The sequence below is a fragment of the Nomascus leucogenys genome, chromosome 17 (assembly GCF_006542625.1).
Source record: "Nomascus leucogenys isolate Asia chromosome 17, Asia_NLE_v1, whole genome shotgun sequence".
Taxonomy (NCBI): Eukaryota; Metazoa; Chordata; class Mammalia; order Primates; family Hylobatidae; genus Nomascus; species Nomascus leucogenys.
This window is the reverse complement of record NC_044397.1, coordinates 91,073,643-91,213,143: the sequence shown is the minus strand read 5'-3', so window position 1 is coordinate 91,213,143 and position 139,501 is coordinate 91,073,643. Positions and strand designations below refer to the sequence as shown.

The 139,501-nt window shown below is 54.0% G+C and overlaps 4 protein-coding genes and 2 non-coding genes across 10 annotated transcripts; 3 read left to right on the top strand and 3 right to left on the bottom strand.

The window, feature by feature from the left end:
* Window positions 1-32,201: 32,201 nt before the first annotated feature.
* Window positions 32,202-48,565, top strand: TNFAIP8L1 (TNF alpha induced protein 8 like 1). 2 transcript variants are annotated; one of them, XM_012503472.2, is made up of 2 exons: window positions 32,202-32,320; window positions 44,884-48,565. In XM_012503472.2, the coding sequence occupies exon 2, from the start codon at window positions 44,887-44,889 to the stop codon at window positions 45,445-45,447; it is 561 nt and encodes a 186-aa protein (XP_012358926.2). In that variant the 5' UTR covers window positions 32,202-32,320; window positions 44,884-44,886; the 3' UTR covers window positions 45,448-48,565. The 2 variants fall into 2 exon arrangements, with proteins under 2 accessions (XP_012358926.2, XP_030651837.1); XM_030795977.1 differs by lacking the exon at window positions 32,202-32,320 and adding an exon at window positions 32,705-32,847.
* On the bottom strand, window positions 47,517-63,827 carry MYDGF (myeloid derived growth factor). 2 transcript variants are annotated; one of them, XM_003280567.3, is made up of 6 exons: window positions 63,549-63,827; window positions 61,986-62,036; window positions 58,411-58,472; window positions 53,976-54,057; window positions 53,227-53,299; window positions 50,527-51,064 (listed from the first exon to the last, which is right to left on the bottom strand). In XM_003280567.3, exons 1-6 carry the CDS (start codon window positions 63,720-63,722, stop codon window positions 50,985-50,987), a joined length of 522 nt encoding a protein of 173 aa, XP_003280615.1. In that variant the 5' UTR covers window positions 63,723-63,827; the 3' UTR covers window positions 50,527-50,984. The 2 variants fall into 2 exon arrangements, with proteins under 2 accessions (XP_030651838.1, XP_003280615.1); XM_030795978.1 differs by lacking the exons at window positions 50,527-51,064; window positions 53,227-53,299 and adding an exon at window positions 47,517-48,418.
* Window positions 63,828-68,017: 4,190 nt separating this feature from the next.
* On the bottom strand, window positions 68,018-117,518 carry DPP9 (dipeptidyl peptidase 9). 3 transcript variants are annotated; one of them, XR_004026396.1, is made up of 23 exons: window positions 117,335-117,518; window positions 116,161-116,213; window positions 113,586-113,676; window positions 107,779-108,035; window positions 99,309-99,421; window positions 97,563-97,736; window positions 97,318-97,486; window positions 96,041-96,154; window positions 95,467-95,595; window positions 93,679-93,740; window positions 90,766-90,866; window positions 87,073-87,250; window positions 86,347-86,509; window positions 84,370-84,449; window positions 83,040-83,192; window positions 82,227-82,362; window positions 78,785-78,930; window positions 77,822-77,968; window positions 76,640-76,792; window positions 76,353-76,487; window positions 75,859-76,001; window positions 72,649-72,760; window positions 68,732-69,442 (listed from the first exon to the last, which is right to left on the bottom strand). XR_004026396.1 is itself a non-coding variant. In XM_030796163.1 (22 exons), the coding sequence occupies exons 3-22, from the start codon at window positions 113,639-113,641 to the stop codon at window positions 69,350-69,352; spliced, it is 2,679 nt and encodes an 892-aa protein (XP_030652023.1). In that variant the 5' UTR covers window positions 113,642-113,676; window positions 116,161-116,213; window positions 117,335-117,518; the 3' UTR covers window positions 68,022-69,349. The 3 variants fall into 3 exon arrangements, 2 of the variants coding, with proteins under 2 accessions (XP_030652022.1, XP_030652023.1); XM_030796163.1 differs by lacking the exon at window positions 76,353-76,487 and having other exon boundaries at window positions 68,022-69,442; XM_030796162.1 differs by lacking the exons at window positions 76,353-76,487; window positions 113,586-113,676; window positions 116,161-116,213; window positions 117,335-117,518 and adding an exon at window positions 109,355-109,518 and having other exon boundaries at window positions 68,018-69,442.
* Window positions 77,979-78,774, top strand: LOC115830882. Its single transcript, XM_030796164.1, has one exon. The coding sequence runs from the start codon at window positions 78,004-78,006 to the stop codon at window positions 78,718-78,720; it is 717 nt and encodes a 238-aa protein (XP_030652024.1). The 5' UTR covers window positions 77,979-78,003; the 3' UTR covers window positions 78,721-78,774.
* Window positions 117,519-117,736: 218 nt separating the features above from the next.
* TRNAG-UCC lies at window positions 117,737-117,808 on the top strand. Its single transcript has one exon. It is a non-coding gene; the product is annotated as a tRNA-Gly (tRNA).
* Window positions 117,809-118,375: 567 nt separating this feature from the next.
* On the bottom strand, window positions 118,376-118,448 carry TRNAV-CAC. The gene has a single exon. It is a non-coding gene; the product is annotated as a tRNA-Val (tRNA).
* Window positions 118,449-139,501: the final 21,053 nt, after the last annotated feature.

Here is a 139,501-nt window from a genome sequence, read left to right as displayed (position 1 = left end):
CCACGCCCGGCTAATTTTTGTATTTTCAGTGGAGGCGGGGTTTCACCATTTTGGCAAGGCTGGTCTCGATCTCCTGACCTCGTGATCCACCCACCTCGGCCTCCCAAAGTGCTGGGATTACAGGCGTGAGCCACTGCGCCCGGCCCGCAACACTCTGTCTTAAAAAATAAAATAAAATAAAATAATAATAAAAAAAGGAGATGGGGTCTTGCTATTGCCCAGGCTTGTCATGAACTCCTGGCCACAAACAATCCTCCCCGCTCGGCCTCCCAAAGTGCTAGAATTACAGGCGTGAGCCACTGTGCCCAGCCCCAACGTTCACTTTTTTTAAAATTAGGTTTACTCTCTCTCACCATTTGAATGTCAGCTCTACAAAGACAGCAATCTGCGTGTTCTATTCACTGCTGAAACTGCTCAGCCTGGCATACAGTAGGTGCTCAATACTTGTAGAATGCATAAGTAATAACCTCCACAGAACACCAAGTACAGGCTAGAGCTGGGCTTCAGCATTTCCTAGGCATGCATTTATTTAATTACCCCAAGAAGCCCCGTGAGAAAGGTAGTATCAGAGGTTGGGCACGGTGGCTCACGCCTATAATCCCAGCTATTTGGGAAGCTGAAGCGGGTGGATATCCTGAAGTCAGGAGTTCAAGACCAGCCTGGCCAACATGGCGAGGCCAACATTTCTACTAAAAATACAGAAATTAGCCAGGTGTGGTGGTGCGCGCCTGTAATCCCAGCTACTTGGGAGGCTGAGGCAGAAGAATCACTTGAACCCGGGAGGTGGAGTTTGCAGTGAGCTGAGATTGCGCCACTGCACTCCAGCCTGGGAGACAGCGAGACTCTGTCTCAAAAACAACAACAAAAAGGTAGTAGTATTAGGATCCCGTTTTATAGACGGGAAAATTGAGGCATAGAGCTGTTAGATTTGAGCCCCCCCCACTCCCCTCTCCGCTCCGCACTCCCGCCCCCCCACCACCCCGAGTCCAGCCCCTATGTACTACCACCTCTGGCTCTGGACCTGTGGATTTGTCAACACGTGCTCTTGGCATGACCAGGTGCAGGAACATCACACATACCAGGAGCTTGCACGGGGCTGGGCTGGGGGCCACGTCGGTCTCCGGAACCTGAGCCTGCAGGGCAGCGCCTGCCCCAGTCCCGGGGGCCACAGGAGGGAGCGCGTAGGTAGAGGCGGCGGGTCCAATCTCCACGCCTTGTTCCCTCTCCGGGAGCCGGCTTCCCTCCCGCCTGCCTCGGCCTGGACCCGGCCCAGCTGCTGACCTCGGGAACTCGAGTGCCCCCAGGGACGCAGACAATCAATTAGAATTGGCAGCGCCTGCCTAAGTAAAAGGCCTGCTTTAATGAGGAGGCTGTGGCGCTGCCGTGGGCGCAGGCGCTGGGCTGAGCCCGGCGCAGGCTGGAGCTGCGGGGTCACGTGGCCACCAGGGCCCACCTGCCTGTCACAATTATGAGTCCCCGTGTGTGAGCTCATTATGTTTATCATTAGGCCAGGGCTATTTACAGATCGGGTAGAGCAGCCCCTGTCATGCAAGCCGCAGACATTTATTGAGCACCAACTGTGTGCTAGGTCTTCTGCTGGGTTCGAGGAAACAGTAGGGGCAAGACGCCCTCCAGTGGGGGCCAGGGGAGGCATCAGGGTGGGCTTTCTGGAGGAGGCAACACATACACTGAGATTGGAATGATGACTCGAAATTTGGTCCTGAAGAAGGGAAGGGAAGAGGATTGTCGAGGCCTGGTTAACAACGAGGCCCAGGCCGGGCGCGGTGGCTCACGCTTGTAATCCCAGCACTTTGGGAAGCCGAGGCGGATGGATCACCTGAGGTCAGGAGTTCCAGACCAGCCTGGCCAACATGGTGAAACCCCAAATCTACTAAAAATACAAAAATTAGCTGGGCGTGGTGGCGTGTGCCTGTGATCCCAGCTACTCGGGAGGCTGAGGCAGGAGAATCGCTTGAACTCGGAAGGCGGAGGTTGTGGTGAGCCGAGATTGCGCAATTGCACTCCAGTGTGGGTGACAGAGCAAAACTCCATCTCAAAAAAAAAAAAAAAAAAAAAAAGAATGAGTCCAGCCTGGTTGTGGGGGGGCTCCTACCTGTATTCCCAGTGCTTTGGGAGGCTGAAGTGGGAGGATCACTTGAGGCCAGGAGTTAAAGACCAACCTGGGCAACATAGTCAGACCCCCATCACAAAAAAATAAAAAAATTAGCCAGGTGTGGTGGCTCACATCTATAGTCCAGCTACTTGGGAGGCTGAGATGGGAGGATTGCTTCAGCCCAGGAGGTCGAGGCTGTAGTGAGCTATGATTGTGCCTCTGCACTCCAGCCTGGGTGGCAGAGTGAGACCCATCTCAAAACAAAAAATTGAATTAGTTCCTGTGTACAAGTTGTCCAAAGCAAGATAACACAGCGAAGGACCATGAAGCCTGCAGATGGAATTTCATCTTGAGGTCCTGAATCAATTACATCTGCAAAGACCCTATTTCCAAAAAAGCTCATATTCTGAGGTTCTGGGTGTGTATAATTTTTTTTTTTTCAGACAGGGTCTCACTCTATTGCCCAGGCTGGAGTGCAGTGGTGTGATCTCGGCTCACTGCAGCCTTCACCTCCCAGGTTGATGTGATTCTCCTGCCTCAGCCTCCCGAGTAGCTAGGATTACGGGCAGCTGCCACCATGCCCGGCTAATTTTTGTATTTGTATTTTTATTATTTATTATTTTTTTCCTGAGACCAAGTCTCACTCTGTTGCCCAGGCTGGAGTGCAGTGGTGTGATCTTGGCTTACTGCAACCTCTGCCTCCTGGGTTCAAGCGGTTCTCCTGTCTCAGCCTCCCGAGTAGCTGGGACTACAGGCGTGTGCTATCACCCTCGGCTAATTTTTGTATTTTTAGTAGAGACGGGGTTTCATCATGTTGGCCAGGCTGGTCTCGAACTCCTTACCTCAAGTGATCTGCCCGCCTCGGCCTCCCAAAGTGCTGAGATTATTACAGGTGTGAGCCACCGTGTCCAACCTACTTATTTATTTATTTCTGAGACGCAGTCTTGCTCGTCACCAGGCTGGGGTGCAGTGGCGCCATCTTGGCTCACTGCAACCTCTGCCTCCTGGGTTCAAGTGATTCCTCTGCCTCAGCCTTCTGAGTAGCTTGGACTACAGGCGTGTGTCACCATGCCTGGCTAATATTTTTATCTTTTTTGTATTTTAGTAGAGATAGGATTTCACTATGTTGGCCAGTATGGTCTTGATCTCCTGACCTCATGATCTGCCCACCTTGGCCTCCCAAAATGCTGGGGTTACAGGCATGAGCCACCACGCCCAGCCTTTTATTTTTATTTTTATTTATTTATTTATTTTGAGATGGAGTTTCACTCTTGTTGCCTAGGCTGGAGTGCAGTGGCACAATCTCAGCTCACTGCAACCTCTGCCTCCCAGGTTCAAGTAATTCCCCTGCCTCAGTCTCCCGAGTAGCTGAGATTACAGGCACTCACCACCATGCCTGGCTAATTTTTGTATTTTTAGTAGAGACGGGGTTTCACCACGTTGGCCAGGCTGGTTTCTATCTCCTGATCTCAGGTGATCCACCTGCCTCGGCCTCCCAACATGCTGGGATTACAGGCATGAGCCACCGCACCCGGCCTATTTTTTCTTTTTTAATTAATTTTTTTTTCGAGGTGGAGTCTGGCTCTGGCCAATTTTTGTATTTTTAGTAGATACAGGGTTTCACCATGTTGGCCAGGCTGGTCTCAAACTCCTGATCTCAAGTGATTTGCCCACCTCATCCTCCCAAAATGCTGAGATTACAGGCCTGAACCACCGTGCCCAACTGAGGTGTATGTATTTCTTTTCTTTTTTTTTTTTTTGAGACACAGTCTTGCTCTGTCACCCAGGCTGGAGTGCAGTGGGATGATCTTGGCTCACTGCAACCTCTGCCTTCTGGATTCAAGCGATTCTCCTGCCTCAGCCTCCCAAGTAGCTGGGACTACAAACGCGTGCCACCACACCCGGCTAATTTTTTGTATTTTTAGTAGAGACGGGGTTTCACCGTGTTAGCCAGGATGGTCTCGATCTCCTGACCTCGTGATCCACCTGCCTCAGCCTCCCAAAGTGCTGGGAGTACAGGCCTGAGCCACTGGTCCCACCCGAGGTGTATGTAATTTTTGAATTTATTTTTGCAGGCAGGCACTACTCAACATGGTACAATGTGTGCTTGTTCCCATCTGCCTCCTGCTCTGGAGGGTCAACTCCAGGAGGGCAGACTTCTGTCCGTCTTGAACGCCACAGTGTCCCCTGTACCTCAAATACTGTTTGGCACACAGTAGGCACTCAATACGTGTTTGTTTATTCCGCAAACAACTATGAAGCACCCACTGTGTTGTTCTCACACGGAGACGGAGTTTTTCATGCTCTGAGGACTTGGGGCAAAGAGAGAGAAGGACAAGTAGGAGCCACGGTGACCGTGACTTCCGTTTTTTTTCTGCAGCCTCGGGTGCCAGCAGCAATAACACAGGACCTCTAGGCAGAGGAAGGGAAGAGGCGCTGAGGGAGGCAGGGCTTCTGCGGGGGGGACAGAGCCCCTGGGGATCAGGCCGGGGAGGCAGGAGTCCTGCTGGAGGTCCTGGAGTCCCCAGCAGAGAGGCTGGCTGGCTGCCTTGCCCTGGCCTGGCTGCTGCTTCTGGGTTGGACAGGAAGGGCTGACACGGCCAGAGGAGGGCAGGGTGGAGGCGGGGAGGGGGCCTGCATCTGGACCCAGGAGGAGGTCGGGGAAAGAAGTGGAGCCTGGGAAGGGGAGACAGAGGAGGTGAGGAGAGAAAGAACCAAAGAGAGATAAAAGAGACCCATAAAGAGAAGCTGAGCTGGGGTCAGACAGATAAAAGACACAGAGAGACTCACACAGAAGGTGACAAAGATAGAAACACAGAGAGATGGACAGTGACAGTCAGAGATAAAGGGAGACTCAGAGAGACAGAGGAGACCCACAGAGATACAGAGAGAGATACAGACTCAGAGAGATAGAGAGAGACAGAGACCTAGAGAGAGAGAGAACAAGAGAAAAGAGACAGAGATAGAAAGAGATAGAGTTAAAAGGAGACTCAGAGAGACGGAGAACCAGAGAGAGAATTAGCCGGGAGTGGTGGTGGGTGCCTGTGATCCCAGCTACTCAGGAGGCTGAGGCAGGAGGATCACTTGAACCCGGGAGGTGGAGGTTGCAGTGAACCGAGATTGTACCACTGCCTTCCAGCCTGGGAGACAGAGGGAGACTGTCTCAAAAAAAAAAAAAAAAAAAAAAAAAAAAAGAGAGAGAGAGAGACAAAGAGACTTAAAGAGACAGAGAGGGAAAGAAAGACAGGGATAAAGGTAGATTCAAGGAGACAGAGAAAACAAGAGAAAGGAGACCAGCAGAGATCAAAAGAGGTAGTCAGAGATCAAAACAGACTCAGAGAGACCTAGAGACAGAGAAACACAGAGATAGAGATCTAGAAAGAGAATGGGGAAGAGACAGAGAGGTAGAGCCCGGCGACAGGCCACTAGCCCATCCCCCTCCCCAATTTTCCTCTCTGGGGCACCCCTAGGGTCTGGGGCTCTAACCCTGTCCTGGTCCCCACCCCTCCCCTTGGCTGGTACTTCAGACCCCCTCCACAAACTGGCTGAGTGACCCCAGTCCCTAACTCAGGGTCTTCCCAGCTCAGAGCTCCGGGGCTCAGCCCTGAGACCTTCTGGGATCAGCATCGGAATGCCCAGTGGAGCCAGAGTCTGACCCCAGAGGCGGGGACACCATTAATCCTGGAAAGAGGGCACCCCCTCCACCCGGGCCTGCGCTGAGAGCGGGGAGGCTGTCTATATGAAGCCCACACTTCACGCTTCCCGTGGGAGAGATTCACCCCATTTCACAGGGGAGGAAACTGAGGCTTGGAGAAAGACGGGATTGTGGAGAGGTACACGTTTGTTCATCCAGAAAACATGCACTGAGATGGGCGCAGTGGCTCATGTCTGTAATCCCAACACTTTGGGAGCCCAAGGCGGGCAGATCACCTGAGGTCAGGAGTTCAAGGCCAGCCTGAACAACATGATGAAACCCCATCTCTACCTAAAAATACAAAAATTAGCCGGGCGTGGTGGCGGGCGCCTGTAATCCCAGCTACTCAGGAGGCTGAGGCAGGAGAATCGCTTGAACCTGGGAGGCAGAGGTTGCAGTGAGCTGGGATCACGCCACTGCACTCCAGCCTGGGCGACAGAGTGAGACTCCGTGTCAAAAAAAAAGAAAGGAAAAGAAAAGAGGAGTGAAAGAAAGAAAGAGGAGGGAAAGAAAGAAAAAGAGAGAGAAAGGAGGGAAAGAAAGAGGAAGGAAGGAAGGAAAGAAGAAAGAAAAAAGAAAAGGAAGAAAGAAAGAAAGAGAAAGAAAGAAAGAAAAAGAAAGAAAGAAAGAGAGAGAGAAGCTGGGTGCGGTGGCTCGCACCTGTAATCCCAGCACTTTGAAAGGCCGATAAGGGTGGATCACCTGAAGTCAGGAGTTTGAAAACCAGCCTGACCAATATAGTGAAACCCCATTTCTACTAAAATTACAAAAATTAGCTGGGCATGGTGGCGGGCGCCTGTAGTTCCAGCTACTTGGGAGGCTGAAGCAGGAAAATGGCGTGAACCCGGGAGGTGAGGTTGCAGTGAGCCGAGATCATGCCACTGCACTCCAGCCTGGGTGACAGAGTGAGACTCCATCTAAAAAAAAAAAAAGAAAAAAATGAGAGCAGGAAAGAAAGAATTCTGGGTATCATATAATTGACTCATAAATATTTCAAATTTTCAATTTGTATCTTTTTTTTTTTGAGATGGAGTTTCTCTCTAGTTGCACAGGCTGGCATGCAATGGCGCAATCTTGGCTCACTGCAACCTCCACCTCCCGGGTTCAAGCAATTCTCCTGCCTCAGCCTCCCAAGTAGCTGGGATTACAGGAGTGCACTACCATGCCTGGCTAATTTTGTATTTTTAGTAAAGACAGGGTTTTACCATGTTGATCAGTCTGGTCTTGAACTCCTGACCTCAAGTGATTCACCTGCCTAGGCCTCCCAAAGAGCTGGTATTATAGGCACGACGAATTGGTATCTTTAAAAGATAAGGACTATGCTGAAAATTTTAACAATGGCCAACTGCAGTGGCTCATGCCTGTAATCCCAGCACTTTGGGAGGCTGAGGCAGTTGGATCACTGGAGGCCATGAGTTCGAGACTAACCTGGCCAACATGGTGAAACCCCATTTCTAATAAAAATACAAAAATTAGCCGGGCGTGGTGGCAGGGGCCTGTAATCCCAGCTACATGGGAGGCTGAGGCAGGACAATCACTTGAACCAGGGAGGCAGAGGTTCCAGTGAGCTGAGATCATGCCACTGCACTCCAGCCTGGTCAACAGAATGAGACCCTGTCTCAAAAAAAAATTAACAATAATTTTTTTTTTTTTTAAATGGAGTCTTGCTCTGTCGCCCAGGCCGGAGTGCAGTGGCACGATCTTGGCTCACTGCAAGCTCCACCTCCTGGGTTCACACCATTCTCCTACCTCAGCTTCCTGAGTAGCTGGGACGACAGGCATGTGTCACCACGCCCAGGTAATTTCTGTATTTTTGGTAGAGACGGGGTTTCACCGTGTTAGCCAGGATGGTCTCGATCTCCTGACGTCATGATCCACCCACGTTGGCCTCCCAAAGTGCTGGGATTACAGGCGTGAGCCACTGCGCCTGGCCAACAATAATTTTATACTATCAGCAAATATCTCATCAGCCTCAAATTTCTAATTATATCAAAAGTGTCATAATTTTTTTTACAGTTTGGAGCATGATCCAAATATAGTTCACACATGTATTTGGTTGCTATGTCTTTTTTTTTTTTTTTTTGACCAAGTCTTGCTCTGTCGCCCAGGCTGGAGTGCAGTGGCGTGATCTCAGCTCACTGCAAGCTCCACTTCCCAGGTTCACGCCATTCTCCTGCCTCAGCCTCCTGAGTAGCTGGGACTACAAGCGCCCACCACCACGCCTGGCGAATTTTTTGTATTTTCAGTAGAGACAGGGTTTCACCGTGTTAGCCAGGATGGTCTTGATCTCCCGACCTCGTGATCCACCTGCCTCGGCCTCCCAAAGTGCTGGGATTACAGGTGTGAGCCACTGTGCCTAGCTGGTTGATATGTCTTAAAGTCTCTTTTAGCCTATAGGTTCCTATCCATCTCTTTCTCTTCTTTTTTTTTTCTTGTAATTTATTTGCTGATGATGCATTATTTTATTTTAGGTGTATTCAAAAGAACATACACATGGATTTTGTTTATTCTTTGTTGTTTCTATGTATCCAATATGACAGTCTATGTCTTTTAGGCAATCAGTTTAATTCATTTATATTTATTGTGTTTGCCAACATATTTGGCTTTATTTTCATCACTTTCTTTGACTGTGTTTTATAGTTAACATGAATTTTTTCTGCTGCTTCCTTTTCACCTTCTCTTCAACCTCCTGCTGAATTTGTCAGATTTTCTTTGTTCCTTCTCTCTCTCTCTTTTTTTTTTTGAGACAGAGTTTTGCTCTTTTTGCCCAGGCTAGAGTGCAATGGCGTGATCTTGGCTCACTGAACCTCCACCTCGCAGGTTCAAGAGATTCTCCTGCCTCAGCCTCCCAAGTAGCTGGGATTACAGGCGCCTGCCACCAAGCCTAGTTAATTTTATATTTTTAGTAGAGATGGGGTTTTACTATGTTGGCCAGGCTTCAAACTATAAAAAAAATTAGGTCTCAAACTCCTGACTTCATGTGATTCGCCCGCATTGGCCTCCCAAAGTGCTGGGATTACAGGCATGAGCCACCATGCCCGGCCCAAGCCCAGCCAATTTTATATTTAAAGTAGAGATAGGGTTTTACCATGTTGGCCAGGCTGGTCTTGGACTCCTGACCCCAGGTGATCTGTCCGCCTCGGCCTCCCAAAGTGTTGAGATTGCAAGCATGAGCCACTGAGCCTGGCCTTCTTTGTTCCTTTCTTATTCCCCCTCATGATTTGGAAATTAGGCATTCCATTTCTGCCTTTGAGTAGTCACCCTTACACTCTTACCACGTATACTTAGCTTACCATAACTGGAAGTTAATCAACATCTCTTTGTTCCTCCGAATGAGACAAGGACTTCAGATGTGTGCATACTGGAGCCTTCCGCCACTCTGCATGTCACTTTTATCCCATATTTGAGTTCTGCCTTGGCACACCTAAGGATGGAGATGAGGACAGGGGGTGGTGTGTGCCCATGTGGGTCACCGTTCTCCCAGATCAATGGCAGATGTGGAGATGGGTTCCAGAGACCCTAACTCTCTGTGTGAGTTCAGGCAGGTTCTGCATTGGGCCTCAGTTTCCCCATTTGTAGGACAGCACTGAGTCCCTCTAGGGCTAATATCTGAAGACCGTGAGCTCCCACCCTCTCCCTTGTTCCCACCACTCAGGATGACCGGAGTGCAGGGGCCTCCGGTTACACTGCAGATAATGAGGGGCCTCTGTCGCTAGGCCCACCACAAAATGAGCTTGCAGGAGAATGCGACAGCTAATGTCATTATTTACTTCACTGAGCTAAATAATCTAGGGAATTGCTCATCAGGGCCTGATAATTTGATTGGATTTCATGCACAATTAGGCCTTCAGAGCTGAGGCGTTAGTCGGCGAGTTCAGGGAAGACACCAGCCTCCCTGCCGGAGAGGCTCAAGGTGAGGGGAAAACGATGGGGGTCCCCAGCCCCAGGAAAGGGTCAGGCGTGCAGGCCAGAGGGAGGCCTGAATTGACCAAAGTCAGTGGATCCAGCCTAGGCTGGAGCTGGAGACCCACCAGTCATAGTCAAGTTGACATTGCTTACTTACAAGTTGGTTGATATTAGGATAATTATTATTATTATTATTTTTTTTTGAGATGGAGTCTTGCTCTTTTGCCCAAGCTGGAGTGCAGTGGTGCAGTCTCGGCTCACTGCAACCTCCGCCTTCCAGATTCAAGTGATTCTCCTGCCTCGGCATCCCGAGTCGCTGGGATTACAGGCACCTGCCACTGCGCCCGGCCGGGAGAATGGTATCACGGGAGGAACACCCATAGTGAACACAGTTACGTTTGGTCACTTTTGCTTGAGATGTTTATTTTTCTTCTTATACGAAAGAATTCAAGATGACCCCTTTAAAATCTATGTCAGGGCTGGGTGCAGTGGCTCACATCTGTAATCCCGACCCTTTGGGAGGCCGAGGAGGGTGGATCACCTGAGGTCAGGAGTTGGAGACCAGCCTGGCCAACATGGTGAAACCCCATCTCTACTAAAAAATACAAAAGTTAGCCAGGCGAGGTGACAGGCGCTTGTAACCCCAGCTACTCTGGAGGCTGAGGCAGGAGAATCGCTTGAACCTGGGAGGCGGCGGTGGCAGCGAGCCAAGATCATGCCACTGCATTCCAGCCTGGGCGACAGAGTGAGACTCCATTTCAAGAAAAAGAAAACTTTCCTGCCCCCTTCCTGCCCTCCCCTCCTCCCTCTCTTTGCCTCGTTCACTCTGCTCCAGCCAGACGGGCCTCCTCACTGTCCCTCCAACACCAGTACACCAGGTGTGGTCCTGCTCCAGGGCCTTTGCATGGGATGCACCCTCTTCCCAGAACAGCTGTGCCCCCAGATCCCCTCAGAGTTGTCTCATTTTCCTGTTCTAGGTCTCAGCTTAAACGTCACCTCTTCAAAGAAGCCATCCCTGGCTAAAATAACCTCATCCCCACCACTTGCTATGACGTCATCTTGTTAAATTATTATCTAGGTTCAGCACCCCAGTCCAAAAATCCAAAATCCAGAATCCAAAATCCAGAATGCTCCAACTGGAAATGCTTTGAGCGCCAACATGGCACTCAAAGATAATAAGGCTCATTGGAGCATTTTGGATTTTGGATTTTCAGATTAGGGATGCTCAGCTAGCAAGTATAATGAAAATATTCCGAAATCCAAAAAAATCCCCAATCCAAAACACTTCTTCACCAGGGAAAAATGCTTCTGTTCCAAAGCTTTTTTTTTTCTTTTTCTTTTTTTTTTGAGACAGAGTCTTACTCTGTCCCCCAAGCTGGAGTGCAATGACGTGATCTTGACTCACTGCAACCTCCGCCTCCTGGTTTCAAGTGATTCTCGTGCCTCAGACTCCCAAGTAGCTGGGATTACAGGTGTGCGCCACCACCCCCAGCTAATTTTTTTTTTTTTTTTTTTTTTTGAGACAGAGCCTCGCTCTGTCGTCCAGGCTGGAGTGCAATGGTGTGATTTCGGCTCTCTGCAACCTCTGCCTCCTGGGTTCAAGCGATTCTCTTGCCTCAGCCTCCCAGGTAGCTGGGATTACAGGTGCCCACCACCATGCCCAGCTAATTTTTTGTATTTTTAGTAGAGACGGGGTTTTGCCATGTTGGCCAGGCTGGTCTTGAATTCCTGACCTCAGATGATCCACCCACCTCGGCCTCCCAAAGTGCTGGGATTACAGGTGGGCGCCACCATACTTTTGTATTTTTAGTGGAGATGGGATTTCACCATGTTGGCCAGGCTAGTCTCGAACTCCCAGCTTCAGGTGATCCGCCTACCTCAGCCTCCCAAAGTGCTAGGATTACAGGCATGAGCCACTGCGTCCAGCCATCCCAAGCATTTTGGATAAGGGATTCTTAGCCTGTTTTATCCCAGGGATCAGTGTCTGCTGCCCCCACTCTTCCCTTCTGAGCTCCCTAGGATTGTCCCTCTGCCCCAGCCCTGACCCCTCGGTCAGCATCCAGCTGTGTCCAGTTTTACTTCTCCACAGCCTGGTGGCTCCTCATGAGCCAAACCAAGACGGAGGAATCTCTGGGCCCCGATGCCTGTATTTTGGGGTACATGACCCTCGGGGCCTTTCCTGCCTCATCTTCATCCTATCCCCTCTGCAGCACCCATTCCAACATGAGCCACAGGACAATCTTGCCATGTCCAAGTGACTGACTTTATTTCACCCCCACCCGGCCTTTGCCCATGCTGGTCCCTCTACCAGAAATGCTTTTCCCCAAAGCCTTTTCTTCCTGGCAATCAATTACCTTCAATAGCTTTGCTTCCAGCTCCTCTTCCTCAGCCCCTCTGGCCACTGCCCACCCAGTTCTGGGTTCCTTCCACCCCAGCCTGACCATGAGGGGCTGTGGGGTGGACTCTGGGAGACCCCGAGGCTCCAGCACTGGCCAAGACTGGCTCGAATACCCAATGCTGCCTGCTAAAAGAACCCCCAAAAGCTACTAGGGCAATTATGATCCGAACAGCACTCTGAGTGTCTAGGGCTGGCCACATCTCTCTCCTTCTCTCCCAGTTCTCCACAATGATCTCTCCATCTCTCCTTATCTCTGTGTGTATCTCTGGGTCTCTACACGTCTCTCTGCATCTACATCTCCCTCTCTCCCTCTCTCTCTCCCTCTCCCCCCCTTTCTTCCTCCATTTCTCTCTCTTTTTTTCCCTTTCTCTTTCTCTCTCCCTCCTCTTTACTTCCCCCTCTTTCTCTCTCCCCCGTCTTTCTCATTCTCTCTCCTCACCCTCCCCCATCTCTTTCTCATTCTCTCTCCCCCACTCCCTTTCTCATTCTCTCTCTCTCCCCTTTCTTTCTCATTCTCTCTTTCCCCCTCTCTCCCTGCCCTTTCTCATTCTCTCTCTCTCCCCAGCCCTCTCTTTTTCTGTCTTCCCCTGACCCCCCACCTGGGTCTCTCTGCTTCTGTATCTTTTTGTCTCTGCTCCTCCCATGGGGCACCTGCTTCACCCACCACCTTCCTCCCCACCCGTCCCTCTCCTCCGCTTTCTCCCTTCTCCACGCCACTGTGGATCCGGCACTGGCTGGGCACAGGGGGATGGTCTGGCCTTCCTCCCCCGCCCCTCCTGTCTCTGCCTTTCCTCTGTCTCTGCCTCTCCCCTGTCTCTGACTCTCCTCTGACTCTCCCTCTCCTCTGACTCTGCCTCTCTTCTATCTCTGCCTCTCCTCTGATGTTCTATTTCCGTCTCTCAGGCTCTGGCTGCACATCTCCCCCGGGGCTGCCAGCCTCTGGGCTCCACACTCCCCTCTCTCCTGCGGCACCCCCATCTCCGCTATCTCCAGATCCCCCACCTGCTCCTGCCTCCCAGGTACTGAAGCAGAGATGGGAGATGGAGTTTATGAGTTTTTTTGAGATGGGTGCTCGCTCTGTCATCCAGGCTGGAGTGCCTCGTAGTGGTGTGATCATAGCTCACCGAAGCCTTGAACTCCTGGGCTCAAGCAATCCTCCTGCCTCGGCCTCCTGAGTAAATGAGACTACAGGTGCCTGCTACTGTGCCCAGCTAATTTTTAAATTTTCTTTAGAGATGGGATCTCGTTATATAGCCCAGGCTGGTCTTGAACTCCTGGCCTCAAGGGGTCTTCCCGCCTCAGCCTCCCAAAGCGTTGGGATTCAGGCGTGTGCCAGGACACCTGGCCCAAGGAGATGGAATTCAAATGGATTTTAAGGCTTCACCTTCTCCCTGGCTGGCTGGGGAGGAACAGAGAGGGAAAGTCGCCTCCCCCAGGTCACACAGCACCTGGCCTGGGACCCCCTGCAGCTTTGAGTGGAAGTCCCCACAGGGCTCCGGATTTGAGCTCAGTGGCCCAACCCTTGCTGTGTGATTGGGGGCAGTCAACCCTGCATCTCGGAGCCTCAGTGTCCTCCTCTGTGTAGCAACAATGACTGTGCCACCTCCATGGGTGACAGTGAAGCCAGCCAACATAGGGAAGGTGCTTCTGACTTTAGAACACGGGAAATCGGAATCATGGGAACTACTATAGACATCTATTCCCATTCCCAGGAGGTGGCCGGGTGCTGTGGCTCACTCCCAGCACTTTGGGAAGCTGAGGCGGGTGGTGAAACCCCATCTCTACTAAAAATACAAAATTAGCTGGGTATGGTGGCGCATGCCTGTAATCCCAGCTACTCGGGGAGCTGAGGCAGGAGACTCACTTGAACCTGGGAGGCGAAGGTTGCAATGAGCTGAGATCATGCCACTGCACTGCAGCCTGGACAACAGAATAAGACTCTGGGTCAAAAAAAAAAATTATATACATATATTCCCAGGAGGCGGAATGGGAGGATGGGAGGTGGGGAGGGGCCAGCTTTGTGTGAGACCCTCATCCAGAGGGCAGTTTTGTTCTGAGAGAGTGCCCAGGGGTGCACGGACTTGGGGTGAGGCGGCTGGGAAGAGCTTGTCTGTTTTCACCAAGAAATAAGTGTGAATGCGGGGAGGTGGGGGTGGAGGAGAGCGCTGGGGTTGCCTAGCAACAGAGATGAAGCTGACAGACAGGATCCAGACCTGACGTCCAGGGTCCAGGGGGTTTCAAGAAAGGGGGGTGCTGATATTTGGGATCTTGTGTTTTTCTGGCCGAGAAGGTATCCCCACCCTGCTCCTCCAAACTTCAGCAGAGTTGACCCCAGACTCAGGGGTCTTAGGGACCCCGGAGCCTAGAACAGAGATTCAATGGTAGCCGGAGATTCATGTACTGGGGAAAGAAGCAGTGGAGACAAAAGCAGACTCGGCCCCCTTTCCAGCCCCGGCCCTGACAGTTGCAGAGATGTTGATGGCTGAGGAGAACCGGATTGCCATTTATGAACTTCTCCTTTTTTTTTTTTTTTTTTTTCTGTGACTGAGTTTTGCTCTTGTCGCCCAGGCTGGAGTGCAATAGCACGGTCTCAGCTCACTGCAACCTCTGCCTCCTGGGTTCAAGTGATTCTCCAGCCTCAGCCTCCTGAGTAGCTGGGATTACACGCGCCCGCCACCATGCCTGGCTAATTTTTGTATTTTTAGTAGAGACGGGGTTTCACCATGTTGGCCAGGCTGGTCTCGAACTCCTGACCTCAAGTGATCCGCCCGCCTCAGCCTCCCAAAGTGCTGGGATTACAGGTGTGAGCCCCCATGCCCGGTCTACGAACTCCTTTTTAAGGAGGGAGTCATGGTGGCCAAGAAGGATGCCCGCCTGCCTACACACCCAGAGCTGGCAGACAGGAATGTGCCCAACCTACACGTCATAAAGGCCAAACAGTCTCTCAAATCGCGAGGCCATGTGGAGGAACAGTTTGCCTGGAGACCTTTTTTTTTTTTTTTTTTGAGATGGAGTCTCGCTGTGTCGCCCAGGCTGGAGTACAGTGGCGCAATCTGGGCTCACTGCAACCTCCACCTTCCGGGTCCAAGTGATTCTTCTGCCTCAGCCTCCTGAGTAGCTGGGACTACAGGCACCCACCACCCTGCCTGGCTGATTTTTGTATTTTTAGTAGAGGCGGGGTTTCACCATGTTGGTCAGGCTGGTCTCGAACTCCTGACTTTGTGATCCGCCCGCCTCAGCCTCCCAGAGTGCTAGAATTACAGGCGGGAGCCACCGTGCCTGGCCGACTGGAGACATTTCTACTGGTACCTTATCAACGATGGTATCTAGTGTTTCCATGATGACCTCCAGCTGCCCTCAGAGAGTGCGCCTGCCACTCTATGCCGCAGCCGTCCAGAGACTGGCAGCCCTCGGCCTAAACGTCTGGAGGGTGAGTGCCCTCCAAGACTCCCAAGAGGGGAAGCTGACAGAGACCCACAGGTGGGGCGCTGTGCCCCCTGGTGCTGGCCAGGAAGCCAAGGCTGGGGCTGGGCCAGCAACCGAATTCCAGTTTAGAGGTGGATTTGGTGGTCATGGTCCGCCACCTCGGTAAAATTGGAGAGGATTAGTTTGCATTGAATAAACTTACAGCCAGAAAAACAAACAAACAAACAAAAAACAGACTTGGCCCTGTCTTCCCGGCCAAGGGACTGTTTTGAGACAGAGTCTCACTCTGTCACCGAGGCTGGAGTGCAGTGGTGCAATCTCTGCTCACTGCAACCTTCACCTCCTGGGTTCAAGCGATTCTCCTGCCTCAGCCTCCTGAGTAGCTGGGATTACAGGCATGTGCCACCACACCCAGCTAATTTTTGTATTTTTAGTAGAGATGGGGTTTCACCATGTTGCCCAGGCTGGTCTCAAACTCCTGACCTCAGGCGATCCACCCACCTTGGCTTCCCAAAGTGCTGGGTTTACAGGTGTGAGCCACCGCGCCCGGTTGGGTTCTAGATTTTAGATTGGCCAGTCTGGTCCCAGCTGTTGGGGGCGGGACTGGAGAAGGTGGCAGAGGCTGGGGAAGGGCCCTTGGGCAGAGGGGAGGGAGGGATGGAGAAGAGGCAGGAGGTGGGACCTATGTAGAGGGCAGGGCAGGAGGTGAGTTTGATGCCTGCCTGGGGCTGGGGCCTTGGACCTTCCCCTCTAGGCAGCCCTGTCTCTGGAGCTGTTTCTGAGTTTTCTGCCTTCCCCATCCTCTGAATTCCCCTGTCTCTCCCCGCCTCGCTCCCTCTGCTGCCCGTGATGAAGAATGGAATTATATTTTTATAACTTCTTGTTTTTCCTGAACCAAGTTCCATGTGCACTGGGCTAAATTTAAAAAGCGGATGGATGGAGAGATGATCATGTTCACTTTCACTCCCTTGGAAAAAAATAAACGCCTTGATTCAGGTGCCATTTCCCTCGGGGATGCTGGGGGCGGGGTGGTGGCCTTTCTGCTCACAAGTGACAGGGCTGGACAAAGATAAGTCAGACCTGGATTCCAGCTGCCTCCTTCCAGAGAAGCCTTGCCTGACCTGTGCCTGAACCAGGCCCACCCCTCAGATCTTCTGATACCCTGGGCATCCCCCAACACAGCCCTGCTCACCCTGTGCTGGAACCGCCTGTTTGCTTGTTCTCTCTGCCTGATCCTCCTTTCCCATCTTTTTTTATTTTTATTTATTTTTATTTATTTATTTATTTTTTTCGAGACAGAGTCTTGCTCTGTTGTCCAGGCTGCAGTGCAGTGGCGCGATCTTGGCTCACTGCAACCTCCGCCTCCCAGATTCAAGCAATTCTCCTGCCTCAGCCTACCTAGCAGCTGGGATTACAGGCATGCACCACCACACCCATCCTTTGCCATCTTTAGGGCTAGCTTCTCAACTTTTAGGGCTCAGCTCCAATGTTACCTCCTCCAGGAAGCCCTCCCTGACTGCCCTGACTAAAGAAGCTACCAAATTGTTTTCTATCACATCATCATCATCATCTTTTTTTTTTTTTTTTAAATGAGACAGGGTCCCCTGTCGCCCAGGCTGGAGTGCAGTGGCATGATCACAGCTCACTACAGCCTCGAACTCCTGGACTCAAGCAATCCTCCTGCCTCAGCTTCCCCCCTAGCTGGAACGTAGCTAGCACACCACCATACCTGGTGCTTGTATTTTCTTTCTTTTTTTTTTTTGAGACGGTGTTTCGCTCTTGTTGCCCAGGCTGGAGTGCAATGGCACGATCTCCGGCTCACCACAAGCTCCGCCTCTCAGGTTCAAGCCATTCTCCTGCCTCAGCCTCCCGAGTAGCTGGGATTACAGGCATGTGCCACCACACCCGGCTAATTTTGTATTTTTAGCAGAGATGGGGTTTCTCCGTGTTGGTCAGGGTGGTCTCGAACTCCCAACCTCAGGTGATCCACCCATCTCAGCCTCCCAAAGTGCTGGGATTACAGGCGTGAGCCACCACGCCTGGCGCTTGTATTTTCTTTAGAACACTTTTTTATCACCCGGAATTCTCTTAGGTTAATATTTGTAATTTGTTAAGCACAATTAAGGGAACTGGATCTGGACTGCCTAACCCCTCCCAAGTCCCAACTACAGGCTGGCCCCTGCCAGCCTGTCCCTGTAGCCTTCATTTTCACTCTCCCTTCATTATTCAGTTACCACTCAGCAAACATGTTTTAAGTGGCTACTGCACTAGACCGTGTATCTCATGGCTGCTAGTCCTGCCCTGCTGATTACAATCACCCAGGGAGTTTCAAATTCCAACCAACACCTTCCATCCCTCCCCTCCACTGGAGATTCTGAATCAACAGGTCTAGAGCTGGGGGGCTGGGAAAAGGATTCAAGTGTGCCCTCAGGACATAGAATGATTGCTGTAGGTTTCGTTTTTTCCTTTTTTTTTTTTTTTTTTTGAGACAGAGTCTCACTCTGTCGTCCAGGCTGCAGTGCAGTGGTGTGATCTTGGCCCACTGCAACCTCCGCCTCCCAGGCTCAAGTGATTCTCCTGCCGCAGCCTCCTGAGTAGCTGGGATTACAGGTGCATGCCACCATGCCTGGCTAAGTTTTGTATTTTAAGTACAGACGGGGTTTCACCATGTTGGCCAGGCTGGTCTCGAACTCCTGACCTCAAGTGTTCCTCCCACCTCGGCCTCCCAAAGTGCTAGGATGACAGGCATGAGCCAACGTGCCCGGCCTCTGCAACAGGTTTTCTTATCTCCCAAAGGCCATGCTCACTGCTGCCTCCAAGACTTTGCTGAAGCTGGTACCTCTGCTGGAACACACTCCTACTTCCTCTCCACCTATTTAAATCCTCCATAACTTTCTTTGTTATAAACATTTTTTTTTCTAATTTTGAGGAAAGTAAAAATGAAAGGCAAGTGCAAAGACAAATATAGCAAGCACCTGTGTTTCCTCCACGCAGGACCAGCAGTGCTTAACCCTTCTCATATTTGCTTCAGGCCTGTTTTGTTTTGTAAGAATGGAAATACTAGAAGTCAAGGTACAGTGGCCTTTGACCTGCTCCAGTCACGCATTTTTCTACATTCTTATGTGTATAAACTCTCACCCATCTATCCACGAATGTGACTAGTGTAATTTTGTACACTAAAAATAAATCTTAATATTCTCATAAGGTACATATCATCCTGCAATTTGCTCTTTTCACTCAATATTTTATTTTATTTTTTTAATTTTTATTTTATTTATTTATGGATTTATTTTGAGACGGAGTTTCATTCGTGTTGCCCAGGCTAGAGTGCAATGGCGTGATCTTGGCTCACCGCAACCTCCGACTCCCGGGTTCAAGCAATTCTCCCGCCTCAGCCTCCTGAGTAGCTGGGATTACAGGCACACGCCACCACTCCTGGCTAATTTTTGTATTTTTAGTAGACGTGGGGTTCCTCCATGTTGGCCAGGCTGGTCTCCAACTCCTGACCTCAAGTGATCCACCTGCCTCGGCCTCCCAAAGTGCTGGGATTACAGGTGTGAGGCACTGTGCCCCACTCTTATCAATGAACTTTTAGGTTAATTCCTGGTTTTGGTTTTGGTTTTAGAGATGCAGTCTTCCTATGCTGCCCAGGCTGGAGTGCAGTGGCTATTCACAGGCACAATCATAGCACACCACAGCCTCGAACTCCTGGCCTCAAGTGATCCTCCTGCCTCGGCCTCCCAAGTAGCTGGGACTACCACTGCACCCTGCGCTATTCCTGGTTTTTAATATTACAAATACTGCTACTATGAAAAGTCTTTTCCTTTCTCTTTAGGCACTTGGCAAAGTATTTCTCTAAGAACTATGACTAGAAATGGAATCGCTGGAACGCTGGATGTGTGCATGGTTTACCTGACTATTTAATGCCCAAGTGCTTTCTAGGATTAAGCTACAACCGGTAACTGTGGAAGCTCTCCTTCTTTCAATTTTTTTTTTTTTTTTGAGACAGAGTCTCGCTCTGTCGCCCAGGCTGGAGTGCAGTGGCGCGATCTCGGCTCACTGCAAGCTCCGCCTCCTGTGTTCACGCCATTCTCCTGCCTCAGCCTCTCCGAGTAGCTGGGACTATAAGGCGCCCGCCACCACACCCGGCTAATTTTTTTTGTATTTTTAGTAGAGACGGGGTTTCACCCTGTTAGCCAGGATGGTCTTGATCTCCTGACCTCGTGATCCGCCCGCCTCGGCCTCCCAAAGTGCTGGGATTACAGGCGTGAGCCACCAGCCTTTTTTTTTTTTTTTTGAGATGGAGTCTTGCTCTGTCACCCAGGCTGGAGTGCAATGGTGCAATCTTGGCTCCCTGCAACCTCCACCTCTCAGGTTCAGGCAATTCTCCTACTTCAGCCTCCCGAAAAGCTGGGATTACAGGCGCCTGCCACCATGCCTGGATAATTTTTGTATTTTTAGTAGAGACAGGGTTTCACCGTGTTGACCGGGCTGCTCTAGAACTCCTGACCTCAGGAGATCCACCTGCCTCGGCCTCCCAAAGTGCAGGGATTACAGATGTCAGCCATTTCACCTGGCCATCTCCCACAGTTTTACTGATACTTGAAACCTTGAGTTTTTCAGGCTTTCTCTTCAAATCTCCCCCAGTCTATTGTGGCCTTTTTGGACCCTCCAGGCTCCTGGGTTTTGCCGCAGGGCCACCTCATGGTGCTAGGCACCCTTGCCCGCAGTGCACCATCACCACCCAGTTTGAGCATGAAAGAACCAACTGTCTCTGGCTTCAGACTCAACAATTGGAAGTGGAACCTGCAGGCACTGCGGCCCATGCCTGTAATGCCAGTGCTTTGGGAGGCTGAGGCAGGAGGATCTCTTGAGGCCAGGAGTTTGAGACCATCTTGGGCAACATAGCAAGACTCCCGTCTCTACAACAAATATATAATAAAATAATAAATTGGGAGTGACTCTCAGGTCCTAGCGCTTTCCCCCCATAGCTATTCCAGAAATTCCAAGATCTTACACATTATCCAGAAAAGGTGCTCATCAACATTCTTTTGCCAGTCATTAAAACAACCACTCCCACAATAACAACAAAAAAGAAAAAGTGGCCGGGCGCGGTGGCTCACGCCTGTAATCCCAGCACCTTGGGAGGCCGAGGTGGGCGGATCACTTGAGGCCAGGAGTTCAAGACCAGCCTGGCCAATATGGTGAAATCCCGTCTCTACTAAAGATACAAAAATTAGCTGGACATGGTGGCACATGGTTGTAATCCCAGCTACTCAGGAGGCTGAGGTAGGAGAATCGCTTGAACCCGAGAGGCAGAGGTTGCAGTGAGCAGAGATTGTGCCACTGCACTCCAGCCTCGGTGACATAGAATGAGACTTTGTCTCAAAAAAAAAAAAAAAAAAAAAGGCCAGGCGCGGTAGCTCATGCCTGTAATCCCAGCACTTTGGGAGGCCAAGGTGGGTGGATCCTGAGGTCAGGAGATCGAGACCATCCTGGCTAACACAGTGAAACCCCGTCTCTACTAAGACTACAAAAAATTAGCCGGGCGTGGTGGCGGGCACCTGTAGTCCCAGCTACTCGAGAGGCTGAGCCAGGAGAATGGCGGGAACCCAGGAGGTGGAGCTTGCAGTGAGCGGAGATTGTGCCACTGCACTCTAGCCTGGGCGACAGAGCGACAGAGCAAGACTCTGTTTCAAAAAAAAAGGAAAATTACTACCCAGGCTCATTGACAAGTGCAATATTACAGCTTCAGGTATGGTTGGATCCAGGAACTCGACTCATGACATTAGCAATTTTTCTCTTGTCATCTCTCAACTCCGCTTTCTTCTGGGCTGGCTTCTCCCAGCCTCACCCTCGAGGTGGGCTCCCCTTTCTTAGTGGCAAGGATGCCCCTCAGTGGCTCCAAACTCCATCCTCCCAGCTCTATATCCTGCAGGTAGGGACACAGAGCCTCCTCTTCTCATTCTCACTGGCTCAGTCCTGAACCAATCATAGCAACCCCCAGAAGAGGTAGTGCTCTGATTGGCCAGGACAGCTGGGGGAGGGTGGAGTCAGCTAACTACTGAGACCAGAAGTGGGGAAAGGGCTGCTCCCCAAGGAAAATTGGGGTTGCTGGTTGCTAAGGAAGAGAGTCGGCAAAACCAACTGTGATTGCCACTAGGAAACTCAAGGCAAAGGATTGTCAAATTCTTTTTTTTTTTTTGAGATGGAGTCTCACTGTGTCACCCAGGCTGGAGTGCAGTGGCGTGGTCTCTGCTCACTGTCACCTCCGCCTCCTGGGTTCAAGTGATTCTTCTACCTCAGTCTCCCGAGTAGCTAGGATTACAGGCGTGCACCACCACGCCTGGCTGATTTTTTTTTTTTTTATTTTTAGTAGAGGAAGGGGTTTCACCATGTTGGCCAGGCTGGTCTTGAACTCCTAACCTCAGATGATCCGCCCACCTCGGCCTCCCAAATTGCTGGAATAACAGGCATGAGCCACTGCCCCCGGCCTCCTTGGGGTTCTGAGTTCTCCTACGCTAAAATCAAGGCAACTGCAGGATTGCATTCCGTCTGGAGGCTCTAGAGGAGAACTACTTTCCTTGCTTTTCCAGCTTCTAGAGGCTTTAATTTTATGTTGTAGAGACTGGGGTCTGTCTATGTTGGCCAGGCTGGTCTCGAACTCCTGATCTCAAAGGATCCCCCTGCCTTGGCCTCCCAAAGTGCAGGGATTACAGGCGTGAGCTACCATGCCCAGTCTTCAGAGGCTTCTTGGATTCCTTGGCTCGTGGCCCCTTCCTCCATCTCCAAGCCAGCAAGGGTTGAGGGAGTCTTTCTCAAGCTACCTCACCCTGGTTGTTCCTGTTATCAATCAGGTCTACTTCTCTGAACCTGGCATTCCTGCTTCCTTCTTTTTTTTTTTTCTTGACAGAGTCTCCAGAGTCTTACTCTCTTGCCCAGGCTGGAGCGCAGTGGCGTGACCTCAGCTCACTGCAACCTCTGCCTTCTGGGTTCAAGCGATTCTTCTGCCTCAGTCTCCCGAGTAGCTGGGACTACAGATGCGAGCCACCACACCCGGCTAATTTTTTTTTGGATTTTTAGTAGAGACGGGGTTTCACCATATTGGCCAGGCTGGTCTGGAACTCCTGACCTTGTGATCCATCTGCCTTGGCCTCCCAAAGTGCTGGGATTACAGGCATGAGCCACTGCGCCGGGCCCCATCTTTTTTTTTTTTTTTTTTTTTTGGTTTGGTTTGGTTTGTTTTTTTGAGACGGAGTCTCACTCTGTCACCCAGGCTGGAGTGCCGTGGGGCAATCTTGGCTCACTGCAAGCTCCACCTCCCGAGCACAAGTGATTCTCCCACCTCAGCCTCCAGGTGCCCGCCACCACACCTGGCTAATTTTTGTATTTTTACTAGAGACAGGGTTTCGCCACGTTGGGCAAGCTTGGCTCAAACTCCTGACCTCAGGTGATCCGCCCGCCTCAGCCTCCCAAAGTGCTGGGATTATAGGCATGAGCCACTGCGCCCAGCCTCCTGCTTCCTTCTTATAAGCACCCTGTGATTGCACTGGGCTTATCCGGATAATCCAGGATCATCTCCTCATCTCAAGATCCTTAACGTAATCCCATTTGCAAAGTCCTTTTTGCCAATTGAGGTACCATATACATAGGATTTGGGAATTAGGATGTGGACATCTTTGGACGGGGCGGTGTCAATATTCTGCCAATCACAATGGGCCATAAGGAGGAGCAGACATGGGTGCATTTGTTTATTTCACATTTATTGAGCGCCTACTGTGTGCTCATCTGTTCTAGGTCCTGAGAACACAGCAGAAAATAAGACAGGCCGGATACAGTGGCTCACGCCTATAATCCCAACACTTTGGGTGGCAGAGGTGGGCAGATCACTAGAGGTCAGGAGTTTGAGACCAGCCTGGCCAACATGGTGAAGCCCCGCCTCTACTAAAAATACAAAAATTAGCCGGGTGTGGTGGCAGGCACCTGTAATGCCAGCTACTTGGGAGGCTGAGGCAGGAGGATCCCTTGAACCCGGGTGGCAGAAGTTGCGGTGAGATCATGCCACTGCACTCCAGCCTGGGCAACAGAGCAAGGCTCTGTGTCAAAAAAAAAAAAAAAAATAGGCCATGCGTGGTGACTCACACCTGGAATCCTAGCACTTTGGGAGGCCAAGGGAGGAGGATCACCTGAGGTCAGGAGTTTGAGAACAACCTGGACAACATGGCAAAACCCCATCTCCACTAAAAATACAAAAATTGGCCAGGCGTGGTGGCACACGCCTGTAATCCCAGCACTTTGGGAGCCAAGGCGGGCAGATCATCTGAGGTCAGGAGTTTGAGACCAGTCTGGCCGACATGGTGAAACCCTGTTTCTACTAAAAATACAAAAATTAGCCTGGTGTGATGGTGGGCGCCTGTAATCCCAAGCTGCTTGGGAGGCTGAGGCAGGAGAATTGCTTGAAACCGGGAGGCGGAGGTTGCAGTGAGCAGAGATCGTGCCATTGCACTCCAGCCTGGACAATAAGAGTGAGGCTCCATCTCAAAAAAATAAATAAATAATAAATAAAAATACAAAAATTAGCCGGGTGCAGTGGCGCACACCTGTAATCCCAGCTGTTCAGAAGGCTGACGCAGGATAATCACTTGAACCTGGGAGGCAGAGGTTGCAGTGATCAGAGATCATTCTACTGCACTTCAGCCTGGGCAACAAGAGCGAAACTCCGTCTCAAAACCAACAACAAACAAAAAACAAAACAAAATATGACTTCGCAGAGTGTTTGGCGTGGTATGGAATAACCTGGAAGCCCAGTTGCACAGTGACCCCTTTGAATATCTGTTCTGTCTTTCTCAAGTCTCAGTTGGGTCCCTCCAGGACAAGGGGTCCAGGGAGTGGTTCTAAGTCTCTCCCACTTGTCATTCCTTCCGTCTCTGCGGGATCCATTTAAGTCAATCAGACTAAATTATATTTTCAGTTACCTTCAATCTATGGTGAGAGAAGCTGATTTTCCTTTCACCTTTGTGATTTAAAAAAAAAAAAGGATTTATTTTTTATTTATTTTTTTTTTTAGAGACAGGGTCTCATTCTGTCACCCAGGTTGGAATACAGCGGCGCCATCACGGCTCACTGCAGTCTGAATGTATTGGTCTGTTCTCACACTGTTATAAAGAACGTTCCCGAGATTGGGTAATTTATTTATTTATTTTTTGTTTGTTTATTTATTTATTTATTTTGAGACGCAGTCACACTCTGTCGCCCAGGCTGGAGTGCAGTGGCGAGATCTCGGCTCACTGCAACCTCCGCCTCCCGGGTTCAAGTGATTCTCCTGCTTCAGCTTCCCAAATAGCTGGGACTACAGGCGCGTGCCATCACGCCTGGCTAATTTTTTGGTAATTTTTAGTAGTGACAGGGTTTCACCATGTTGGCCAGGATGGCCTGGATCTCTTGACCTTGTGATCTGCCCACCTCGGCCTCCCAAAGTGCTGGGATTACAGGTGTGAGCCACTGTGACTGGGTAATTTATAAAGGAAAGAGGTTTAATTGATTAGGTTCCTCGTGGCTGGGGAAGCCTCAGGAAATTTACAATCATGGTGGGAGAGGAAGCAGCCACCTTCTTCGCAAGACGGGGGGACGAAGGAGAAACTTCAAACACTTATAAAACCGTCAGATCTCGGGACAACTCACTCACTATCACGGGAACAGCACGGGGGAAACTGCCCCCATGATCCAATCACTTCCCGCCCTCAACACGTGGGGATTACAGCTCGAGATGAGATTTGGGTGATGACACAGAAGCAAACCAGATCACTCGGCCTTCCAGGCTCAAGTGATCCTCCCACCTCAGCCTCCTGAGTAGCTGGGACCACAGGTGTGCACCACCACGTCTGGCTAATCTTTGCTTTTTTTTTTTGTAGAGATGGAGTCTTGTTATGTTACCCAGCCTGGTCTGGAACTCCTGGCCTCAAGCGATCCTCCTCCATCAGCCTCCCAAAGAGCTGGGATTACAGGCGAGAGGCACTGTGCCCGGCTAAAAAAGATTTTTAAAATACATTGACTGATATTTCAGATGTGAGGTTTAAAGGAAAATAGATAACTATGGATATGGGGAAATGGAAGAAAAGATGAGAAGCCATTGGCATGGATTTGGGAAGCCTTACCTGTCTCTTACACATGGGGAAACAGAGGGCCCGCCATGGCCATGACTCACCAGGTGGGCTGAAGGTCTTTCTTCAGGAGGAGAGACGAAGGAAGCTAGAAAAGGTTTCATCGGTTGGCTGCGGTGGCTCACACCTGTAATCCCAGCACCTTGGGAGGCTGAGGCAGGCGGATCACTTGAGGTCAGGAGTTCGAGACCAGCCTGGCCAACATGGTGAAACCCGTGTCTATTAAAAATACAAAAATTAGCTTGATGTGGTGGCACGAACCTCTAATCCCAGCTACTTGGGAGGCTGAGGAAGAGGAAAGAGAATCACTTGAACCTGGGAGGCAGAGGTTGCAGTGAGCCGAGATCACGCCATTGCACTCCAGCCTGGGCAACAGAGCAAAACTCTGTCTCCAAAAAAAAAACAAACAACGTTTCGTTAGCATTCCCCTACCCCTCTGTGAGTGGTTTTCTCCCTCTCCGTTGCTCATCCCGAGCTGATTAGAGCCAAATGCTCTATGAAGATCTCCAGGGAACAGCATCCCAGGCTATGGGCACCACGCATGCAAAGGCCCTGGGGCAGGACCACACCTGGCACGTTGGAGGAATAGCAAGGAGGCCTGTGTGGCTGGAGTAGAGTGAGCTAGGGGTAGAGAGGGAGGAGGGGAGGGCAAGGAGGGGACGGGTCAGGTCACGCAGGCCGTCATGGGCTGCAGGAAGGACTTGGGTCTTGACCTTGAGGGAGGTGGGAGCCATAGAAGGCTGTGGACAGAGGAGGAACAGGACCTGAGTCAGGTGCTCACAGGCACCCTCTAGTGGCTTTGCAGAGAATGCACTGAAGAGGCAAGACAGTGGCCAAGGAGAGACCAGTCCAGCTCTCAGCACATGCTGTGTGTCTCCGGGGCAAGGGAAGTCACTCTCTGGGCTCATTTTCCTTATCAGCTAAAAGGGGAATTTAACAGCAGGCAGAGACTCAGATAATGAGCAGAAGGAGCTCGCTGCCCTAGATTCAGGCCAGGCGTGGGGCTGCTGAGTTAATACTTTCAACAGGTCAGGATTCTGCTCACCACACTCCGGGAGGTGGGAAGATGAGGTCAGCCACACCCCCAGCTCAGGCTCTGATGAAGTCACCGGGACAGATGGGTAAGTGTGAGGACAGCTGTGGGAATATATCCCACCTGTGCCCTGTGCCTCCTGAAAAGATGTAGACGAGCAAATCAACCGGCATTTCACAGTCAGACACAGCTCTCAGCACAGCACACTGTCTAGGAGCCCTTCCTGCAGGGAGCCCTTCCTGCAGGAAGCCCTCCCTGATTGCCTGGTCCCTGTGGAGTCTCCCTGGAAGCTGTGGTGGGGGTGGGGGGCATTCCAGGGAGATAAGGAGGAGAGAGGCTGGCCAGACCGAGCCATGGTGGAGAAAGACAGGGCAGACGACAGAAGTGCTCCACAGGTGAAGGGATGTGCTGGGCCATGAGCCACATAAGTCTGATTTGAATCCTGACCCAGATTCCTACTTGCTTTGTGGACAAGTCTGCTCCCTTTCCTGGGCTTTGTTTTCTCAACCACAAATTGAGAAAAGAAATCTCATTTGATTGCTTAACACTCATTTAAGTGAGCACCTACTGTGTGCCAGGCTCTGTTTTGGGCACCAGGAACATGGCAGGAGAAAAATGGGCCCAGACCTGCTCTTCCAGGACTCTCAGTCCAGTAGAGGACCTGAACATATCACCGAGCTGTTAAAATACAAGGTGTTAGGGCTGGGTGCAGAGGCTCATGTCTGTAATCCCAGCACCTTGGGAAGCTGAGGCAGGCGGATCACTTGAGGCCAGGAGTTCAAGACCAGCCTGGACAACATAGTGAGACCCCACCAAGACGGGGTGGGGGGAGAGGAGGAGGGGGAGAGAGGAGGGAGGGAGGGGGAGAGAGAGAGAGAGAGAAATGTCCTTGCCTGGTCCAGAGGGGCTTCAGGCACAGTTTGATCAAGGGGCCTCCAGTATTCAGTCTCCTTCCTGGACTTAGCTCTGTTCTCCTCCCCTGGCTTCTGCCAGAAGACGGATCTCATACCAGCCCTTAGCAGATCCCAGCTAGTATTTCTCCAGCCTGGTGCTGCCTCCTCTGTAGTTCTGGACTAAGCCCCGGGGCTGGCTCTCATCAGCCCACACTGAGTCATGTCCTGTAGCAGCTGCTCAGAACCACAGACATATCTCCCTGTTTTGGGGCGTTCTCTCTGCCCAGAGCTAAGGTTTCTGGGAGTAGTCCTTAGTCAATGCTGGTTGAACATGGGGGGATAAATACCCCAGCTTTTCTGATCTCTGGGTGTGGCAATTCTCAGCTGTTTTCTTTCTTTCTCCTTTCCTTTTCTTTTTTGTTTCAGACAGAGTCTTGCTTTGTCACCCAGACTGGAGTCCTGTGGCACAACCTCGGCTCACTGCAACCTTCGCCTCCCAGGTTCAAATGATTCTCCTGCCTTAGCCTCCTAAGTAGCTGAAACCACAGGCGCTCACCACCACGCCCGGCTAATTTTGGTATTTTCTGTGGAGACGGGGTTTCACCATGTTGGCCAGGCTGGTCTCGAACTGACCTCAAGTGATTTGCCCGCCTTGGCCTCCTAAAGTCCTGGGATTACAGGCGTGAGCCACCGCGCCCAGCTGCCGGTGTCTTATTGAGGCCGTCAGCCAATGCAAGAGTGCTGAGTCCCAGCACGCTGTCCTTGCAGTTTTACAAATCTCTGAATCCACTACGATCACTGCACCCATCTTCCAGATGCAGTCACTGAGGTTCCAAAAAGTGAAGTTTCCTTTCCTGCCCGGGATGACTAAGGACTCTCTATCCCCAGGGGCAGCAGAAGATCGGGCTGCCCTCTCCCCAAACACACCCACCCACCCACAGGGCACACACAGGCACACACGTGCCTTCTACCTTCCCAGACACCCTGCTGACACAGGCTGGCGTCTGCACGGCTGACACTTGTAAATCCACCCTCCCTCGGGGGCAGGCTGGCTCCTTCTCTGGCAGCAGGAAGATAGAGGGAGTTGGTTTAGTGGGTGGGGGGAAAGGAGTGCGCCCCTGACCCCACGCCCAGCTCCTGACCCCAGGGAGGGTGACAGCCCCTCCCTCTCTTCCAGTGACCTTGGGAAAGTTCCAGGAGGCCCCCGGGCCTAGACTTTGAGAGGTGAGCGCTCCAGCAAGATTCGCTCCCTCCTTCCGTCCCTGCTCTGGGCCCGCCGACCCACTCCCTTTCTCAAGTGGCCTTGGAAAGGGTCTTGCAGAGACAGACAGATGGGCTGGGGACAGATGGCGGACGTGTAGGAGTTACCATTGGGAGAGGGGGAAGGGGGAGGGCAGTGCGTTCTGGCCCCCAAGACGAGTCCCCTGGCTCCTGCAGAACAACAGAACGAGCGCCTCCTCCAAGCCCCTCAACTGGGATCTCATCGGCCCCCCGCAACCAGGGTCCCATCACCCCACAAACGGAGTCCCATCCCCCATCCCAACCGGGGTCTCATCATCCCCGCAAACGGAGTTCCATCGCCCCCACATTCAAGGTTCCATAGCTCCCCCAACCGGGATCCCACGGCACTGGGCCGAGGCAGAGGGCCAGAGAAGGGGGTCGCTAGCTGCGGGTTGCACAGCCTGGCAGGGTGCGAGGCCTGGCCTGGGGGTGCGGGTGACTCTAGTGGATCTAGGCTCCGGGGAGACTTAGGCCCGGAGACCCCGCCCCGCACGCAGATCCCGCCCGCCCCGGCCGCGGGTTCCGAGGAAGCGAAGGCGCCGCCAGCCCGGGCTGTGGGCAGAGCGCGCCCTCTGCCGAGCATGATCGGAAACGGCGCAGCGGCGACCCCCGGGGACCCTCGGGACTCCGGACCCGACTCCCACCCGGCTGAGCTTTACCGGGTTATAGAGCCCCCAACTCTGGATCGATCCCCGACCTCCTACGGAGCCGCGACACTGGGCTGAGCTCCCGCCTTGGGCTAAACCTCAATCCCAGTAGAGCTGGGACCTGGGCTGAGACCCCAGCTTTGGATAGAGCCTCTGATCCGTCTTTGAGCCCTGGTCCTGGGCCAAGCCTCAAACTCAATAGAGTCTCCATCCGCCTGCGCTCCCAACTCAGGGCAGAGCCCCCCTCTGGGCTGAGGTCTGACCCGGAATAGAGCCTGCGATCCCGTCCAAATCCCGACGCTGGGCTGAGCCTAGACCCTCGATAGAGCCTCCAACTCTAGGCTGAACCCTGATCCTGGGCTGCACCCTTACTGTAGACAGAGCCCAGTCCCAGCAGAGGCGCTATTCTCACTGAGCCCCATCACCCAGTGAGCCTGCATTCCTGGCCAAGATCATCCCTCCCCCACCCCTACACACCCCACTGAACCCCAGCCCTCCCGAGTCCCAACCTTCTTATCTGATATAGAAAAGAGACCAGGTAATCCCAGCGCTTTCGGAGGCAGAGGCAGGAGGATCACTTGAGGCTAGGAGTTTGAGATCAGCCTGGGCAACATAGTGAGACACCCCCTATCTCTATTAAAAAAAAAAAAAATTAGCCGAGCTTGGTGGTGCACACCTGTGATTTCAGCTACTTGGGAGGCTGAGGCAGAAGGATTGCTTGAGCCCGGGAAGTTGAGGCTGCAGTAAGCTGTGATTGCACCACTGCACTCCAGCCTGGGTGACAAATCAAGACCCCGTCTAAAAAGAAAAGAAAAGAAAAGAAAAGAAAAGAAAAGAAAAGAAAGAAAGAAAGAAAGAAAGAAAGAAAGAAAGAAAGAAAGGAAGGAAAGGAAGGAAAGAAAGGAAAGAAAGAGAAATCACGCTAGGCTCAGATGCCTCCAGTACTCCTGGCTAATTTTTTCATATTTTTGTTTTATTTTTTATTTTTTGAGATGGGCTCTTGCTTTGTAGCCCAGGCTGGAGTGCAGTGCCACGATCTTGGCTCACTGCAATCTCTGCCTCCGGGGTTCAAGCAATTCTCGCGCCTCAGCCTCCCGAGTAGCTGGGACTACAGGCGTGCACCACCATGCCCAGCTAATTTTTTTTTGGTATGTTTTATTTTTTGAGATGGAATTTTGCTCTGTGCCCAGGCTGGAGTGCAGTGGTCCGATCTTGGGTCACTGCAACCTCCGCCTCCAGAGTTCAAGCGATTCCCCTGCCTCAGCCTCCTGAGTAGCTGGGATTACAGGCATGTGCCACCACACCCGGCTAATTTTTGTATTTTTAGTAGAGACGGGGTTTCACCATGTTGTCCAGGCTGGTCTCAAACTCCTGACCTCAGGTGATCCGCCCACCTCGGCCTCCCAAAGTGCTGGGATTACAGAGGTGAGCCACTGGGCCCAGTCAATGAGATATTTAACTTACTTTTGCCTCTTGAGGCCTGTGCCTCGGTCTCCCTGAATCCCGTGTGCAGGTCAGGACACACAACAGGCCCTCAACAATTTGTTGTCTGGTTTCCTGGAGGAAGAAGCAGCGAGGTTGCTATGGGCTCCCTAGGCCCTAGCTGCAACCGGGACCCAGAGTTGGGGCCGAAGAGCGGAAATGGAGCTGCAGGGGACCTGGGAGCAGCTCCAGGGCCTGGTTCCCAGGACTCACAGCTGCATCCTCCCCGGGGGGCCCCAGCTGGCGCTGCGCAGCCGGGAGGCTCCTGTGTGTCCTGCAGGCTCATTCCTACGGAAATCGAGGCTGGACCTGGGGATCCTCTGATGGTGTCTCCAGGAGCCCTCCACCTCACCCCAAAGATTTATCTATAGCCCCACAATCCTGGGTTAGATTCATCCCTTCTGGTGGCACAGAAATCTGTATTTTTAAATTTTTAACTTATTTTGTTCTTCTTCTTTTTTTTTTTTTTTTTTTTTGTAGAAACAAGGTCTCCCTAGGTTGCCCAGGCTGGTTTCAAACTCCTGGGCTCAAGGTATCCTCCTGCCTCGGCCTCCCAAAGTGCTGGGATTCCAGGCGTGAGGCACCACGCCTAGTTGGAATCTGCATTTTTAAATGGACTTTCAGATCTTTCTGACGCGAAGGGTTCCTCGAGGCCGTACTTTGAGAAACACGCTTCTGCCGAAATTCCTATTATCCAGGTGGCTAAACTAGCCCCAGGAGGAGGAAGGGGCCCGTGCAGAACCACGTGGTTGGTCTGTTTTGCCTTTTGGCTCTCTGGTCTCTTCCTGTTGGTGTCTCTGTGCCCCCCTCCCCAGGTTCTCTGTCTGTCTCGTACTCTTATCTCTTCCCTTTTCTGCGGCCGGCACCCCCACGACAGCCTCGCCCCCGCATCCGGGCCCCTTCGCGATTCCGGAGGAATCCCCTTGAGCCGCCTGACCCCGCCCCAGGCTCCGCCCCTTCCCCCACCTCCTCCCATCGCAGTGCCCTGCTCCCATTGGCCTTTTCGTACATTGCCCGCCCTGTCATTGGCTAATCCCGAGCGCTTGGCCCGCCCCCTCATGCCTGGCAACTCTCCAGTCCCCTCCGCGCGGGCGGGGCGAGTGGAGGGCGTGGTCTGCCGAGGGGCCAGGCGAGTGGAGGGCGGGGCCGCGCTGCCCGCCCCGCCCCGGCCCCGGCCCCGGCTCCGGCTCCGGCGCTGCTCCCACCGCCGCGGCAACGGCCCCGGCCCACGGAGGCGGCCGGACGGACCCCCGACGGTTGGACGTACGGACTCTGCTCCGAGAGCAGGTGAGCGCGCAGTGCCGGGGCGCCCCCCATTTCAGCGCATCCCGGGGCCACCTGGCCGCCCTCTGTCTCTCCCGCCCCTTAATGCTTCTGCACCCCAACGCCTGTCCGTCTGCATTCCTGCCTCAGTTTCCCTCTGTCTCTCTGTCACTCTCGCTGTATAGGTTGGGGGAGACAGGTTGAGTCTCAATTGCCCCCGTTGGCGTGGGGCTTTGCTCTGGGACCAGCACCCCCATCCCCCATGTGGGCTCTAGTGGACTCTGCCCCCTTTAACTTCAGGGCGCAGGTGCTCAGGCCAGATTCCAGAACCCTGAGGGCATTCCAGGGGGTGGGCAGCTGGGCCAGCCGTGCGGAGGTGGGCATGACTGTAGCTTCTGGCTAAACCAGGCATCGGTCCAGGCATCGGTGGCGGGGAGCCAGGCCTAGGCCAGCCCGGGCCCACCCAGACTGGCCCCTAACGAGCTCCCAAGTGGCCTGTGGGGCCTTGACCTCAGTTTTGCCAGCTGTGAACTGGGACCGTCGCTGCTAAGGTAATTAGCAGGTGATCTGAAGGACATCTGTCGCCTCCTGGCCTTTTCTGTGAAGTCGAACTAGGCCCATTTCCTGGGATGGTAAACTAAAGCCTAGAAAGAGGCCAATGCTTCCAATGTTTGGCCAGGGAACTGGGGGCAGAGGCAGGACAGAATCTGTTTTCTCTGCATCCTCACATTTCCCAGCACCTTCTCTAAGGTGGGGGGAAGGGCTGGTGGAGGGGCAGCCCCAGGTGTAAACAGGCCGCCAGAGTTTATTTCCTGAGCCAGTCCCAGCTCAGCTGGGGGTGATGAACGCCTTGGGAGGCCCCAGCAGGGCCAGCCCAGTGGTGGCGGAGCTTGGACCAATCTAGGTTTGAGCTCTGCCACCCGCATGATATCTTGAACCAGTTTTTCAATTCTGCGGAGCCTCAGTTTCCTCATCTGTAAAAGAGGAGTGGGTCGTAACTCCCCGAGTTGAGGGCTGCTGGGGGATCAGATGCAGGAATACAGGCCCTGCTCATAACCCGCCTGACTCTCGCTGTGGCTCTGCCCCAGTCACACTGGCCTCCTCCTGTTCCTCCAACACCCCAGGCAAGGTCCTGTCTCAGGGCCTTTGCATGGGCTGTGCCCTCTGCCACTACGGCAGGTCCGAGGGCGCCAACTTTGAAACATAACAAGCTCCCTGGATGGGCTGGGCCCCGGACCTGCACAGGCAAGGGCTGGGAGGGGCAGAGGAGGGGCCGCTCACGGACGCTGTACCTATGGAAACGGTGAACAAAGGGCTGTCTCCAGCCACACAAACACCTGGGTGAATCGGGCACTGGCCAGAGGCTGGAGCAGCCTGGGATACAGGTGGTGGGTGAGTGCCTGGACCCCTGCGGGGAATACGGGGCCGGGGTGGACTTGAACCCTGCTCTGATGGTGGGGTGGCTCTGCAGACGGGTGCAGGTCTGAGGCCCCGCGGTATGGCCCTTCCTGCTGTGTGGCCTTGGACCGACGGTCAGGTGCCCCCAGAGCCTCCGTTTCCCCATCCCCGTTCCCCCCGGGGTCAGCCCAGTTGGGTGAGGGGTCTTTTGATTGCTTGACAATTCAGTATGGTGGGTTCCGGAGGCCTCAGTGTCCCTGTCTGTCCAATGGGGCCACGAAAGGGTGCCTTGAGGACAAAACTCCAGCTGTTGACAGGGAAACACTCCTCCCAGAGAGACGTCAACGCTAAAAAATGACTCACACTTGCCCAGGTACAGCCTCTGGTGTTACAGACGGGGAGCGGGGCAAGGAGGCAGAGCGAGAGGCAGGAACTGCCCAGTTCCACAGCGTGCCTGCCCCTTCCCAGCATCTCCCAACACCACTCAGGACCCCTCCCTGGAATCACACCCGCTCGAGCTTTGATGCAGGGACCTCTGGCAGAGTTCTTGGGATCTTGTAAATCCCCAGCTTCTAGGCCTCAGTTTCCCCATCTGTCCAATGGGGCTGGTCATCTCCTTTTTCTTGTGGGGCTGAGATAACTGGGGGGAGGGAGGGTGCTTTGAGGGGTGGGGGAGATTCAGTAAGACATTGTCAAAAGCCCGAGGAGGGGATTACAGGACATAGTACTTCTAGAAGCTTCCTAAGGCTTCGATCCTTCCCCTCTGGGGTGGGCTCTGGGAGAGAGGAGACTTGAACCCCAAATGTGCCATTGACTAGGATGAGGAAAGGATTGCGCTAGGTTAAAGGCTGGGTTCAAATTCTGATTCTGCCACATCACTGCTTTAGAAACAGGCAAGCTCCTGACCCTCTCTGACTCAGTTTCCCTATAACCCAAAACTTGCAGGTCCATCTAGAGAATTTCCCAGCCTGGGCAACATGGTGAAACCCTGTCTCTACTTAAAACAAAGAAAAAAAAAATTAGCCAGGTGTGGTGGCGCGGGCCTGTAGTCCCAGCCAGAGTGGGAGGTTGAGGCTGCAATGAGCGGAGATCATGCCACTGCACTTCAGCCTGGGCGATGGGAGTGAGACCCTGTCTCAAAGAAAAAGAAGAGAATTGGCTGGGCGCCATGGCTCACGCCTGTAATCCCAGCACTTTGGGAGGCCGAGGTGGCCAGATCACCTGAGGTCAGGAATTTGAGACCAGCCTGGCCAAGAGGGCAAAACCCTGTCTCTACTAAAAATACAAAAATGAGGCGGGCATGGCGGTGAGTGCCTGAATCCAGCTACTCAGGAGGCTGAGGCATGAGAAACACTTAAACCCAGGAGGCAGAGGTTGCAGTGAGCCGAGATCGCACCACTGCACTCCAGCCTGGGTTGACAGAGTGTGAGACTCCGTCTCAAAAAAAAAAAATTTAAAATATACACATAAAATAAGTAAAACACATGGGGGATCTGGGAGGGCCTCCTGAGGAGGGGCCATGTAAAAACCCAGACCTGGATGACAAGAAAGAAACAGCCCTGTGGAGACCTGGGGGAAGAGCAGCTCAGGCAGAGGGCACAGGTTGTGTAAAGGCCCTGGGGCAGGTTGGCGCCTGGCATGGTGGAGGAGCAGCAAGGAGGCCCATGGGGCTGGAGCAGTGAGGAGGAGGAGGGAGGGAGGAGGGGAGGGGAGGGGAGGCAGGGAGGGGACAGGGCAGGGTGTGCAGGATTTTATGGGCTGCCAGGAACACTTGGCTTTGACCCCAAGGAAGGTGGGAGCCATGGAGGGTGGTGGGCAGGGGAAGGAGGGAACCTGACTCGTACTCACAGGCACCCGTTGGCTGCTACAGGGAGGATAGACAGGGGCATGGGGATAGATGGTGCCGAGGGACGAGGGGACCAGGATGGAGGCTGTGGGGGAGATAAGAAGCGGGTTGCGTTAGGCCAGGCACGGTGGCTCATGTAATCCCAGCACTTTGGGAGGCTGAGGCAGGTGGATCACCTGAGGTCAGGAGTTGGAGACCAGCCTGACCAACATGGTGAAACCCCGTCTCTACTAAAAATACAAAAATTACTCAGGCATGGTGGCGCGTGCCTGTAATCCCAGCTACTCAGGAGGCTGAGGCAGGAGAATCACCTGAACCCAGGAGGCAGAGGTTGCAGTGAGCCAAGGTCGTGCCGCTGCACTCCAGCCTGGGCAACAGAGTGAGACTCTGTCTCAAAAAAAAAAAAAAAAAGAAGTAGGTTGCGTTGGGACACATTTATGGGCTGGATGCACCTCCTGCCAGGTGATCCTAGAATCCTCTGCACTGTGAGAACCTATTGCTTGGGCTGAGGCAAGCCTGTCCCCTCCTCTGCAGAGTCATGGGCTGTGGGTAACCGATAATTCATGTTTGGCCCTCGAACCCTTTCTCCAGTGGAAATCTGGCCACAGTAGAAAGTGTCCAGGCTCCCTGCCACAACCCAGCAGGCAGCTGGCCCCTACCCATCCATGGGGTGGTCCTGAGGGTTCTGGGGAACCCAGTTTGAGAACAACTGATGTCACCCCCAACTTGGGCCAACAGATTCCCCTCTCTCTTTTGCCATAACTAAAATGGACACTGGCCAAGTGTGGCGGCTCACGCCTGTAATCCTAGCATTTTGGGAGGCTGAGGCAGGAGGATCGCTTGAGCCCAGGAGGAGACCAGCCTGGCCAACGTGGCAAAACCCCATCTCTACTAAAAATACAAAACTTAGCCAGGCATGGTGGCAGGTGCCTGTAATCCCAGCTATTTGGAAGGCTGAGGCAGGAGAATTGCTTGAACCCGAGAGGTGGAGGTTGCAGTGGGTTGAGATCGCGCAACAGAGCGGGACTCCGTCTCAAAAAATAAATAAAAAACAAAATTGGCCAGTCACAGTGGCTCATGCCTGTAATCTCAGCACTTTGGGTGGCTGAGGCGGGCGGATCACCTGAGGTCAGGAATTCGAGACCAGCCTGACCAACATGGAGAAGCCCCGTTTCTACTAAAAATACAAAATTAACCGGGCGTGGTGGCGCATGCCTGTAATCCCAGCTACTTGGGAGGCTGAGGCAGGAGAATCGCTTGAACCCAGGAGGCAGAGGTTGCAGTGAGCTGAGATCACGCCATTGCACTCCAGACTGGGCAACAAGAGTGAAACTCTGTCTCAAAAAAATAAAAATAAAATAAAATGGACACTGGCCAAGTGTGGCAGCTCATGCCTGCAATCCCAGCACTTTGGGAGGTCAAGGCGGGAGGATCACTTGAGCCCAGGAGTTCGAGACTAGCCTGGGCAACATAGCAAGACGCCATCTGTACAAAGAAAAAAAAAAAATAACCAGGCATGGTGGCACATACCCGTAGTCCCAGCTACTCAGGAGGCTGAGGTGGGAGGATCACTTGAGCCCAGGAGGTCGAGGCTATGGTGAGCTATAATGGTACCACTGCACTCCAGCCTGGGCAACAGAGTAAACCTTGTCTTAAAAAAAAAAGAATAAATAAAAATAAAATGGACACCAACTTGCAAGGCCTGAGTCATGGATTTTTTTTTTTTTTTTTTTTTGAGACAGAGTCTCACTGATGCAGCCTCCCGAGTAGCTGGGATTACAGGGTTGTGCCACACACTGTTAATTTCTGTATTTTTAGTAGAGATGGGGTTTCACCATGTTGGCCAGGCTGGTCTTGAACTCCCAACCTGAGGTGATCTGCCCACCTCGGCCTCCCAAAGTGCTGGGATTACAGGCGTAAGCCACCGTGCCCAGCCTGTGAGTCATGGGTCTTAAAGGGCTTGGTGCAGTGGGACCCTGGGAGTTGGTGGGATGAGGCCTGGGATCACTGGCCTCGGTGGGAAGAGGCCTGAGGCCCCCCTGGGCCCCTGGAGCGCAGCCGGGGCTGAGACAAGACAGATGGAGCCGCTGGCGTGGCCCTGCTGAACAGATCCATCAATTATTGACACTCTCTGTGAGGGGCATGAAGAATTCATGGGACAGGGGTGGGGATGGCAGGGACTTGTGACGTAATTGCAGCCAGCTCACCAGAGCCACCTCCTGTGTTTTCAGGAATTTTGCCATCTGGTAGTTAAACGCAGCCATTATTTAACGTGGGAGAATATAAACTTATAGTTAAGGCTGGGTGTGGTGGCTCTCACCTGTAATGCCAGCAATTTGGGAGGCCGAGGCGAGTAGATCACTTGAGGCCAGGAGTTCGAGACCAGCCTGGCCGACATGGCCAAACCCCATCTCTACTAAAAATACACAAATTTGTATTTTTGTACAAATAAAAATACACCAGCCGGGTGTGGTGGCACGCACCTGTAGTCCTAGCTACTTGGGAGGCTGAGGCTGAGGCAGGTGAATCACTTGAACCTGGGAGGCAGAGGTTGCAGTGAGCTGAGATTTGGCCACTGCACTCCAGCATGGGAGACAGAGCAATACTCCATCTCAAAATACATACAAACATATATACAGACAAACATACATACATATATACATAAACTTATAGTTAAATAAAGTACATTTAAGCCGGGGGTGGTAGCTCATGCCTGTAGTCCCAGCACTTTGTGGGGCTGAGGCAGGAGGATCTGTCTCAAAAAAAAAAAAAAAAAAAGAATATAGGGACCAGGGGAAGAGTCAAGGGAGCCAGAGCCAGGGAGTTGGTGCCTGGTCACTCATTTTACAGATGGGAAAGCTGTCCCCGTGCACGGGGCCTGCCAAGGGTCACAGCAGGGAGACCTCAGAGCTGTGGATGGACCTGGACAGAGGCTGTGGACAGGGCTGAGGCCTCCTGGCTGTTCCTGTAACAAGCGTGACACAGCCCTGCCCCAGGGCCTTTGCACAGGCTGTGCCCTTTGCCTGGAGCATCTTCCCGCAGACCCTGTCATTGCAGGCCCAGTTCAACCGGCCCAGCCCCTCCCTAGAGAGGCCCTCCTGGTTACCCTGAACTTCATCCCCCGCCCCCATGGCCCATATCTCTCTTCCTGAAATTAACTTGTTTGTTTCTATTTATTGGTTACTGGCACCTCCTCCTTCCAGCAGGGGAACAGTTTTTGCACCCAGGCTGGAGTGCAGTGGCGCAATCTCGACTCCCTGCAACCTCCGCCTCCCGGGTTCAAGCGATTCTCCTGCCTCAGTCTCCTGAGTAGCTGGAATTACAGGTGCTCGCCACCACGCCCGGCCAACTTTTTTTTTTTTTCAGTTGAGTCCAGGTTTCACTATGTTGGCCAGGCTGGTCTTGAACTCCTGGCCTCAAGTGATCCTCCTGCCTCTGCCTCCCAAACTGCTGGGATTACAGGCATGAGCCACCGCACCTGGCCAATCATTGTTTTAAAGTGTACAATTTATAACCAGAAAGGTATGTGACCATCATAAATTTCTGGAATCTCTAATTCCAGAACATTCCGTTACCACTCACCCCAAAAAAACCTGGTTCCCAATTTAGCAATCGCTTTCCATTTTCCCCTCTTCCAGTTTCCAGCACCCGTGAATCCGCTTTCTGCCCCTGTGGACAGGCCTCTCCTGAACGTTTTTTGTTTTTTGTTTTTTTTGAGATGGAGTCTCGCTCTGTCGCCCAGGCTGGAGTGCAGTGATGCGATCTTGGCTCACTGCAAGCTCCGCTTCCCGGGTTCACGCCATTCTCCTGCCTCAGCCTCCCGAGTGGCCGGGACTACAGGCGCCCGCCACCGTGCCCGGCTAATGTTTTGTATTTTTAGTAGAGACGGGGTTTCACCGTGTTAGCCAGGCTGGTCTCGATCTCCTGACGTTGTGATCTGCCCGCCTCGGCCTCCCAAAGTGCTGGGATTACAGGCGTGAGCCACCGCGCCCGGCCCTTCCTGAACATTTCATAGAAGTGGGATCACACACTGTGTGGCCTTGTGTGTCTGGCTTCTGTCACTGGGAATGATGTCCTCAAGGTGCATCCACGCTGGAGCTTGTGTGTAAGCCTCGCTCCTTTTATGGCTAGAGAACATTCCATTGTTTGGACGGATCTCATTGTGTTTATTCATTCACCCATTAATGGACATATGGACATCTGAGTTGCTTCCACTTGCAGGCTACCCTGGGTCATGCTGCTGTAAACCATGACGTGCAAAACAAGTGTTTGCATGGTGTATGCTTGCGTTTCTCTTGGGTAGATCCCCCAAAGTGGAATTGCTGGGTCCTATGGTAACTCCGTGTTTAGATGTCTGAGGAGCCGTCAGACTGTTGTTTTTTTTTTTTTTTTTGTGACGAAGTCTCACTCTATCACCCAGGCTGGAGACCTCAGCTCACTGTCACTGCAACCTCCACCTCCCGGGTTCAAATGATCCTCCTGCCTCAGCCTCCAGAGTAGCTGGGATTACAGGTGCCTGCCACCATGCCCGGCTAATTTTTTGTATTTTTAGTAGAGATAAGGTTTCACCATGTTGGCCAGGCTGATCTCAACTCTTCACCTCAGGTGATCTGCCCACCTCAGCTTCCCAAAGTGCTGGGATTACAGGCGTGAGCCAGTGCACCTGGCTTTTTTTTTTTTTTTCCTTTTGAGACAGGGTCTTGCTCTGTTGCTCAGGCTGGAGTGCAGTGGTGTGATCATAGCTCACTGCAGCCTTGACTTCCTGGGCTCAAGCGATTCTCCCCCTCTCAGCCTCCCGAGTACCTGGGACCACAGACCCCCGCCACCATGCCCAGCTAATTAAAAACAATTTTTTTTTTTAGAGATGGGATCTTGCTGTGTTGCCCAGGCTGGTCTTGAACTCCCCAGTTCAAGCACTCCTCCCGCCTTGGCCTCTTAAAGAGTTGGGATTACAGGTGTGAGCCACCTTGCCCGGCCCAGATGATTTTGTAATGAGGAGGCAGCTTGGGGTCTAGAAGGCCAGGGCCCCAGCAAGGCAGGGATGGGATCTGTTTTGATGCCTGCTGTATCCCCAGTGCCTTTGTGGTCTCTTCTGCAAAACAGGCACCCTGGCCAGCGCCAGGTGGGAATGACGAATAGGCACAGGTCGCTGGCTCAGGACACTAGGGTATGGTTACAAGCTTCTGCCCCAGGACAGCTGGTGCTCCATAAATGTTCATTGAGCCACTGAATGGGTGTTAACACCTGAATCCCAGAAGCTGTAGCGGGCTGTGTGTGCTTGTGACGATGGCGGGGTGCCCTGGCATTTGGAGGGCGATGCCCCTAGGCCCCAGGCAGTCCCTAGGAAGGCCCCTGCCCTGTAAGGGCTGATGCGGCCGCTACACCGCCTCCTGCAGGAAGGAAGACCCAGGTTTATTTTGGTCCTCGTCCTGTTCCCCTGGGAGAGCAGTCATCCTCCTGTCTGGCTGCCTGGATGGGAGCGTTTCTGGCAGAACAATGGGTCAGGGAGGAGGAAGGGGAAGGCCAGGCAGCTGGGCTGCCCCAGGTGTCAGCAGGTCCTGGGGCTGCCCTGGCCGTCTTAGGAGTGTGGGGGCCAGGAAGGGAGGCCACAGCTGCTTGCCCCCCATCCCTCTTCCTGTTGGCCTTGCAGGGGGTGGGGGTTGCTCTTGGGAGCCCAGGCCCTTCCTGAAGCTGTAAACAGGCCTGACTCCCCTCCGGAATCAACTTCTCCAGCCTCAGGACTTGCAGATGGGAAAGTCAAGGCCCACAGAGGGGCACAGCCCTGCCTGGGGTCACGCAGCTCCCGAGATGGGCAGAAAGGCGTGGGCTCCAGGGCCGATGAGGTCCAGGAACCTCATCCCCAGATGCAGAGAAAGGCCTTATCCTCTTCGAGCCCCCTCGGTTTATTCATATATGAACTGGGGAGGCTGGACCCAGGGGCTCGGGAGACCCCTCTTCGAATCTGCAAACATCCTTTTTTTTTTTTGAGATAGGGTTTCGCTCTTGTTGCCCAGGCTGGAGTCCAGTGGTATGATCTCACCTACTGCAACCTACGCCTCCTGGGTTCAAGTGATTCTCCTGTCTCAGCCCCCCAAGTAGCTGGGATTACAGGCGTCCGCCACCATGCCCAGCTAATTTTTGTATTTTTAGTAGAGACGGGGTTTCACCATGTTGCCCAGGCTGGTCTCGAACTCCTGACCTCAAGTGATCCACCCGCCTCGGCCTCTCAAAGTGCTGGGATTACAGGTGTGAGCCACCACACCCAGCCATGTGTGTCTTTTTTTATTTTGTTTTTGAGACGGAGTCTCACTCTCACCCAGACTGGAGTGCAGTGGTGCGATCTCGGCGGCTCACTGCAAGCTCCGCCTCCCAGGTTCAAAGTAATTCTCCTGCCTCAGCCTCCCACGTAGCTGGGATCACAGGCACGTGCCACCACACCTGGCTAATTTTTTGTATTTTTAGTAGAGACGGGGTTTCACAGTGTTAGCTAGGATGTTCTCAGTCTCCTGACCTCGTGATCCTCCCGCCTCGGCTTTCGAAAGTGCTGGGAATTACAGGTGTGAGCCACCGCACCCGGCCAACTTTTCTTTTTTGCACAGAGAATCTCACTGAGATAGAACTAGGTCTGCAAGTTCACAGAGCTGAGGTGGGCACGGAAGGGTAGAATTCCAGGCAGTGGTTGCAGCCTCTCGTCCAGAGGAAGCTCACAGCTTAGGGGGCATTGCGGTTTGGTCACAAGGTTCTGCCCCAGGACAAAGTTAGTTCCGATCTTCCCCATATTTCAGATGGGGAAACTGAGGCACATTGTTGTTAAGTTGCTTGCTGCAGAGGCCAGAGCTGGGAGCAGACCCTAAATATCAGGGTTGCCCTCTAAGACTCACGGCCAGTTGAGGGTGTTAGGTGGTGAAGGCAGAGGGAGTTGGGGTTCAAGGGTGTTGGGAGCCAGTGGTTACTATATTGCTGTGTGGCCTTGGGGAAGTGGCTCAGCCTCTCTGAGCCTTTGTGGTCTCTTCTGCAAAACAGGCAACCTGCCTAGTACACGGTGGTGATGACGAAGTGAGCACACATCGCTGATTCAGGGCCTGCCACGTGGCACTGAGTCAACAGCACCCCTCTTCTGGCCCAGGCCTGCGCAGAGCCAGGGTCTGGTGACCGAGGTCGGAGGGCAGGGGCGGCCCATCCAGTAATTCCCATGCCTGCCCTGACCTCAGAGGGCGGCCGAGGGTTTGGAACTTTTCCCGGAGTCTGAACTCACACAAAGACCAGCTTTGTGGGGGCTCCTGGGGTAGGTGGGTGCCCACATGGCATTCCAAGGCTGGCAGCCTGGCGCTAGGGTGGGAGTGGAGGCTGAGCAGGGCCTGGGGCAGTGAGAGAGACCGGGGGCGGGTCTCAGGCCCTCCCTCCTCCCCCAGTTCTTCCACACTCGCCTCTTCATTCAGCAGACGTTTCTGGAGTCTGCAGGGACACCGTGGATAAGGAATTGGGCCCATGACCTCACCTGCGGCCTGGGGTGAGGCAGACCAGTTGGGGTGCAGAGCTGAGGAGCAGAGGAGCAATGGGGATGCCTGGGGAACCTGTGGCTCAGAGGAGGCAGAGACTTGGGGGCCAAAGTGATGGGATGTGTAGGAGTTTACCAGGGAAGAGGCAGGGGCTTGGGGGCCAGGCTTTGGGGGATGTATAGGAGTTCACCAGGGAGGAGATGGGGCCTTAGGGTATTGGGGTCCACAGGGAAGAGTCAGGGCTCCAAGTGAGGTGTGGGGCTTGGTCCTGGGAGCTTTGAGGAGCTGTCAGCTGGTTCTCAGCAGGTAAGGGCTATGCCCTACTCTGAGATTTAGGAAGAATTCCAGAGCTGCAGGAAGGAGGTGGGTGGAGGGGGAAGCTCCAGGGCTGGGGAAATTGGGCAGGCTACAGGGCAGGGTGGACAGAGAAAAGGAGCAGACAGGGACAGGGGGATGGTTCTACAGTCAGAGGCCTGGCCCTTGTGCCTCGAGAGCTGGCCAGCCTCTCACCTTGGCCACCTCCCCTGTCCCAGCCTGGACGGGGGCTGTCCAAGTCAGTGTTTCCCTGTTGGAGGAATCATTGGAGCTGTGCCTTCTCAGAAACCCCACAAATGGCCCCCTGTGAACCCACCACTCCCTGGCTCACTCGGGGCTGAAGGCCTTGGGCATGCCTGTTATAAACCCTGTCGGGGGCCGGGCGCGGTGGCTCACACCTGTAATCCCAGCACTTTGGGAGGCCAAGGTGGGCAGATCACGAGGTCAGGAGATCGAGACCATCCTGGCTAACACGGTGAAACCCCGTCTCTATGAAAAATACAAAAAATTAGCCGGGTGTGGTGGCGGGTGCCTGTAGTCCCAGCTACTCCGGAGGCTGAGGCAGGAGAATGGCGTGAATCCGGGAGGTGGAGCTTGCAGTGAGCCGAGATTGCGCCACTGCACTCCAGCCTGGGCGACAGAGGGAGACTGTCTAAAAAAAAAAAAAAAAAAAAAAAAATTATATAAATAAATAATAAATAAACCAACCCTGCGGGGGCAGTGGGACTGGAGGCACTGCCATAGTAACGGGGCTCCTCCACCCTGAACAGCCCCGCGTCTGGGGCTCACTCGGAACCCCACCTCATGGAGCTGTGGGGTGAGGGTGGGGAGTGTTGAGCTGGACCTAGGGGAATGGAACGGAACCCCCTGTAACAATCACCTTGAGCCCCTTCTCAGCTCATAGCAAGGATATGATGGGTTTGAGGGCTGGCGTCAGGCCCTACAGATAGTGGGGTTTAGAAGGGCCTTCTCTGTTTGTTTATAATAATAATCATAATAATCAATAAAAAATAAAATTTTTGATTTTTTGTAGAGATAGGGTCTTGCTATGTTGCCCAGGCTGGTCTCAAACTCCTGGCCTCAAGCAGTTCTCCTGCCTCAACCTCCCAGAGCACTGGGACCACAGGCATGAACCACAGGCTTGAATTATAGGCTGGAGTGCGGTCGCATGGTCTTAGCTCACTGCAACCTCCGCCTCCCGGGTTCAAGGGCTTCTCCTGCCTCAGCCTCCCAAGTAGCTGGGATTACGGGCGCCCACCACCAAGCCTGGCTAATTTTTGTATTTTTAGCACAGATGGGGTTTCACCATGTTGGCCAGGCTGGTCTCAAACTCCTGACCTCGACCTCAGGTGATCCACCCGCCTAGGCCTCCCAAATTGCTGGGATTACAGGCATGAGCCACTGCGTCTAGCATGACACTTTTTAAAGAAACAACTTCCGTTAGGCCCTCTGGGGTCTGTGGTATTGTCACCTCTTCTGTGTGAGTGCCCCAATGTGCAAAACTGATGGCTGGTCTGTGTCCCCTGCAGGCCATGGACACCTTCAGCACCAAGAGCCTGGCTCTGCAGGCGCAGAAGCAGCTCCTAAGTAAGATGGCGTCCAAGGCAGTGGTGGCCGCGCTGGTGGATGACACCAGTAGCGAGGTGCTGGACGAGCTGTACCGCGCTACCAGGGAGTTCACGTGCAGCCGCAAGGAGGCCCAGAAGATGCTCAAGAACCTGGTCAAGGTGGCCCTGAAGCTGGGACTGCTGCTGCGTGGGGACCAGCTGGGCGGTGAGGAGCTGGCGCTGCTGCGGCGCTTCCGCCACCGGGCGCGCTGCCTGGCCATGACGGCCGTCAGCTTCCACCAGGTGGACTTCACCTTCGACCGGCGCGTGCTGGCCGCCGGGCTGCTCGAGTGCCGCGACCTGCTGCACGAGGCCGTGGGCCCCCACCTGACCGCCAAGTCCCACGGCCGCATCAACCACGTGTTCGGCCACCTGGCCGACTGCGACTTCCTGGCTGCACTCTATGGCCCCGCCGAGCCCTACCGCTCCCACCTGCGCAGGATCTGCGAGGGCCTGGGCCGGATGCTGGACGAGGGCAGCCTCTGAGCCCCGGGGCCGCCCGACCGCGCCCCTCACGCCTTTTGGGGCTCTCCTGCTGTGCGTGGGTGGGGTTTATGGGTTTTTTTCCACCTCTTTTCTCCCAATCGGACTCCGGCCAAACTCCCCTAGACAGGTGGGTGACCTGTCCCCTTTGAGAGGATGCTGAGGCATCTGTAGCAGCTGTTTCAAACATTGATGTCACCTCTCCTCCTGGCCCCCCACCCAGTGGGGAGGGGAATTCGGGGCCCTACTCTGGGGACCACCTTCCACCCCGTATGTACTTTCTGGGCCACACCGACCCCTGGGTCGCTTGATGTAAAAGCCAAATCTGCTGCTGCTTCCCACTTGATCATGTCGCCTGGGATTTTCATCCCCTCGCACAAGGACTAGGGGTTCACATGGTGAACTGGGGGAAGGGGAGTGTTAGGGGGCAAGTCGCAGCACCCCCCACCCCCGCCATCCATAAACTCACGTCCTAACCCCCAGGACCTCAGAAGATGATCTGATTTGGAAATAAGATCATTACAGATGGAATTAGTTCAGATGATGTCATCTTGGAGTAGGGTGGGCCCCAATTCAAGGACTGAGGTCCTTAAAAAATGGGGGCCCGGGGCAGGGCGCGGTGGCTCACGCCTGTAATCCCAGCACTTCGAGAGGCTGAGGCGGACGGATCACAAGGTCAGGAGATTGAGACCATCCTGGCTAACACGGTGAAACCCCATCTCTACTGAAAATACAAAAAATTAGCCGGGCATGGTGGCACGTGCCTGTAGTCCCAGCTACTCGGGAGGCTGAGGCAGGATAATCGCTTGAACCAGGAGGTGGAGGTTGCAGTGAGCCAAGATCGCAGCACTGCACTCCAGCCTGGGTGACAGAGCAAGACTCTGTCTCAAAAAAAGAAGGGGGGGAGTGGGGGATTGGGGCCAGGTGCAGTGGCTCACTCCTGTAATTCCAGCACTTTGGCAGGCTGAGGCAGGAGAATTGCTTGAGCTCAGGAGTTCAAGACCAGCCTGGGCAACAAGGTGAGACCCTCGTCTCTATAAAAAAAAATTATTGTGGTGGGCCAGGCGTGGTGGCTCACACCTGTAATCCCAGCACTTTGGGAGGCTGAGGTGGGCAGATCACAAGGTCAAGAGATCGAGACCATCCTGGCCAACATGGTGAAACCCCGTCTCTGCTAAAAATACAAAAATTAGCCGGGCATGGTGGTGCATGCCTGTAGTCCCAGCTACTCGGGAGGCTGAGGCAGGAGAATCGCCTGAACCTGGGAGGCGCAGGTTGCAGGGAGGCGGAGGTTGCAGTGAGCCGAGATCGACCACTGCACTCAGCCTGGTGACAGAGCGAGACTCGTCTCAAAAAAAAAAAAAAAAAAATTACTCTAGTGGTGCGCACGTATAATCCCAGCTACTTGAGAGATGACGAGGGAAGATCACTTGAGCCCAGGAGTTAGAGGCTGCAGTGACCGATGATCATGCCACTGCACTCCAGCTTGGGTGAGAGTGGGACTCTGTCTTAAAAAAAAAAGGATTTGGACACAGACATGCATGCAAGGAAGGCCAAGGATGCCGGCCACCACCAGGAGCTGGGAGAGGCACGGGGCAGATCCCCCTCAGCCTTGGAGGGACCTAGCCTCACCTTCATCTCAGACTTGCGGCCCAGAGAACTGAATGAGAATAAATGTGCGTGAAGCCCCTCAGTCCACAGGATGTGGTCCTGGAAGCCCCCCACTCAAGAAGGCTCCAGTGAATGCTGGCACGTTCAGCCAGGATGCCTCCATGAAGCTGGAGACCTCTGCCCTGGGTCGGGAGGAGAAACTGCTCCAATCCAGGGACTGCCACGTGGGAGGGGACGGAGCGTGCCCCCCTCCCAGGGGTGAGGGGGGACCCACCTGAGCTGTGTGCACATTTTGTTTATTTATTGTTTCGAGACAGTCTCGCTGTGTCACTAGGCTGGAGTGCAGTGGTGAAATCTCGGCTCATTGCAGCTGCTTCCTCCCAGGCTCAAGTGATCCTCCCACCTCAGCCCCGGGTAGCTGGGACTACAGGCGTACATCACCACAGCCAGCTAATCTTTGGATTTTTTGTAGACAGAAGGTCTCACCATGTTGCCCAGGATGGTCTCGAACTCCTGGGCTCAAGCGACCTACCTATCTCGGCCTCAAAAAGTGTGCACATTGTAATATTGTGATTTCATGTTTGGACAATCAGCAACCAACCAGCCAACGATGTTGCTTTTATAAGACAGACCCGAGAAAGCAAAGCTCGGCTGTCGTCTTGGCTGTGGTACCACCCACGAGATGCGGTGATTCTCAGCTCGGGGCGTGGAGGCGTGGTGTGGGGGAGTCTATTTGCCATTTTTGTTTGTCAGCAGGGGGCATGGGTTCTCAAAGGTTGCAAAATGGTGCTGCAGGTCAGGAAGGTTATTTTGGGTGCCTGTGGGGGGAGGTGAAACGAGGTCCCATGACTGTTTTGCAGAACCTTGTCTGTGGAGGGTAGAGGTTGCGGCAGGGGCCTGTGGGCCTTACTTGGTGAGAAGGTAGGTCTAGCCGGCTCCATCCAGTATTTGAGACATTTGGAATTTGCCTGCATTTAAAACCAAGAGATCACACACACCCGTCTGGATTTGGAGTTTCTCTTGAAAACTCGCCAATTGGGCCATCTGAGCCTGCACTGACGCCTGGTGAAGCTGTGCAGGGGCCGCCCCTCTCCCTTTCGCCACAGTCCTCTCCACTCCCTTTCGCCTCTCCCTGGCCTGCTGCACTCACTGATAGGAAATTCTGACCCCAGACTCGGAGCAGCCTTCCCGTGGTTCGGTTTTTGCTTCCGCAAAAAAGCCAAAGGCCTTGGCCAGAGAGCCAGCTGTTCCTACCTCTACCCCACGCTTCCAAGGCAACCTTCTCCGCTTATCTTAGGCCGAGAGATCTTCAAGAACGTACATGGATTCTGATTTTCTCACGAAGTCCCGATGGAACCCTGTGCTGTTGAGACATCAATGTGCAAAACTCTCCGTGTCCCTGTTGGGCTGTCCAGATAGTCTGGACTCTTGTAAATTTGAGATTTAATTAAAGGAAACAAACCAAATAGAACTACGGAACAATTTAAATAAAAGCACACACCAGCCTGGGCGCAGTGGCTCATGTCAGTAAACCTAGTGCTTTGCGAGGCCGAGGCAGGAGGATCACTTGAGCCAAGGAGTTCAAGACCACCCTGGGCCACATGGCGAGACCCTAGCTCTAAAATATATATATATATAAGGCCAAGTGCAGTGGCTCACGCCTGTGATCCCAGCACATCGAGAGGCTGAGGCAGGCAGATCACTTGAGGTCAGGAGTTCAAGACCAGCCTGGCCAAGATGGTGAGACCCCATCTCTACTAAAAAGTACAAAAATTAGCTGGGCGTGGCGGGGGGTGCCTGTAATCCCAGCTACTTGGGAGGCTGAGGCAGGAGAATCACTTGAACCTGGGAGGCGGAGGTTGCAGTGAGCTGAGATCGTGCCACTGCACTCCAGCCTGGGCAACAGAGTGAGACTTGGTCTCAGAAACAGAATAAAAAAATAAAAAATTATAGCCAGTCAGGGTGGCATGCACATGTGGTCCCACCTATCTGGAAGGATGGCTTGGACCCAGGAGGTTGAGGCTGCGGTGAGCCGAGATCGCACCACTGCACCCCAGCCTGGGTGATGGAGCAAGATCCAGTCTCAAAAAAAAAAAGCACACATATGCACATGTAGGGTCAGAGTGAAGCTCCTGTGTGTTCCGAGATGCCCTGATGTGTGCTGGTGCATCAGGCCACCCGGGCATCACCCTTGACAGCCAGGGATCTGGAAGCTGTGGGTGAATCCCAGCTGACCAGGAAAGAGTCCCCCCGCCTTGGCCGGGGTATGGGTGGCGGGCACTGTTTCCCACAGCCTTTTCTGCACAGGAGGCCCTGGCAACCCTGTCGTGCTCATCTTCTGGGCCCTGTGGAGCCTCAGAGTCGAGAGCTGGAAAGGCTCCTGGCCCTGGGGGGGTCTTCAGACCTCAGAGCACGGCCATTCTTGGTCTAGGGGCCCTTCCCACGGACGTGTGCAGCTGTCAGGCCTTTCCTCACGTGGTGGCATCAAGTGTGTACTGGGAAGTCAAGGCTGGCTGGTTCTTTTTTTTTTGAGACAAGGTGTCACTCTGTGGCCCAGGCTGGACTGCAGTGGTACGATCTTGGCTCACTGCTGCACTGGACTCCTGGGTTCAAGCAATTCTCCTGCCTCAGGCTCCTGAGTAGCTGGGATTACAGGTGTGCACCACCACACCTGGCTGATTTTAAAATTATTAATTTTTTGGTAGAGATGGGGGTCTTGCTATGTTGCCTCAGCTGGTCTTGAACTCCTAGTGTCAAGCGATTCTCCCACCTTAGCCTCTCGAAGTGCTGGGATTTATAGGCGTAAACCATCCTGTCTAGTCTGTTTTTTTTAGTCACTGTTGCAACCCATCTTCAAAAAACTAAGGGAGGCTGGCCACAGTGGCTCATGCCTATAATCCCAGCACTTTGGGAGGCCGAGGCAGGTGGATCGCTTGAGCCCAGTTTGAAACCAGCCTGAGCAACATGGCAAAACCCTGTCTCTATCAAAAGAAGATGCAAAAATGAGCCGGGCATGGTGGCGCGTGCCTGTAGTCCCAGCTACTTGGAAGGCTGAGGTGGGAGGATCGCTTGAGCCCAGGATGTGGAGGTTGCAGTGAGCCGTGGTTACACCACTGCACTTCAGCCTGGGTGACAGGAGAAGACCCTGTCTCAAAAGAAAAACAAACTAAGGGAAACCAACGACCCAGGCTGCGGAGAGCAGGTCGGCCTTGGAACATCCTCCTGCACTGGGGCCTGTGGCAGCCACAGGAACCCGAGTGTGAATTCACAGCATGTGGGGGACCCAGGGACAGCGAGTGCCAAGGGGGGAAGGGGGCAAGTTCACATACGGCCACCTTGGGATCTCGCACTTTGATGCCTGCAGAGAAGTCCCACCCGGAGACACTGCCCACCTGCCCACGGTGGGGCAGTGTCAGCAGCGTCTGAGCCCCTGACCCGCAACGGCCAGCTGGGAGGGCCCAGGCTGTGGGGTTGCTTTTTAACGTTCTTATTTATTTAAATATGAAAAAACATTTAATCTCTTCCCAGTTCATCTGAAAGGAGGTCCCCTGGGTAAACATAGGAAAGCAGTTCTGCAGGCTCATGAAGGACGCTCAGCTGGAGGTCGGGGGGAGCACGGCTGCTTTCCCCAGCGTGGCCCCCATGTTCCCCACCCTCTTTGTGCCCTGGATCTGCGATCCTGAGTCCAGAAGAGCTCAGCAGGAAGTGGGAACTGAGAAGCTGTTGGGAGCCAGGAGGGCCCTGGGCCCTCTGTTCTCTGCCTCAGGGCTTCAGCCACCCTGCAAGCCCCTCCGGACAAGGCAACATCAGCCCCGGTAGAAAACTTGAGTCCCTCCTAGAAAACCAGTGATGTGCTGGCCTTTTCAGGGCCACAGGCCCCTTCACCTTCACCGGAGATGAGAAGGCACCACCCGCAACAGGGCTGCTGGTCACAGCTCAGTGCGCGATGCCTTGGCCACAATCACCAGCTTGGACAGCTCGGCCTTGAATGCCCCGGGCCTGTGAGCCACTGCAAGAAAGAAACACATGGTTGGGCCCTCAACACTGAAAATTCTCAGAAGTCCTGAGGATTTGGGGTGGGTGAGCAGGGAATGGGAGCAGTCCCCAAAGCAGACTCCCATGTGAAAAGGCCCCAGGCACTGAAAGTCTTATGGGTGACAGGAAAACAGTGATGTGGAGGGTAAGGTTGGCGGGGCTAACATAGATGGCAGGCAGCATGAAGCCACAGAAAGACCTGAGGTGGGAAGAACCCTGGTCATTTGTGCCACGTTGTCAAGAAGAGATGCAGAAAGGGGCCAGAAGAAGCCCAGGAAGGAGATGATCCTGGCCTGAACAGGATGCAGGGTGGGTCAGGCTGCAAGACCTCCTGCTCAGTGGGTGAACCTGTCTGAGGCCCACACGACACTTCTCCAGCAGGGTCAGAACTCTGGCTTCCACTGCTTCACCCAAGTCTCCTGGCCCTACCTGCTGTGTCCACTCCCTTGCCTCCCACCCTTGCCTCAGCTTGGCGCCTCCGATTCCTCTGCTTAGCATTGGCGCCATGCAGCTGAATGTGGCTTGAGGACACTGGTGCTGCTCAGGCAACCAAAGAAGGACCCTGATGTTTCCCAGTGACCCCTGCAGCCTCCCCTTGGCATGCCACAGTCCTAACCTCAAAGCCCTGATGGTTTCTACTTTGTTTTACTTCATTTATTTATTAAATTTTATTTATTTTTTTGAGATGAGAGTCTTCCTCTGTTGCCCAGGCTGGAGTGCAGTGGTGCAGTCTCGACTTACTGCAACCTCCTGCTCCCAAGTTCAAGAGATTCTCCTGTCTCCGCCTCCTGAGTGGCTGGGATTACAAGCATGTGCCACCATACTTGGCTAATTTTTGGTATTTTTAGTAGAGACGGGGTTTCACCATGTTGGCCATGCTGGTCTGGAACTCCTGGCCTCCCAAAGTACTGGGATTACAGGTGTGAGCCACCATTCCCAGCCCTATTTATTGTTTTTGAGACGGAGTCTTACTCTGATGCCCAGGCTGGAGTGCAGTGGTGCGATCATAGCTCAATGCAGCCTCGACCTCCTGGGCTCAAATAATCCTCCCACCTCAGCCTCCTGAGTAGCTGAGACTACAGGTGCGCACCACCATACCTGCCTAATTTTTTTTTCTTTTTAAAACGGCATTGGCCAGGCGCGGTGGCTCACGCCTGTAATCCCAGCACTTTAGGAGGCCGAGGCGGGCAGATCACGAGGTCAGGAGATCGAGACCATCCTGGCTACCACGGTGAAACCCCGTCTCCACTAAAAATACAAAAAATTAGCCGGGCAAGGTGGTGGGCGCCCGTAGTCCCAGCTACGCGGGAGGCTGAGGCAGGAGAATGGCGTGAACTCCAGGGGGCGGAGCCTGCAGTGAGCCAAGATCATGCCACTGCACTCCAGCCTGGGTGAAAGAGCGAGACTCCGTCTCAAAAAATAAATAAATAAATAAAAATAAAATAAAAATAAAATAAAATAAAATAAAATGGAATCTTGCTGTCTTCCAGGCTGGAGTACAGTGGCACGACCTCAGCTCACTACAACCTCCATCTCCCAGGTTCCAGCAATTCCCGACTAGCTGGGATTACAGGTGCGCACCACCACGCCTGGCTAATTTTTTGCATTTTTAGTAGAGATGGGGTTTCACTATGTTGGCCAAGCTGGTCTCGAACTCCTGACCTCAAGTGTTCCGCCCGCCTCGGCCTCCCAAAGTGCTGGGATTACAGGCGTGAGCCACCGCGCCCAGCCTAATTTTTTAAAAAATTTTGTAGAGACAGGGTCTTGTTATGTTGCCCAGGCTGGTCTTGACCTCCTGGGCTCCAATGATCCTTCCACCTTAGCCTCCTGAGCAGCTGGGATAACAGGCATGAGCCACCGTGCCCAGCTAAGATAAAGTTCTAGTGGCACACAGCCATACCCATTCATGGACATACTGTCTGCAGCAGCTTTGTGCCACAATGGCACAGCTCAGACAGAACCCACAGTGCCACAAAGCTGAAGATACTGACGAGGTGGCCTTTATAGAATCAGTTTGTGGATGCCTGGTCTACAGTCTCCAGGACCCCTATGGTCGACACCCCCTCCAAACCACCGCAATTGCCCACCCTTCGATGGGGGTGGCGTCACCTCTACCCCATCCCCATCTTTCCGCACCTGCTGTTTTGGTCACTTCAAATTCCTCAGTTTTCAGGGGGACATCACTTTCCCTTTCAAATGCGGCTTTAGACTGAAAGAGAATGAGTGGAAACTTTACCAGGGCCATTTCAATGCTCATCATTAGGAAAACGATTCAGTTTGCTTTCCAGAGAAGCGCAGACTAAAGCTTTGTACTTTTACTAGAGAGCGAGAGGAAACTTTTTCGTTTTTGAGCCAGGACCTCACTCTACTGTCCAGGCTGGAATGCAGCGGTGCAATCATAGCTCACTGCAGCTTCAAAGTCCTGGACTCAAGTGATCCTCCTGCTTCGGCCTCCTGAGTAGCTGCGACTACGGGTGCATGCCAACACGCCTGGCTATTTTTCTTTTTTACTTTTGGTAGATACAGGGTCTTGCTATGTTGCCTAGGCTGGTATCAAATTCCTGGCCTCAAGTAATCCTCCTGCCTCAGCCTCCCAAAGTGCTGGGATTACTGGTGTGAACCGCCGCGCCTGGCCTGTAGAAGTCTTTTCTGGCATATACAAGAGAAGCCAGCAGCAACAGGTTACCAAACCCCCGTGCCCCGGTGCCTCCTGGCCTGAGGGCATCTGTGTGCCAGGTTCCTGCAAGTTACATACCCTACCTCTGCAGGATTCGCTGTCCCCTCTCCTCCCTGTTCCCGTGGAGCCCTCTTGTGGCAGGACATCTCACAGCTGCCCCAGTGCACAGAAGCCGCACCCGGAGCCTGCCCCACCCCAAGATACTCACGTAGGCCATGGCGTACTCGATCTCAGCGCCCCGCACCTCCGCCTTGAACTGTGTGAAGTACAGATAGGACTTCCCCTGGGGCCTGCAGAGGAAGAGGGGCGAGGGAGTCAGGCCAGGCCTGCTGGGTCTGGGTCTGTGTGCCCTGGAAGTAGCCCTGCCAGGGACTCAGGCTGGGGTCAGCAGATCTCGTGCCTGCTTCTCAACATGGACACCATTCCCAAGCACCTGCCGACTGGGAAGGACGGATGGGGCCCTCTCAACAGCAGACCCTCTTTCTTTTGTGCCAGAATGTTTTTTTTTTTTTTTTTTTTTTTTTTGGAGACGAGTCTCACTCTGTTGCCCAGGCTGAATGGCAATGGCACAATCTCAACTCACTGCAGCCTCTGCCTCCTGGGTTTAAGTGATTCTCCTGCCTCAGCCTCCCTTGTAGCTGGGATTACAGGCACCCGTGACCACATCCGACTAATTTTGGTATTTTTAGTAAAAACAGGGTTTCACCATGTTGGCCAGCCTGGCCTGAATCCCTGACCTCAAGTGATCTGCCCACCTCGGCCTCCCAGAGAGCTGTGATTAGAGGTGTGAGCCACTGTGCCTGGCCCCTTTGTGCCAGAATGTTCTTCCAGCTCATTCACAGACACGCCTCTCTCCCCTGTGGGCCGGGAGCTGCTCTGGGACAGGACCCCATGTCCACTCACTGCACATGGCTTCCTGGGTGCCGACAGCAATCCAGGTACTGCGACGGGGGCTGGGGCTGGGCAATGAGAGGCCGGTAAAGGCTTTCCAGAGGGCGTTGACTAGGAGGTACAGGAGTTAACTAAGAATTGGGGAGGATCATCTGCCCAGGTCTCTAGGAGGCTGCTAACGGGGGCTTCTAAGGAACTGGAGTGGCAGAAGGTGCCAGAAGGTGACAGCAGGGGATGATGGCATCTCTGGTGTGAAGCGAGTGTGATGGGGATGGAGGGGCAGCAGGGGGGCCATTTCTGTGGAAGCCCTAGCTGGGGTTCTATGTGCATGGGTGGGGCGGGGGTATCCAGGGAGCCCTAGATTCTTCTTTAAGCCCTAGCACCGCCAACAGGCCTGGTCAGGGAGGGTCCAGTCACTGTCTGAGATGAGGAGGCCTGGGGTGGCAGGTCTCCAGGGCTGAGCATGCCCCTGGGGAGCTTTTGTGGGGGTTGGACAGGAGGATTCAGGCTCAAGGTGAGCCCAGCCACCATCCCAACTGCTCCGGACCTGCACCTGCCCAGATGCCCACTGGGGAGCTGGCACTCAGGGGTCCATGCAGGGCGGTGGCCTGCAGACAGACGGTGGCGACTGTGGGCTTCCCCATGACTACAGGGCGGCCTCTGCAGGGTCTCTCTGGGCTGATGGGGCCTATCTCCTCTCAATGACCCTGCTGATGCCTCCTGGGGCCTTGGCCTGCCCGTGACGCAGCCAGTCCCATGGAGTGGGTGAGAATTTCCCCAGAAACAACTGGGTGAACACCTGCTGTTTGTAAAGCGCCCCGAAGGGCACGGCAGGACAACGCCCACATGAGGCAGCAAATCACACCTTGTCCTTCAATTAAACGTCGCCACTCCCTGATCTCCGTCTCCCATTTGTCAACATGCTTTAACCCGACCGCAGTGGTAGAACTATAGCTTGGACTTCTCCCTCCAAAGTGTCTGCACAAAATAAATGCTCAAGAAATACCCACTGTTTGGGCTGAGACATTCTGGGCCAAGGATCAGGGAAGACGGGACAAGATTCCTGAAGCCCCCTGACCCCCTCCCCACTGGGGGGGGGCCGACGACGTCCGTCCCTTCATGACCTTGCCCAGATTGAGCTGTGATCTAGGCAGTGGGGTTACGAGAATGAGTGGGGCAAGTGGAGCAGGGATAAGCCCATAAACCATGAGCCTGACAGAGGATGGCGGCAGGGGCAGAATCGGGCGGCGTCTGGGGAGACTTGCGGAGGGGCTGTGGACCCAGATGCATGTGTGTTTGGGCAGGTAGAAGAGTGCACAGCTTTTGTCTGATTCCCAGATGTCTGCACCCCAAGAAGGCTATGAGCCATCAGGCTGGTCCTTCAGAGAACATGCTGGTAAAGACCTGCCTGAGGGGAAACAGCTGGGGCCCTTCTGGCGGGACACACTCCCCGGGAGATAGCATCATCCAAACCTCCACAGCCACTACCCCACAGACTCCCACACCTGTCACCTACCTAGCTCGTCCCCAGACCAGACCTGCACCAGCTCCGCCAGTTCCACCAGGACTCTGCCCAGCACCTTCCTCCTCCTCCTACCCCAGCTAGCTGATTCTACAGCCTCCAATCTGTGCCCTCCCCTCCTCCCTGTCCTCATTTTACACAGCCTCCAATCTACCCTCCCACCCACCCCATCCCTCTCCATCTCCCTCCCCACCCACCCCATCCTCCTTCTACAGCCTCCAATCTATACTCCCCACCCACCCCATCCTCATTCTACAGCCTCCAATCTGTGCCCTCTCCACCCACCCCACCCCATCCTCATTCTACACAGCCTCCAATCTACCCTCCCCCACCCCACCCCTATCCTCATTCTACAGCCTCCAATCTACCCTCCCCACCCCATCCCGTCCTCATTCTACACAGCCTCCAATCTGTACCCTCTCCACCCCATCCTCATTCTACACAGCATCCAGTCTACCCTCCCCACCCACCCTATCCTCATTCTACACAGCCTCCATCTGTGCCCTCTCCACCCACCCCATCCTCATTCTACAGCCTCCAATCTACCCTCCCCCCCACCCCCCCCCCCCCCCCCCCCCCCCCCCCCCCCCCCCCCCCCCCCATCCTCATTCTACCAGCCTCCAATCTACCCTCCCACCCACCCCATCCTCATTCTACACAGCCTCCATCTTACCCTCCCCACCCACCCCATCCTCATTCTACACAGCCTCCAATCTCCCTCCCACCCACCCCATCCTCATTCTACACAGCCTCCAATCTGTGCCCTCCCCACCCACCCCATCCTCATTCTACACAGCCTCCAATCTGTGCCTCCCCACCCACCCCATCCTCATTCTACACAGCCTCCAATCTGTGCCCCCCCCCCCCCCCTCTCCCCCCACCCATCCCATCCTCATTCTACACAGCCTCCAATCTACCTTCCCCACCCACCGCATCCTCATTCTACAAAGCCTCCAATCTACCCTCCCCACCCACCCCATCCTCATTCTACAAAGCCTCCAATCTGTGCCCTCCCCACTCACCCCATCCTCATTCTACAAAGCCTCCAATCTGTGCCCTCTCCACCCACCCCATCCTCATTCTACAAAGCCTCCAATCTACCCTCCCCAACCACCCCATCCTCATTCTGCACAGCCTCCAATCTGTGCCCTCTCCACCCACCCCATCCTCACTTTGCACAGGTTTCAATCTGCGCCCCACCCCCAACCCCCGACTCCATCCTGGTCAGTGCCTGGAGGGGCTCCCTGCCTCAGCCTGCCTCCTTCAGCCAGAGGGATCTGAGCTCCACAAGTCCCTGCAGGGAGCCCTCTGGAATAGGACTCAGCCAGGAAAAGAAATGAGGCTGACACAGGCCTCAGCACGGATGAGCCTTGAGGACGTCACGCTCACTGAGAAGCCAGACACCAAAGGCCACACAGGGAAGGTTTGACCCCATTTCTATGCAATGTCCAGGACACGCCCATCCAGAGACAGGAGGGGGATTCGTGGCTGCCATGTGCTGGGAAGGGGAATGACTCTGATGGGAACAGAGTTTATTTTCAGAGGATGAAAATGTTCTGGAAACAGAGGTCTGGCTGCACACCTCTGACAAAGTACTCCATGCAGCTGAACTGTGAGCTTCAAATGCTGTGTTTTATGGAATTTTATCTTAATTTTTAAACATTGCCAAAAAGGGCCAGGCATGGTGGCACATGCCTGTAATCCCAGCTACTCAGGAGGCTGAGGGAGGAGAATGGCTTGAACCCAGGAGGCAGAGGTTGCAGTGAGCCAAGATCGCTCTACTGCACTCCAGCCTGGGCAACAGATGGAGACTCCATCTCAAAAAAAAAAAAAAAAAGCCAAAAAGCCCTTTGGTGAGTTCGTGTCACCCTTAGGGGAGGGTGGAGCCCCTTGGGGCCTTCCTGGGCCCTCGCCGACGCTCCGCACCCTCTGAGCTGCTTCTCCTTTTCCTGGGACCTTGCCCTGCACAGGCTCCCCCTGTCTCCCCCAGACCTTCTCAATCTCTACATCAGTGCACTTCCTTGGGGAGCACTCCCGCCCCAGCGACCCTGCCACCCCACACCTGCACATGCATGAGTCTCCCTGCTGGCCTGTCTTCCCCTCCAGGGGTGCAGCCCCCATCTGTCTGTCTGTCCTCGTCCCCTCTCATTCCCTGCCTTCCAAAGCAGCTCCCGAGGCCACAGGGCAGGCCAACAGCAGCCGGAAATGCTATCCCCACCCCGAGTCTCACCTCCAGATGGTGCAGGTGAAGTGCCGGTGGTCTTCGCTGGTCCCCAGACTCATCTGCCATTGCTGGGGACAGAAGACAGCGCGGGTCAGCCCCGGACACACAGCTGCTCTTGGAGACTTCAAGGTGTGCCTCTGATTCTATAGTCAGGCCACCTCTTCTGTACCTCCCGATTCAAGGGCTGGCCACTAAATCCCCTGCCCCGCCCTCCTGGTGGCCTGGGGTTTGCTGTCCATCTGTGATCAGGGAGCCTGCCTGTACCACACCCTTCCCATAAAAGTGGTGCCTCTAATGAGAACTACCCCAAAGTGGCTCCCAAGGATGGGGAAATAGGAACAACGTTTTTTGTTTTTTGTTTGTTTGTTTGTTTTTGTTTTTTTGAGATGGAGTCTCTCTCTGTGGCCCAGGCTAGGGTGCAGTGGCACGATCTCACCTCACTGCAACCTCCACCTCCTGGGCTCAAGCGATCCTCCCACCTCAGCCTCCCAAGTAGCTGGGACCACACCCAGTTAATTTTTGTGTTTTGCAGAATCACTGTCTTGCCATATTGCCCAGGCTGGTCTCAACCTCCTGGCCTCAAGCAATCCTCCCACCTTGGCCTCCCAAAGTGCTGAGATTACAGACATAAGCCACCACGCCAGGCCTAAGAACAACTCTTAAACACATAAAGAGATGTCCAGGTCGGGTGTGGTGGCTCACGCCTGTAATCCCAGCACTTTGGGAGGCTGAGGCAGGCGGATCACGAGGTCAGGAGATCAAGCCCATCCTGGCTAACACGGTGAAACCCCGTCTCTACTAAAAATACAAAAAAAAAATTAGCTGGATGTGATGGCAGGCGCCTGTAGTCCCAGATACTCGGGAGGCTGAGGCAGGAGAATGGCGTGAACCCCGAGGGGCGGAGCCTGCAGTGAGCCGAGATCGCGCTATTGCACTCCAGCCTGGGCGACAGCGAGACTCTGTCTCAAAAAAAAGAAAAAGAAAAAAAGAAAAATAAAGAAATGCAAGCTGAACTACAGTGAGATACCTTTTTCTCACAGGTCAGAAGGGCAAAAGCCCCCATCTGCTAACACACCATACGGGTGTGAAAACCAAGGCTATCCCAGGTCGTTGGTGGAGGTGCAACAGGTACAAGCAAAATGGAAAATGCAGGCTGGGCATGGTGGCTCATGCCTGTAATCCCAGCACTTTGGTAGGCCAAGGTGGGATGATCACTTGAACCCAGGAGTTCAAGACCAGCCTGAGCAACATAGCGAGACCCCCATCTCTAAAATGACCGGCATCTTGCAGGGTGTTACCACCAGGGAACCTGGTTAAAGGGTACTTGGATCTCTCTGGAGGATTTTTCTTACAAGTGAACATAAATCTACCATGATTATCAAAACATACAGTTTTACTTTTTTTTTTTTTTTGAGACGGAGTCTCGCTCTATCACCCAGGCTGGAGTGCAGTGGTGTGATCTCGGCTCACTGCAACCTCTGCCTCTCGGGTTCAAGCGATTCTCCTGCCTCAGCCTCCTGAGTAGCTGGGATTACAGGCCCGTGCCACCACACCCTGCTAACTTTTGTATGTTTAGTAGAGATGGGGTTTCACCATGTTAGCCAGGCTGGTCTCGAACTCCCGACCTCAGGCGATCCACCTGCCTTGGCCTCTCAAAGTGCTGGGATTACAGACGTGAGCCACTGTGCCCGGCCCAGTTTTACTTTTAAGAAAATGGACCCAGGAATCCCACTTCTGGATGGTTTTCCCACAGATGTAACTGCACTTGTACAATGAACCCTGGCCAAGGTTATTCACGGACTGGGTTGGAAGTAACCCTTAATTCATTAGTAAGGCGCTGTCAACTCCATGTGTCCATGCGATTGAAGCGCTTTACATAGGATACAGAAAAATCGCTAGGAGGCCGGGCGCCGGTAGTTCACCCCTGTAATCCCAGCACTTTGGGAGGCCAAGGCAGGCCGATGATTTGAGGTCAGCAGTTCAACATCAGCCTGGCCAACATGGCGAAACCCGTCTCAAGGTGTTCACCGGGCTAGGCTCTCATTGGTAGCTCAAGGTCCTCTTCCAAGCTCCTGTGGTTGCGGCAGATTTCAGTTCCTCTCAGTTGCAGGACTGAAGTCTTCATTTCCTTGCTGCCAGCCAGAGGCTGTTCTCAGCTCCTAGAGGCCGCCTGTATTCCCTGCCCTGCAGTTCCCTCGAGGGCAGCAGTGGCGTATGTGTCCATGTGCTTCAAATCACCCTTTCTTTTTTTTTTTGAGACAGAGTCTCGCTCTGTTGCCCAGGCTGGAGTGCAGTGGCGCGATCCTGACTCACTGCAACCCCTGCCTCCCGGATTCAAGTGATTCTCCTTCCTCAGCCTCCCAAGTAGCTGGGATGAAAGGCATGTGCCACCACGCCCAGCTAATTTTTGTAGTTTTAGTAGAGACGGGGTTTCACTATATTGGCCAGGCTGGTCTTGAGCTCCTGACTTCAGGTGATTCGCCAGTCTTGGCCTCCCAAAGTGCTGGGATCATAGGCATGAGCCACTGTGCTCGGCCCAAATCATTTTTACTGGCTCTTCTGCCACCAGCTGGAGAAAACAGCCAGCAAGGAAACAGGGACCTTGGTCCCCGAACCACAAGTAACTGAATTCTGCCAACTAAGAGCTGGAAGGAGAGGATTCTTCTCCCAGCCCAGAGAGATTTTTTTTTTTTTGAGACAGGGTCTTGCTCTGTTGCCCAGTAGCACAATCATGGCTCACTACAGCCTTGACCTCCTGGGCTCAAGTGATCCTCCCATCTCAGTCTCCCAAGTAGCTGGAACCACAGGTGCACGCCACCACGCTCAGCTAATTTTTTTATTTTCTGTAGAGACGGGGCATGAGCCACCATGCCTTGCCTGTGATACCTTTATTTATTTATTATTTATTTTTTGAGACAGAGTCTCACTCTGTTGCCCAGGCTGGAGTGCAGTGGCACAATCTTGGCTCACTGCAACCTCCGCCTCCTGGGTTCAAGTGATTCTCCTGCCTCGGCCTCCTGAGTGGCTGGGACTACAGGCATGTGCCACCATGCCCAGCTAATTTTTGTATTTTTAGTAGAGATGGGGTTGTGCCATGTTGGCCAGGCTGGTCTCGAACTCTGACCTCAGGTGATCTGCCTGCCTCAGCCTCCCAAAATGCAAGGTATCAGCCTATGATACCTTGAGTTTGGTTTTATGAAGCACACAGCTGAGCTGACCCAGACTTCTGACTTACAAAGCTATGAGATAATAAATGGGTGCTGTTTTAAGCCCCTAAGCTGTGATAACTTGTTGCACTGCATATAAAATTCAACATCCCAACAGATGCTCATGGGGATGGCAGACTCCCATCTCCCATCCCTCCTTTTGTCCAGACATTTGCTTGCTCTGTGAAATAATGACAGCAGAATCTGTCGTCACTGTTTAATGCCAATACTCTCCCTTTTTATTGGTTTAGGAAGAGTCATTCAACGAGTATAAGGTGATGTAGGTGAGACCCAACCCTGCTGTCTGCTACAGAACATCTCCATACAACAATGGATACTGGCACAGCAAGCTAGAGGGAATTCTGAACAACTCACCTCATTGGTCCCTCCTTGAGAGGCGTAAGTGAACATACACGTATATTTGTCCTAGAGAATGGAAGAAAAAAAAAGGTTTGGTAGAAGGAAATTTTTATTTTGTTTAAGAGACGGGGTCTTGCTGTCACCCAAGCTGGAGTACAGGGGCACAATCACAGCTCACTGCAGCCTCGAACTCCCAGGTTTAAGTGATTGTCTTGCCTCAGCCTCTCAAGTAACTGAGACAATAGGTGCGCAACCACCACACCTGACTAATTTTTTTTTTTTTGAGACAGAGTCTTGTTCTGTAGCCCAGGCTGAAGTGGGATGATCTCAGCTCACTGCAACTTCTGCCTCCCAGGTTCAAACGATTCTCTTGCCTCAGCCTCCTGAGTACCTGGGATTACAGGCACCTGCCACCACACCTGGCTAATTTTTCCTATTTTTGTAGAGATGGGTTTTGCCATGGGACCTGGGGACCCTGGACAAGTGAAAACTTTTCTGAGCCTCTATTTTCTGTTTCTCTTTTTTATCTGAAGCATTTTCTCATCTGTAACTTGGGCCTAACATATAAAAGACTCAGCATCACACCTAGCTATAAGGAAGTAGTCAACAAACTGGCCTGGCACGGTGGCTCACGCCTGTAATCCCATCACTTTGGGGGGCCGAGGTGGGTTATCGTCTGTGGTCAGGAGTTCAAGACCAGCCTGGCTAACATGGTGAAATCCCATCTGTACTAAAAATACAAAAATTAGTAGTCCCAGCTACTTGGGAGGCTGAGGCAGGAGAATAGCATGAACCTGGGAGGCAGAGGTTGCAGTGAGCCAAGATCGCGCCACTGCACTCCAGCCTGGGCAACAGAGTGAGGCTCCATCTCAAACAACAACAACAATTATCCGGGTGTGGTGGCACACGTCTGTAATCCCAGCTACTGGGGAGGCTGAGGCAGGAGAATTGCTTGAACCCAGAAGACTGAGGATGCAGTGAGCCGAGATCCTGCCACTGCACGCAAGTCTAAAAAGAAACAGTCAAAAAACAGTAAAGATACCGTTATTAGAGGCGGGGAAAGGGAGGCTGAGAGGGAAAGGGACTTTGCCGACAAGCTGAGTACAGGGCTGAGGGCCCAGCCTCACACCCTCGGTGAGGGGGGACCTTGTGCAATGGAAAGAAGGAGCACTTCCTCCTTCGTCGGAGCTGCAGCGACTGATTTCCTTCAGGCCCAGGAGGGCAGATACCCTTTAGCCTCCTGCTGCTCCCATCACTGACCCCTCCCCACCTCTGCGTCTGGAGGGCAGGGCTGCCTGGACACTCTTGGCAGGCGACAAGTGACAAGTGATCACGCCCCCTCAACGCCACCGGCGCCCACAAGGCCCCGCTCCCTATGAGTTCAGTCCTGCCCCAGTGATGACCCCGGCCTCACGGTCCCGCGCCCCCCACTCAGCCTCCGACCCTAACAATCCGCACCCCTTCTTCAGTACCCACCTCCGCGGTCCGCGCCCCCTCCTCAGGCCCCGCCCCCAATGCTCCGTGCCCCCTCCCCGGGCCTGCCAGCACTCAGATATGCGGGACGGCGGTGGCACATACCCCCGGGCCCACGTTATGGGAGAAGGAGTGCACTACGCCGCCGGGCCGCACGTCAAACGCCACCGTCGTGGGCTCGGACACCGCCTCCGCCGGCCTCAGCGCCACGGCCCCTAGGAGCAGCGCGGCCCACAAGCTCGCGCCGACGCCGTTCCACCCTCCGCTGGGCGCCGCCATGTTGGACTAAGATCCTCAGGGCAGGGGCGAGCGGACGGGGCGCGGCGAGGGACACGTGGAGTGTCCGCTGAAGGCCACGTCGGCGTCGGCTGTGCCACGTGACCCGGCACGCCCCGCCCACTCCACCGCCTGGGGCAACCATGTTGTGGGCGGGACTTTTGCAGAGGGGTCGGGGCCGCCTAGGGGGCGGCCTCGTACCCTAGGGACCCTGCGTAGCACGGCGATCCTTGGAGGGTCCCTCAGGTGGTAATGGAGTTCGTTTTGCAGTCTCAGGGTCCCTCACCAGCCGTGTGACTGACTGCAGCTCTTTCAGTTATCGTATGTACAGTGAGTGAGGGAAATCGAAGGTCACCATTAGGCGAACTTCTCATAATCGTTACAGCCAAGATGTGTGTGCATCGATATTCCAAATTAGCAGAGGGAAAGTAGGATGAGAAGCAAGATACTTGCTTTTGTTTCCCTCTTGTTGCCCAGGCTGGAGGGCAGTGGCGCGATCTCGGCTCACTGCAACCTGCGCCTCCCAGGTTCAAGTGATTCTCCTGCCTCAGCCTCCCGAGTAGCTGGGACTACAGGTGTGCACCACCACGCCCGGCTAATTTTTGTATTTTTAGTAGAGACAGGTTTTCACCATGTTGGCCAGGCTGGTCTTGAGCTCCTGACCTCAAGTGATCCGCCTTCCTCGGCCTCCCAAAGTGCTGGGATTACAGGTGTGAGTCATCACGCTCGACCAGTGTGTGTATTTATTAATAGGATTATGTGGGTGTTCACTTCCTGGCTTTGATAACCTGGCTTGTCCTAGGGGTTACAGACGATGTTCACATTAGGGGGAGTTGGATGAAGCGTATTAGGAAACCCTACAGTTTCTGCAGATTTTCTGGGAGGCAAAAATTATTTCAAAATAAAAAGTTAAAATAATCCCTACCTCAAGGAGTTGTTGGGAGGATTAAGGGAGGGAATTAAGTTCCCACACTGGTACGAATGAACTGAGAATTATAAATTCTAGCTATTGCTATCATTAGATCCCAGGTTTTCAACTAGAGAAGGAAGTCATTCTTTGGTTACAAATGGCTTAACATTTCAAGAAAACACCAGTGGCCAGGCCTCGGGGGTCAAGAATTAAGCCAGTGTTTCTAGTCCTTCCCAACTGGCAAAAAACAGAATCCAGAGAGAAAACGTCATAGATGACTCCTAAGATGGGTTATAATTCACCCTTTGAGGAATTAAATCACTCTACTCCATAGCTACGGAGGGTGGTGAGCCCCAGGGAGGTGAGAAGGATCCCAGTGGAGGCTGACTCCTCTGCCAATGACGGAAGTCCAGGCCAGTTGCCTTTCTGCAGTGGCAGCCTGTTCTAAATTGGGATACCTGCTTGCGTTAGGAAATTTTTGGCCAGGCGTGGTAGTTCATGCCTGTAATTCCAACCCTTCAGGAGGCCAAGGTGGATGGATTGCTTGACCTCAGGAGTTCTAGACCATTCTGGGCAACATAGTGAGACCCCATTCCTATATATATATATATTCATACTTATGAATATGTATAATCATATATATATATTTTAAGATTTTTTTTTTAAAGATAGCTGGTCATGGTGGTGGGCGCCTGTAATCCCAGCTACTTGGGAGGCTGGGGCAGGAGAATCTTTTGAACCCAGGAGGCACAGGTTACAGTGAGCTGAGATCATGCCATTGCACTCCAGCCTGGGTGACAGAGCAAGACTCCGTCTTAATAAACAAACAAACAAACAAACAAACAAATCTCTTCCTCCATGCAGCTGTCTGTTCCGGACCCATGAGACACTGTCTCCATAAACCGGACAAGCACAGTGCAGCCCTGTTCCTTAGGTGAGTGACACAGCACGGTTCCACTGATGGAGTCCCCATTACCTTACCACGGTGTTCAACTTTCAGCCTGTCACCATGAAGGATTCGATGCATGGCCGAGCTCTGCTGCTAACAAGGAATTTCAGTTGTGAGCTGCTGGGAGTCTGCTACGGAACCCAGGCAGGTTGTACATATGCGTGTGCCTGCGTGTGTGTGTTCTTTCCAGAAAGGTTTCAGCCCCAAGTTTCACCCACCCACCACAAATCATCACACTAAAAGGATTAAAAGAAAAAACAAGGCTGGCCCCAGTACTTTGGGAGGCAGATCACTTTGAGCTCAGGAGTTTAAAAACCGCCTGGGCAAGATGGCAAGACACTGTCCCTATAAAAAACACAAAAACATTAGCTGGGCATGATGGCTTGTGCCTGTAGTCCCACTTACTTGGGAGGCTGAGGCCAGAGGATCACTTGAGCCATGGAAGCAGAGGTTGCAGTGAACTGAGATTACACCACTGCACTCCAGCCTGGGTGACACAGCGAAACCCTTTGTCCAAAAATAAATAAATAAATAAATAAATAAAAAGAAAGAAAAAGAAAAGAAAACAAGGCTGGACAGGGGGCTCTTGTAATCTCAACACTTTGGGAGGCCAAGGTGGGAGGATCACTTGAGCCCAGGAGGTCGAGGTTGCAGTAAGCTGTGATTATACCACTGCATTCCTGCCTGGGTGACAGAGGAGCAAACAGCAAACTATTCCACAGATCCCACTAATCATGATATGAAATCTGTCAGTCCTAAAGGACAAGATTCGATCACACGAATATCAGATTTTTTATTTTATTTATTTTTTTTTATTTGAGACAAGGTCTTGCTCTCCCGCCCAGGCTGGAGTGCAGTGGTAGTTTCAGCTCCCTACAGCCTTAACCTCCTGGGCTCAAATGATCCTCCCGCTCAGCCTCCCAAGTAGCTGGGATTACAAGGCATGCAGCCCTTACCCGGCTATTATTTTTTTTTTTTGTAGTGATGGGGTTTATGCCATGTTGCTGTGGCTAGTCTCAAACTCCTGTGCTCAAATGATTCGCCCACCTTGGCTTCCCAAAGTGCTGGCATTATAGGTGTGAGCCACTGTGCCTGGCCTCCTTTTTGTGTGTGTGTGTGTGTGTCTGTTTGAGACAGGGTCTCACTCTGTTGCCCAGGCTGGAGAAACCTCCTCAGCTCACTGCAACCCCCTCCTCCTCCAGGGCTCAAGCGATCCTCCCACTGCAGCCTCCTGAGTAGCTGGGACTACAGGCGTGCACCATCGCGCTGGGCTCATTTTTCAATTTTTAGTAGAGATGGGGTTTCACCATATTGCCCAGGCTGGTCTCAAACTCCTGGGCTCAAGTGATCTGCTGGCCTCAGCCTCCCAAAGTATTGCCATTACAGGCGTGAGCCACCATACACGGCTTTTTTTTTTTTTTTTGAGGCTGATCTCAAATACCTGGGCTCAAGCCAACCTCTCGCCTTGGCCTCCTGATTAGCTGCGATTACAGGTGGAGGCCACTGTGCCTGAGTCCCCTAAATATCATTTTGTACTGCATTTTTTTTTGTTTTTATACTTCCTTTTTGATGTTGTTGTTTTTTTGGAGACTAGGGTCTTACTCTGTCACCCAGGCTGGAGTGCAGTGGCATGATCACAGCTCACTGCAGCCTCGACCTCCCGAGACTAAAGTGATCCTCCAGCCTCAACCTCCTCAGTAGCTGGGACTTCAGACACATGCGCCACTACACCCAGCTAATTTTTTGTTTTTGTAAAGCCAGGGTTTCGCCATGTTGCCCAGGCTGGTCTCCAACTCCTGGACTGATGCAATCCACACATCTTGGCATCCAAAAGTGCTGGGATTACAGGTGTGAGCCACCATGCCCGGCCTCGTATGTTTTTTTAAGCCCCCCCCCCCTTTTTTTTAAAAGTGGAAATTTCCAAAGAATGGAGCAAGTGGATAAGCAGGGCAGTCCATCCCTGCTGTTAGAAACAGAGCCCACATGCCCCACACGTTGCCAACAGGGTCTCCTGGGTGTCTTGGCTGCTGGGACAATGTGGGGAGGGCCTTGGCTTGTCGTGGTCCTCAGGGTGCAGAGTCTCATGTAGAAAAGGAGGTGTTGGCCGGGGGAGGATCCAGCGTGGAGGATGCTGTAATTTGGGTTGTGCTAAGGCTCTGGGGAGCCCGGGGGGCCAGACCAGGCCACACACGACAGCCAGAGCTGAGTCCCTGGAGACCAGTAGACCTTCCTAGACCAGTGAGGACAGGACTACCCTCATCAGGTGGCTGAAGCCATCCTCTTTGGGTCAATCTGATCAGGGCATGGTGCCCAGGCAGCCCCACCATCCCAGCAGTCCCCGCAGATGGCAGTGCCCTTCTGCCGTGTCTTGTCTGTTGCCCCCCGGAAGCCCCTCCCACTCAGGAGCCCCGGGACTTAGAAGGAACCTCAGGCAGGTGACATGTTTCCATCTGGAATCGTTTAATGTGTCTACTTCTTCCACGCATAATTATAAAAGAATAAGAATCGACAAAAATATTTTCTTTCCATAATATGTAGAGGTGGTTTGTTTCTTTTCTTTTTTTTTTTTTCTTTTCTTTTTACTTTTTTTTTTTTGCCCGCCCCTGGCAGAGCTCTTGGCGGGGAGGGAAGGGGAGGGGGAAATATAACCCTGAGGTGGGGATGGTTCAGCTCCCAACCCCGGAACCCCTGGTGTGTGCGGGCCAGGCAGACACATGTGGCCAGGCGGCTGGGCTGGGGAGGGGACAGCCGCCACTGACCAGCAGAGCGTGGAAGTTTGGTGCGTTTCAGTGCCTGCCTGAAAGCTTGGGGACAGGAGGGCTGTCTACAGGTGGTGCCCCCCGCGGGCCCTGGCCGCTTCCCCTGTGGGGCCCGCATGACTCTCTGCTCGGGCTTGGGAAGAAATGGAGCCTACCAGGTGCTGGGTTGCAACCCCGCTGCCCGGTGTGGACCCCGAGTCTAGATTTAGGCACCCCTTGCTGTCTTTTATTTTTTATTTATTTTGAGACAGAGTTTCACTCTTGTTGCCCAGGCTGGAGTGCAATGGCGCAATCTCCGCTCACCGCAACCTCCACCTCCCAGGTTCAAGTGATTCTCCTGCCTCAGCCTCCCGAGTAGCTGGGATTACAGGCACGCGCCACCACACCCGGCTAATTTTTTGTATTTTTAGTAGAGACAGGGTTTCCCCATGTTAGCCAGGCTGGTCTTGAACTCCCAACCTCAGGTGATCCACCTGCCTCAGCCTCCCAGAGTGCTGGGATTACAGACGTGAGCCACCGCGCCCGGCCTGTCTTTTAAATAATTATGAAAAATATCCCCTCAAACAAAACACAAACATGAAGTGGGGGAGGCTGGCGGCGGGAGACAGGCAATTACATGCTTGGGTGCTGGGGACGGTGGCTGGCCGGGCCAGGGGACCGAGAGGTCACAGGGAGCCCCAGGCGGAGGGCAGCCCGCTCCTCTGAGTCTCTTCTGGCCTCTCCAGTGCCCATCAGCGTGTGACCTCTTCCTCCCAGAAGGCGGGGAGAGGAGGGGCTGGCCCGAGACCACCATCTCTCTGTCTCGGCAACCAAGAAGCAGCGGACATAAAACCCATTTAAAAAAGGATAAAAGGCGTCGGGGCGGTGAAGGCAGCAGCTCCTCGGGGCTGGCCAGCGCGGGGCGGGACAAGGTGCCTCACTGGGGCCCGCGGGCCACTCAGTCCCTCCTGCCTGGTCCCCGCGGAGGCTGCAGCCACTTGTGCTGTGATGTGGCGGCTCCCGGTGGGCAGGCTCAGAGGTATTCCTGTAGAAAGTGCAGCAACGTGACTTCATAGTGCTCGCCCGACTCGGGGCAGCGAATACTGTGTCTCTCGTTGGGGTAGATCTGCGGGGAGACAGGAGGCAGGGCTGGGGGGCGTGGCCGAACCACCCCCGTGTCCTAGGCTCCTCCCTTATTCTGGCTCAGGGCATCCGGAAAGGCGCAGGTGCTCTGAGGTCTATGGATCTGGGTTTGAATTCCACCTCGGCTGTTGACTTGCAGTGTAACTCTGGGCCCCTCTCAAAAATGGGGTGAATCCGGACCTCACAGTCTTTGGGAGGGTTTGGTAAGACAAAGTTTACAAAACGCCTTGCGGTGTGCACTTGCACAGAGGAAAGATTTAGGAAGAAACCGTTTGCCTCTTTCCCCCAAACCTGCTGACGGGCGACCAACTCATCTCTGTGGAGGTGGCTGGGGCTTCAAGCCTCAGGGACATCTGGTGCCCTGGTCTTGAGCCATTTCCACTTTACCAAAAGGCATGTGACTAGCTCTGGGCCTTAGGACAGCTGCCTTTGAGGATTTGTGAAGCATTTTCTGAGTCCTCTTAGCGCCCAAGGGGGATCAAGCCAAGAGGCAGGCAGTAATGTGGAACTCCCCAGGCTCCAGAGACCTGGCCCAGCCAACGCCAGGCCCAGGGGTGGATCCACACGGGGGCGGGGGTGGGGTAGGGGGGGAGGTGCAGGTCCTGCCTCTGGCCATGAAGGAGGGCTCTCGAGGCACTGACGGACAACCTCTGTAGCTCCCCACTGCCCCCTAGGGGTTGGTAGGACCAAGGCATGAAAATAACCCCACGTTCTCCACAAAGAACCCTGACGCTGGCCGGTAGCAGGGGCAGGTTACCCATCTATGCCACCTCCTGCCAGTGAGATGGGTTTCTGAATCATCCCCTCCTCTCCAGGCTACTGGTCCCCACCCTTGCCCATCACCCTGGGAATGCACCAAGCCACCCACTGGTTTCCCTTCCTCTACTCTTGCCTTCTTTAATCCATCCCTGGATGAATCACGAGTTTGATGACACCGTCCCCAGCCTAGACCTCTGCAGGGACTTGCCAGTCTGACATCAAGACCAGCTTCCAGGTCCTGCTGCCCCGGGCACTTCAAGGGCCTACTCCTTCCCCAGCCCGGGCAGTGGCACTCCCTGGGGCAGACTCTGCTGCCCTTGCTACCAGCCATATGCACATGTTGTGCCCATGCCTTTATGCCACTCTGGGTCCCAGCTGCCTGGTTACTTTTTCCTCTTGGGCTAACAGGGCAAAGAGAGGGTCTGTCTGGCTCCCCAGTGAGCTTCCAGACCAAGCCCAAGGCCCGGCATGTGACAAATGTGATTTGTGCATAAAGAGGGCCTGGGGCTGCCAGCCACCTGGCCCAGATGTTTTGGGGTCTTTGAAACGGAAGGTGAGGTGCACTCTATCTGTCCCACACAATGCCATGTTCCCACCTCAAGGCCTGTCTCATCTAATGTTCCACTTCCTGTGGGGAGGCAGTGAGACAGGACCCTGGGCCCACCCTGCGTGCTGAATGCTTTTCTTTCTTTCTTTTTTTTTTTTTTTTTTTTTTGAGACGGAGTCTCGCTCTGCCGCCGAGGCTGGAGTGCAGTGACGCAATCTCGGTTCACTGTAACCTCCGCCTCCCAGGTTCAAGAGATTATCCTGCCTCAGCCTCCCGAGTAGCTAGGACTACAGGCGTGTGCCACCACACTCGGCTAATTTTTGTATTTTTAGTAGAGACGGAGTTTTGCCATCTTGGCCAGGCTGGTCTCAAACTCCTGGCCTCAAGTGATCCACCTGCCTCGGCCTCCGAAAGTGCTGGGATTACAGGCGTGAGCCACCACGCCCGGCCTGAATGCTTTTCTGACAGACCTTGTTTGGCCCCAGCAGCCTCCGAGGAGGCCGAATTATCATGTCCGTTTCAAAGACGGAGAAACGAGGTGCAAGGGTGAATGCTGTCCCAGCTACCTGGCCCCTGGGAGGGCAGTGGGCTCGGGTCTCAGGCTGGGAAGAGACATCTTAAGTTCCATTCCAATCCCGCCTGACATCACCCCCTGGGCTGCTTGGGATGTGAGGTGTCGGTGGGGGGCACTGCCAAGAGATCAACTCATCACCCCACAAGGCGGCTCTGCCTCCCTCCTGCTCTGCGACCCCATTTCCCTGCTTTGTTGAAAGGCAACAGGACGCTCCCTACAGGACAGAGCATGCCGAGGCGCCCCGGAAGCAGAAATTGTCTGCAGTCCACAGGTAATAAAACCTGGCCCTCTTGCCTCCAAGATACCTCCGGAATCTCCCGCCGGAACAACTATGGACCACGTCCCACTGTCCCTCATAGCCGTCTACAAAGCAGCCAGAGAAATGTGGGTCAAACGGCAAGCCGCCCAACTCTACGCTCTGCTCACAAGCCCGGGTCACCTCCCACTACCCTCAGTTGGAAATCCAGCCGAAGCCCCGCCCCCACGGAGGCCCCGCCCCTCTATAGCAGAAGCTCCACCCTCCTTACTGAGGCCCCGACTTCCTCTACAGCGGAAGCCCCACCCTCCTCACCACTGAGGCCCTGCTCCCCGACCGAGCACCACCCTCTTCACCACTGAGGCCCTTCCCCACACCGAGCCCAACCATTTTACTGCAGAAGTCCCACCCACCGTAACACTGAAGCCCCGTCCCTCTGCAGAAGCTCCACCCTCCTCGCCATTGAGGCCCCGCCCATAACCATGCCCACCCCTTTGGGCAGAAGCCCCGCCCACCTAGACGGAGCCCCACGTTGCTGCCAAGGCTCCACCCACTCCCCCACGCTCCTCCCGCTCGGTCCCCCAAGCCTGGCTGGCTCCACTCACTCCAGCACCATTCACTGCTGCCTCCTCAGGGAACGCTTGGCCCCAGCCCCTTAGTTAAGGAGCCTGCTAGGGCCTTCTGCACTCAGCGGTTTCTTCTACGCAATTTCTCAGTTTCAAATAAAGCCCGTCTGCGGGGCAATTTCGGTAGGGGTTCCTCCCTCCATTAGGCCCGGAGCAGGGGTGGGTGTGGCAGCCCCCCCCTCCCCCGACCCCGTGCTCCCAGCACCGAAGGCAGGCGGAACCCTGAGCTGTCAAGACAGGACTGATACATCAATGGCCCTGGGAGCTGGGAGGGCAGGGACATAGGGCTGTGGGGTGGGGGGCTGGGAGCCCCAGATCCCCCAGGGAGCCCCTGATCACAGTGGGAAGCCACCCCGCCCCGTCCCAACCCCAAGTCCCAGGGCTCTGTCGGCTCGGGGAGGGGCCGAAGCCCCCAAGAGCCACCCACCTGGAGCTGGTAAGGTTTTCCTGCTCGGATCAGTTGGGAGACGAGGAAATTTGTGTGGAAAAAGTGCACGTTTTCGTCCAGGAAGCCGTGGAGGATAAGCAGGCGGTTGGGCCTGGAAAACAGAGGGGGAAGGGTCTGAGGCCAGGGATTGTCGGCGGGGTAGGAGGGGAGCGGATCACAAGGTCAGGAGTTTGAGACCAGCCTGGCCAACATGGTGAAACTCCGTCTCTACTAAAAATATATTAAAAAACATTAGCCAGGCATGGTGGCAGGTGCCTGAAATCGCAACTACTTGGGAGGCTGAGGCAGGAGAACTGCTTGAGCCTCAGAGGCAGAGGTTGCAGTGCACCGAGATCGCACTGCACTCCAGCCTGGGCGACAGATCGGGACAGCGTCTCAAAAAAAAAAAAAGATCAGCTGAGTGTAGTGGTGTGCCTGTAAGTCCAGCTACTGGGGCAGGCTGAGGCGGGAGGATCACTTGAGCCCAGGAGGTGGAGGCTACAGTGAGCTATGATCATACCACTGCACTCCAGCCTGGTTGACAGAGCAAGACCCCATCTCTAAATTAAAAACAAACAAACAAACAAACAAACCCAGGCCAGTGCAGTGCCTCATGCCTGTAATCCCAGTACTTTGGGAGGCCAAGCTGGGTGGATTGCTTGAGTCCAGGTGTTTGAGACCAGCCTGGGAAGATGGCAAAACCTCGTCTCTACAAAAATATTTAAAAGTTAGCCAGGTGTGGTGGTGCACACTTGTGGTCCCAGCTGAGCCTGAGGCAGGAGGATCACCTGAACTCTGGGAGGGTGCAGTGAGCTATGATCAAAAAAAAAAAAAAAATGCTGGGCATGGTGGCTCACACCTGTAATCCCAGCACTTTGGGAGGCCAAGGCAGGTGGATCACTTGAGGTCAGGAGTTCAAGACCAGCCTGGGCAACATGGTGAAACCCCGTCTCTACTTGCCGGGCGCGGTGGCTCACGCTTGTAATCCCAGCACTTTGGGAGGCCGAGGCGGGCGGATCACGAGGTCAGGAGATCGAGACCACGGTGAAACCCCGTCTCTACTAAAATACAAAAAATTAGCCGGGCGTGGTGGCGGGCGCCTGTAGTCCCAGCTACTCGGAGAGGCTGAGGCAGGAGAATGGCGTGAACCCAGGAGGCGGAGCTTGCAGTGAGCCGAGATCGCACCACTGCACTCCAGCCTGGGCGACAGAGCGAGACTCCGTCTCAAGGAAAAAAAAAAAAAAAAAAAAAAAAAAAGATACAAAAATTAGCTGGGCGTGGTGGTGCATGCCTGTAATTCCAGCTACTGAGGAGGCTGAGGCACAAGAATTGCTTTAACCCGGGAGGTGGAGGTTGCAGTGAGCTGAGATTAAGCCACTGTACTCCAGCCCAGACGACAGAGGGAAACTCTCTCAACAAAACAAAACAAAAACCCACCTAGGTCTGCTGCTCTCTGTGGTCTGGAGTGTGGCCTGGGCTACTGGTGAGGCCAACACGCAGCCTCACCAGAACTGGCTGCCCTAGCCCTTCCTGTCCGATACGGGAGCCAGTGGCCACACGTCGCCATTGAAATTCCGGTTTACATTCATCCAAATTAACTGAACTTATAAACCCATTGAGAGAGAGCACAGATCAGTGGCTGCCCCCGGACAAGGAGTGACTGCTAAGGAATGGGAACAGGGTTTGACGCTGCAATGCTGGAAAGGTTCTGGAACCACTGCAAATGCACCGAGGGCTGCTTTAAGGTGACTTTTAGCTTCTGTGAATTTCACCACAATAAATTATTATTATTTTTTGAGACAGAGTCTCGCTCTGTTGCCCAGGCTGGAGTGCAGTGGTGCGATCTTGGCTCACTGCGACCTCACCCTTCCAGGTTCAAGCAATTCTCCTGCCTCGGCCTCCTGAGTAGCTGGGATTACAGGTGTGTGTCACCACACCTGGCTAATTTTTATATGTTTAGTAGAGATGGGGTTTCACTGTGTTGACTAGGCTGCTCTTGAACGCCTGACCTCAAGTGATCCACCCACCTCAGCCTCCCAAAGTGCCAGGATTAGAGATGCGAGCCACTGTGCCTGGCCTATTATTATTATTATTATTATTGTTTTTGAGACAGTTTCTCTCTGTTGCCCAGGCTGGAGTGCAGTGGCATGATGTTGGCTCACTACAAACTCTACCTCCCGGGTTCAAGCGATTCTCCTGCCTCAGCCTTCCGAGTAGCTGGCATTACAGGCGTGCACCACCACGCCCGGCTAATTTTTTGTATTTTTTTGCAGAAATGGGGTCTCACCATGTTGACTGGGCTGGTCTCGAACTCCTACCTTAAGCAATCCTCCTGCCTTGGCCTCCCAAAGTGCCCAGGCAGACTTCTTTTTTTTTGAGTCGGAGTCTCGCTCTGTCGCCCAGGCTGTAGTGCAGTGGTGCTATCTTGGCTCACTGCACGCTCCGCCTCCCGGGTTCACGCCATTCTCCTGCCTCAGTCTCCCATGTACCTGGGACTACAGGCGCCCGCCACCACACCCAGCTAATTTTTTGTATTTTTAGTAGAGACGGGGTTTCATCGTGTTAGCCAGGATGGTCTCAATCTCCTGACCTCATGATCCGCCCGCCTCAGCCTCCCAGAGTGCTGGGATTATAGGCATAAGCCACCGCGCCTGGCCCATGCCCAGGCAGATTTTTAACCCCCTAGGTGACTGCATGGGGCTGCAGGGAACATTTTCTGGAGATGTGCCAGAAAATGGGAACACTGTTTTCTCTCCATCAGAGAACAAAACCCATGTCAAAAGCATAAAATGGGACATCAGAGCTGGTCCCTGGCCCTGTGGACATCTATGTCCGGAAGCACAAGACAAAGGCTGTGATGGGGCCTCCGGCAGGTTGCAGCACAGGGGAGTCGGGGAGGCTTGCCTGTGAAAAGCAGTGACTCGAATTCCCTCATCTTTCCCAGGGCAGGGCTGGGAGCCTCCTTCCCCAGACAAGCATCCCCGGGTGCCCCTTCCTGTAAGGTGCAGTGAGGAGGGAGGGTGGGCTGGAGGGGACTGTGAGGCACATGCAGGTAGACGCCACCACAGGAGCACAGAGGGGAGGTGGGAGGATGGCCTGAGGCTCCCTGGGCACGGCCAACTGGGCAGGAGGGCACCCTGATGGAGACAGCTGGTGCCGGGTTGCAGGAGAAGCCCTGGGGAGGAGCGCGGGGCAGGGCGGCGGCCTTACTCATTAGGCAGCTTCTCCACGTGCAGGGCCACGGAACCCGCCTCATAGCCATGCTGGTTGTTCTCAGGGACGTCCATGTAGCGCTCAGTGTACCCTGTGTCGTAGGCCATCCAGACAGTGACCGGGGCGCCCGCAATGGCCACCTGAGGGACACAGCAGACAGATGGGGGCAGAGAGAGAGAGAGAAACAGGCGTCGGGTCCTACAGCCAGCATCAGCCGCTGTCCTGGGGCCGCCCTGGAGCCCGTGAGGAGCGCTCATGCACACGGGGCCAACAAGGGAGGGGCCCTCAAACCGTGTGGCCCCCGTGGATGGTGCGTGGCTCAGGGGTGGGCAGGGCACCACAGGCGGGCAGGTGCGGCCCCTCCCCGCCGCCGCAGAGGGCCGGGTCCCACTGCCCGTCTGCCTCCTCCTCCTCCTCATCGCCGCCGCCCCGCAGTGCCCTGACTGCCGCCGGCCTGGGGCCCCCCCGCCGCTCTGCACACCATGCCCCACCTCTGCCCATCCGAGGCCGGGGTCCCGGGCTCAGCCTCCCACAGAGAGCTGCTGGCGGGGTTTTGTGCAGCCGGATGCCATCCTGCGGTCGGCGGTGGCGGGCAATGAGGAGGGGGGCTCGGCCCCATGGGGCTGCTGCAGGGAGAAACAGCCACGTGGCAAGGCCCCTGCCGAGGCGCCTCCCCGGGGGGTGGGCTCCGGGTGGCGCGGGCGGTGGGCGAACGCGGCGTAGATGGGGAAGGGGGCAGGGAGGGGCGCGGCTGAGGCCAGCCAGGGATGGGACCCACCTTGAACACCTGGGGCTTGTGGATTAGCCCCATGAGCGAGAGGAAGCCCCCGTAGGACCAGCCATGGATGGCAACTCGGCTCAGGTCGATGAAGCCATACTTCTCGGCCACAAATTGCAGGCCCTCTACCTGGTCCTCGATCTCCACCTGGCCCTGAGGGATGAAGCCGGGCACCTCTCAGTGGCCTCCTCCCGGTATTTCCCTCCCCTGCAGTGACACCTCTGCTCCTTTCAGGGCGTCTCTCCCTCTTGGATGAAAAGTGGCTCGCTGGCAGCCCCCTGTCCCTCCAGGCCCTGCCAACCCTGCCTGCTATCTGGGGGTGGCTGGACAGATCCAGCAGCCATCCTGCTCTGCCACCACCCAGGTGAGTGGCTCTGGGAGCTACATCCCCTCTGAGGGCCTGTTTGCCCATCCCTAATAAAGGGACATTAACAGGAAAAGGAACCATTTTCCAGAGGGCACGAGGAAGAAAAAGACAGGGGTGCCCAGGTGACTGAGCCATGGGGTCCACTCATGTGAATGGGATGAGGGACCCTTATAAAAGGGCCTGATGAAGAGGGGTCACACCTTTTCCGCCCCTTGCAACCCCTCTGCCATGTAGGAGGCAGCACAGGGCCCCTCTGGAGGGTTTGCCAACCAGGCATCCTTGTGGGAACAGAGAGTAGCCCTCCCCGACACAGCCCTGCCTTGGCCTTGGACCTCCCAGCCTCCAGAACTGTGAGAGATTTTCCTTCTTTATAAATCCCCAGGCTGTGGGGTTTTGTTCCAGCAGTGCAAAGGGGCCGAGATGATCGCCATCACCACCGTCGTCATCGCCACTGTTGGCACAACTTCCATAGCCACCGGCCCTGTCCAGCCCCGCCCTTGGGAATTCCTGCAGCCCCGGGCAGTCCTGCGGTGTCTGGCTGCATCTGGGTTGCAGCCTCTTGGGTTCTGTGTGCTCAGGCACCAGGCAGCATGAACAGATGCCTCTGTCCCTGCAGGGCGCAGCCCAGAGCTGAGCAGCAAAGCATACGTCCCCTTTTGTTTTAAAAGGCCACCTCATTGAGCCTGCGTCACCCCAGCCAGAAGTGCCCTTCTGCGGGTGGTATTCCAGAGCCGCCCCCAAGCCCCGCACCCACACGGCCCAGGGCTCCCTTCCCGAGACTGGAAGGACCCAGAGCAACAGGGAGGAGTTGTTACCATTTGGTTTTTCAGGGCCCCTTCGAACCGAAGCCCTCGCTGACAGGAGCCCCTGCCGTCAATCACAACCACGGCGTAGCCCAGGGAGGCCAGCGTGTTGAGCCGCAAATACTTGATGCCTTTGAAGGAGTTATTCACCAGCTGCACCTGTGGGGAGGTGAGGGGCAGCAGTCCAGCAGGAGATGCCGGGCAGGACGGGCCGGGCAGGGGAGATGCCAGCGGGCTGGGGACCGGGCCGGGCTGGGGCCTTAGAGCCTAATGAAGGCACCTGTGCCCCGGAGGCTCTGGATAGACACCTGGGAGTGACAAGGCGGGAGGGGCCCACACTCGGGACCTTGCTAGGAAGAGGGAAAGGCCCCTGTCAGGCTCTTTCTCAGCTGGGCCACTGCCCCAGTCCTGCCTGGAACAACCACGCTGGCATGATGGACATTGGGGTGGCTCATTCTCTGGTGGGGCCATCTGGGCACTGCAGGGTGCTGAGCAGCCACTCCAGGCCAGGAGAACTCCCAGTGGTGATGAACCACAAAGTACCCAGACATCGCCCTGCATCCTTTTTGGGGACAGAGCTGCTCTGGGTAAGATGTGCGCCTAAGATGGTCCACCTGCCAATCTGCTGCCTACTCCTGACCCCTGCTCCAGGAATTGGGCCCAGGGCCCATGGTGACCTCTGTACCAACCTGGAGACTGGAGGGCTTCCTAGAGGAACAGGGGAGAGTCAGCAGGCGGAGGGGGAAGGGGAGGCCGTCCAGGAAGGGCGGGGAGCATGCAAACGGGCACAGAGGCAGGAGAGTGAGGGGCCCCAAGGACCCTGTGTAGTCAGGGCAGGCGGGGTGGGCTGGGACACCAGACAGGTGGCCGGGGAGCCTCCTCTGGTTGACCATTCTACAGCTGGCGCTTGAGTGGGGATGGGGAGTCCTCGGGTGGATGGTGGGGTTGGGGCCTGGGGAGCATGTGTGCACCCACCTGGGGGCCTCCATACACAAAGAGGACGGTGGGGTGCTTTTTTCCTGGCTGCAAGGCGTGGGGCTTGTAGATCATGCCGTAGAGCCGCACATCCGAACGCGTGTGGAAATGGAAGATCTCTGGAGGCACGTAATCCGGGGGACAGCCTGCGGGAGACAGGGCGGCTATCTGGCTGCCCAGGGAAGCCACATCTGGCCAACACCCTTGTTCTCCTGCCCACCCCAAGCCTCGGAGGGTGGACCAAAGCACCCCCTCTTTTCCTGGGCTTCCCAAGAATTGATAATTGAAAAAAACATTTTTTAAAATTAAAATAAGATTTGTACAGTTTTTGTAGAGATGGGGTCTTGTCTCCCTGTTGCCCAGGCTGGTCTCGACTTCCTGGCCTCAAGCGATCCTCCCACCTTGGCCTCCTGAGTAGGGTCACTGCTATTTTTGCAAAGCAACAGTGGTCGTCCAATTAAGATGGTGGGGTTTTTCTGTTTTTTTTCTTTTTCTTCTTTTTTTTTTTCAAGACAAAGTCTTGTTATCTCGGCTCACTGCAACCTCCACCTTCCTGGGTTCAAGCGATTCTCCTGCTTCAGCCTCCTGAGTAGCTAGGATTATAGGTGCACGGCACCACGCCCCGCTAATGTTTTTGTATTTTTAGTAGAGATGGGGTTTCACCATGTCGGCCAAACTTGTCTCGAACTGCTTGTATTTTTTGTTTTTTTATTTTTTGAGACAGAGTCTCACTCTGTCACCCAGGCTGCAGTGCAGTGGCACGATCTCAGTTCACGGCAACTTGCACCTCCCGGGTTTGAGCAATCCTCCTGCCTCATCTTCCCAAGCAGCTGGGATTACAGGTGCTCGCCACCACGCTTGGCTAATTTTTGTACTTTTAGCAGAGATGGGGTTTCTTTTTTTCTTTTTTTTTGAGACGGAGTCTCGCTGTGTCGCCCAGGCTGGAGTGCAGTGGCGCAATCTCGGCTCACTGCAAGCTCCGCCTCCCGGGTTCACGCCATTCTCCTGCCTCAGCCTCTCCGAGTAGCTGGGACTACAGGCGCCCGCCACCACACCCAGCTAATTTTTTTGTATTTTTAGTAGAGATGGGGTTTCACCGTGGTCTCGATCTCCTGACCTCGTGATCCGCCCACCTCGGCCTCCCAAAGTGCTGGGATTACAAGCGCGAGCCACCGCGCCCGGCGAGATGGGGTTTCACCATATTGGCCAGGCTGGTCTCGAACTCCTGTCCTAAGGTGATCCACCCACCTCGGTCTCCCAAAGTGCTGGGATTACAGACGTGAGCCACCACACCCAGCCATCGAACTCCTGACCTCGGGTGACCTGCACACCTTGGCCTCCCAATGTGCTGATTGCAGGCGTGAGGCACTGCACCTGGCCCAAAGCTTTTTCTTTAAATAAATGTATGTAGGTAAATTTTGGTGGGGCAATTTATAGGAAGATGAGTAAAGGGTACTACAGGTCTAGGGGTAGCAGAAGTTTACTGTGGAGGGCCAGATAGCAAATATATTGGGCTCTGGGAATTGCGCGTGGCGGGACACATGCTCTGTGCCGTGTCTCTGTGTCATCTGCTGCGGTAGCGCTAATGCGGCCACAGACCACAGAGGGACTGCACATGGCTGGATTTGGCAGCAGTTGGCCTGCTCTTAATGCAGGCAGTCTTCAAACGTGGCACAGATTGGGAGTTTCAGGAAACAGTGCCTCGTTCCCCAGGGCACTGAGGTTCTGGTCTCTGCCCCCACTGCTAGGCTGGGTGCCCTGCTGAGCCCCTTCCCCTCCCTGACCCATCTCCTCATCTGAAGCCAGGGACCCAGCTCCTGGCGGTGTCGGTGCGGACAGGAGGGTGAGGACTGGGCTCTGGAGGGAGGCCTGGGATCTGTTTCTGCTCAGGGGTGAGGGCATCACAAAATGCTTTCCAGCCCACGGAATACTCCACATATGCTGGAAATTCGTTGTGTCTAGAATGTTCTGGAAACCCACCAACACGACAGAGACAGGGCCAGGATGGGTTGTCCTTGTACTGAGTGATGCCTGGGAGCCCAGCAGTGTGCTGACCTGCTGGTTTTCATCCTACACTCTGTATATACAGTTTCATTGATAAAGAAACACTTCATGGGGATACGCTGACGTGTGTAACGGAGCCAGCACTGGAACCTGGAGTCATCAATGCAGGGTCCTGGCCAACCTCCAGGTTCTGGGCAAGGTGTCAGGTTGTCTCATTTCCTGAGGCCCCCCGTGACTGACCCCTTGCTCCTTTTCCTGATAAAGGCCTCGGAGTGTCGGCTCTGAGCAGGTGCTGCTGTGGGCGGCAGCCTCTGGGCACGGGACACCATAAAGGGCCCTCTGCATGCCGCTGTGGCCAGGACTCTAGGGTCCTGGGGAAGGTGAAGTGGAAAGCCTGATAACCATGGCGGGTTTCAAACCAGTGTGGGTGGACTCTGGCATCCCGGCCACCCCTGCATGGACCACCACTGTTCAAAAAAAAATTTTTTTTTTTTTTTTTGAGACGGAGTCTCACTCTGTCGCCCAGGCTGGAGTACAGTGGCACGATCTCTGCTCACTGCAACCTCCACCTCCCAGGTTCACGCCATTCTTCTGCCTCAGCCTCCCAAGTAGCTGGGACTTCAGGCGCCCACCACAACGCCCGGCTAATTTTTTTTTATTTTTAGTAGAGACGGGGTTTCACCGTGTTAGCCAGGATGGTCTCGATCTCCTGACCTTGTAATCCGCCCGCCTCAGCCTCCCAAAGTGCTGGGATTACAGGTGTGAGCCACTGCACCCGGCCCAAAATGTTAATTTTTAATTTTTTTTAGAGTCAGGGTCTTGCTCTGTTGCTCAGGCTGGAGTGCAGTGGTACAATCACACCTCACTGCAGCCTCCAACTTCTAGGCTCAAATGACTCCCCCCACCTCAGTCTCCTGAGTAGCTAGGACTACAGGTGCATACTACTACACCCAGCTAATTTTTAACATTTTTGTAGAGGGGGTTCTTACTATGTTGCTCAGGCTGGTCTCAAACTCCTAGGCTCAAGCAATCCTCCTGCCTTGGCCTCCCAAAGCATTGGGATTACAGGCAGGAGCCACTGTGCCCGCTGATGAAAACGTTTACTTGTCACCTGCCCACTACCCTGGGAGCTCCCAGTGACAGGGTCTGTGTCTCACTGGTTACCATTTTGGCAGGGGGTTGGCACGGAGCTGCATCCCTGCCGGGTTCTGTGCAGTCCAGCCCTTTACTGCAGCTCGGACCCAGGACCGTCTTGGACGGCAGGGGCTGCTGCTTATGTCCTGTGACAAGTTCCCGGATGCCTGGAGGGGCCTGGGTGCTATGGGAGGCCAAGCAGGCCGGCTCCAGGCCTCTGACTCTTACCCCAGCATGGGGCCCTTGTCCCATTTTACAGCCAGGCAGGCGGAGGCTCCCGTGGGGTGGGGCAGGGGCTACTCACTGGCTGCCTCCATCATGCTGGCCCAGAAGCGGGGCTGCTTGTGCAGGGGGTCGTCATCAGGGCCGCTCAGCTTGTAGACGTGCACGCAGGGCGGCGTGCTCACGCTGCTGTAGTGGCTGACGAACATGTCGAAGTTCTGGGGGTGGAATGGGGTGATGAGCTCCATGGGATGCCGCTGCACCCTTTCCACTGGGTGCCAACTGCAAATCCGGGGTAGCTTCCCTCCCGCCTGCCCCCATCCCTCTGCCCCGCCTGTCACGAAACCTCAAAGCTCTACCCACTGCTGCAAGGGGGGCACCACTGCCATCACTCCATTCTGCAGAGCAGGAAACTGAGGGCGGGACAAGTCCATCCCCCAGCCAGGGGCCCGTGGACAGTCACCGACGCCCTGGATCTGCCAAGGGCTCTGCCACAGCACAGGCCTGCACACTTGCTGCTTCCACAGCTGGCAAACTGCGGCCGACTCATGCCCTGGACTAGGGGTGGCCCTCCGCATGGCCACCGCCTGACATTCTAGAATGTTCTGAGAGGCTAAGGGCCATATCCCACTGCACACAGAGCGGCAGAGCCCAGGCTCAGCAGACAGGCACTGTGGGGCTCCACCACTTACTACCCTGGGAGTGGTGGTGGGCAATTCACTCCCTTCCCTGCCTTACCCAGGAGGCAGGGGTGGGCACCACCTGCCCCAAGGCAGCTATGAGAATGTGAGACCATGAGAATGACCCTGAGTGCTGTGCCCGGCCATCAGGGACTGCTCTGGCTGGGAGCTGCTGGACGGGCACAGGGCGGTGCCGTGAGGCTGGGCAGTCCCACCTGGCTCATGGAGCAGCTGTGGGAGAAGCCAGGCGTGGTGAGACGTACGATCTCACCGGCTGCCTCATAGCTGACCACGTAGAGGTGGTGCTCCAGCGGCGTGTCCTTGGTGCCCTGGAAGTACACCAGCTTGGTTTCCTCGTTGACCCAGATCTGCAGGGGACAGGGGGTCCTCGTGATGCATCCCAGATGCCTGTGGGCCCACGCCCCTCTCCACGCCCCACAGGAGTGAGCCCCATGTTCCTCGGACTGGGGACGCACGCTGTTCTCGCCCAAGTCTGGCTTTAGGGCTGGAGATGAACCATCCCTGAGAGATGCGCTTATCTGGCCCCGTGGGCTGGGAGCAGCCCCTGGTCGAGCTGAGAACTGCGTGTCCTCAGGTGGGACCTGGGGCCTGTACTCCACCCCAGACGGCTCTTTCCCGGCTTGAACTGGGAGGGCCCACCAGAGCCAGGTGGGAAGGCCAGGGAGGGCACCGTGCCCAAAACAAAGGCTCAGGGGAACCCAGCAGTCCCCAGCCTGGTCAGCCATTCCTCCGACCCAGGTGCTTGGGTTCAGAAGTGGCAGGGCCCTACCTTCCTGTGGGAAGCCCCTGTAGGCCCCGAAGTGGCGTCTCCTGGAGGAGCGGGAGGGCAGCCTGCACTGCGTGGAGCAGCGGGGCCCCTCCTTCACCTGCGCCGGGACACTAATGGTGTCGAAACAACTGCTGCTGCCCGGGAGTGAGCAGGCTTTGGCTGATGCCTGGAAAGGAGCTGGGAGGCCTCAGAGCGCCAAGGAAGGAGAGGGCATCACCCCTATGCCCAGGGCCTGAGAGGCCAGTGGAGGCAGCTGGAGCATGGGGTGACCAGGGACCCCAAGACATGAAGAAACTGAGGATAAGTGGTCTCCCCGGACAGCGGGGCACAGGCTTCCACTGGGGGGGCGCATCGTGCCCTCAACAAGGCAGCTGGACACATGGCCCCGGACGGCCTGCAGAGGACACGCTTCCTCTTTCAGGATTTCTAAAAGGCTTCCAATGTTTTCCTTAATTTCAGGGTGAAAGGATAAAGCACGTGAATGGCACAACGTTCAAGATGAGACAGGGAGGTGGAAATGATTGGCTTGTGTGTACGGTAGACACCGTGCTGAGGCCTGCAAACTGCTATAAAGCAGAGTCCTCACAGATCTGTGCGCATGTGTGCAAGCACGTGTGAGTGTATGTGTGCGTGCGAAAATGAGTGTGTGTGTGAGTGTGTGTGTATGCGCTTGTGTGTGTGTGTGTGTGTGTGAGTGTATGTGTGTAAAACACACATGCGTGGAGCAGGGGAAGGCTGCAAGGAGACCCTGGTACCTTGGAGCCGTGCCTCGCCAAAACCTCCCATTCACCGCTCGTCAGAGCAATCTCTTCCTTAATGGGGCACTTAAATTCATCTGGAAGGAAAGAAAGAAGGGAGGTGAAAGGGCCTGGGAGGTGATGCAGGCGCCCAAAGGCACCCAGGCCAAATTCCACCCGAGCAGACTCGCCATGGAGCCACTGAAACCCCGGCTTGCTGTGAACTCAGACGCCAGCGTCAGACCTGGCTGTGAACTCAGGCCACTGCGTCAAACCTGCCACATGGGCAAGGAAGCCTGCGGGGCCTGTTCCTGCCATGTGGATGGCAGGTCCGGTGTTTCCCATGAGAAACCAGGAGGCCCCTGGCTCACTCCTATAATCCCAGCACTTTGGGAGGCTGAGGTAGGAGGATTGCTTGAGGCCAGGAGTTTGAGACCAGCCTGGGCAACATAGTGAGACCCTGTCTCTCCAAAAAAAAAAAAAAAAAAAATTAGCCAGGTGTGGTGGCGTGTGCCTGTGGTCCAGGCATCAGCTACTTGGGAGATTGAGTTGGGAGGACTGCTTGAGTCAGGAGGTTGAGGCTGCAGTGAGCTATGATCACACCACTGCCACTCCAGCCTGGGTGACAGAACAAGAACCCGTTTCAAAAAAAAAAAAAAAAAAAAAAAAACCAGGAAGAGAAACCAGGAATCTGGATTTTCATTGGAATTTCCCAATTTTAGAACCCTCCAAAGGCCACATGACATCTGTGTGTGGCACGGGGGGGTGGGGTGGGGAGTGTGGGGGAGCAGCCAACTGGGCTCATGACCTCTTAGGACACATTAGGACTTTGTAAAACCAGACTTATTTATTTTTTTTTTTTTAGACGCAGTCTTGCTCTTGTCGCCCAGGCTGGAGTGCAATGGCGTGATTTCGGCTCACTGCAACCTCCGTCTCCTGGGTTCAAGTGATTCTCCTGCCTCAGCCTCCTGAGTAGCTGGGATTACAGGCGCCTGCCACCATGCCCAGCTAGATTTTGTATTTTTAGTAGAGACGGGGTTTTACCATGTTGGTCAGGCTGGTCTCCAACTTCTGACCTCAGGTAATCCACCTGCCTCAGCCTCCCAAATTGCTGGGATTACAGGCGTAAGCCACCAAGCCCGGCCGATTTTTTGTGTTTTTAGTAGAGGCGAGGTTTTGCCATGTTACCCTGGCTGGTCTCGAATTCCTCCCTATTCCTCCAACATGCCAGGAACAGTCCTGCCTGCCCCAGGGCCTTTGTATGGGCTGTGGCTCTGCCCAGAGCCGTGGTGTGGACCCCTCACCTCCACAGCATGCTATCCAGAGACGTCCTCATGCCTTCCCGTTGTAGAAAGAAGGCCCCTCACCCTCAAGCCTCTCGCCCGACTGCATTTCCTTCCACCACGCGCATCACACCAGAGGCAGCACCTGTTTCTGGAATACTGCCTCCTCCACTAGAAGGTCCCAAGAGCAGGGATTTTCCTTTTTCTTTATTTACAATGAACAATTCCGTCACTACTACCAACAGCAGGAGCTGGCAAATGTTTCTACAAGGGCTAGACAGTAAATCTTAGCCTTGCACGACAGTTTCTGCTGGGAGTACCCAGTTCTGCTGCTGCAGCACAAAAGCGACCACAGACAGTCTCTGTAAACAAGTGGCTGTGGCCCAGTGCCAATAAAACTTTATTTATGAACACAGGTGGTGGGCCGGATTTGACCTGTGGGCCATAGGTGGCCAACCCCTGGTAGTGCTAAGGGCCTGGCACAGGGGAGGTGCTCAGTAAATCTGCTGCCTGAATAAGCCAACAGCTGGGTGCTCTAAGCCCTGCCAGATCATGACCAGTCACTGGGGAAGGCTGGCTTCCTGCCGATCTCTGTCCCTTCTCCTGCAGGCCATGCTGGTTGAGTTGGGGGCGCCGATCAATGAACAAACAGCATATTGAACCACACGTGACTAACGCGATGAGTCGACCGCACTCATCAGGCTCTGCTCACCTTCCCCGGGGCTGAAGGGCTCACTCCAATCGTAGCCCCGGGATTTTAAAATGGCGGTGACTTTGTACAAATGGCAGAAGCCGGTCTTGCATTCATTGGCGCGGAGGAAGCAGAGCTCGTCCTCTCCCTCTGATTGGGGGAAGGGATAGAAGATGTCATGAACCTGTCCAGGAAGGAGACAGAAGATGCGTCAGAAGGTGTGAGTGGCCGGGCATGGTGGCTCACACCGGTAATCCCAGTAGTTTGGGAGGCTGGGGCAGGAGACTTGCTTGAGCCACGGAATTTCAGAGACCAGCCTGGACAACATAATAAGACCCCACCTCTAAAACTAAATAAATAAATTAGCCAGGCATGGCGGTGCAGGCTTGTAGTCCTAGCTACTCTGGAGGCTGACGTGGGAGGATCACTTAGGCCCAGGAGGTCAATGCTGCGGTGAGCTATGACCACACCACTGTACTCTAGTCTGGGCAACAGAGCAACCCTGTCTCTAATTAAAAAAAAAAAAAAAAAAAAATAGATGAGGGGAGAGGCTCCAGTGGCTGCCAGACTCACCAACCCCCCAGACCCTCTTCCCTGCCAGCCAGGGATGGCCAAAGCCTGAGCTCACTTCTCCACACAAGGGCAAACCCCGCTCGCCATTGGCGCTCAGCCTTCTAGGACGTGGGGGTGGGGACAGTGTGACTCCAGGGCCCAGGCGGGCACACAGCCAGTGCTTGCCCCGCTTACATTGATCCAGACGTTGGTGACCTCCTCGTACACCACATACGGCTGGACATTCCTGGGGACGGCTCTGGCGGAGGCTAGCCGCTGCTCCTCATTTTCTGTGCTCGGGATGAACAGGGCTGGGGGGAGGAGGACGAGCTGGAGCCACTGCTGGGGCCGGTCCAGGAACATGGCCCAGGCGCTGAGGGGGAAGATGGGAGGGAAGCCGGGAGCCTCAGTGGCCTGCAGAGAAGCTGGGGACGTAGCGTCCAAACCCGTGTGGAATCAGGGCTGGGCTTCCTGCGCTGGCTTCACCTGCACTTGGCCAAGTAACCCCGCAGCACACACAGGCTTCCTTCCTGGCACATGCTTAGGGGAGGACAGGATGGGTGACAAGATTTCATGATCCAAGTGTTTCGGAAACAATGGCCTAAGTCTCACAGCGGCAAGCTCTAATAGTTTCTCCTCTTCACTGACTCCTCGGCCCACAGTTGCTATCCTTTATTTCATAGCTTGCTTTTTTATTTATTTATTTAATTTTTTGAGACAGAGTTTCACTCTTGTCCAGGCTGAAGTGTAGTAGCGCAATCTCAGCTCACTGCAACCTCCACATCCCAGGTTCAAGTGATTCTCCTGCCTCAGCCTCCCGAGTAGCTGGGATTATAGGCGCCTGCCACCATGCCTGGCTAATTTTTGTATTTCTAGTAGAGATGGGGTTTCGCCATGTTGGCCAGGCTGGTCTTGAACTCCTGACCTCAGATGATTTGCCAGCCCCAGCCTCCCAAAGTGCTGGGTTTACAGACGTGAGCCACCTCACCTGACCTAAATAAACAAGTTTTAAACTTGAATTTATTTTAAGAGGAGATGTCAGTATTCTACATGGAAAAGCAGCACCTCCACACAAAGAGAGAGCAACGAAAACCAAACCAAAGGGAAGCATCACAGGGACGTAAAATACTAACTAGAGTGGTGCCTGGGCTCAGGCCTGCAATCCCAGCACTTTAAGAGGCTGAGGTGGGGGGATCGCTTGAGCCGAGAAGTTGAAGACCTGCCTGGGCAACATGGCAAGACCTTGTCTCTACAAAACAAAACAAAACAAAAAAAAAAGTCCAGGCGCAGTGGCTCACACCTGTAATCCCAGCACTTTGGGAAGCTGAGACGAGCGGATCACAAGGTCACGAGTTTGAGACCGTCCCAGCCAACATGGTGAAACTCCATCTCTACTAAAAACAAAAAAATTAGCTAGGTGTGGTGGTGCGTGCCTGTAATCCCAGCTACTCGGGAGGCTGAGGCAGGAGAATTGCTTGAACCTGGGAGTCGGAGGTTGCAGTGAGCCAAGATCGCACCACTGCACTCCAGCCTGGTGACAGAGCAAGACTCCGTCTCAAAAAAAAAAAAAAAAAAAATTAAAATATTAGCTGGGTGTGGTGACTCACACCCACAGTCCTAGCAAACATACATATGGCAGCAGCACGTAATATAAATCATTGTTAACATTCCATTGGATGCATTAACAAATGCAATTAGAAAAGTGAACACACTTATTAGAGGCATAGGAATGCAAAAGCAAGACCCTCATCTCTACAAAAAATACAAAAAATTGGCCAGGCGTGATGGTGAGTACCTGTAGTCCCCTCTACTCAGGAGGCTGAGGTGGGAGGATTGCTTGAGCCTGGGAATTCGGGGCTGCAGTGAGCTATGATCGCACCACTGCACCCCTGCCTGGGCCACACAGTGAGATTCTGTCTCAAAGGAAAAAAACAAAAAAAGAAATCCTAACTAAAGCTCATGGGCCTCCCAAAGCACTGAACCTGAATCTGTTAGAAAGAAGGCCCAGGCTGGGCATGGTGGCTCACACCTGTAATCCCAGAATCCCAGCACTCTGGGAGGCCAAGATGGGAGTACTGCTTGAGGCCAGGAGTTTGACATCAGCCTGGACAATAGTAAGACACTGTTGCTACAAAACATAAAAATATTAGCCAGGCATGGTAGCTCTTGCCTGTGATCCTAGCTACTCAGGAGGCTGAGGTGGGTGGAATGCTTGAGCCCAGGAGCTCAGGGGTGCAGTGAGCTATGATTGTGCCACTGCCCTTCAGCCTGGGCCATAGAGCAAGAGCCCTTTTTTTTTTGAGACAGAGTCTCACTCTGTCGCCCAGGCTGGAGTGCAATGGCGCGATCTCAGCTCACTGCAAGCTCCCCCTCCCGGGTTCATGCCATTCTCCTGCCTCAACCTCCCAAGTGGCTGGGACTACAGGCGCCCGCCACCATGCCCGGCTAATTTTTTGTATTTTTAGTAGAGACGGGGTTTCACCGTGTTAGCCAGGATGGTCTTGATCTCCTGATCTCATGATCCACCTGCCTCCGCCTCCCAATTTTTACAAAAAATATAAAAGGAAAGGAGGCCCAGCAAGTGTGTAGGGCAAGGGAAGCAGTTTTTCTGTGAAACAGGCCCAGATACAAAATACTTTCAGCTTGGTGGGTCATAGTTTCTATCACAGTTACTCAATTCTGCCACTGACAGTCTGCAAACGAGTAGGCTTGGCTGTGTGCCAACACAACTTTATGCATGGACACTGAATGTGAATTTCACGTCGCTTCCATGTGTGATAAAATCTTCTGTGGATCCCCTCCCTTCTGCCCCCCAATCATTTAAAAGCATAAAGGCCGAGGCAGAGGTGGGCCAATCACCTAACGCCAGGAATTCGAGACCAGCCTGGTCAACATGGTGAAACCCTGTCTCTACTAAAAATACAAAAATTAGCCAGGCGTGGTGGCGGGCACCTGTAGTCACAGCTATTTGGGAGGCTGAGACAGAAGAATCGCTTGAACCTAGGAGGCAACAGCTGCGGTGAACTGAGGTCGTGCCACTGCACTCCAGCCTGGGCAATAGAGTGAGACTCCATCTCAAAATAAATAAATAAATAAATAAATAAATGTGTAACTGCCATTTTGAGCTCATGGGATGTATAAAAACAGGTGGACAGCTGGGCACGGTGGCTCATGCCTGTAATCCCAGCACTTTGGGAGGCCAAGACGGGTGGATCACAAGGTCAGGAGTTCAAGACCAGCCTGGCCAAGATGCCGAAACCCTGTCTCTACTAAAAATACAAAAATTAGCTGGGCATGGTGGCGGGTGCCTGTAATCCCAGCTACTTGGGAGGCTGAGGCAGGAGAATTGCTTGAAGTCGGGTGGTAGAGGTTGCAGTTAGCTGAGATCACGCCACTGCACTCCAGCTTGGGCGACAGAGCGAGACTCCGTCTCAGACAAAAAAAAAACAGGCAGAGGCTGAATTTGCCCACTGGGGTTTGGGGCCCCCGTTTAGGGACGTGATAGAGTTCTCTCCTCGATATGGGTGGGAGGCTGAGGAGTGAGTATAGGTGAGCACCTCTACTTTGTGACTCAGTTTTTCTGAGCCTGAGGTCTGGGGACACCTGAAATCCCCTCTGTAGGTCCTCCTCCACACTCTGGGTAACTGGATCAGCATGTCCCAGTGGCACTACCACTGGGACTCATAAGTCCAGTGTTTCATCCTCAGACTGGCTGAGGTCAGGAGGGCCCTTTGGACACTGGTCTGAGGCCTGTCCTGGCAGTTGCACTGCGGGAAGACGTGAGCAGATGGAAGGAATGGCACAGAAGGCCAGGAGGCAGCTTCAGTGGCTGCCCAGGGCCCAGGGCCCTGCAGGTGAATTCCTTGGGTTCCAGCTGGAGACACTCACTATTTGCCGTCCCGGGTCCACCCGGCCCTGGCGATGTACTCCACCTTCGGGAACAGCGAGCTGAAGGGCTGCACCAGCTCCTTCTCCTGGGTCGAGATGATCTGAAGGGAAACAGGGATGGGTCATGCCCTGGCCTGCCCGGCGCTGCTCGGAGGAGAAGGCCACTGTGCTGGGTCCCATCGTGTCCCCCCCAAATTCATACGCTGGAGTCTCAGCCCCCAGAACCCCAGAACACAACCTTCTTTGGAAATGGGGCCACTGGAGATGTACTAAGACGAGGTTGTGTGGATGAGAGTGGGCCCTGATCCAGCATGACTGCTATCTTTACAGGGGGACACGTGGACACAGACATAGAGGGAGGCCGTCTTGAGAAGAGATACAGGAAGCAACGGCCACCAAGAAGCTATGGAGAAGGAGCCACCCGCCAGCAGCTTGGTGTTGGACATTGTCAATTTCGGTCATGGCCCAAACAAACGACTACACCCAACAGGGGCAGGTGGGCTGGGCGAGCCAATGGCGGCACCCCAGCGGGTGCCTGGACCCAAAGGCTCTGGTCTGGGCTGTCCCTTAGAGCCAGGTGGCTCTGGGCAAGCACTGTCCCCAGACCCAGGGCTTCCCCACGCTTAAACAGGGCTGGCACGGTGTCTCCAGGGTATTGAGAGATAGGGGACCTGGGGCTTTCTCGTGCCTAAATGGGGCTGGCACAGCATCTCTGGAGGATCGAAGGGAGAAACGGCAGCAGGGCCTCCAGCTCTACCACTTGAGTGGGTTACCAATCCCACATCCCCAAGCCGACTTGTCTGATTGGCATCACCCAAGCCCACCTAAGGACTCTGCACATCTGAGAGTGCAAGAAGCCACTAAAACAGCCTTGCGGGGCCGGGTGCAGTGGCTCATGCCTGTAATCCCAGCACCTTGAGAGGCCGAGGCAGGTGGATCACGTGAGGTCAGGAGTTCGAGACCAGCCTGGGGAACATGACGAGAGCCCATCTCTACAAAACCCACAATTAGTTAGGTGTGGTGGTGCATGCCTGTAGTCCCAGCTACTCAAGACGCTGAGGCGAGAGGATTGCCTTGAGCCTGGGAGGTTGAGGCTGCAGTGGGTCATGATTGTGCCAGTGTACTCCAGCCTAGATGACAGTGAGACCCTGTCTCAAAAAACAAGAACAAACAAGCAAAGCAAAACCCCAGCCTGGAGGGAGGTTTCATGTGGATCACTGGCAAAGCCACTCAGACTGATCACCTAAAATCTGCCAGACTGGCCGGGCGTGGTGGCTCACGCTTGTAATCCCAGCACTTTGGGAGGCCGAGGCGGGCGGATCACGAGGTCAGGAGATCGAGACCACGGTGAAACCCCGTCTCTACTAAAAAATACAAAAATTAGCCGGGCGTGGTGGCGGGCGCCTGTAGTCCCAGCTACTCGGAGAGGCTGAGGCAGGAGAATGGCGTGAACCCGGGAGGCGGAGCTTGCAGTGAGCCGAGGTGGCGCCACTGCACTCCAGCCTGGGCGACAGCGAGACTCCGTCTCAAAAAAAAAAAAAAAAAAAAAAAAATCTGCCAGACTGCTCCTGTCAAGAATGCAAAAGAAAGCCGGGTGCAGTGGCTCACACCTGTAATCCCAACACTTTGGGAGGCTGAGGCGGGCGGATCACGAGGTCAGGAGATCGAGACCATCCTGGCTAACACGGTGAAACCCCGTCTCTACTAAAAAATACAAAAAATTAGCCGGGCATGGTGGTGGGTGCCTATAGTCCCAGCTACTTGGGAGGCTGAGGCAGGAGAATGGCGTGAACCCGGGAGGCGGAGCTTGCAGTGAGGAGAGATCGCGCCACTGCACTCCAGCCTGGGCGACAGAGCGAGACTCCATCTCAAAAAAAAAGAATGCAAAAGAGGTCTGGAGAGGTCCTAATCACATTATGTCATTTTTGCAAGAGCACACAAGGGCCTTTTTGGTTTGTCCCGGCCCTTCCATCCTCTGGCGCAGGGGAAGGGAGGGTTTCTCTGGACGCCTGATGTCCCCATCGTCATCTGCTCTCCTCTGCCCCAGCCTCTTTGGCCCAGGGCTCTGTCTGCGAGTTCTGCAATGTGATGTTACTTAACTTCCTGACACCCTTCTAGGTCTTATGGGATTTGCAACTTCCGAGAGAACTGATCAATGTGGGGCTATTGGGGGTCCCCAGGGAGGGTAGGGATGTGACAGAAGGGAGGGATATGCTGGGCTGCAGGGGGTGGCTGGGGAGGCGGGGGCCGAGGGAGATGCGGTCACAGGTATGGTCTGCTGGTGACCGCCTTGCTGCAGGGTGATGATGCCTTTTGCTGCCTGATGGCGCCTCCAGGCTGTGGGGTCCTTTGAGATGAGCCCCAGGTGATGATGACCCTGTGTACTAGATCTGACGAGGTCGGGAGGATGGGATCCAGAACACTCTCCTCCCCACAGTAGCTGACGGGTCCAGTGAACTGACCCCTGAGGATCTGCCCAAAATGCTGGAGGAAACACCCCATCTGAAGTTGGGGTCCCCCAGCCATCTGCCCCACGGAGTTCTCTGTTCTAGAAACTTGGAGAGAGGGCAGCTCTAGATCCACACATCACCCACTCCGGGGGTAGCCTGGGAGCACCTGCCGCGCCTGTCCTCCTAGGACCCCTGCCCAGTGCTTGCTCCTTACCGCGGGCGTGGCCTCGAGTCTCAGGACCCACTCTGTGAGGCAGGGAGGCCAGCTCACCACGACGCATTCTAGGCGCAGGCCCAGAGACATACAGGGAAGGCCCATGGCTAGGCGGACTGGGCGGCAGGGCTGGGGCTTGTGGAGTGCCCCCGCAAGGGAGGTGAGTGACCTGCCCACCCACCCAGCTGCCTACCCGGCCCTTCCCCACATCATCTAGAAGATTATCTAGTATGCAGCAGGCCCCCTTACCTTGCCCTGGCTGTCAGTCTGGAACTCGGCCAGTTTCAAGGCGATCTTGGGATTCTTGCTGCCTGCAAAAACCGAAGTGAGGTGAACACCAGGCAGGCATCACCTGTGTGTGCCAAGAGCCGGCACGGGGGGCCTGGGCTGTGGGGTGACATCCACAGAGAGGTGTACAACTGGAGTGGGGGAGGCAGGAGAAGCCAGGTGTCCCACGGTCTGTCTGCAGGCACATCGTCCTGCTGGAACAGGCATGACACCCCTCAGGCGGGGACCTTCTGACTTTGGGCCTGGATTGCATTCCCGACAGTGACGTGGCATCTAGCTTTCTCATTTAAGAACACGGGCCACACCCTGTGCTGAGAGCTGGGGCTTGTGGGGGCCACAGACACCAGGAAGACGCCATCCCTGCCTTGGGAGAGCTCCGGAGCAGACGGTGAAGCCCAAGGCATCACAGTGAAACCGACAACGTGACAAGTGGGGTGTGTCCCATGCAAAACCAGGGAGCCTGTGTGACAGCCAGACCTGCACCCTTGGGAGGCCAGTGGCGACAGAATAAGGGACCCAAGAGGCTTCCAAAGAGTGGGACTTAGTTCAGGCTCCAAAAGAGGGCGTGGGCCACAGCAGAGCGGAGAATGCTTATTTTTTTGGCTAGACCTACAAGAAACTCAACTCCAGCCCTCATGGCTCTGGCCTCCAGGGCAGGTGACATCTCTGAGCATGTTTTCTCATCTGTCAAACGAGGGGGAAAAGACTGACTTAGCTCATTTGCAGTGGGATTTGGAAAGACCCCACAGGAAGAAGCTTCCATCTAGCACGGCACAGGGCAGGCACTCGCGGAGTACGGGCAATACCGATGCTCTTATATGGTCCCATGGGGGTTGCAAACCTAAGGCCTGAACTCGGAATCTGGGCTGCACGTGTGCTGTTTGGCTCCAGAGATATTTTTAAATAATTGGAAAGATGTTTAAGAATTGGGAGTGGCCGGGCGCGTGGCTCACGTCTGTAATCTCAGCATTTTGGGAGGCCGAGGCGAGAGGACCACTTGAGCATGAGTTCGAAACCAGCCTGGGCAACAAAGCAAGACTCTGTCTCTACAGAAAATTTAAATATTAGCTGGGCATGGTGGCACACACCTCTAGTCCCAGCTACCTGGGAGGCAGAGGTGGGAGGACCACTTGAGCCTAGGAATTGGAGGCTGCAGTGAGCTGTGATTGCACCACTGTACTCCTGCCTGAGCCACAAGGTGAAACCTTTTCTCAAAAACAAACAAACAAACACCACTATAGTGTGAGGGCCAAATCCAGCCTGCCTTCTGTTTTTGTATGGCTGAAAATCCTTCTTTCATTCTGAGACGGTTAAGAAAACAAGCAAACAAAACAAGAGCGACATTTTCGCTAATATGAAAATCATATGTATCTCGAGGTGAATTATTTGTAATCGAAACTTTGGTCAAGTTTCCTTGGCACACGGCTACGCCCACTCCTGCATGTGCCGCTTTTGTGCTGCAGCAGCAGGGTGGGGCAGTTGCAAGAGAGCCTGCCTTCGCCTGGCCCTGGAAGCCTGAGATACCTGTGCCCTCGCCCCTTCCAGAGACGGCTTGCCAACCTCTGAGCAATATGATCAGGAGGCCAAGGTAAGCCAGGAGAAAGGGGCGGCCCCTGCAGGGCAGAAGCCTTCCTTCTACACCCCCATAGATGCCCAGAGCACACACATGCAGCTCAGAGGGCCTGGGGGACAGTGCAACTCACCAGCCATGCCCCAGGGGCCGGCCCCTCACATGTACCGGGCACTCACCTGTCCTGGGGTACCGATACGAGTCCGTCTTCCTTTCTTCTAGCGCAGGAGAAGGGACGTGAATGACCTCCACCTCGGACTCATCAACTTCCTCATATAGGATTCGCAGCGTCTTGAGGCCCTCTGAACCTTGAGTGGGGTGGCAGGCAAACTGCTGAGGATGCCAGAGGCAGAGTCCCTGCCATCAGCCCACACCCATCTGCAGCACCGGGGCCTGAAGATGGGCACCGTGGGCTCTGAAACCAGAACCCCGGCTCTGCCATTCGCTAGACCTTATGCCAGTCCCAACTCTCTGGGCCTCGGTTTCCTCCCCTGTGCAGTGGGAAGCAGAGCAGGGCTATTCCCAGCATGAACTGGCAAGGGAAGTGGCCACGTGGGGTGTAACGGGCTGAACTGGGTCCCCTCTTAGGGCAACAGCAATGTCTACAGTCGTTAAGGAATTCTCTAGGTGTTGGTATTGACAGACCGTGGAGATGGTTTGAGGTGAAAGGAGTAAGGGGCAGGAAGGACACAGCCTGTGATTCCAGGAGGAAAAGCACGCCCCGGAGCATGTTGAAAAATGGAAGGGACCTACCTTCCCAGGAGGCTGTGGGGCACCACCAGTACCCAGTGAAGCGGTCGAACTCTTCCTGTATGACGAAGGTGGCCACGCCCGCAGACTTGGGGTCATCCAGGACATTGGATAAACCTAGGGGGAGGGACGGAGAGCATCAACAAGGGGTGAGCAGGCTGCTAACACTGGGGACAGCCAGGGGCTCAAAGAGAGCATGAGAGAGAGGGAGAGAGAAGGAGGGAAGGAGAGGGGGAGAGGGAGGGAGGGAGGGAGGGAGAGGGATGGAAAGGGAGGCAGAGTTTGGAGCTGACTGCTTTCAAGCAGGGCTGCTCCACCCCAAACTGTGGACACTGGGGCCCTCTTGGTCTCTGGGGTGGGGCCGTCCAGGGCACAGCAGGGTGCTGAGCAGTGTCCCTGGCCTCCACTCACCCCATGGCACGCCAGGAGCACCCCACCCAAGTGTGCCATCTAAAAACGTCTCTGGACATCGCCGAGTGGCCAGGTTTGGAAAGTGGGGCCAGGGCTTAGGGGACAGAGAGGCAGCGATCAGTGACTTGAAACCAAGACAAGGAAGGATGGAGTCACTTCTGATAAGCAGGGGAGTGGAGACAACACGCAGGAAGCAGGTGAGATGTGGCCTTGACTTGATGGGGCTGGACAGGCATAGTGGAGGGGAAGGTGTGCAGGGGCAGAAATGCCCAGGGGCGCCTGGAAGAGGGTCCAGAGCACCGTGGCTGGGCTGATGCCTGCAGCAGAAAACCACAGAGCAGCCGGGTGCGGTAGCTCATGCCTGTAATCCCAGGACCTTGGCAGGTGGATCATTTGAGGTCAGGAGCTCAAGAGCAGCCTGGCCAACATGGGGAAACCTCGTCGCAACTAAAAATACAAAAAAAAAAAAAATTAGCCAGGTGTGGTGGCGGGCACCTGTAATCCCATCTACTCAGGAGGATGAGGCAGGAGAATCACTTGAACCCAAGAGACGGAAGTTGCAGTGAGCCGAGATCATACCACTGCAGTCCACCTGGGCACTCCTGCCTGCACTCCCGCCTGGGCAACTGCACGCCCACCTGGGTGAGACTGTCTCAAAAAAAAAAAAAGAAAGAAAGAAAGAAAGAAAACTACAGAGCAGCAGGGACGCCAGGACCTCCCAGGAGACATGGTAGGCCACAGAAGGTCTGCACAGGAGGGTGGCTTGTGAGGGGTGTGTGCAAGAAGACCCTGGCTGTGGGGGCAATGGGGCCTTTCTGGAAGCTGGCCAGGTGGCTATGGTGGCTGTGCACAGGAGGGGCTGGCCCCACCTTGGTGGCAGAACGTCAGCCGCCGCTCCTCGCCTGTCTCGATGTTGGCCACCCACAGGTCGCTGTTATTGATGAAGGAGAAGAAGGCAGGGTCGGCAGGGCAGATTTTGGGGTCCATCCGGGGCCCTGAGCACTGGGTCTTGATTTCCAGCGGTTTCATAGGGGACACCTGAGGACAGAGATGCCCAGCTCAGGGGGAGGGGCCCGCCACGCCACCCCCGCATGCAACCAGGGCCGGGGCTCACCATGAAGCCGTTCTTGCCGCCGTCGCGGCAGTGGAAGAGGCTGTTGCTGGCCTGGAAGAGGAAGAGGCCGCTCTCGCTGTGAAAGTCATAGGAGGTGATGCCGAAGACCCCCAGGCGCTTCCGCTCCCTCAGCAGCTCCTCCTCCCGAGAGTAGACCCCATGGTGGGGCGTGGCCTGGAAACATACAGGGGACAGGGGGCAGCGTCAGTGGGCAAAAAGGATCCCCCGCTGGCCAGGGCAGAGATCCTTGGGCTGGGGCATTCCCAGGGAATTTGACTTCGGGCCTCGCCAGAGAGAACTTCCTGTACTGGGCAGAATTGGCTGCCGAAGCCCCTGACACAGTGGATGGCCAAAGATTGCCAGCGAACCTGGCCCTGCAGGACCGGCTGAGTATCCTAGGAGGTGGCGGGGGAGACTCTGGGGCCGGAAGCCTCCTCACTTCCTGAGCTCCCTCCCCACAGACCCTCTCCATAGCAGATGGGGGCCCCTGGGAGGGGCTGTCCCCTGTCCCACACCACCGGAGTGCTCTCTTTGGGTCCCTAGTGCCATTCTTACAGACTCCCCACCCTCCTACCCTGTTCACAATCCCTTCCCATCAAGAGCTTTCAATTTCGTAATCCCAGCACTTTGGGAGGCTGAGGTGGGCAGATCACGAGGTCAGGAGTTCGAGACCAGCCTGGCCAATATGGTGAAACCCCATATCTGCTAAAAATACAAAAATTAGCCGGGTGTGGTGGCGTGTGCCTGTAGTCCCAGCTACTCGGGACGCTGAGGCAGAAGAATCGCTTGAACCGGGAGGCAGAGGTTGGCAGTGAGCCGAGATTGTGCCACTGCACTACAGCCTGAGTGACAGAGCCAGACTTTCTCTCAAAAAAAAAAAAAAAAAAAAAAAAAAAAGCAGAATCAAAAGCAAAATTACCCCTACACTCTGTGGAAAGCAGTGTAAATACGAGGACACTGGCTTGGGGACTCAGACAGGCCAAAGTGAGGGCCAGTGAACCAGTGGTGGAGAAAGTGGGAGTGTCACGATCTCAGCTACACTGTTAGATATCATTATTGTTACATTGTTATGTTTATGTTGTTACTATGTTATAATGTTATGTTATTTTTATTGTTATATTGTTACTATTTTAGAGACTGGGATTCGCTGTCTCCCAGGCTGAAGTGCAATGGTGAGATCACCGCTCACTGTAGCCTTGCCCTCCTGGGTTCAAGAGATCCTCCCATGTCAGCCTACCAATTAGCTGGAACTACAAGGCGAGTGCCACCACGCCTAGCTAATTTTATTTTTTGTAGAGACAGGCTCTTGCTGTGTTCCCCAGTCTGGTCTCAAATTCTTGGGCTCAAGCAATCCTCTTGCTCGGCCTACCAATCATCAAACACAAAAACACGCCAATCAATGCAAAAGGCATTTTTCCTCCCTCCACCATCCCCAGAGAGCCAACACTGGATGAGATTAATGATTAACCAGCCTCTATAAAAGGGCCTCAAGCCAAGTTAATTCCCAATCTTTGGTGATGCCGTTAAAAGGAAGAGATGCTTTTGGTAAGAGTTTCTCTGTCGCTTGAGTACAGGTGGTCAGGGGGAGGAGGGAAGGCTCACCCGCCAGAGTCCACAGGACGGAGGGCTTGCGGGAACTCACAGCTGGAGGGGCGGAGAGGTGACCGAAGGCGTGTATGGCCTGTGGGGCTGGCCTTTGCCACCTCCTCGCCCACGGTAGGGCCCACGCCCAATAGCACAGCTCACCTGGAAATGATCCAGCATCTGCTTCCAGGACAGGAGCAGCAGAGCCTCTTTCCGGACCTTCTTGGGAATCTCAGAGTAGAGGAGGGAGTTCTCTCGGCTGCCATATGGCATTCCTAAAGGGAGAAAGGAAACACCCAGAACGGGTACCCTGGCTCAGGATGGGGAGATGCCCTCAGCCACGATGCTGGCTCCCTGTAGCTGGACCCAGCTGGTTCCCTCTGCTTCTAGAACATTCTGCCAGGCCACCAGCGGGACAGCCCTCCCCGGAAAGCTATGGATCCTGGGTTTGCATAAGTAGGCAGTAGGGCCTTCCACCTGAGATATTTCTGCTGAATCTCATGGCCTGAATTACCGAAGAAACAGCATACAAGAGGCTGGGCGCGGTGGCTCTCATTTGTAATCCCAGCACTTTGGGAGGCTGAGGCAAGAGGGCTGCCTGAGCCCAGGAGTTTGAGACCAGCCTGGGCAACATAGCAAGGCCCCGTCTCAAAAAAAAAAAAAAAAGAATAAAATAAAAGAAAAAAGAAAGAAAAAGAAATCGCACACAAGAGAACAAGAAGGGCAGTCAGGAACAAACATCCAACTCTCAACAGGTTGGGTTCAGCTCTCCAAGTCCCTTCTTTATCAAGGCTTTTGCAGAGGACAAGAATTTAATATAGGATTAGAGGGAGGGCAAAACCATCAAAAAGGAATAAGGGCCAGGCCACATGGCTCACGCCAGTTATCCCAGCACTTTGGGAGGCCGAGGCAAGCGGATGACTTGAGGTCAGGAGTTCGAGACCAGCCTGGCCAAGATGGTGAAACCCCATCTCTACTAAAAACACAAAAATTAGCCTGTAATCCCAGCTACTCGTCAGGCTGAGGCAGGAGAATCACTTGAACCCAGGAGGCAGAGGTTGCAGTGAGCCAAGATTGCGCCACTGCAGTCCAGGCTGGGTGACAGAGCAAGATTTTGCCTCAAAAAAAGGGAATGGGGAAGCATGCACCTGGTCCAGTATTTCCCAACCTCGCCCCTAATCACGTTCGGGCCTGGACCATCCTCCGGGGTGGGGCTATCCTGGGCACTGCGAGGCTCTGAGCAGCATCCCTATCCTCCGCCCATTCCATGCCAGGGGAACCCCACAGTTGTGACAACCACACATATCCCCAGGCATCTCCCAGTGTTCCTTGCAAGGGCAGAATCACCCCGACCTCAAACCACTGATTTAATCAAAGCTTCTGTAGAAAATGACAGTAGTGAGAGCTGCCAAGTGAGGGTTTTGGGTGGATTACATGAGGTAAGAAACGTAAAGCTCTTGGCACAATGTGTGTGACCCTCTGTGAAATCGGCGTATTTCATCAGTAAGCTGTGGCTTTCCACATACGTGTGTCTCCGGGCTTGGGATGGGTCTTATTGTGGAAGGCACAATCAGGTTCTTAGTGGCAAATAAAATAATTGTATATTTTCCAAATGGTCATGTCTTAGATTTGCTGACAGTACAATTGTCATTAGAAAAGGGAATGGTAGAAGCAGAACGGTAATCCCTGGGAAGCCTCGGTTTCCGCTCTCCATGCAACACACTGAAAAACCGGGACAGGGCTCCTCCAAGCATAAAGCTGTCCAGTAGCCCACAAACGTGACATGACTAACGACAAGTCACAGACAGCCCGGAGCCCTGGCCCCTCCTTGCTCTACTTTCAACCCTGAGTTTCTCCAGGAGGAAGCCTCGGATTGGTGCTGTTCTGTCCTCTTTTCAGGACCTCCTCATACTTGCTTGTTTTTTTTTTTTTTTTGAGACACAGTCTTGCTCTGTCGCCCAGACTGGAGTGCAGTGGCACGATCTCGGCTCACTGCAGCCTCTGCCTCCCAGGTTCGAGCAATTCTCCTGCCTCAGCCTCCAGAGTAGCTGGGATTACAGGCGCCCACCACCACGCCAGGCTAATTTTTGTATTTTTAGTAGAGATGGGGTTTCACCATGTTGGCCAGGCTGGTCTCGAACTCCTGACCTCAGGTGATCCGCCCACCTCGGCCTCCCAAAGTGCTGGGATAACAGGCATGAGCCACCACACCCGGCCCTCGGTTGCTTTTAAGAGGAGAACAGGAAGGCCACAAGCTCACCACCTCTGGGATTAGTGCTTAATTAGTAATATCTGTGCCATTTTTATTTCTTGTTATAGGCAGCCACAGGGTCCTCCAGTTCCTCCTGCTTGCTTTCTGTGTCCTGACTGAAAATCACAGAGTGCCCTGACCTCTGTGGCTCAGCCAGCTGCAGGTTTTTCCCTACAGGCTTGAACCAGAGCCTAGAACATTCCCAGGCACTGATAAATACCGAAAGCCAGCCCCGGCCCTGAGCCAAAATCCTTAAACCCTCAGATAAACTCCATACCCTGACCCCCTTGCCGAGGACACACCTGGCTGTAGAACGCGCCTTTTCTCTGATGCCAATCACAAGGACACTGAAGCCCACCCTGCACCGAAGGACCCCTGGGAAATGCTCTGGACTCATCCCCCTGGCATTTAGGGTTCCTTTCTTTGGAATCCCAACCAACCCCATCTGGGGACGATTCAGGGCACTCCCTTGTGGGAACTCCTCTGCTGCTGCTTTTGGGGTGACTGCAGCTGTGGGTTCAGTGGGATGAAACAGAATCTTCTCACTATTCACAACAGCAAAGACGTGGAATCAGCCTAAATCCATCAATGGTAGACTGGATAAAGAAAATGTAGTACGTATACACCACGGAGTACTCTGCAGCCATAAAAAAGAATGAGATCATGTCCTTTGCAGGGACATAGATGGAGGAGGAGACCACTATCCTTAGAAAACTAATGCAGGAACAGAAAACCAAATACCACATGTTCTCACTTTATAAGTGGGAGTTAAATGATGAGAACACATGGACACAGAGCAGAACAGACACTGGGGCCTATTGGAGGGTGGAGGGTGGAGGGGGAGCAGCAGACAAAATAACTATTGGGTACTAGCCTGGGTGATGAAATAATTTATACAACAAACCCCCGTGACACAAGTTTACCCAAAGAACAAACTGGCACATGTGCCCTTGAACCTAAAAGTTTGTTTTCTTGAGAGAGAGTCTCGCACTGTCGCCCAGGCTGGAGTGCAATGGCGCAATTTTGGCTCGCTGCAACTTCCACCTCCTGGGTTCATGTGACTCTCCTGCCTCAGCTTCCCGAGTAGCTGGGATTTCAGGCACACACCACCACACCCAGCTAATTTTTTGTAGTTTTAGTAGAGATGGGTTTCACTGTTAGCCAGACTGGTCTTGAAATCCTGACCTCGTGATCCGCCCGCCTCGGCCTCCGCAAGTGCTGAGATTACAGGCGTGAGCCACCGCACCCGGCCAGTTAAAAAAACAACTGGCCGGGCGCGGTGGCTCACGCCTGTAATCTCAGCACTTGGGGAGGCCGAGGCGGGCGGATCACGAGGTCAGGAGATCAAGACCATCCTGGCTAATACGGTGAAACCCCGTCTCTATTAAAAATACAAAAAATTAGCCGGGCGAGGTGGCGGGCGCCTGTAGTCCCAGCTACGCAGGAGGCTGAGGCAGGAGAATGGCGTGAACCCCGGGGGGCGGAGCCTGCTGTGAGCCGAGATCGCGCCACTGCACTCCAGCCTGGGTAAAACAGCGAGACTCCTTCGCAAAAAAAAAGAGAAAGAAACAGCAACTTCTAGTTGTGGCAAGGAACACAGGTTTCCCATGCATGAGGAAGCGTGCTTGTGAAGTACAGTAGTGACAGATGGATGTACTTAAAGAAAAAGATTAGATTAACAGGGTTCCTTTTAAAGTGTATTTATGAAAAATGCAAAGTTCAGTGAGATGTGTGTGGGAAGGAGAAAAATCGTGCAGAGACTGAGGGGTGAGCAAAAGAACGCAAGTGCTGGAAACACGACTCAATCTCTAAGAGCCCTTGAAGCTGCTGGGACCTTGCCCGTCCGGCCGCCCATGGGGATGAGGGTCAAGTGATGTGTGATTTCGTTCATGTGAAATGTCCAGAACAAGCCAATCCACAGAGACAGGAAGTGGGTTCGTGGTTGCCCGGAGCTGGGGAGTGATGGTTGATGGGGTTGTTTTTTGGGGCGAGGGAATGTTCTAGAAGTAGACAATGGTGATGGCTGCACAACTCTGTGAATGCGCGACTAAAAGCCACTGAGTTTCACACCTTCAAAAGTGAAACTGTGCAATGTGAATTACATCTCAATTTTTAAAAAGCACCCTGGGCCAACAGGAGGGGTGGGAGGGATGGGAGGGCCTGGGTAGCTGCTCCACAGGGACTCTCCAGGAGAGCTGGAGCTTTCCAAACAGGAAATCAAAGCCACAGACTTGCCAAGGACGCCAGGGCCACCTCCTTCCAGGCTGATTAATCAATGATCACCAAATGGCTCCTGCCAGCACATTCCTCGGGCGAGCTGCTGCTGGCACCATGATGGTGACAACTGGCCTTTGAGGCAAGGGCTAGACGTGACCGCCAAGAGCTGTGGATTTCTGCTGCCCCATCCCTCCTCGGACCTCCCTCACCAGCTCTGCCCCTGCAAACACACCTGATGCTGACCTGTCACCCACCCACGTCCCGGTGACCCAGGCCTGCGCAAACACCGTTTCCCGTCACTGCACACTGTGGCCTCAAGTGGCTGGCCTGGCGGGGGATCGTGATCCACACAGGGCTAGGGCTCTTCCCTGGATCTCAGCCTGGGAAACAGGAATTCTTGCTTTCCCTTCTGAGGGAGTTCCAGAACTGTCTGGAACCCTGTGGCCTCCTCCAGCCACAGAAGTCACCGTTTGCAGTGGGAAGCCGATCTGCGTGGGGCAGGAGCGGGGTCGGGAGCATTTCCCAATGCTGCAGTCTGAGGCCTGGAACCTGAGCCGGCCCCAGCCCATCTTCCCAGCAGCAGGAACCGCACGTTCCCCGCTGCTCCTGCCAGCCTGACGCTGCGGGCTTTATCATGTGGATCTGAAAGAGCCCTTCTGGAGGGGCCCAGTGATTAGCTCCACACACCCACAGCAAACCTGGTGCCTGCTGAGGACAAGGGTCCCCAGAGGGAGCAGAGGGGACAGGTCCCATGCTTTGAGCAGCAGGCCAGGCCTGGCCTTGGAGTCTGGACGCTGGGTTAGTGCTAAGAAGTGTTATTATTACTCAGGGGCTGTGGGGAGGCCTGCCCCGAGAACTTGGATGTGACGTGAGCTCAGTGCTGCCCCTGACAGTGTGAAGTGACAGACTGGAGTCATTGAAGGGTGAATTTCACCCTCAAAGGGGCAGTCTGGTTTTTGAGCTGCTCTAGGTACGTTCTGGGGTTTCTGCCAAGTTCATGCCCACTGGGGTGGGCCCTCAGCACCTCCCGTGTACTGTGAGGACCTGCTCGTCCCAGCCCCAGACACACACGAGCCACAGGCGACCCGACGATCTCATCTATACGGAGTCAATCTGAATCTTTGTCCCGGAAATTTGGAGAAAGTTCCTCCGTTTCTGCTGGTGGCTAGAACCTGAGGCATGGAATCCTGGGGGCCGTGGAGGGGTTGCAGAGGACAGGTGGGCAGCGAGGTGGGGCGGACCCATGGAGACACACACACACATGGACGGATGCCTGGCTTCTGGAAGGCTCTGGTTCTCAGGCGCTGCTTCCTGAGGTCCACTGGGCTTTCTGCTCTTGGGTTCCATGAGATGCCCCTCTACCTTTACTCCAGGGGTACTTCATGGCTCAGATGAGCTTGGAGGTTTCTGTCCCTTTTAGCAGCTCCACGGAGATTTGAATGATGGCCCTGACAGAGAGGTGCCCATATCCTGGGGCTCGGGTGTGGAGGCTACGTTACACAGAGAGACAGGCCTGTGCAGCTGGGATTAAGTGAAGGCTCTTGAGCTGAGGAGATGATCCTGGATGACCCAAGTGAGCCAGATGGCATCATGAGTCCTTATCAGAGGGAAGCAGGACAGGCACAGTGGCTTACACCTGTAATCTCAGCACTTTGGGAGGCTGAGGCAGGCGGATCACCTGAGGTCAGGAGTTTGAGACCAGCCTGACCAACATGGAGAAACCCTGCTTCTACTAAAAATACAAAAATTAGCTGGGTATGGTGGCAGGCACCTGTAATCCCAGCTACTCGGGAGGCTGAGGCAGGAGAATCACTTGAACCCAGGAGGTGGAAGTTGCAGTGAGCCGAGATCGCACCATTGCACTCCAGCCTGGGTAACAGAGAGGGACTCTGTCTCAAAAAAAAAAAAAAAAAAAAGAGGCAGAGGGGAATTTCAGACAGAAGAGAAGGAGAGGAGGAAGAGGAGGCTGTGTGACCATCAAGCCAGAGGTTCCAACGTTGTGGCCACAAGCCAAAGGATGCCGGCCGCCACCAGAAGCTGCAAGAGGCCAGGACTGGTTCTCCTCTGGAGCCTCCAGAGGGAGCGTGGCCCTGATGATACCTTGATCTTGGATTTCTGCCCTCCAGAAGTGTGAATCATTTTCACAATGGCAGCCACAGAAAACTCCTCCAAACACCCTGACCAGGACAGCAACCCCAACGGGAGCAGGTGGCCCGAGACTGTGGACGCCACAGGATAAAAAAGAGGCAACGGCCCATGGCAGCCGTGGTCTGTACACTTGCGGTTGTAACAGCCAAGCTCTCTCAGGTAATTGCAACTCAAGCCATTTCAGTCCAATTTCTCCCAGACTAGAGTTGGCCAGCATTCTTAAAGGCCCAGACAGCCCGGGTGCAGTGGCTCATGTTTGAAACCCCAGCATTTTGGGAGGCTGAGGCAGGAGGATTGCTTGAGCCTAGGGATTCAAGACCGGCCTGGGCAACACGGCAAAACCTCATCTCTACAAAAAATACAAAAAATTGTTTGGGTATGGTGGCACGTGCCTATAGTCCCAGCTACCTGGAGGGCTGAGGTCGGGAGGATCACCTGAGCCAGGGATTTCCAGGCTGCAGTGAGCTGCGATCACACCACTGCACTCCAGCCTGGGCAATGGAGTGAGACCCCATCTCTAAAAATAAAAAATAAAAAATAAAAGGAAGACAGTAAATGTTTTCAGCCACGTGGGCCATATGACCTCTGTTGCAGTGACTCTCCTGCTATAGCTTGAGAACAGTCAAAGATGTCAGAAAAGTAACGGGGACCAGGAAAACCTGACTTCTGAAGACTGCTGTCACCTGCCGACCCCTGTTCTGGATGATTCTTCCTTTTAAATTCTTTGTTTGCCAAACCACCATCTGATTCCCACACAAGTCTGTCTGTGGAGAGGGACTGTGCTGATGGCGGGAAGAAGACAGCCACCTGGTGTCCACCTCAGTCACTGTCGTTAGCACGTGGTCAGCCTCAGCCATTCACTGCTTCCAATGCTGGCTAGGGGCTGCAGTACACGTGGGCCTGGGCTCAGGGGCTGAGGGCACCACCATGAGTCCCATGGATGAGTGCAGCGGCCTGGACAAGGATCCCAGTGCCACCCCACCCCCAAGGAACACTTGGCGATATCTGAGGACATCTGTGGTTGTCACCACTGGGATGTGGCTGCTCCTGGCATGGAGTGGGTGGAAGCCAGGAACACTGCTCAGGACCCTGCAGTGGCTGGACGGCCCCACCCCAGAGAACGATCTGGCCCCAGTGTCCACGGTGCCAAGTGGGAGAGACGCTGCCTTTGGTCCCCGGCCATGTGTCACACTGCTTTCAAAGACAAAGGCCTGGCTGATTTCTCCAAGGTGTCCTTCCTCCCAGCTCTTAAGGCCTCTGGGTGCAGTGGGCACCATCCGAATATCCGCTGCCCACCTCACGGGAGCCAGGCCTACAGTGGCTGCAGAAGCTGCTGGAGGACATGCAGCCTAACCCGTGCCCTGAAGGCACTCGTGGTGCAGAGGCACTGGAGACGCTGCGGGAGGAGCTGCGTGCAGGCACACGCCCAGAGGAGGAAGTGTTGATCCAGGGCCTGCAGCAGGGGCTGCAAGCGCGTGGCAAGCTGCCCCTGTGCTGTCACCGGCAGCAAACCAGTTTCCGCCATCCGGGCGGCTTTCCTGGAACCTCAAGATCCTTCTTGACGCGCCTCCACGGCGAGCTCCTCCTGGAGTTACTCCCTACTCCCTCTGGGAATGGTTCAGTCCGATCCTGTTTGTCACGAGCCCCACCCAGCCCGGACCAGGTGGCTGGGAAGTGACTCAGGGGGTGGACCCGGCTGACTAGCACTGGAAACCATCTCCGGGCTGGGAGCCACAGGGCAGGCTTGAGCCACGGCACCCTGGTCACACGGAGGAGCGGGGCTGCCCTGTGCATGGCTCCCCGCACGGCTGACCCTCCGGGGGACACCCCACCCACCCCGCGGCGGCCCTTCCCTGTAGTCAGAGCCGTCTGTGGCTGAGCCTCGGACAGCATGCCCAGGGCCCAGCCATCCGAGCAGATCTTCCGACTCCTGTGGACCTCTGGGAACAGAGATGACCAATGAACCGCAGTCCCAGATGCTGTCCCCGCCCAGGCAGCCTGCAGGGCCCGCCTTACCCAGGTAGTAGAGGCGGTGGGAGTGGGGCCCAGACTCATCCGTCTTCTGCACAAACTGGAAGTCGTGGGGCGCCTTGTTGACAATGAGGCCCGAGTACTTGCGGCTGCCGTGGATGATGCTCCGGAGCCCGTCCCACGAGTGCTTCTGCACCTGGAAGCGGGCGGCCGGGTCATCTGTGGCGGCTGCGTCGCCTCGGTCGGCCGTTGGGGTCCCGGTGGTGGCCATCCTCTCAGCCCCCTCGGAATTCAGCGAGAAGCTGCGGGGAGGAAGCAAAGACTGTGAGAAAGGAGAACTGTGTTACCTACGAGCTGCCCCAGTGCTGCCCCTTGCGAGGCACTCAGATTCTTCCAGACGAGCCCCACCCCTGCCGCTTTCCCCACTCCCTAAACACTTCTTGGGTTGGTCCACCTCTTTCCATGTCACTAACGCTGCTAAGATTCAAGCCACCATCACCTCTCAAATGAATGATTTTTAAAAACGTTCTTCTTTTTGGAGGTGGGGGTCTCAACTATGTTCCCCAGGCTGGTCTCAAACTCCTGGCCACAAGCAATCCTCCTGCGTCAGCCTCCCAAGTTGCTGGGATTGCAGGTGTGAGCCACCATGCTTGGCTTTGGCTGAATGACTGAAAGCACCTCCCACCAGGATGTTCCACATCCACTGCCAAGACCCCATCACTCAAAACCCTTCCTGGTTTTCCACAGTCCCTGGGATAACAACCAGTCCTCATCACCACCTCAAGGCTGCTGTCGACCCCTGCCAAGCCCTTGAATCTCATCCTCCTTATCCCGTGACCCAGCCAAATGAGCCTTCACCCGGCTCCTCAAACAGGCCAAATTCCTTTCCACCACAGGGCCTTTGCACATGCTGGCCCTCCTGCTCGGAGTACATTTTTCCTCACTTTGCTTAACTTCTTTGATATATATTTTTATATATATACTTTTTTTTTTTTGAGACAGAGTCTTACTGTCACCCAGGCTAGAGTGCAGTGGCGTGATCTCAGATCACTGCAGCCTCTGCCTCTTGGGTTCAAGCGATTCTCCTGCCTCAGCCTCCCAAGTAGCTGAGATTACAGGTGCTTGCCACCATGCCCAACTAATATTTTTTGTATTTTTAGTAGAGACAGGGTTTCACTATGTTGGTCAGGCTGCTCTCGAACTCCTGACCTCAAGTGATCTGCCTCCCTCAGCTTCCCAAAGTGCTGGGATTACAGACGTGAGCCACTGCACCCAGCCTGCTTGACCAACTTCTAATCAGATCTCAGCTGAAGTATTTGGCAGGCCCTCAGAAACCTTTCACACCATCCACGCTGAAGCTGGTCTTTCTGCTCATCTTTCACACACCACCTGGCTGTCCCCCTCCCTCCACCTTCATCACAGTGGTTATTTGTGGGACCCCTGTCTCCCCCACGTCTGTCCCATTCACAGCTGTGCTCCCAGAACCTTAGCTGGTGGCTGGCACGTGGCAGGCATTCCACGGAGCAATGTGGAATGACTATCTCTCACTGGGCCTGCAGGGAGACATGCTGGGTCTCGGGAGAGGCCTGGGCGTGAAGGAATGAAAATCCATCCTGGTCACCTGTGCTGTCGGCTTGCTGTCCAGCCGGGGAGACGCTTGGCCTTCACTGGAAGTTCCAGAGCCTCGGGATGTGGGAGATGCAGGTGAAAGGGTGAATGGCACACCCTTCCCCAAAGAATATCCCACTCACTCCTCCCACTCAGGACACTCTGGGTCCGCAAAGCAGCCACCGCGAGCGGCTGCTGCGGTGTCACAGCTCCCACCACCCCACTCCCACCCTCGTCACTTAGCACACTCCTTGACCTGACTGGACCGGCCAGGCAAATATTTGTTTTACAGAAATCTAAACATGGCCGCAGTGACCCAGTTCTGCGAGAGCCAGTGGTCTGGAAAGGGTGGCACCGGGGCTGGTCTGGCTTCCCTTTGTGGGCTCCGAGTGACTGCCGACCTTGCCAGAAGCCCTGTCCTCCGGGACCAACAGCTTGGCTTGGGGAAGTCGCTGCTTGCTTGGAGGAAGTGGGAAAACCCACAGGAGTGGACAGCAGGGACTGGGTGTGAGAGAAGTAAAGGGCAGAGACGAGTGGGCCGCCTTGACTCTGCAGCGTGCCAGTTCCCGGAAGACTCTGCCTCTTGCCAAGAGGAGCCCCCACGGGGTGACCACTGCAAGAGAAAGGGCCCCAGCCTGCTTTGAGAGGGAAGGGGAGAAAGAGCTGCAAAGATGTCAACGAGCGCCTTTGAAAGATCAGGACTTGGCCAGGCACAGTGGCTCACGCCTGTAATCCCAGCACTTCGGGAGGCCGAGGAGGGAGGATCATGAGGTCAGGAGATCGAGACTATCCTGGCTAACACAGTGAAACCCCGTCTCTACTAAAAATACAAAAAATTAGCCGGGCGTGGTGGCGGGCGCCTGTAGTCCCAGCTACTCGGGAGGCTGAGGCAGGAGAATGGCGTGAACCCGGGAGGCGGAGCTTGCAGTGAGCAGAGATCGCGCCGCTGCACTCCAGCCTGGGCGACAGAGCGAGACTCCGTCTGAGAAAAAAAAAAAAAAAAAAAGGAAAGATCACGACCTGCAATTGTCACCTCATTTGGGCCTTACTTGGGCTTGTGACAGCCCATTCTACAGGTGGGGAAACTGAGGCTGGGAGGTCAATGGAGCTCGCTCCCAATCAGAGCCGAGTGAATGAGCAAAAGGGGTTCAGTGGAGGCAGCCCAGCCCCCGGCCTCCCACTGAGATGCTGTGTGACAAGCCCAGCAATTACAGCAGGAAAAGCCACAGAGTGCAGCCCAGAGAACTGCCCGTGCCGTGCTCTGTGAGACACCCGCGTCCTGTGGGAGCCCAGACAGCTTCCCGTGCTGTGCTCTGCGAGACACCCGTGTCCTATGGGAAGGTCCCATAAGCCAAGGAGAGTAGAAGCCACCTCAGCATGGGAAATACGAAAGGCTCATGGGGCAGAAGACCCCTTGGGAAGGTGGCTTCTGAGTATCACGGCTGTGGGCTGATTTCCGGAGGCCCCTCTCCAACTCGACCCCAAAGAAATGACAGGGGAAAATGCTTCCCTTTTTTCATCCTACTCCATCCAGGCAGGGCCAGCGTGTCCTGCCCTGCAGCCAGAAGGAGCACAGTTTGTTAGTTCAGCTCCTCCTGAGACAGAAATAAAGACACGAACCAAAGGACATCAGCACTTACAGGGCTCTCAGGTCACACACAGGATGTCCGCACCCACTGCAGAGCTGCCGGTCCCCTCCAGGGCAGTGGGGAGCCACGAGCGGCGTTAGGCAGGGGCTGGGACCAGGACCGCCTGAGCACTCAAGAACCCACACTGCCCCAAGCACTGCTGGCAGCAAGCCCAGAAAACAGCCCGGGGAGCTCCTTGGAGCGGCCTAAGCACCCCTCTAAGCTCTGCTGCCCCAATTCAAGCCTGGCTCACAGCAGCAAAGAAAAAATGTGACCTTCAGAGCTCCCAAAGGGGCCACCCATAAGCTGAGAGCCTGCCCGGAAGCACTTACAGACCCGCGTGGCTTGTTTCCATTGCAAAGAACAATACAAATTATCTTGCCTCTGATCACCACAGATAGCCCAAGAAGCAAAAATTTGATCCCGGAGATGAGAAATGAAATGAAACATCGCGAGAAACTTCCAGGAATCTTCTGGATGTGGCTAGGCTCTTTAGCTTGAGCTTCCAGGCAGGCCGAGGCTTGGTGCTGGAGCCTGGCCCTCCGCTCACCTCTCTTCTACCCGGGGGCACAGCCCGGATTGCAGAGAGGCTGGCGAAAGAGTGAGGGAGCAAGGGCGAGCCTGTGACGGGCTTTCTCCACCTAGCACCACCCTATGCTGCGGCTCAGGGGAGTCAAGAGTTTACACAGCTGCAGAGATGGATTCCAGGCCACTAACTCAAGTCTACCTACTCCTTCCTTCGGCCAATCAGCTGGGTGCCTCTGCGGCCTGTGACAACGCCAGCAAACAGCTCCAGACCTCCTAGCATGGTCTCTGTCAAGGCTGGATGGCAGATCTGTGATCTCCTTTTTAAATTTTTCATTTTTTTTAAGAGATGGGGTCTTGCTATATTGCCCAGGCTGGTCTCAAACTCCTGGGCTCCAGCGATCCTGCCACCTCAGTCTAGCAAATAGCTGGGATGAGAGGGGTGCAAGCCACCGTGCCCAGCTCCAAAGCTCTGTGATCTCTGCGTCTGAGCTGGTACTTTGGTGGCGAGTGGGGGCGGGGGAGTAGTCGGAGATGGGGGAAGTATTTGGACGCCTAGAAGGAACTGCAGATTCAGTGCTGACTGCGGTTCTGAGTTCAGGCCGACCACAAGGTGACAAGGCAGAAAGAAAGGCGGGAGCCCCTGGCTGGTGTGGGGCAAGGGGCGTATGGGGGCGGTGAGGACAGGGTCCTGCCCATGCGCTGGATGGGGAAATGCCTCAAGGTGGACTTTGGGCAGCTGGCCCGGGCCAGGCAAGTGCCCCTGCAAGTGGGGGCTGCCGGGGAAACAGCATGCCACCCTCTGTCCTACCCAAACTGCCCCCAGCACCACCTGGGCCTTTAGCTTTGATGCGCAACCTTTACAGAGTCACCCAGCAGCCTGTGCCCAAGTGGGACATTAAGTGTGTGCAGATAAGGGAAGGGACACAGATTCCCTTCAGTAACTGACCCCTAAGGCATGTGCCCACCAGACACTGGGACCTCCCGGTTTTAGAGCCCACGGCTGGGCCAATCATAGCCCTTCACACTGTCCCCGTCTTCCCCGGTCCATTCGTCAATTCTCTTCCCGACTGAGCATGCTCCATTAAAGCAAACAAGCCTAAGAGTATTAGAAAATCAAATACTGAGAAAGGTTCGCAGGGTTGAGGAATTCCTACCGCCTTTTCATCTTGTGCCAAGCCCTGAGATGTGGAGTTTACTGACTGCCCCAGGGGGTGCGTGTCTAACCACATTCCATGCACACCTGACTTTGGGGGACTTCTTCAGTTCTGGGATCCTCCTCATTTTCAGGACCAAAATAATGGGCTCAGGCCAGACACGGTGGCTCACGCCTGTAATCCCAGCACTTTGGGAGGCTGAGGCAGGCAGATCACGAGGTCAGGTGATCAAGACCATCCTGGCTAATGCGGTGAAACCCCGTCTCTACTAAAAATACAAAAATTAGCCAGGTGTGGTGGCACGCACCTGTAGTCCCAGCTACTTGGGAGGCTGAGACAGAAGAATGGCTTGAACCCGGGAGGTGGAGGTTGCAGTGAGCCAAGATCGCACCACTGCACTCCAGCCTGGCTGACAGAACGAGACTCCGTCTTAAATAAACAAATAAATAAATAAAAATGGACTCAGTGAGGTTGAATGGCCTGTCCAACGTCACCCAGAGAGGAAGGGGAGTGGAACCCCGTCTCTTGGAGCCCAAAACCCACATCCTTACAGTGAGGTCAGTGGTTCTCACCCAGGAGTGATTCTGCCCCCAGCAAACACTTGGGGATGTCTGGAGACATCTGTGGTTGTCTCAACTGAGGGGAGCTCCTGGCATGAAGTGGGTGGAGGCCAGGGACGCTGCTCAGCACCATGAAGTGCCCGGGACGGCCCCACCCCACAGAACATTCCAGCCCCAACGTCCACAGTGCTGAGGGGGAGACCCCGCACTACGCCACACTGCCTCCTCGCTTGAAATAACCAGAACAGCCTTGGGGACGTGCTGGGGAAGCCAGGGGAGAGGGAAAGAAGGGGCCTTCCAGATCTTAGACTGCTGGGGAATTCCAGAAGTTGGGCCACATCCCCATGGATCAGGGCCTCCAAGGCCAGCCTCACCTTCTCCAACTTCCGGTGTTCTCCTTGTCCAGGCGCAGTTTCTTAACCTTCCGCATTAACCGCTCGGCTGACCTCAGGAGGGCAGGGGTGCCTGCGGGCAAGTGGGAGGAGAGACCAAAGGGCTGCAACCCCGGCAAGTGGGGAGTGGGCGCTCCTGCCCCCTTCGCCCCCTCCTCATTTCTCCAGGCAGCCCTTCAAGCCTCCAGGGAGCACCCTGAAGCCAAGCGCATTCTGAAGAGACGATGCTTCAGGCCCTGCCCTGAAATGCAGGAGGTTCCGGGCATTTGCCAGAGACTGGCATCTTTCTCAACAGGAGGTTCCTTTCAAGGTGTGAAGTCCCTGGGAGTTTCAAGTGACTCCGGGGACACCACACCAGGGCACCTGCTGGAAACAGAAGAATCCCAAATTCCTCACTGTGGCCGCTCCCTGATGGCCCTGGTGACCTTGGCTACTCGCTTCGCCCTTGACCGTGACCTTTGGCCACACTTGCCTCCTTCTTGTCCCTCAACACACCTGCTCGCTCCTAGCACACAGCTTCTGCGCAACGCGCCCCCTGGCCTGAGATGCCAGTTCCCTGCTTTTGATATGACTTGCTCCTTCTTGCCCTGCAGCTCCTGATACCACCTCTTCAGAGATCTTTCCTGAGCGCCCCATCTGAAGATGCTACCTGACTAGCCCCATCACCACACCCAGACGCTGATACAATGGCCTGGACCATCATGCCAGTGGTCCCCTTCCCCAGGGAGAGTGTTCTCAACTGGGGGCGATTCGGCCCCTCAGGGGACACTGGACAATGTCTGGAGACATTTGTGGCTGTCACGACTCGGGGGTGACCCTGGCATGGAGTGGGTGGAGCCCAGAGATGCTGCTTAGCACCCCACAGTGCCCAGGGTGACCCACCCCAGAGAAGGATCCCACCTCAAATGTCAGCAATGCCAAGCCGGAGACCCCTGCATCCATTACTTGGGGAGAGACTTGAGTTCGATGCCTACGCTCATATTAATACTGGAATAAACTTCCCATGGAACAAGCATTCTAAACGAGGGGGACCCCCAGCTCCTGGGATTCACCTCCTTTCTCCCTCCCCCACTCAGCGTGAGGATTTCAATGTGTGCAGCCTCTTGGGACCTTAGTAGGGCAGAGGATCATGGGACGCAGTCTCTTGGGGATCCAAGACTGGGACAGTGAGGGGAGGCACGTGGCCGGTGGAGGCCAGCGATGCTGCTCAATCCCCTACAGTGGACAGGACAGCCCCGTCCCCACTCCTCTGCCAAGAATGACCCAACCCTAAACATCAGTGGCAAGGCTGAGCAACCCTGCTGTGGGTAAAGGGGCACTCCTCACGGGAATGTCAGTTCCACAGGGCAGGCCACATCTATCCTGGTCCCAACAGATTGCCTGAGCCCAGACCACGCCTGGTCCTCAACAAACATTTCAGGTTGAATGAACGAGCTACTGTCCTTTCTTGGATGCTGTCTAAAGTCAAAGGGGCCCCTTGTTTGGTTGGTGCCCAACTACCTTCTCAGACAAGCCAGGTCCCATGATGCGCAGTCGCCCAAAAGCTTAAAGAAGAGAGGGCCAGCTGGGTACAGTGGCTCACGCCTTTAATCCCAGCACTTTGGGGGGCTGAGGCGGGCAGATCACCTGAGGTCAGGAGTTCGAGACCAGCCTGGTCAACATGGTGAAACCCCATCTCTACTAAAAACACAAAAATCAGCCGGCTGTGGTGGTGCAAGCCTGTAATCCCAGCTACTCAGGAGGCTGAGACAGAATTGCTTGAACTCGGAAGGCGGAGGTTGCAGTGAGCTAAGATCGCGCCACTGCACTCCAGCAGTGACAGAGCAAGGTTCTGTCTCAAAAACAAAAGAAGAGAGGGAAGCACATGGGGACAGGACTGAGATTGTAAGGGAAGAGGTTAAGCATAAAGTCACCACAAAAAATCACTGGCTACACTCTCAGTCCAGTGGTGAAAAGCGTGGGCTCTGGTCTCAGAGAGAAAGGTTCAAATCCTAATTCTGACACTTCTGGGGAAGTCGCTGAACCTCTCTGAGCTTCCACTTCCCCAGCAAGAACATGCTACGACAGTATCTACACCTGGGGCCACCGAGGGAATTAAATGAGACTGCACACATACAGCTTTTAACACAGTGTCTGATGTAGCACGAACTAAATGACAGCTAGCATTGTCAACTAAACAAGCTACTCAAAACCACAGGAAGGGGGAGACTCAAACTAAAGTCCTTTCAGAGCCAGAATCCACACCATTTACTGACCAGGTCAGGCAGTGTAGGGGGATACAGGCACCCCTCCACCAAATCCTGCTGAAATCAGCACTCTCCCCTTCCTTCTCAAAGCCTTCAAAAAGCTCCTTCCAGGGGCAGCTAGAGGGGGACAGGAGTGGAAAAAAAAGCCTCCAGCAGGCGCACAAAAAGCTGCAGCCACTGCCCTGCGGAGGACAACAACCCAGGGCCATAGAAAACCATTTCCTGCCAATCTCTATATTCTAGAGCAGGCAAAGGAATCCCACCAGCCCACACCCCGGCCTTCCTGGCTGCCAAACCCCAGCACAACTGACCTTCTAAAGGGTCCAGAGAGCCTCCATTCCAGCTGCAGGCGTGAGACACAGACCTTTATAGGATAAACATGTCACGAAGGTGGCAGGTTAATGGAAGCACCGGCCAGCCGTTCAGCCTCCCCCACTCAGGAGCTGCAGACAGACTGTCAGGCCCGATTCTACCTGGCTAGATTCTAGCTCTGCCTCGAAGCCCTGCAGCACTGTCTGCATGCCCTGGACAGAATCTGGGAGAGAAGCCATCCCACGGGCCCCGATTCCCCTGGGACCCAGCAGAGGAATGCAAGGATTGGTGCCTACGGTCCACACCTCCTGGGCGTTAGTCCCAGCTCCTCGAAAGCAGGTTGGTTCTTGCCGGGGAGGCAAGTGACTTCCTCCTGGGGCCCCTGGGGAAGACCAGGGGGCGGGGGCAAGGGAAGACCACTTTTGATGGCTCAGAGGAAGCGTGGAAAGGGAAGTGTCAGGGCTGGCCTAAGGCTGTGTGGGAAGGTGGGCGGTTGGACGGGCCTGAGAAGGGAGGCTGAGAGAAGGGGGCTGGACCCTGTAGGCTGGACCCTTGGAAGACAGCTATGTTAACCACTACACCACCAACGCCTCGGCAGGAAAAAGGGTCTCTGGATACCCTTAATAGAGGGATCAAGTAGGGTTGAGGATCAGGACTGGGTCGGGGGAGAACAAGCCTTGGGGCGAAGGTTGGGGGAAGGGGTAAAGGGGTGAGGACAGGATGCAGGTGGAGGGAGGTGGCCTCTGTGCACATACAGCATTTGCATGGGAAGAGGGAGGAGATCCGGACCTCCAGAGCCTGAACGAAAGGGGAGAGGGTGTCAAGGTCTGCAGCAGCGAGGGCGTTCTTGGGTGCGGCCACCTCCGGAAAGGGTCAGAGCCTGGTGGCCTGGGCAGCAACGGGATGGGAGGGGAAGCCCGTCAGGGAATGGGAGAAACTGGGAGGTGACCTGGCCAGCGCAGGAATCGGGGAGGGAAAGAAGGTGGAGGGGGGCCTGGGGCGGAGGGGAAACGAGGCAGGGGGCCGGAGGGACCCACAGACGGGTGCATGGAGGCGCCGGGGTGAGGGGAGGCCAGGCGATGGCGAGGGCAGGGTCAGGGCCGAGGCGGGGCCGGTCAATGGCGGGTTCAGGGTCGCGGCCGGGTTGGGACGAGGCGCGCGGGCGCTGCTCACCGGGACGTGGGGCGGCGGCCGGGCTGGGCAGGTCGTCCCGGGGCCAGCGGCGCCTCACGGTCGCGGCTCCATGCCCGGGACTGCGGCCCCGGAAGTGGCGGGCGAGGGGGACGACAGCGGCGGCGGACACAGGGGACCCGCCGGCTCAGGCACCTTTGACCCGGAAGTTGAGCGGCCCAGGCGGCGGCCTGGGATTGGACACCACCAGGCACGTACCAAGGCGTCCGCGGCCCTTGGGGGGGGAGCCCGCGGCGCGGCGCGGCAGCCTAAGGTGCGTAACGCCCCATGAACGACATCTTCCGGTGGGTTAGGGAGAGACACCCCCGTGTGACTTGGTATCACTCAGTCAAACCCATGATTGCCCACTATTAAGGATATCCGGAGAAAGCATTTCCCACCGAGGCGTTGGTGGTATAGTGGTTAGCATAGCTGCCTTCCAAGCAGTTGACCCGGGTTCGATTCCCGGCCAACGCATACGAGCTAACATTTTGCGAGTTTAAAATTGTCATCTTAAGTTTGAGACGGAGTTTTGCGAGTTTAAAATTGTCATCTTAAGTTTGAGACGGAGTTTTGCGAGTTTGAAATTTTCATCTTAATTTTGAGACGGAGTCTCGCTCGGTCGCCCAGGCTGGAGTGCAGTGGCGCGATCTCCGCTGACTGCAACCACCACCTCCCGGGTTCAAGCGATTCTCCTGCCTCAGCCTCCCAAGTAGCTGTGATTACAAGCTCACGCCACCGCGCCCAGCTAATTTTTGTATTTTTAGTAGAGATGGGGTGGGGCGGGGGGGGCGGGGGAGGGGGGCGGTTCACCATTTTGGCCAGGCTGGTCTCGAACTCCGACTTCAGGTGATCCTCCCTCTTCGGCCTCCCAAAGTGCTGGGATTACAGGCGTGAGACATCGCGCACGGAAAATTTTTTAAAATCCCATAAAAATGTCTAAAAGGCAGGAGGAAGGGGGAAGAGAAAGAATCGGACTAATATTGCTGTTTCGGTGAATTTTAAATAGTATATTACTCTCCGGTGAGGGAAAAACAGCAGCTTTGTTTCCGCCCGGGATCGAACCGAGGACCTTTCGCGTGTGAGGCGAACGTGATAACCGCTACACTACGGAAACCGGTAAGCGTCGGGATTCTTTAAACTCTCATATAGAGATAACGTTGCAGGGATAGTTAACGTTGTCGCACCAGAGAAACCCTGGCTACAGTCAGCTAAGGCAATATCCGCTCTTCCTGAATATCTGTTATTCTACTTGATACAGTAGAGACCGAAAGAAGGAAAATAAGGAAGACAAAAAGAAATCCAATAAACACCCTTTCCAACACACCCACCCACCCACACACACGTTTATCACTTTATCATAAATCCACCTTCCATTAAAACAATGCAAGTCAAATGGCCCACAAACCCATTCCGGGTCAAATGAACCTTTTCATCTCATAGATAAAATCTGTACTTGATATCACATTAGTTTCTGCAGATATTCATCATTTTGCTTTAGATCAAACTTTTTTGTGTGTGTTTTGTTTTTTGGTTTTTTTAGAGAGAGTCTCGTTCTGTCGCCTAGGCTGGAGTGCAGCGGTACGATCATCGCTCCCTGCAGCCTCCACCTCCTGGGCTCAAGCGATCCTCCCACCTCAGCCTCCTGGGTAGCTTGGACCACAGGTGTGGACCACCACGCCTGGCTAAATTGTAAAAAATGCGTTTGGTAGAGACGGTGCCTTATAGCTGGGACTGCAGGCGTGTGCAACCACTCCCAGCTAACTTTTGTGTTTTGTAGAGACTAGAGGGCCTACACTATGTTGCCCAGGCTGCTTTCCAACTCCTGACCTCAACGTGATTCGCCCGCCTGCAGCCTCCCAAAGTGCTGGGATAACAGGCATCAGCCACCGCGCCCGACCCCAACTACACTGTAAAAGAGCTTTCTGAAAAGAAAAACTGTGTGTGTATGTGTTTACACGCTAAATGCAGGAAATTTAGGAGGAAAAACAAAAAACAAGCCAGACACAGAAGATAATTAAAATGTAATTAAAATGGGTTTTCATCTCACCACCCAGAGAGTGTTACACGTTAAAGCAATGTTTTCCCTCCCTCCCTCCCTTCCTTCCCTCCCTCCCTTCCTTCCTTCCGATGGAGTTTTGCTCCTGTTGCCCAGGCTGTAATGGAGTAGCGCAATCTCAGCTCACTACAACCTCCGCCTCCCGTATTCAAGCGATTCTCCTGCCTCGCCTCCCAAGTAGCGGGGATTACAGGCACCCACCACCACGCCTGGTTACATTTTGTATTTTTACTAAAGGGGTTTCGCCATGTTGGTCATGGCTGGTCTCGAACTCCTGACCTCAAGGGATCCGCCCGCCTCAGTCTCCCAGAGTGCTGGGATTACAGGCGTGCGCACCACGCCAGGCCTCTTTATTTTCTTAAAGAGACAGTAAAAGAGGTGGGGAGATAAGGGCAAGAATTTAGAATCAGACTGCTATAAAATTCCGCACACCCTCACTCCTGCGGGGCTGGGATTAGGGTGAGGAGACTAAAGCATTGTAAGGCACTGGCACCAGGTGCAAAAATTAAGGAGGTGCCAAAACACTCAATAATCAAGATAAATAATATTTCAATACACCTTTTTTTCTCTCTCTCTCTGTTGTCCCTGGAGTACAGAGGCACGATCCTGACTTACTGCAACCTCCACCTCCCAGGTTCAAGCTATTCTTGTGCCTCAGCCTCCCTAGTAGCTGGGATTACAAACATGAGCCACTATGCCAGGCTAATTTTTGTATTTTTCGTAGAGACGGGATTCCACCATGTTGGCCAGGCTGGTCTTGAAGTTCCGAGCTCAAATGATACGCCCGCCTCCGCCTCCCAAAGTGCTGGGATTACAGGCGAGAGCCACCCCACCCCACCATAATATTCTTTTAAAAATTAGCCGGGCGCGGTGGCTCACGCCTGTAATCCCAGCACTTTGGGAGGCTGAGGCGGGCGGATCACGAGGTCAGGAGATCGAGACCATCCTGGCTAACACGGTGAAACCCCGTCTCTACTAAAAATACAAAAAAATTAGCCAGGCGTGTTGGCGGGCGCCTGTAGTCCCAGCTACTCGGGAGGCTGAGGCGGGAGAATGGCGTGAACCCGGGAGGCAGAGCTTGCAGTGAGCCGAGATCGCGCCACTGCACTCCAGACTGGGCGAGAGCGAGACTCCGTCTCAAAAAAAAAATTAATTATTGGTTGGCCGGCTCACGCCTGTAATCCCAGCACTCTGGGAGGCCGAGACGGGTGGATCACGAGATCAGGAGATCGAGACCATCCTGGCTAACACGGTGAAACTACGTCTCTACTAAAAATACAAAAAATCAGCCGGGCGTGGTGGCGGGCGCCTGTAGTCCCAGCTACTCGGGAGGCTGAGGCAGGAGAATGGCATGAACCCGGGAGACAGAGCTTGCAGTGAGTGCAGATCGCGCCACTGCACTCCAGCCCGGGCGACAGCAAGACTGTCTCAAAATAAATAAATAAATAAATAAATAAAAATATAAATATAAATAATTACTGGTAAATAACTCCATCATGAATAAATTGTCAAAAGTTTCCATTGAGACAGGTTTTGGTAGAGATTTGCTAAACTGTATTGGAGTCTAAAATGTGTGCCTCTCTGTGCCTGTTTTTATGTGTTTTGAGGGGTTTTTGGGTGTTTTTGAGACAGGGTCTCACTCTGTCACCCAGGCTGGAGTGCAGTGGCGTGATCTCGGCTCACTGCAAGCTCCGCCTCCCGGGTTCACGCCATTCTCCTGCCTCAGCCTCCTGAGTAGCTGGGACTACAGGTGCCCGCCACCAAGCCCGGCTAATTTTTTGTATTTTTAGTAGAGATGGGGTTTCACCGTGTTAGCCAGGGTGGTTTCCATCTCCTGACCTTGTGATCCACCCGCCTCCGCCTCCCAAAGTGCCGGGATTACTAGGCGTGAGCCACCGTGCCCAGCCAGTGGCTTTTTTTTTTTTGCATTTTTTTTTAGATGGAGTCTCACTCTTGTCCCCGAGGCTGGAGTGCAATGGCATGATCTCTGCTTACTACAACCTCCACCTCCCAGGTTCAAGCTATTCTCCTGCCTCAGCCTCCAGAGTAGCTGGGATTACAGGCACCCGCCACCACGCCCAGTTAATTTTTGTATTCTTAGTAGAGACAGGGTTTCACTACGGTGGCCAGGCTGGTGTCGAACTCCTGACCTCAGGTGATCCACCTGCCTTGGCCTCCTAAAGTGCTGGGATTACAGGCATGAGCCACTGCGCCGAGCCCATGTTCCCTTTTTATAAGGACATCCATGATATTAGACTACAGCCCACCCTAATAATCTCATTTCAACTTTGTTGCCTTTGTGAAGACCCTATCTCCAAATAGGGCCATGTTCTTAGATACTCGGGGGTTAGAATTCTGACTTATCTTTTGGGGGAGTGGGACACAAGAGAGGGATTAGCCATTGTTTGATGAATTGCAACTAATTAACCAATCCCCTATTGTCGGACTTCTAATGCTTCCCTGTTAACTAAGCTGCCAGGAAATCCCGGTTGCTACAGTTTATCATAACGTTGCCCATTTACGTGTCTGTTTCTGCTTAGAGCAAAACCCACCGAATCTAATGAGACGTCCTCATTCTCCAGTTCCACTTTCTCTTCTCCAATTATCTTTTTGTTTTGTTTTGAGACAGTCTCGCTCTGTCCCCCAGGCTGGAGTGCAATGGGGCGATCGTGGCTCACTGTAACCTCCGCCTCCTGTGTTTAATCAATTCTGGTGCCTCAGCTTCCCGAGTAGCTGGGATTCCAGGCGTGCCACCACGCCTGGCTAATTTTTGTATTTTTAGTAGAGATGGGTTTTCGCCATGTTGGCCAGGCAGATCTTGAATTCATGACCTCAGGTGATCCACCGGCCACGGCCTCCCAAAGTGCTGGGATTACAGGCATGAGCCACCGCACCCAGCCTCCAATTCTATTTTGAGCTTAGGTGACTATATACGTGGCTTTGGCTAGGACGGTCCCAGTTTATGCCCCTACCCCCTCAGTGCCCCCTTTCTTGCTCAAAAGTGTCTTGATTGACCGGGCGCGGCGGCTCACGCCTGTAACCCCAGCACTTTGGGAGGCTGAGGTGGGCCGATCACTTGAGGTCTGGAGTTGGAGACCTGCCTGGTCAACATGGCGAAACCCCATCTCTACAAAAATACAAAAATTAGCCCGGCATGGTGGTGTGTGCCTGTAATCCCAGCTACTTAGGAGGCCGAGGCTGGAGAATCTCTTGAACCTGGGAGGCAGAGGTTGCAGTGAGCCGAGATCGCGCCATTGCACTCCAGCCTGGGCGGCAGGGCGACACTCCAACTCAAAAAAAAAAAAGGTGTCCTGATTTTGACTATAAATTACAGGGTCGCTCTGTCTTGAGCTTCAACACAGTCAGACTCCCGCATCCACCACTCCCTAGAAACTCCTCTCACTGATGGCCCTCCTGCATCCGGTTCCAAGGTCAGTCTCTCCGTCCCAGTCCTCTCCATGGCGTCTGACCCGCCGGATCCCTCCTGCTCCGGGGAGCTCTGTCCTCGGACCATGCACTTCCCTCCCACCTGTCTGGGACATCCTTCGGTCTTCCCTTCTCTCCATTGCTGGCCAAGGGCTGGGTCCTCCAGCCTCCTCCCTCCTCCACCCACACCCCTCCCCAGCGGGCTCCAAACCCCGTCTACACCCAGCATTGCCCACAGTCCGGTCTCCAGCCTGAGTCTCCCTTGAAGTCCAGACTCTGTTCAGCAGCCCCTGATGTCTCCACATGGCGGGCTCATGGGGTCTCACATTCAACGCAGTCACGTTGGGCCCAACTGGACCCCCAAACCATTCCTCCCATGTCCACCACCTAGGCTGAGGGCAGGTCCGTCCTTCCAGGGACTCAGCCAGAACCTGGGAGTCACCCTGGGCCCCTACTCTCCCACCCATATCCAATCACTCAGGAAATTCGATCAACACTGCTTTCAAAATGCACCTAGATAGGCCGGGCGCGGTGGCTCACGCCTGTAATCCCAGCACTGTGGGAGGCCCAGGCAGGCAGATCACCTGAGGTCAGGAGTTCGAGACCAGCCTGACCTACATGGAGAAACCCTGTCTCTACTAAAAATACTTAGCCGGCCGTGGTGGTATGTGCCTGTAATCCCAGCTACTCGGGAGGCTGACACAGGATAACTGATTGAACCCAGGAGGCAGAGGTTGCGGTGAGTCAAGATCGCGCCATTGCACTCCAGACTGGGCAACAAGAGTGAAATTCCGTCTCAAAAAAACAAAAATGCACCTAGAATCTAATCACTGCTTTCCCACTCAGTGCCTGTTCCCTGGTCCAGCCTCCAGCACAGCTCACCTGGGCCAACACAGTCACCCCTACCTGGACCCCAGTTCCTGCCCTCACCCCCCACAGGCTGTCTCCCCACCAGCAGCCACCAGAGGGTGCTTTTGAGCACCTGAGTCACGCCCTGTCCCTCCTCTGCCCACAACCCTCCATGGCTCCCACCTCTCTCAGGGTCAAAGCTGAAGTCTTCCCCATGTCTCACCAGGTCTGGCATGACCTGCCCTGTCCCCTCCCTGCCCTCTCCTCTTCCCTTTCTCCCCCCTTGCTCACTCTGTTCCTCCTCGCTCTTCCTCCAATACACCAGGTGAGGTCCTGCTGCAGGGCCTTTGCACGGGCTGTGCCCTCTGGCAGACCCAGGTATTTCCAAGGCTCACTCCCTCTCTTCCTTCAAACCTTGGTTCCAAGGTTACCTCCTCAGAGGGCCCTTCCTGCCTGAGCCTAGCTAAGTGGTAGCGTGTCCTACCTGACCTTGGAACTCACAAACTTGGTACCTGTCATTTAAACATGTCCTTCCAGGGCGGCACAGTGGCTCACGCCTGCAGTCCCAGTACTTTGGGAGGCTGAGGGTGGCAGATAGCTTGAGGCTAGGAGTTCAGGACCAGCCTAACCAACACACTGAAACCTTGCCTTTACAAAAAAAATACAAAAATTGGCCAGACATGGTGGTGCATGCCTGTAATCCCAGCTACTTGGGAGGCTGAGGCAGGAGAATTGCTTGAACCTGGGAGGGGGAGGTTGCAGTGAGCTGAGATCACGCCACTGCACTCCAGCCTGGGTGACAGAGCAACACTCTGTCTCAAAAAAATAAAAATAAAAATAAAGATGTCCTCCCAATGACTTTTTAGTCTCTGAAATAATCACATTTGTAGATCTGTTTGCTAATTTCTCCTCCATTTCCCTAGCCAGGCTATGAGCTTCACTAGCAGTATCTTTGTTATTTATTTTAGTCTATTTTGTTTCCTATTGTGTCACTAAGTCTCAGTAAACATTTGTTGAAATTATGAACAAATGCACAGCCAGCCAAAGGAGAGAAAAGACCTGGGGTTTGGAGATGGTAGTGAAGTAATACAGGTGGACTTCCTGGTGGAGGGGGCGAACCTGGAAGAACATGTTACCTCTCCCAGAAGCCCCATCAAGGCCTGAGAACTCATTAATCTACCAAAAACCAACCAACCAAACAAACAAACGAAACACTCCTTTAAAACTTTTTCTTGGGGCCGGGAGCGGTGGCTCATGCCTGTAATCCCAGCACTTTGGGAAGCCAAAGTGGGTGCATCACTAGAGGTGAGGAATTTGAAACCCACCTGGCCAATGTGGTAAAACCCCCTCCTCTACCAAAAATACGCAAATTAGTCAGGCGTGGTGGTGCGTGCCTGTAGTCCCAGCTACTTGGGAGGCTGAGGCATGAGATTCGTTTGAAACAGGGAGGCGGAGGTTGCAGTGAGCCGAGATCGCGCCACTGCACTCCAGCCTGGGCCACAGTGTGAGACTCTGCCTCAAAATAAAATAAATCAGCCGGGCACGGTGGCTCACGCCTGTAATCCCAGCACTTTGGGGGGCCGAGGCAGGCGGATCACGAGGTCAGGAGATCGAGACTATCCTGGCTAACACGGTGAAACCCGGTCTCTACTAAAAATACAAAAAATTAGCGTGGTGTGGTGGCGGGCGCCTGTAGTCCCAGCTACTCGGGAGGCTGAGGCAGGAGAATGGCGCGAACCCGGGAGGCGGAGCTTACAGAGAGCTGAGATCGCACCACTGCACTCCAGCCTGGGCGACAGAGCGAGACTCCGTCTCAAAAAATAAACAAATAAAAATAAAATAAAATGGTTTCTTGGGTCCTTGAAGCCCTCTCAGGGCAGCCAACATGCTGTGCGACTCCTGGCAAGTTGCACCACTCAGTGCATATTTGCCTGCCTGAGGTCAGGTAGATGTTTCAGAGGTGGCTACAACTTCACAGAGACGGCTTGCTTAAAAGGAACAATAGTTCCATCTTTCCACTAGGTGTCAGCAGAAGCACAGCTGGCCTCACTGGGCGTCTCTCCACCCCTACCCCAGTAACCACCCCCGTCCCATCCTCTCCATCTCCACTCTGGGCCCCAGACCTCAGCATCTCAAAGTCAGACACTTCCCTCCCTCGGTAGACACCCTTGTATTTGCAGACAAATTCCTGTCCCCAGGCAGGCCTTCGCAGCAGGCATGGTTGGTGGCCTGTCCTACCTGATATCCGATCACACCAGGAAACTTCAGCAAGGGTTGCAGAGAAGAGGAAAAAGGAATAAAAGAAGGAAAGTACCTAGGGCCTGGGTGCGGTGGCTCATGCCTGTAATCCTAGCACTTTGGGAGGCTGAGGCGGGTGGATCGCTTGAAGTCAGGAGTTCAAGACCAGCCTGGCTAACATGGCGAAACCCTATCTCTATTAAATTACAAAATTAGCTGAGTGTGGTTGTGCATGCCTGTAATCCCAGCTACTTGGGAGGCTGAGGCAGGAGAATCACTTGAACCTGGGAGGCCGAGGTTACAGTGAGCCGAGATCGTGCCACTGCACTCCAGCCTGGGTGACAAGAGCGAGACTCCATCTCAGAAAAGAAGGAAAGTACATAGGGATTCAATGTTTCCAGCCAGGAAACATTTCATACAAATGTTTGTGTTCAAGAATAACTATGCATGGAATAGCAGAAATCTGTATTGAGAATTGTTCTAAGAAAATGTCACTTTTTGTCTGGGTACAGTGGCTTACCCCTGTATTATCAGTAATTTGGGAGGCTGAGAAGGGAGGATCGCTTGAGCCCAGGAGTTCAAGACCAGCCTGGATAACATAGTGAGACCCCCGTCTTAGCAAAACAAACAAACAAACAAACAAACAAACAAACAACAACAAACAAACCTTAGCCGGGCATGGTGGTGAGTGTCTATAGTCCCTGCTACACAGGAGGCTGAGGTGGGAGGATTGATTGAGCCTGGGAGTTTGAGGCTGAAATGAGCTGTAATTGTACCACTGCATTCCAGCCTGGGCAACAGAGTTACATCCCACAGAAGGAAAGAAAGAAAAAGAAAGAGAGAGGGAGAGAGAAAGGGAAAGAGAGAGACAGAGAAAGAAGAAAGAAAGAAAGAAAAGAAAGAAAGAAAGAAAGAAAGAAAGAAAGAGAAAGAAAGAGAGAAAGGGAAAGAGAAAGAAAGAGAAAGAGAAAGAGAGAAAGAAAGAGAAAGAGAAAGAGAGAAAGGGAGAGAAAGAGAAAGGGAGAGAGAGAGAAAGGGAAAGAAACAGAGAAAGGGAAAGAAGAGAGAAAGGGAAAGAGAAAGAAAAAGAGAAAGGGAGAGAAAGAGAGAGAGAAAGGGAAAGGAAGGAAGAAAAGGAAGGAAGGAAGGAAAGAAAGAAAGAAAGAAAGAAAGAAAGAAAGAAAGAAAGAAAGAAAGAAAGAAGGAAAAGAAAAGAAAAGAATGGTCACACTTTAAACTCATTTAGTTCCCCCAACAACCCCATTATACAGGTGCTATCCAGAATCATCATTGCCCTTTTAATGGGTGAGAAGACGGAGGGACAGGGAGGTTAATTTAACCTGCTCAAGGAGCGACAGAGAGGTTAAGTAACTCAACCAAGGTCACCCAGATCATGAGTAGCAGAATTGGGATTCAAAGCCAGGTGGTCTGGCTCCAAAGTCCATGGGACAAGATGAGACTGCATTCAACATAGATGAATTTCAAGGTAATCAAAGTAATTAAAAATAAAATAAGATATAATAAAAGACCATTGAATTGAACCAGCCAGTAGAAGAACCAGCCTAGACCTTAAAAGGGCCATGAGGCCGGGCACGGTGGCTCACACGTGTCATCCTAGTACTTTAGGAGGCTGAGGAGGGAGGATCACTTGAGGCCAGGAGTTTAAGACCAGCCTGGGCAACAGGGTAAGACTCTGTCGCTACCAAAAATACAAAAATTAGCTGGGCATCGTGGCATGTACCTGTAGTCCCAGCTACTCAGGAGGCTGAGATGGAAGGACCGCTTAAGTCCAGGAGGCTGAGGCTGCAGTGAGCTATGATTGCACCACTACGGCACTCCAGCCTGGGTGGCAGAGTGAGACCCTGTCTCAAAAAAATAAAGTTGGGGGCTGGGTGCTGGTCATGGTGGCTCACACCTGTAATCCCAGCACTTTGGGAGGCTGAGGCAAGCAGATCACCTGAGGCCAGGAGTTCAAGACCAGCTTGGTCAACATGGTGAAACCCCATCTCTACTAAAAATACAAAAATTAGCTGGACGTGGTAGTGCACACCTGTAGTCCCAGGTACTCAGGAGGCTGAGGTAGGAGAATCGCTTGAACCTGGGAGGTGGAGGTTGCAGTGAGCCAAGATCACACCACTGCACTCCAGCCTGGGTGACAGATCGAGACCCTGTCTCAAAAAAAAAGAAAAAAAAAAAAGAAAAAGAAACAAAGAAAGAAAGACAGAAACAGAGAGAGAGAAAGAGAATGAAAGGGAGGAGAAAGGGAGAGAGATAAATAGAGAGAAAGATAGAGATTCCAGAAACCATCTCACTCACTTCTCTCCCTCCCTGCCCCTTCAACAGTAGTATTTCAACTGAGTGGATGTTTGCCTTTGAAAAAAAATACTTTTAAATTAAATTAGCCGGGCGAGGTGGCTCACGCCTGTAATCCCAGCTCTTTGGAAGGCCTAGGTGGGCAGATCACCTGAGGTTGGAAGTTCGAGACTAGCCTGACCAACACGGAGAAACCCCGTCTCTACTAAAAATACAAAATTAGCCGGGCCTGGTGGCACATGCCTGTAATCCCCACTACTCGAGAGGTTGAGGCAGGAGAATCACTTGAACCCGGGAGGCAGAGGTTGCGGTGAGCCGAGATTGCGGCATTGCACTCCAGCCTGGGCAACAAGAGTAAAACTCTGTCTCAAAAAAAAAAAAAAATTAAATATTTATATTTCTTCCCTCAGCATCCTATCTACAATAATCCCATTTATTCTCAATGCCACAGTGGCGATTCTTCGATGGATTGGCCAGGGAGATTTGAAGTACCCAGGAACCCCTCATTGTACTACATCTTTGCAATTTTCATTGATTTATGAAACGATGCCTGTTGTCTGCAGCCCCTGCTAACACAGTCCCCTAAGATTACTGCCATTTGGGGGTGTTTAAATCTATCATACATGGCACTGTAACAACTACAAACTTAACAGCAGATAACATTTCTCGAAGCCCCCCAAGCACTAAAGAATTTAATCCAGCCGGGCACGGTGGCTCACGCCTGTAATCCCAGCACTTTGGGAGGCCGAGGCAGGCGGATCACGAGGTCAGGAGATCGAGACCATCCTGGCTAACACGGTGAAACCCCATCTCTACTAAAAATACAAAAAAATTAGGCGGGCCTGGTGGCGGGCGCCTGTAGTCCCAGCTACTCGGGAGGCTGAGGCAGGAGAACGGCATGAACCTGGGAGGTGGAGCTTGCAGTTAGCCGAGATCGCAGCACTGCACTCCAGCCTGGGCAACAGAGCGAGACTGCATCACAAAAAAAAAAAAAAAAAAGAAAGGAGGCCGGGATTTTCCTCCCTCCCTCCTTCTCTCCTTCCTTCTCTCTGTACCTCTCACCAGCCTGCAGCTTAAGGCCACTTCACATCGCTCAGGGACAGTCTTAGCTCTGCAAAATCAAACAGCCACCTGTCTGAAGGCTACGTGGAGAGAGAGATGGGACATGGCGGGTGGAGGTATGTGAAGATGCTCTCCTTATCCCCCTGTGTTTATCCCCCACCAACACACAGACAGAGAATCTGCTGGAATTTCCCCTGCATTGGGTTTCACTCTTGGTCTCTCTTGGGTGGTGTGGTAACGCACCTGGACAACGCCGTGAGACCCCTCTAAAAAAATAAAAGATTAGCTGGGCGTGGTGGTGTGTGCCTGTGGTCCCAGCTGCTGGAGAGGCTGAAGTGGGAAGATGGCTTGAGCCTGGGAGGTTGAGGCTGCAGTGAGCCAAGATCGCGCCACTGCACTCCTGGGCGGAGGTTGGTGTGCCATAACTTATGTGCATTAATTCCTCCAATGCTAGCAGCAACTATGAAGTGGGTATGGTCATCATTATTCTTATTCTATTTATTTATTTAGTTAGTTATTTATTTTGAGACAGGATCTTGTCCTGTTGCCCTGGCTGGAGTGCAGTGGTGCAATCACAGCTCACTGCAGCCTCCAAATCCTGGGCTCAGGTGATCCTCCCACCTCAGCCTCCAGAGTAGCTGGGAGCACAGGTGCACACCACCACATCTGGCTAATTGTTTTTTGTTTGTTTGTTTGTTTCTTTTGTTGTTGTTGTTGAGATGAGGTTTCACCATGTTGCCCAGGCTGTTCTCAAACTCCTGGGCTCAAACGATTCTCCCGCCTCAGCCTCCCAAAGTATCAGAGGCATGCACCACCACGCCTGGCTAATTTTTGTATTTTTAGTAGACACAGGATTTCACCATGTTAGCTCAGGTGTTCTCAAACTCCTGACCTCAAGTGATCTGCCCACCTCGGCCTCCCAAAGTGCTGGGATTACAGGCGTGAGCCACCACACCCGGCCCTTTATTCCCATTTTATTGGTGCGGAAACTAAGGCTCACAGAGGTTAAGAAATTTGCCCCAAATTGCTGGGTGCGGTGGCTCATGCCTGTAATCCCAGCACTTTGGGAGGCCGAGGCAGGTGGATTACGAGGTCAAGAGATCGAGACCATCCTGGCCAACGGGGAAACCCTGTCTCTACTAAAAACACAAAAAATTAGCTGGGCGTGGTGGTGGGTGCCTGTAGTCCCAGCTACTCGGGAGGCTGAGGCAGGAGAATCACTTGAACCCAGGAGGTGGCAGTTGCAGTGAGCTGAGATTGTGCCACTGCACTCCAGAGCCTGGTGACAGAGCGAGACTCCATCTCAAAAAAAAAAAAAAAAAAGAAAGAAAAGAAAAAGAAAAAGAAAAAAACAAGAAAAGAAAAGAAATTTGCCCAAATCACTCATATAGGGGAAGGGTCAAAACACAAACCCGTTTCTCTATGAGGGCTGTGTCCTGTGTCCACATTATCACTTAATACCAGTGAGTTTCACCTGGAGGTGATTCTGTCCCCCCACAGGGGACACTTGGCCATGTCTGGGGACATTTGTGGTGGGTGTCCCTGGCATGGAGTGTGTAGAGTCCGGGGATGCTGCTCAGCATCCTGCAGTGCCCAGGGCAGCCCCCACCACAGAGAATGGTCCTGCCCTAAATGTCCACACTGCCAAGGGGGAGAGAGCCTGGTCTGGCCCTCAGCTCCCCTCCAGCAGCCCCTAGCCCCTATGACCCACCATGGGTGATGAGGCATCCCTGTGTTGCTGGCCCTGCAGGCTGGACCCCTGTGGTTGGTTTCGCTTAGCTCTGCCCACACTCCTGTAGGTGGAACTCCTTTCTGGTACCCAGTCTGGAACAGACCAGCCTCGTTCTGCCAGGACCCTGACCCACTGCCCCCAACCTCACCACAAACGCTGACCTTGAACTTACGGCGGAGTAGAGAGAGAGCCATCAGCCAGACGGGGTGGCTCACACCTGAAATCGCAGCCTTTGGGAGGCCAAGGCAGGAGGATCCTTTGAGCCCAGGAGGTTGAGGCTGCAGTGAGCTGTGTTTGTGCCACTGTACTCCACCCTGGGCAACAGAGCAAGACTCTGTCTCTAAAATAAGTTTTAAAAATATAAACCATTAAGGCCAAGTGTGGTGGCTCACGCCTGTAATTCCAGCACTTTGGGAGGCCGAGGTGGGTGGATCACTTGAGGTCAGGAGTTCGAGACCAGCCTGGCCAACACGGTGAAACCCCGTCTCTGCTAAAAATACAAAATTTAGCCAGGCATGGTGGCACATGCCTGTAGTCCCAGCTATTTGCGAGGCTGAGACAGGAGAGTGGCTTGAACCTGGGAAGGAGAGGTTGCAGTGAGCCGAGATTGCTCCATTGCACTCCAGCCTGGGCAACAAAGCAAGACTCCATCTCAAAAAAAAAAATACATATATTGGCTGGGCATGGTGGCTTATGCTTGTAACTCCAGCACTTTGGGAGGCCAAGGCAGGAGGATGTCTAGAGCCCAGGAGTTAAGATCAGCCTGGCATCACAATGAGACCAATCTCTACGAAAGACTCACTGGCATAGTGGCGTCCGCTTGCGGTCCCAGCTACTCGGGAGGCTGAGGTGGGAGGATTGCTTCAGCCCGGGAGTATGAGACCAGCCTGGGCAACATAGCAAGGCCTGGTGCCCTACAAATAATAAAACAATGAGACAGGCATGGTGGCACACACCTGTGGTCCTAGCCACTTGGGAGGCTGAGGCAGGACAATCGCTTGATCCCAGGAGGTCGAGACTGCAGTGAGCTTTGATTGCACCACTGCACTCCAGCCTGGGCAACAGAGCAAGACCCTGTCTCTTTAAAAAAAAAAAAGACAGAGAGAGAACGACAGGGAGGGGATAGCCAAGGAAGGGATGAGGCTAGAGGTGTCTCCGGTTAATACAGGGGCAGTAGTCTGATTTGCAGATGCCACCATGGTGCAGCTGGGCATGCAATCCCCTGGCAGGGTTCAATGCTATGCCCATTTCCTAGAAGGCAAAACTGACACTCTGAGGGCAGGGCTGTTCTATTCTTTCCTTCCTTCCCCTGGCTAGGGGAAGGGAGGGCTCCCCAGAGGAGAGGAGAGCTGGGTGGCAGGGGTGGGGGTGGGAGAGGTAGCTGATTAGGGGTCCGTTTATTAGCTGTAATTGCTGTCTCCCAGGCTGAATTAGATGAAATTACAGCCGCTGGCCCTTCAGGACGACCAGCTCTCGGCATTGTCTGTGGAAGCAATCCAATGGCGGAGGGGAGTGGAGAGGGGGATGGGGGGTGCCTCTTGACAATAGAGTCCCCGAATTAGCCAGGCAGGGAGGCGGGGAAGCTGCGGCCTGACCCCCCCACCACCCTAAAGGGCTGTCAGAGTCTCAATGAATTCAGCTCCACGAAGGCCAATTAAAGATAGCAGGGGGCCCGGTGGGCTGGGACAGGAGGTGGGAGAAGAGGGGGGAGGGGGACCACATGAACAAGGGTAGGGGGGTGCCAGCGAGGGGTGCCCAGGTCCACAGAGATCTGTGTGGAGAGACAGGCTGTGGGGGCATCTTGGACCCCCCAAATATTGAAGGGGGTGGGGTTCTATTCTTCCTCCTCACACTGCCCCCCTGCCCCCCATGCCTGATTAGAAAGATGGGGTTGCCCTGGAAGAGCAAGAGGGGGCCCCCAGGAGAAGAAGAGACAGTGGGACCCACCCAGCAAGCACTCCTCCTACCTCTCCCGTGGTCTTTGGCTGGTGTTCCTTGGTCAACAAGCATCAGCTGTTCTGTGCCTCTGTTAACCACTGCTCACGGGGGGCCACTTCCAGCAGCATCCTGAGGGAGGGCCAGCCACACCTCTTGGAAGCCCTCCAGGATTGCCTAAGGCCTCACTACAGAGATTCTCCAATCCCCAGGCACCCTCCCTTCCCCATCTCCTCTCTAACCCCCACTCCCCATCTTCCAAGGAACTCCCCCTCCTCTGTGAGCCCCACCTCTAGACCTCCTCCCTTTCTTGTTCTTCTTTCTTTTCTTCTTTCTTTCTTTCTTTCTTTTTTCTTTCTTTCTTTCTTTCTTTTCTTTCTTTCTTTCTTCTTTTTTTTTTTTTTGAGACAGAGTCCCACTCTGTCTCCAGGCTGGTGTGCAGTGGTGCAGTCTTGGCTCACTGCGACCTCCACCTCCCAGGTTCAAGCGATTCTCCTGCCTCAGCCTCCCAAGTAGCTGCAATTACAGGCACCCGCCACTGCCATCACACATGGCTAATTTTTGTATTTTTAGTACAGATGACAGAGTTTCACAATGTGGGCCAGGCTGGTCTCGAACTCCTGACCTCAAGTGATCCACCTGCCTCGGCCTCCCAGAGTGCTGGGATTACATGCATGAGCCACCATGCCCAGCATGCCCAGATAATTTTTAAACTTTTAGTAGAGACTGGCTGGGCAGTCTTGAGACTCCGTCTCAAAAACAAAAAACAAATAAACAAAAAAACCCACAAGTCAGAGGCGAGTCACAGTGGCTCACGCCTGCAACCCCAGTGCTTTGGGAGGCTGAGGAGTGAAGATACCTTGAGCTCAGGAGTTCAAGACCACCCTGGGCAACATAGTGAGACCCCATCTCTGCAAAAAATTTAAAAAATTAGCCAGCGATGGTAGCACACACCTGTAGTCCCAGCTCCTCAGGAGTGTGAGGCAGGAGGATCTCCTGAGCCCAGGAGGTCAAGACTACAGTGAGTTATGATCTCACCACTTCACTCCAGCCTGGGCAACAGAGTGAGATCATGTCTCTAAAAAAAATTTAAAAAGTAAGAAAACAAGTCAGAAACAGCCAAAGAGACACATAGGACAAAGTCTGGGAGGGTCCCCAAAAGAGCTTCCATGTCTTTTTTTTTTTTTTGAGATGGAGTCTCTCTCTGTTGCCCGGGCTGGAGTGCAGTGGCACGATCTCGGCTCACTGCAGGCTCCACCTCCCAGGTTCACGCCATTCTCCTGCCTCAGCCTCCCGAGTAGCTGGGACTACAGGCGCCCGCCACCTCGCCTGGCTAATTTTTTGTATTTTTAGTAGAGACGGGGTTTCACTGTGTTAGCCAGGATGGTCTCGATCTCCTGACCTCGTGATCCGCCCGCCTCGGCCTCCCAAAGTGCTGGGATTACAGGCGTGAGCCACCACGCCCGGCCCCACCCAGCTAATTTTTGTATTTTTAGTAGAGAGGGGGTTTCGCCATGTTGGCCAGGCCGATCTCGAACACCTGAGCTCAAGTGGTCCTCCTGCCTCAGCCTCCCAATGTGCTGGGATTATAGGTGTGAGCCACCATGCTGGCCCCATGTCCTCTTCTTGTGGCATTAGGGTGTGTCTCCTCGCCTGGAAGAACATCAATATGTTCACCAATCAGGAAGCTCCACCAAGCTTAGGGGTCCAGAGGTTTCGTTTGTTTGTTTGTTTGTTTGTGAGGAAGTCTCACTCTGTCGCCCAGGCTGGAGTGCAGTGGCACGATCTCGGCTCACTGCAACCTCCCTCTCCCGGGTTCAATCCATTCTCGTGCCTCAGCCTCCCGAGTAGCTGGGATTGCAGGTGCGTGCCACCACGCCCAGCTAATTTTTGTATTTTTAGTAGAAATGGGGTTTCACCATGATGGCCAGCCTGGTCTCGAACTCCTGACCTCAAGTGATCTGCCTGCCTCAGCCTCCCAAAGTGCTGGGATTACAGGCATGAGCCACCGCACCTGGCCCAGAAAAGGACTCTGCTACAAATATGTAATCCCAATATCATCACCACCTCTGCAGTAATCCTCTAATAGTATCGAATAGCCTGACAGGGCCCACAGACGTTTTTATAAAATTGGTTCATTCATTCAAATCAGGACTCAAACATCCCACACACAGTGGTGCAACACACACTTTTCTTCTCTTTTCTTTTTCTAATCTAAAAGAATTTTCAACAATAGTTACCAGTGGGGAGTGGAATTATGAGTGGCTGCTATTTTCTTGTGATTATCAGTGGTAAGGATGACAGTTAAAAATTTGTTTTAAAAATGTTAAATGGGCCAGGCAAGGTGGCTCATGCCTGTAATCCCAATGTTTTGAGAGGTGAGGGAGGAGGATTGCTTGAGGCCAGGAGTTCGAGATCAGCCTGGGCAACAAAGTGAGACACCAAACTCTACTAAAAGTTTATTTATTTATTTATTTTTTTATTTTTTGAAATGGAGTCTCACTTTGTCACCCAGGCTGGAGTGCAGTGGCGCAATCTCGGCTCACTGCAAACTCCCCTCCCCAGGTTCACGCCATTCTCCTGCCTCAGCCTCCCGAGTAGCTGGGACTACAGGCGCCTGCCACCATGTCCGGCTAATTTTTTGTATTTTTAGTAGAGACGGGGTTTCACCGTGTTAGCCAGGATGGTCTCGATCTCCTGACCTCGTGATCCGCCCGCCTCGGCCTCCCAAAGTGCTGGGATTACAGGCGGGAGCCATTGCTCCTGGTGACAAGAACAGCCTTGTTAGGGACTGTGCCCATAACTTGAATCTGTTGTAACCCCAGGCGGTTAATATCAGAATTGCATTGTAGAGCCTGGGTAACGTGGCAAAATCCTGTCTTTACAAAACATCAAAAAATTGGCCGGGCACAGTGGCTCATGCCTGCAATACCAACACTTTGAGAGGCCGAGGTGGGCGGATCACTTAAGGGCACGAGTTTGAGACCAGCCTGGCCAACATGGTGAAACCCCGTCTCTACTAAAAATACAAAAATTAGTCGGGTGTGGTGGGCGAGCACCTGTAGTTCCAGCTACTCGGGAGGCTGAGGCAGGAGAATTGCTTGAACCTGGGAGGTGGAGGTTGCAGTGAGCCAAGACCATGCCATTGCCCTCCAGCTTGGGTGACAGAGTGAGACTCTGTCTCAAAAATAAATAAATAAGTAAATAAAATTAAAAAGGAAAAGAAAATCATGTATTTTATTTATTATTTTTTTTTTATTTTTATTCTTATTATTTTTTGGAGATAGAATCTCACTCTGTCCCCCAGGCTGGAGTGCAGTGGCATGATCTCAGCTCAATGCAACCTCCAGCTCCCCGGTTCAAGTGATTCTCCTGCCTCAGCCTCCAGAGTAGCTGCAATTACAGATGCCCACCACCATGCCCGGCTAATTTTTGTATTGTTAGTAGAGATGGGGTTTCGCCATGTTTGCCAGGCTGGTCAAGAATATATTCCATTTGTTTTATATTATATATAGTACATATGTAGAGTATTAGCTAGAGTATTCTATAATGTATAGTAATATGTATCTATTGTCTATCATATAAATCACATATATCCACACCAAGAGTGTATCTTCTAATTTTTATTTTTGTGATGGGTCTTGCTGTGTTGCCCAGGCTGGAGTGCAGTGGCACAATCATAGCTCACTGCAACCTTGAACTCCCGAACTCAAGTCATCCTCCTGCCTCAGCCTCCTGAGTAGCTGGGACCACAGGTGTAGGCCACCACATCAGGCTAGTTTTTGAATATTTTGTAGAGACAGGGTCTTGCTACGTTGCCCAAGCTGGCCTTGAACTCCTGGGCTCAAGCAATTTGCCTGCCTTGGCCTCCCAAAGGGCTAGGATGACAGGCATGAGCCACCGCGCCCGGCCTCTGTGTGCCTCTGTGTTGTGTGTGAAGCCCAGTTTGCTGGAATGTTCTGGCATTACAACTGTTCCAGCCTGACCGTGTGTGGGAGCGGGAGGGTATGTTATGATTGTTATGATCTGTGCCTGTGGCTGTGGTTCGTGGCTACATTGGTGTGCATGTGTGTGGGCATGTTCGTGGGCACGTGGAGGTATGTTTGTGTCCCCTGTATGGTTGTACTTGTAACCCTGCGTGTGTGTCTGTGTGTGTGTGAACCCATGACCGTCTGAAAGTGCTCAGCTGAGCTTGTGGCTGGGGTGTGTCGGGTCTCTGTGCTTCGAATCCTGTCCCGAGGCTGTTGCACACGGCCTTGGGCGTCCTCCAGAGAGACAGTCATGCTCCATGGCCACGTGTGTGTGTGTGTGGCTCTGGGCACATGCCCATGTGACTCTGCAGGGCTGGGTCCAGGGGATCTAGGGGGATAGGAGAGAGCTCAGGGACTGTCTGAGCAGTAGGGGGTGTCTGTGACTTTCAGTGTGTGTGGCCCTGGGGTGACTCTGAGTGGCAGGTGCATGTGCATTTAGAAGAAGCCCCTGGGGCCCAGCCTCCCCCAGCCCCCAGCCAGCCCGGCGCATGTTCCCAGGACACACCCAGGCCTGAAGAGCTCATAAGTAGAGATGAGTCCCCACCAGCCTTGCAGTCCTCCGTTCCCTCTCCTCCTCTCCTTTCCTCCCCCTTTCTCCCCTCCTCTCCCCCCTTGGTCCCCTCTCCCTGCCGAGTACAAGGGGAGAAGCAGCCTCTGCCATCAGCTGGTACACGCTTAAGTGGCCCATTTCCTGGGAGGCTGGGCGGCCTCACCAGCCATTAGGGTAATGAGCCGCATGCTGTCCCCCATCCAGCGCCCTGGTAACCAAGGAGGGGGGCATCGCTCTCTCCGCAGGGCTGCGTTTTCCTCCTCCTGGCAGGGATAGGGATGGGGAGCGGGGAGGGAGGGCCCTGCAGACACAGACCAAGGCCAGAGGGGAGGGACACAGCAGAGATTCACATACAGGTCGGTTGGAGGCAGGAAGGGAACAAGGGACAGAGAGGAGAGGGAGAGACAGAGCCAGAGGTAGACTGAGACCTAAAATGGGGTGGAGACAGAGGCAGACAGAGACCAATGACCAGGCAAGGAGGAAGACAGGGAAATGAGAGAGAAGATGTTTGGGGGGTGGGAGAGAGAAAGAGGCAGAGAGACAGACAGGAAAAGAACCAGACAGGTGCAGACTCACCGATCACCAGGGAGATGGCCAGGGACAACTGAGGCAGGGAGAGAGACAAGGAGGCAGCAGGTGCAGGCGGAGGGAGAGAGAGAAAGAGAGAGAGAATCCAAAAAAGAGACAGAGAGAGAGAGACAAAAAAGGGATAGAGAGAGAGACAAAAAAGAGACAGGCATGGTGACTCATGTCTGGAATCCCAGCACTTTGGGAGGCCAAGGCGGATGGACCATTTGAGCCTATGAGCTTGAGACCAGCCTGGGCAGCATAGGGAGACCCTGTCTCCACAAAAAATTTAAAAAAGTAGTCAGGGCCGGGCACGATGGCTCACACCTGTAATCCCAGCACTTTGGGAGGCCAAGGTGGGAGGATTACCTGAGGTCGGGAGTTCGAGACCAGCCTGGCCAGCCTGGCGAAATCCTGTCTCTACTAAAAATACAAAAAGTAGCCGGGCATGGTGGTGCATGCCTGTAATCCCACCTACTCGGGAGGCTGAGGCAGAAGAATTGTTTGAACCTGGGAGGTGGAGGTTGCTTTGAGCCGCGATCACACCACTGCACTCCAGCCTGGGTGACAGAGCCAGACTCCATCTCAAAAACACAAAGTAGTCAGGCATGGTGGTGCACGCCTGTAGTCCCACCTACTCAGGAGGCTAAGGCTGTAGGATTGCTTGAGTTTGAGAGTTTGAGGCTGCAGTGAGCTGTGATAACCCCACTGCACTCCAGTCCTAAACACAGCCTTCCCTAACAGATACATCCTTGTTTTCTGAGATCTCACCGTTTCCACCACAAACACAGGCAGAGATTTCGCATCATCTGACACGATACGCTATGTTGTGACTGTAGGTATATCTACACCTGGGAGAATCGGGGTAATTTTTGTGCCTCAGCACTCTAGATCAGCCACTGGGTGCGCTCCACCCAGAAATCCAAAGAGTGACTTGAGGGCTTGAAAGAGTCATGACGGGCGGGCATGGTGGCTCACGCCTGTAATCCCAGCACTTTGGGAGGCCGAGGCGGGCAGATCACGAGGTCAGGAGATCGAGATCATCCTGCCTAACATGGTGAAACCCCGTCTCTACTAAAAATACAAAAAATTAGCCAGACATGGTGGCACGCGCATGTGGTCCCAGCTACACAGGAGGCTGAGGCAGGAGAATGGCGTGAACCCGGGAGACGGAGCTTGCAGTGAGCCAAGATTGCGCCACTGCACTCCAGCCTGGATGATAGAGTGAGACTCCTCTCAAAAAAAAAAAAAAAGAAAGAAAAGAAAAAAAGAAAAAGTCATGATCCGGCTAGGTACAGTGGCTCACGCCTGTAATCCCAGCACTTGGGAGGCCGAAGTGGGCAGATCACCTGAGGTCAGGCATTCAAGACCAGCCTGTGGCCAGGTGCAGTGGCTCACGCCTATAACC

Bases quoted from the DNA above. Each gene is read 5' to 3' on its own strand.
- TNFAIP8L1 (XM_012503472.2), top strand. From the start codon at position 44,887: ATGGACACCTTCAGCACCAAGAGCCTGGCTCTGCAGGCGCAGAAGCAG.
- MYDGF (XM_003280567.3), bottom strand. From the start codon at position 63,722: ATGGCGGCGCCCAGCGGAGGGTGGAACGGCGTCGGCGCGAGCTTGTGG. The intron at 62,037-63,548 runs GTATGTGCCACC...TCCATTCTCTAG, and splicing joins CCCATAACGTGGGCCCGGGG to GACAAATATACGTGTATGTT. The intron at 51,065-53,226 runs GTGCGGAAAGAT...TCTTTCTTGCAG, and splicing joins TGAAGTGACCAAAACAGCAG to TGGCTCACAGGCCCGGGGCA.
- LOC115830882 (XM_030796164.1), top strand. From the start codon at position 78,004: ATGCCGGGCAGGACGGGCCGGGCAGGGGAGATGCCAGCGGGCTGGGGA.
- DPP9 (XM_030796163.1), bottom strand. From the start codon at position 113,641: ATGCGGAAGGTTAAGAAACTGCGCCTGGACAAGGAGAACACCGGAAGT. The intron at 90,867-93,678 runs GTAAGGGGGCCT...GTTTCCCTTCAG, and splicing joins AGACTGACAGCCAGGGCAAG to ATCATCTCGACCCAGGAGAA. The intron at 86,510-87,072 runs GTAAGCGGGGCA...CTTCCTGGACAG, and splicing joins TCACCAACGTCTGGATCAAT to GTTCATGACATCTTCTATCC.